This window comes from Oncorhynchus tshawytscha, linkage group LG24 (genome assembly GCF_018296145.1).
Source record: "Oncorhynchus tshawytscha isolate Ot180627B linkage group LG24, Otsh_v2.0, whole genome shotgun sequence".
In the NCBI taxonomy this organism is placed as follows: domain Eukaryota; kingdom Metazoa; phylum Chordata; class Actinopteri; order Salmoniformes; family Salmonidae; genus Oncorhynchus; species Oncorhynchus tshawytscha.
This window is the reverse complement of record NC_056452.1, coordinates 2,931,957-3,070,227: the sequence shown is the minus strand read 5'-3', so window position 1 is coordinate 3,070,227 and position 138,271 is coordinate 2,931,957. Positions and strand designations below refer to the sequence as shown.

The window sequence follows — 138,271 nt, the reverse complement described above, 5'->3', positions numbered from 1 at the left end:
TATAGGTCGTTCATTAAGGTCAACACCACCCATGTGCTCATTGTATCAGTTAATGCATTTTGGTTGTGGGACTTTGTCACAAGGCACGTCGCTCCTTGTTCCATCTCTTGACAGAGGTCTCACTGTATTTCTCCTCCATGTTTGTTGCCACTGTGTGACGATCCTCCCACTCTGTCTGCCGTATTCTTTCTTTTTGCTCTTGTATTCCTTATTAGGATGCCGGTGGGCGGAGCTGGGAGGGTCATCAGCGACATGGGACACACCTGGGCCTGGGTGTGTCCCAGGATAAATACACCACTTCCCCATTCATGGAGGAGACTCTCTCCATGCAGACACCTTTATAGATTTTGTTGTGGTGTTTATGTGGCCTTGTTTGTTTGCTAAGGCACCTTTCAACACCCCGCATTATCACATTTATGCAAAACACTTACTTACACTACTGATTACACACAACATTGTTAATTGTATTTAGTTTGCTTTATTTAATAAATATATTTTGTTATTCCTTGTCTCCACGTTGTCTCCCTTTTGTTACAAACTTTGAGCCGTTTTGTGACAACTGTGACAATGTTATTGTCTTTCCAACGGACCAGCAACTTGTCTCCTCGGGTTAGAACCTCAGGTTCCCCGGGGTAACTTCATGAAGTCCTTCTGTGGTTTGAATGGGACATCAAACAGACAATTTTGCCTCATCGATCCAGAGCTCCCATATCCTCTTTTTGTCATTTCATCGAGGAGTACAAGCGAAGTGAAGAAGTTGTCATGAAGGAACTTGCAACCTTGAGGTGCCTGAGTTTGCTCTGCAAGACCGAGAACAACACTGGATCCCTGACCCAGCCCAGTCTCAGGGAGGAGTGTGTGGGATCCACCATATGGCTACATGTGATACATGTAACCACTGGGTGAGGCAAGGCTCCATAGCTTGTAACCAAAACGGAATGGTTTAGTTCAAATGAATTGCTTACATCCATGTCAGCCATAGTATAGGATCATGCTCATCCACTGACAGCCGTTCCTGAAATGGCATGACTTTGTATGACTGATTGAGCTCGGAGAAGATGGCTAACCTTAAAAAATTGGTCGTCAGTGATCTTTGTGTTGTCAACCACACAAACTGAGGCCTTTATTTAATCAAAGTGATTTATCTGCATTGCATCTGAAATGCTTTCATTATGTACATCACTGTCAAGTGACCAGTACATGTGTCATCTTGGAACTAAGCTGTACCCAGATGTGACAAGGATCCCATAGAATGTAAGGAGCTCATCCATACTCAGTTGCTTGTCCTTGGTCTGGGTGGAGTAGAGATTGGACATTTCAATGGTGATCTCTCTTAGGGTGGATGGATACATTAGTAGGAAAACATCCATTGGGTTGAGGGCAGCTTTGTTTTACACATTCTGCAGCATTTGGGCTGTATACTATGTGTTTTGGAATCACAGCGGTGGCAGGCCTCTTCGATCGTTTGAACACTCAATCTTTATTGTTGGCCACTTGCAGCTTTGCCCTTAGCTCTTCTGACTGGACCCTCTGGCGAGTAGAGGCCGTTGGCTCTTCATTATCAACGGGGATGGGGGTGGTGAGGGGTAGGTCATCATCACTGATAACGTTGTTCCTGTCATGATCTGTTTGCATACGTTCAGCATATGCATTTAACAGCCTAGCTGGCAAATGGCCTGTCTCCCCCTCATAGTCCATATCTGACCCATCGCTATCGCAATCACGGAGGACAGCATTTTTCTCATTTTGAGGGATAACTGTAATGTTGCACGCCTTGTCTGGGCGGTCACCTAGATCCAAAATATCCAGAACTTGACTCAAAGTAAAACTAAAAGAAAGAACAGAGTAGAAGAACAAGAGCTATGTATGAGTATGTGTTTACCTAGATGCACTGTTATCTCGCCGGTCACTATTGTTGCCATCAACATGTTTACTCATTCTATGACCACACCGGACAAAGTCGAGTAATTTCAAATGCATATATCAATACTAGACACCTTAAAGATTATGTGTACCAAACATTACGCTCTACACTGAATTTCAATCTTAAAAATTAATTTGATGAATAAATATTATTTATAATTTTTAAATGGTTCTCTTTGGCCTTGGGTGGTATAGGGAAAGACAAATATTTTTTTCTTATTTTCTTGGTTACAGATACATAATCATTTTTTAACTGTTCTGGGAAGATTTCTTTCGAAATAACTTGTCTGACATGTTTATTGTTACACTTCTTATACCGCAAACAACAGCCATTGATGTATAAAGATGGTAGGAAAGGAGACACATCTGAATATAATAGGGCTGGCCCCAACTAAATAAAATCTTGGTAAACCGAAAGTTGTATGTTCTTTCGACCACTCGATTACTCTACATTTTTAAATGTGTATTTTTCCATATATAGACACAATCTATGCGTTTTAGTCAAATCAACTATATGCTTTGAGCTTGTCTGATGCTTTAAGCTTACAGTTTGATGCCAGAGATCTAGATAACCAGAAGAAAAAAACCTTAACCTGACCCAACTGTTCTCTCCCTGCTCCTGCTACATTTTTTATCCAAATCTACATGAAAATGATACAACCCTAAAAAGTAACTTCTATTGCCAACTATGTAAAGATAGCCTACATAAAGCCAACAAATTTAAACATTGCAGCCTGCAGGTAGAAAATATCCTGATAAAAATAAATATCCTATAAATCACATTGGCTACACATGGCCTGTCTGCAACGAACTTGAAACATCTTATAAACTATTAACTTGGGTCTAGCTTGCTCTAGCGAACTTGCAACATTGCATAAAATATTCTGTGCTCTCAGAGTTTCCATGCCAGTGAGCTCGGACAGACACAGCTGTAGGCTATTTGCACAAGGGATAAAAAGCAATGCTTGACTTGGGCAGGAGCTTACCAGAGCTGAGTACCGGTACCTCAAATTTTCCACTGGTTGAGCTCCTGTTCCTCTTATTGAATATTAGCTCAAAAGTATTATGGAGCTCCTGCACCTAAATATAAACAGTACCAGCACCCAAAATGAGTAGCGGAACCTATTTCAGTCCAAGTCTAGCACTGATAAGCCTATTTTATGAAGTTTCCACTGGATCAGAGCATGGCATTTTTCCCTTTCACGCTGAGTGGTTATCAAAAGGGAAACATTACTTTGAGAAGTGCCACATGTGCATTAAGCAAATCAGAAATGTTATCAGATCCCCAACTGGGCACATTTACAATGGCTTTGGAAATGATTCAGACCCCATAACTTTTTCCAGATTTTGTTATGTTACAGCCTTATTCTAAAATGTAATCAATAGTTTTTTCCCCCTCATCAATCTACACACGATAATGACAAAGCAAAAACAGGTTTTAGATTTTTTTTTTGCTGATTTTATAATAAAATAATAATAATAAAATATTACATTTACATAAATATTCAGACTCTTCACTCAAAGAGGGACTTTGCAATTAATTGCAATTCATCTGATCACTCTTCATAACATTCTGGAATATATTATGCAAATTGCCATCATACATACTGAGGCAGCAGACTTTGTGAAAATTAATATTTGTGTCATTCTCAAAACCTTTGGCCACGACTGTACTACTGGTGATATATGTAATGGGAAATTGATATACACTAACGAACACAAATCATTTACTCAATAAAGTTATGAAACAATGAATGTGCACAAATTGGGGGGAGAGAGCACATTCTGGAGAGAGATGTGCATTGTGCATCTGGGCGCATGGTCAATCAGAAGTCTGCATTGGCCATGCAGCATTTATGGTGGTATGGCCTCAATAGAAGTCAGGAGAAGAATGGCCTCAGGGCATTCATACTTCTTGTGCTTCACGGAGCAGTGCAGAGCTGTATACAGGATGTACCGCCCCCACCTACCGTCAACCAATCATGTCAATGCGGAGCTATACAGAGCTCTACGCATTGTTGCAAGATTTGGGAGGCGCATTGGCGATGTGGTATAGAGCTGGATTTGGCCTCTGCATGCCTCTGGAGGCTCCGCAATTGTGTCACACCCTCCATATGGAGCCTCCCACCACATTTTAGAATCAAGCATTAATTGGCTTTTTTAGTCTAGGCCTCCGCAATGGATTAGTTCACTGAGATGGGCGTAAATAGTGCAAATGTATATACAGTTGAAGTCGGAAGTTTACATACACTTAGGTTGGAGTCATTAAAACTCGTTTTTCAACCACTCTACAAATTTCTTGTTAACAAATGATAGTTTTGGCAAGTCGATTAGGACATCTACTTTGCGCATGACACAAGTAATTTGTCCAACAATTGTTTACAGACAGATTATTTCACTTATAATTCACTGTATCACAATTCCAGTGGGTCAGAAGTTTACATACACAAAGTTGACTGTGCCTTTAAGCAGCTTGGAAAATTCCAGAAAATGATGTCATGGCTTTCGAAGCTTCTGATAGGCTAAATGACATAATTTGAGTCAATTGGAGGTGTACCTGTGGATGTATTTCAAGGCCTACCTTCAAACTCAGTGCCTCTCAGAGACGCGTTCTGTCTCCTAAGAGATGAACTTACTTTGGTGCGAAAAGTGCAAATCAATCCCAGAACAACAGCAAAGGACCTTGTGAAGATGCTCTAGGAAACAGGTACAAAAGTATCTATATCCACAGTAAAACGAGTCCTAGAACCTGAAAGGCCGCTCAGCAAATAAGATGCCACTGCTCCAAAACCGCCATAAAAAATCCAGACTACGGTTTGCAACTGCACACAGGGACAAAGATCGTACTTTTTTGAGAAATGTCCTCTGGTCTGATGAAACAAAAATAGAACTGTTTGTCCATAATGACCATCATTATGTTTGGAGGAAAAAGGGGGAGGCTTGTAAGCTAAAGAACACCATCCCAACTGTGAAGCACGGGAGTGGCAGCATCATGTTGTGAGGGTGCTTTGCTGCAGGAGGGACTGGTGCACTTCACAAAATAGATGGCATCATGAGGTAGGAAAATTATGTGGTTATACTGAGGCAACATCTCACGACATCAGTCAGGAAGTTCAAGCTTGGTCGCAAATGGGTCTTCCAAATGGACAATGACCCCAAGCATACTTCCAAAGTTGTGGCAAAATGGCTCAAGGACAACTAAGTCAAGGTATTGGAGTGGCCATCACAAAGCCCTGAACTCAATCCCATAGAACATTTGTGGGCAGAACTGGAAAAGCGTGTGCAAGCAAGGAGGCCTACAAACCTGACTCAGTTACACCAGCTCTGTCAGGAGGAATGGGCCAGAATTCACCCAACTTATTGTGGGAAGCTTGTGGAAGGCTACCCAAAACGTTTGACCCAAGTTAAACAATTTAAAGGCAATGCTACCAAATACTAATTGAGTATATGTAAACTTCTGACCCACTGGGAATGTGATGAAAGAAATAAAAGCTGAAATAAATCGTTCTCTCTACTATTATTCTGACATTTGACATTAAAATAAAGTAGTGATCCTAACTGACCTAAGACAGGGAATTGTTACAAGGATTAAATGTCAGTGTCACGACTTCCGCCGAAGTCGTCTCCCCTCCTTGTTCGGGCGGCGTTCGGAGGTCGACGTCAGCGGCCTTCTAGCCATCGCCGCTCCACTTTTCATTGTTCCATTTGTTTTGTCTTGTTCCCCGCACACCTGGTTAACATTCCCTAATCACACTGCATATATATATTCCTCTGTTCCACCCCATGTCAATTGTTTTGTTTTGTGTTTGTTGTATCGCGCCAGTCTGGTTTTCACCCTGGGCATTGCCTGTACCCTATTTGGGGAATTATTGGTGAACCTTATTCTTATATTATTGACAGTATTTTGCGATTGTCACTTTTGCCAGTTGGCTTGAGTTGTAGCTGTTTGCGCCTATCTGTTTGTTGCTCTTGGCTAATAAAGTTGCCTGATCACCTATTCTCTGCTCTCCTGCACTTGACTCGAATGACCAGCAGTGAAAACCCTGACAGTCAGGAATTGTGAGAAACTGAGTTTAGATTTATTTGGCTAAGGTGTATGTAATCTTCTGACTTCAATTGTGTATATATTTATTTATTTATTATTATATAAAAAAATATAAAAAATATGAGAGCACACCTCAAGGCTACCTACCAAGAGGTAAATGACAAAATAGCAGACGCTGTCAAACATGCACCAGCTCGGCTCAAGAGTAAGAGAAAGGTATGATTAAAAAGAGCACTTTAATATTTATTTTTTACTTCACTTTAATCCAGTCGGTCAGTATAGCTAAATTGTCGTGCTTGTACATAAGGAATGTAGTAGGGAGTCGACGTTAAATCGGCATTTAGATCCTTTGTTTTCTGAAAATAATGACCAATTTGTTTTGTTGTGACTTCCATGAGCGGGTTGAGGAAGCGACAGTGGATGAGGATGGAGCAGCAGCACCTGAATAAACATAACATAGTTATTCACTTTTAGCTTAAAGCAGATTTACAGTTCTTGATTGGAGTGCAGTGTTCATGTTTTTACTGACTTGTTATTTTGTGAGCTTATTGCTGTGATTTTGTTTCTGAATCTATTGTGATACAGTTTAAGTTTTAAAAAAATATATGAGAACTTCTTATTTTCTGGATTTTTGCATATTTCGTCAGTGGACACCTACCGACAGGATACTGTGTATATGTTCAGGGTAGATTAAATGACGTGTCTTATAATGTCATTAGATATTCAGGGGCCCCTTCATTTCAACGTCCTGAAGTGACTTGGGACGTAACTTGTGTCAACTGACACCACAGGTACATCTAGGAGACGTTATATCAAAACATTATTTTTAGGTCAACCTCATAATGTTGCTAAATGTCAGAAAGTACATTGAAAGCCACCACAAAATACAGTTTCTGGTAACTACTGGAACGTAACTTTCGTCAGTGGGTACCTACAGTACCAACAAGGCACGTAAGTGTGCACATTCAAGGAAAATTCAGGGACGTCTCTTATAAATGTTACTGAATAACGTTATTTAGCTGTTTAAAATCCCCCTCATTTCTACGTCCTGAAAAGACTTAAGTCAGACGTAAGTTTTGTCAGTGGACAACACAGCTACAGTGCCTTGCGAAAGTATTCGGCCCCCTTGAACTTTGCGACCTTTTGCCACATTTCAGGCTTCAAACATAAAGATATAAACTGTATTTTTTTGTGAAGAATCAACAACAAGTGGGACACAATCATGAAGTGGAACGACATTTATTGGATATTTCAACCTTTTTTAACAAATCAAAAACTGAAAAATTGGTCGTGCAAAATTATTCAGCCCCTTTACTTTCAGTGCAGCAAACTCTCTCCAGAAGTTCAGTGAGGATCTCTGAATGATCCAATGTTGACCTAAATGACTAATGATGATAAATACAATCCACCTGTGTGTAATCAAGTCTCCGTATAAATGCACCTGCACTGTGATAGTCTCAGAGGTCCGTTAAAAGCGCAGAGAGCATCATGAAGAACAAGGAACACACCAGGCAGGTCCGAGATCCTGTTGTGAAGAAGTTTAAAGCCGGATTTGGATACAAAAAGATTTCCCAAGCTTTAAACATCCCAAGGAGCACTGTGCAAGCGATAATATTGAAATGGAAGGAGTATCAGACCACTGCAAATCTACCAAGACCTGGCCGTCCCTCTAAACTTTCAGCTCATACAAGGAGAAGACTGATCAGAGATGCAGCCAAGAGGCCCATGATCACTCTGGATGAACTGCAGAGATCTACAGCTGAGGTGGGAGACTCTGTCCATAGGACAACAATCAGTCGTATATTGCACAAATCTGGCCTTTATGGAAGAGTGGCAAGAAGAAAGCCATTTCTTAAAGATATCCATAAAAAGTGTTGTTTAAAGTTTGCCACAAGGAGAGACACATCAAACATGGGAGACACATCAAACATGTGGAAGAAGGTGCTCTGGTCAGATGAAACCAAAATTGAACTTTTTGGCAACACTGCAAAACGTTATGTTTGGCGTAAAAGCAACACAGCTCATCACCCTGAACACACCATCCCCACTGTCAAACATGGTGGTGGCAGCATCATGGTTTGGGCCTGCTTTTCTTCAGCAGGGACAGGGAATATGGTTAAAATTGATGGGAAGATGGATGGAGCCAAATACAGGACCATTCTGGAAGAAAACCTGATGGAGTCTGCAAAAGACCTGAGACTGGGACGGAGATTTGTCTTCCAACAAGACAATGATCCAAAACATAAAGCAAAATCTACAATGGAATGGTTCAAAAATAAACATATCCAAGTGTTAGAATGGCCAAGTCAAAGTCCAGACCTGAATCCAATCGAGAATCTGTGGAAAGAACTGAAAACTGCTGTTCACAAATGCTCTCCATCCAACCTCACTGAGCTCGAGCTGTTTTGCAAGGAGGAATGGGAAAGAATTTCAGTCTCTCGATGTGCAAAACTGATAGAGACATACCCCAAGCGACTTACAGCTGTAATCGCAGCAAAAGGTGGCGCTACAATGTATTAACTTAAGGGGGCTGAATAATTTTGCACGCCCAATTTTTCCGTTTTTGATTTGTTAAAAAAGGTTGAAATATCCAATAAATGTCGTTCCACTTCATGATTGTGTCCCACTTGTTGTTGATTCTTCACAAAAAAATACAGTTTTATATCTTTATGTTTCAAGCCTGAAAGGTGGCAAAAGGTCGCAAAGTTCAAGGGGGCCGAATACTTTCGCAAGGCACTGTACGTAGAAGGCACATTTCACAATAACATTATTATGACTTATGTGGGGAATAAAATAACTTTGTGGTCACGTCCTGGAACGTAATTTTGTTAGCTGGGCTATTAGGCTATTTCTTCACATATAAGTGGAGCAATGTGCACACAGCAGTAGAATATAAGCGCAAATGTTCCATTAGCAGCAAAACACCATTCTCAAAAGTGACCACAAATGTGATTATGTATGTAATGCTTTTATTATAAAGGTGCATTTTTAAGGTGAAAATGATCTTCCCCAAACTTGAAACTCACACGCTGTGTATGTATCAAATCAAATTTGATTTGTCACATCCGCCAAATATAACCTTAGAGTGAAATGCTTACTTACAAGCCCTTAACCAACAATGCAGTTTTAAGAAAATCCCTAAAAAAAGTATGAGATAAGAATAACGAATAATTAAAGAGAAGCAGTAAATAACAATAGCAGTGCTATATACAGGGGGGTACAGGTACAGGTACAGAGTCAATGTGTCAATGTGCGGGGGCATTGGTGTTGAGGTAATTATGTTCATGTAGGTAGAGTTATTAAAGTGGTAATGCATAGATAATAACAGAGAGTAGCAGCAGCGGAGGGTGGGGGGGGGCAATGCATATTGTCTGGGTAGCCATTTGATTAGCTGTTCAGGAGTCTTATGGCTTGGGGGCAGAAGCTGTTTAGAAGCCTCTTGGACCTAGTCTTGGCGCTCCGGTACTGCTTGCCGTGCGGTTGCAGAGAGAACAGTCTATGTCTAGGGTGGCTGAAGTCTTTGACAATTTTTAGGGCCTTCCTCTGACAATGCCTAGTATAGAGGTCCTGGATGGCAGGAAGCTTGGCCCCGGTGATGTACTGAGCCATGTGAGGTTCTGTGTTATACACTATAGCCCTTACCATATCATATGTGATGGAATATTATTTGCTGTTGGCTTGTGTGGGTATATGTGTTATGCAACATAGCTGACTTGAGACATTGTTAACAGTTTCAGGGCCATGGGCCTTTCTCGTGATGGAAAAATACAGAATAACATGAAGACAGGAACTGTGCAATGAGTGGGGGGGGCACATTCAGAACGTAGTGTTGCGAGAACAAACAGTCTTTTGTTAGCTAACAGGAGCCAGGTGCCTAATAACTGTATATTCTACACAACTACAACGACTGACCGCTGGAGCGCCCAGGGGCTGGGACCAGCTCTGCGCCAACAATCAACGATAGGCTGGGTGAGTCTAAACCATGCCCAGTCTCTACTCTGACAGGCCGGCTCGGAAGCAGGAACTACTTCTGTCAAGAGTATATTATAATATCTTTGTCAGGAACAAGTCAGTTCTCTGTTTGCCCTGCGAGGTGGGACAGAGAGCCCGTATATTCGAAAATTGCATTTACCACTTATTGCTTAGCTAATAAAAAATACATAGCATACAATCGGTGACTCAGTGTCATACTTATCCTGATACCAGATTTGAATTGACGCAACCCTAACAGCCATACGCACTACCCTCTCTAGTGCCTTGCGGTAGAAGGCCGGGCAGTAGCCATACCAGGCAGTGATGCAACCCGTCGGCTGCTCTTGATGGTGCAGCTGTAAAACCTTTTGAGGATCTGAGGACCCATGCCAAATCTTTTTAGTCTCCTGAGGGGGAATAGGTTTTGTCGTGCCCTCTTCACGACTGTCTTGATGTGCTTGGACCATGTTAGTTTGTTGATGACGCCAAGGAACTTGAAGCTCTCAACCTGCTCCACTACAGCCCCGTCAATGAGAATGGGGGGTGCTCGGTCCTCCTTTTTCTGTAGTCCACAATGATCTCATTTGTCTTGATCACAATGAGGGAGAGGTTGTTGTCCTTGCACCACATGGTCAGGTCTCTGATCTCCTTGTTTCGGTGATCACTGTTGTGTCATCAGTGAACTTAATGATGGTGTTGGAGTCATGTCTGGCTGTGCAGTAATGAGTGAACAGGGAGTACAGGAGGGGATTGCGCACGCACCCCTGAGGGGCCCTTGTGTTGAGGATCAGCGTGGCGGATGTGTTGTTACCTACCCTTACCACCTGGGGGTGGCCCGTCAGGAAGTCCAGGATCCAGTTGCAGAGGGAGGTGTTTAGTCCCAGGGTCCTTAGCTTAGTGATGAGCTTAGAGGGCACTATGGTGTTGAACGCTGAGCTTTAGTCAATGAATAGCATTTTTACATAAGTGTTCCTTTTGTCCAGGTGGGAAAGGGCAGTCTGGAGAGCAATAGTGATTGCATCATCTGTGGATCTGTTGGTGCGGTACGCAAATTGGAATGGGTCTAGGGTTTCTGGCATAATGGTGTTGATGTCAGCCATGACCAGCCTTTCAAAGCATTTCATGGCTACAGATGTAGGTGCTACTGGTCGGTAGTCATTTAGGCAGGTTACCTTAGTGTTCTTGGGCACAGGGACTATGGTGGTCTGCTTGAAACATGTTGCTATTACAGACTCCGACAGGGAGATGTTGAAAATGTCAGTGAAGACACATGCCAGTAGGTTAGCGCATGCTCGGAGTACAAGTCCTGGTAATCTGTCTGGCCCAGCGGCCTTGTGAATGTTGGCCTGTTTAAAGGTCTTACACACATATGCTGCGGAGAGCGTGATCACGCAGTCGTCCAGAACAGCTGATGCTCTCATGCATGTTTCAGTGTTACTTGCCTCGAAGCGAGCTTAGAAGTTATTTAGCTCGTCTGGGTAGCTCTCGGCTGTGCTTCCCTTTTTTAGTCTGTAATAGTTTGCAAGCCCTGACACATCCAACGAGCTTTGGAGCCGGTGTAGTACGATTCCATATTTATGCTTTGTCTGTTTGATGGTTCATCGGAGGGCATAGCGGGATTTCTTATAAGCTTCCGGGTTAGAGTCCCACTCCTTGTAAGCGGCAGCTCTACCCTCTAGCTCAGTGCAAATGTTGCCTGTAATCCATGGCTTCTGGTTGGGGTTTGTATGTACAGTCACTGTGGGGACGACATCCTCGATGCACTTATTGATAAAGCCAGTGACTGATGTGGTGTACTCCTCAATGCCACCGGAAGAATCACGGAATATGTTCTAGTCTGTGCTAGCAAAACAGTCCTGTAGTTTAGCATCTGCTTCTACTGACCACTTTTTTATAGACCGAGTCACTGGTGCTTCCTGCTTTAATTTTTGCTTGTAAGCAGGAATCAGGAGGATAGAGTTATGGTCATATTTGCTAAATGGAGAGCGAGGGAGAGCTTTGTAAGCATCTCAGTGTGTGGAAGGAAAGGTAGTCTAGAACAATTTTCTCCCTCTGGTTGCACATTTAACATGCTGATAGACATTAGGTAAAACTGATTTCAGTTTCCCTGCTTTAAACTCCCCAGCCACTAGGAGCGCCACCTCTGGATGAGCATTTTCCTGTTTGCTTATGGCGGAATACAGCTCATTGAGTGCGATTTTAGTGCCAGCCTCGGTCTGTGGTGGTATGTAGACAGCTACAAAAAATACATATGAAAACTCTCTAGGTAGATAGTGTGGTCTACAGCTTCTCATGAGATAGTCTAACTCAGGCGAGCAAAACCTTGAGACTTCCTTAGATATCGTGCACCAGCTATTGTTTACAAATATGCATAGGCCCCCACCCCGTGTCTTACCAGAGGCAGCTGTCTTACTGATAGTGTATAACCCGCCAGCTGTATGTTCTTCATGTTATCGTTCAGCCACGACTCGGTGAAACATAAGATATTACAGTTTTTAATGTCCTGTTGGTAGGATATACATGTTTTCAGTTTGTCACGAAAAAACAAACAAAATTGCATGGTTGGTTAAGAGACGATAAATTAGGCTCTACACCGGATTATATTGCTTCATTACAATAATTTCTTTGGCCACTTTAGTTGTGATATAAACCTTATCAAAACATGTTGGCCTATGCGCTAGGCTACATGAGGTGTGTGTCTATGATTTGAAAAAGTCACAAAAAAAGCATGGGCTATTCATTTCCTTAAACTGGGCATTATTCAGAAGTGATAATATATAATTGTCACGGTCATCCTCCTCTTCATCTGAAGAGGAGAGGCGAGATGGATCGGAGGACCAATATGCAGCGTGGTAAGTGTCCATGGTTCTTTTAATATGTAAATGTGCACATGAACAACTGACTACAAAAACAAGAAACGTGTGAAAACCAAAACAGTCCTATCTGGTGCAAACACAGAGACAAGAACAATCACCCACAAACACACAGTGACACCCAGGCTACCTAAGTATGATTCTCAATCAGAAACAACTAATGACACCTGCCTCTGATTGAGAACCATACTAGGCCAAAACATAGAAATACCCAAATCATAGAAAAACAAACATAGACTGCCCACCCCAACTCACGCCCTGACCATACTAAATAATGACAAAACAAAGGAAATAAAGGTCAGAATGTGACAATAATTCACAAGTGATAGGCTAATATTGTCACACATCACACTATTCTTGATTTAATCTTGTCTTTACATATAATAAATAATATGTGTGAAATTTGTTTCGATTTAGAATGGACCATTATCATGTACCTGTCTCTAAACAGGGGCAGCGGGAAAAAAATATGTCATCTATGCACTTAAATAGCGAATGGACGGTGCTTTTCCCGTGGTTCATTTTCATGTCTGTCAGGTAGGCTCCTGTTGTAAAGATCAGCAATGTGCTTAATATTAGGAAAGTTGAGAAATAAATATAGTAGGCCTAGCCTATAGAAAGCTGATGGGATCCTCCTCTATTTAATAGAGGCCATCGTCTCTGTTTTCTCACGCAATTGCATAGCCTATAGAAATGTTGCACAACATGAGCTCATGGGCTCTAATGAAGTGTTTGACTAGATTTTTGATTACATTTGCATTGATGTCAGAGTGATTAGAGGGACAATGGAGTGATGAGTACCAGTGAGTTAGCAAGTTTGGTTGGCTGCTAATGACCAGCAGCAGCATCAGAGCTTGGAGATGCCTAATTACCATGACTAAACGTTCATGTGGAATTTGACTGCCATCATGAGTCGTGACCGCTGGTGTGACAGTAATATGGCCACGGTAACAGCTCTACCTAAGACCCTCACAAAGTTCTACAGATACACCATTGAGAGCATCCTGTCAGGCTGCATCACCACCTGGTATGGCAACTGCACCATCTGCAACTCAATATTAGGAATATGTTCTTCATATTTTGTACACTCAGTGTGTGTATATATGTATATAGCTAGCTACCATTGCCGCCTCCTCCCCTTCTGTGAGGTTTATCGGCGGCTGGCATCCAACGTTATTGTGCATTAACGCCACCTACTGTACTGGGGCGATCCCGTCTCCCGCCTGTACTAGCTTAAAAATGTACCAACAGTAGTATAAAAAGGGCTTTCTGCAGATGCAGGAATGCCCACATGCAGGAACTCCCCGAATTGCAGGCCGCAATTGCACCCTTCTCACCTAAACAGGAAACTGCATCATCACGTAGCCGAAATCAACAAAGCTAGCTTTTATGCTTGCTAGCTACGTCATTGTACTCAATGTAGCAGCATGATTAACTAGTGCTAGCAATTCAGTGAACAACTATCCCAAAATGTGAATATTTAACACGAATAATAAACAAGTAAATAAGTAACAGAATTGATCAGAATTGATTTTCTCAGTACCTGTTAGTGAATTAAGCTGACACCGACAGAATAATTTTATGTGGGGTCCTCTCGCAAATTGCTTGTCTGCTGCTTCATCATTGTGGACGCATGACAGGTAAGCTTTCATGCATTGTACAGAGGCTGAAGCAAAAACAAATAATGAAAATACGAAATAATTTTGCTTACTGCTGAAGAATGATAAATAGCCAAAATAGTGGTGTTTCAATGTGAAGCTAATATTGCATTGCAAAAGGACTGCTAGTGTTTCATTTCCAATGAGCAGGCTTGCATTGTGATAAATTCAGACAACTATAACACCCATGCATATTATTAAATTACACTGATGTTCAAGATAGCTTGGTTTTCTATTCACCTTATGCATTGATACCTAATATTGATAGACAAAATTATGCAATACAAGTAGATTAGAAGAATACTTCATCCTAATGTAAGCTAAATGCATTGGATACAAAACAGACACTGGCATATTATAAAGGCGAACATGTCCTATTTAATTATTGTATATTCATGCATATCAAACAGGAATATACACTGAACAAAAACATAAATGCAACATGTAAAGTGTTGGTCCCATGTTTCATGAGCTGAAATAAAATGCAATGCTCTACTTTCCGGCTACCCGGATAAAGTACTAAATAAACTTAAGTTAGTGCTAAATACGGCTGCTAGAACCCCCAAATTTGATCATATTACTCCAGTGCTAGCCTCCCTACACTGGCATCCTGTCAAGGCAAGGGCTGATTTCAAGGTTCTACTGCTAACCTACAAAGCATTACATGGGCTTGCTCCTACCTATCTCTCTGATTTTGTCCTGCCGTACATACCTACACGTATGCTACGGTCACAAGACGCAGGCCTCCTAATTGTCCCTAGAATTTCTAAGCAAACAGCTGGAGGCAGGGCTTTCTCCTATAGAGCTCCATTTTTATGGAACGGTCTGCCTACCCATGTAAGAGACGCAAACTCTGTCTCAACCTTTAAGTCTTTACTTCTGCCTGGCCGGTTCCCCTCTTTCCACTGGGATTCTCTGCCTCTAACCCTATTACAGGGGCTGAGTCACTGGCTTACTGGGGCTCTTTCATACCGTCCCTGGGAGGGTGCGTCACCTGAGTGGGTTGAGTACTGATGTGATCTTCCTGTCTGGGTTGGCGCCCCCCTTTGGTTGTGCCGTGGCGGAGATCTTTGTGGGCTATACTTGGCCTTGTCTCAGGATGGTAAGTTGGTGGTTGAAGATATCCCTCTAGTGGTGTGGGGGCTGTGCTTTGGCAAAGTGGGTGGGGTTATATCCTTCCTGTTTGGCCCTGTCCGGGGGGTGTCCTCGGATGGGGTCACAGTGTCTCCTGACCCCTCCTGTCTCAGCCTCCAGTATTTATGCTGCGGTAGTTTATGTGTCGGGGGCTAGGGTCAGTTTGTTATATCTGGAGTACTTCTCCTGTCCTATTCGGTGTCCTGTGTGAATTTAAGTGTGCTCTCTCTAATTCTCTCTTTCTCTCTTTCTTTCTCTCTCTCGGAGGACCATGCCTCAGGACTAACTGACATGATGACTCCTTGCTGTCCCCAGTCCATCTGGCCGTGCTGCTGCTCCAGTTTCAACTGTTCTGCCTTATTATTATTGGACCATGCTGGTCATTTATGAACATTTGAACATCTTGGCCATGTTCTGTTATAATCTCCACCCGGCACAGCCAGAAGAGGACTGGCCACCCCACATAGCCTGGTTCCTCTCTAGGTTTCTTCCTAGGTTTTGGCCTTTCTAGGGAGTTTTTCCTAGCCACCGTGCTTCTACACCTGCATTGCTTGCTGTTTGGGGTTTTAGGCTGGGTTTCTGTACAGTACTTTGAGATATCAGCTGATGTACGAAATGCTATATAAATAAATTTGATGATGATGATAAGTGGGAGAACTTGCACAATTGGTGGCTGACTAAATACTTTTTGCCCCACTGTAGTTGTTCCCCTTGCTCTTCAAGGGCTGCGGCTTTTGTGAAGTGATGGGTAACGATGCTTCGTGGGTATCAGTTGTCGATGTGTGCAGAGGGTCCCTGGTTCAAGCCCTGGTTGGGGCGAGGGGACAGACTAAAGTTAAACTGTTAAATTGGTGCCGTGACCAGGATCACTGGTTTCTGTGGAAAAGGAGGACGTCAAAAGGGGGTGAGTGTAACCGATGTGAAATGGCTAGCTAGTTAGCGGTGGTGCGCGCTAATAGTTTTTCAATCGGTGATGTCACTCGCTCTAAGACCTGAAGCAGTTGTTCCCCTTGCTCTGCCTGGGCTGCCACGGCTTTTGTGGAGCGATGGGTAATGCTTTGTGGGTGTCAGTTGTCTATGTGTGCAGAGGGTCCCTGGTTTCAGGGACAAAATACATTTTTGCACGATGGCGCCGCAGCCGGTTTGGGTTCCGTGTAAGAATAGTGAGTTTTTACTCAACCTAGTCTTGTATCACACGGTCAGGAACTGACCAATGAAAACGCGTTAAGAAACTAAAAACAACACGCACAATCAAAACCGTCAAACCAATTACATAGTGCTGGTGTAACGCCTATCGCTGTTGATCCTCCCACTTCTGTTGACTTTCAGACACACTCCACATATGCAGTTACCCCTATTTTTTGCAGTCTATGAGTTATACATATTTGTACTTTTTTGTTCCCTTCGCCGGAGAGGCTATTCCATAACACCTTGCAATGCAGTGAACATTCTGGCGAACTGAAGTCCCTACATGGAAGAAAATGTTCCAGAGTGTCTTGTTTTGCACACTTTGTACAACATAATAAAATGCAGTACTACAGGATATTTCTTAAAGTAGCTCTTTATTAGCTAGCTATAACTGGCATGTTCACCCAGACAGGAAGATCACATCAGTGACTCAACCCACTCAAGTGACGCACCCCTCCTAGGGACAGTATGAAAGAGCCCCATTAAGCCAGTGACTCAGCCACTGTAATAGGGTTAGAGGCAGAGAATCCCAGTGGAAAGAGGGGAACCGGCCAGGCAGAGACAGCAAGGGCAGTTCATTGCTCCAGAGCCTATCCGTTCACCTTCCCACTCCTGGGCCAGACTACACTCAATCATATGACCCACTGAAGAGATGAGTCTTCAGTAGAGACTTAAAAGGTTGAGACCGAGTTTGCGTCTCTTACATGGGTAGGCAGACCATTCCATAAAAATGGAGCTCTATAGGAGAAAGCCCTGCCTCCAGCTGTTTGCTTAGAAATTATAGGGACAATTAGGAGGCCTGCGTCTTGTGACCGTAGCGTACGTGTAGGTATGTACGGCAGGACCAAATCAGAGAGATAGTTAGGAGTAAGCCCATGTAATGCTTTGTAGGTTAGCAGTAAAACCTTGAAATCAGCCCTTGCCTTGACAGGAAGCCAGTTTAGGCAGGCTAGCACTGGAGTAATTTGATCAAATTTTTGGTTCTAGTCAGGATTCTAGCAGCCGTATTTAGCACAAACAGAAGTTTATTTAGTGCTTTATCCAGGTAGCCGGAAAGTAGAGCATTGCAGTAGTCTAACCTAGAAGTGACAAAAGCATGGATTAATTTTTGAAATGTACAGCTGTGTGTCATCCGCATAGCAGTGAAAGTTAACATTATGTTTTCAAATGACATCCCCAAGAGGTAAAATATATAGTGAAAACAATAGTGGTCCTAAAACGGAACCTTGAGGAACACCGAAATTTACAGTTGATTTGTCAGAGGACAAACCATTCACAGAGACAAACTGATATCTTTCCTACAGATAAGATCTAAACCAGGCCAGAACTTGTCCGTGTAGACCAATTTAGGTTTCCAATCTCTCCAAAAGAATGTGGTGATCGATGGTATCAAAAGCAGCACTAAGGTCTAAGAGCACGAGGACAGATGCAGAGCCTCGGTCTGATGCCATTAAAAGGTCATTTACCACCTTCACAAGTGCAGTCTCAGTGCTATGATGGGGTCTAAAACCAGACTGAAGCATTTCGTATACATTGTTTGTCTTCAGGAAGGCAGTGAGTTGCTGCAAAACAGCCTTTTCTAAAATTTTTGAGAGGAATGGAAGATTCGATATAGGCCGATAGTTTTTTAAATTTTCTGGGTCAAGGTTTGGCTTTTTCAAGAGAGGCTTTATTACTGCCACTTTTAGCGAGTTTGGTACACATCCGGTGGATAGAGAGCCGTTTATTATGTTCAACATAGGAGGGCCAAGCACAGGAAGCAGCTCTTTCAGTAGTTTAGTTGGAATAGGGTCCAGTATGCAGCTTGAAGGTTTAGAGGCCATGATTATTTTCATCATTGTGTCAAGAGATATAGTACTAAAACACTTGAGCGTCTCTCTTGATCCTAGGTCCTGGCAGAGTTGTGCAGACTCCGGACAACTGAGCTTTGAAGGAATACGCAGATTTAAAGAGGAGTCCGTAATTTGCTTTCTAATAATCATGATCTTTTCCTCAAAGAAGTTCATGAATTTATCACTGCTGAAGTGAAAGCCATCCTCTCTTGGGGAATGCTGCTTTTTAGTTAGCTTTGCGACAGTATCAAAAAGGAATTTCGGATTGTTCTTATTTTCCTCAATTAATTAAGCAGCATTAAGGGCTCTTCGGTACTGCACGGTACTGTCTTTCCAAGCTAGTCGGAAGACTTCCAGTTTGGTGTGGCGCCATTTCCGTTCCAATTGTCTAGAAGCTTGCTTCAGAGCTCGGGTATTTTCTGTGTACCAGTGAGCTAGTTTCTTATGAGAAATGTTTTTAGGGGTGTAACTGCATCTAGGGTATTGCGCAAGGTTAAATTGAGTTCCTCAGTTAGGTGGTTAACTGATTTTTTGTCCTCTGGCGTCCTTGCGTAGACAGAGGGAATCTGGAAGGACATCAAGGAATCTTTGTGTTGTCTGTGAATTTATAGCACGACTTTTGATGTTCCTTGGTTGGGGTCTGAGCAGATTATTTGTTGCAATTGCAAACGTAATAAAATGGTGGTCTGATAGTCCAGGATTATGAGGAAAAACATTAAGATCCACAACATTTATTCCATGGGACAAAACTAGGTCCAGAGTATGAATGTGACAGTGAGTGGGTCCAGAGACATGTTGGAGAAAACCCACTGAGTCGATGATGGCTCCGAAAGCCTTTTGGAGTGGGTCTGTGGACTTTTCCATGTGAATATTAAAGTCACCAAAGATTAGAATATTATCTGCTATGACTACAAGGTCCGATAGGAATTCAGGGAACTCAATGAGGAACGCTGTATATGGCCCAGGAGGCCTGTAAACAGTAGCTATAAAAAGTGATTGAGTAGGCTGCATAGATTTCATGACTAGAGGCTCGAAAGACGAATACGTCTTTTTTTTTTGTAAATTGAAATTTGCTATTGGAAATGTTAGCAACACTTCCACCTTTGCGGGATGCACGGGGGATATGGTCACCTGTGTAGCCAGGAGGTGAGGCCTCATTTAACACAGTAAATTCATCAGGCTTAAGCCATGTTTCAGTCAGGCCAATCACATCAAGATTATGATCAGTTCATTGACTATAATTGCCTTTGAAGTAAGGGATCTAACATTAAGTACCCCTATTTTGAGATGTGAGGTATCATGATCTCTTTCAATAATGACAGGAATGGAGGAGGTCTTTATCCTAGTGAGATTGCTAAGGCGAACACCGCCATGTTTAGTTTTGCCCAACCTAAGTCGAGGCACAGACACGGTCTCAATGGGGATAGATGAGCTGACTACACTGACCGTGCTAGTGGCAGACTCCACTAAACAGCCTGCTGCCTGGCCTGCACCCTATTTCATTGTGGAGCTAGAGGAGTTAGAGCCCTGTCTATGTTGGTAGATAAGATGAGAGCACCCCTCCAGCTAGGATGGAGTCCGTCACTCCTCATCAGGTCAGGCTTGGTCCTGTTTGTGGGTGAGTCCCAGAAAGAGGGCCAATTATCTACAAATTCTATCTTTTGGGAGGGGCAGAAAACAGTTTTCAACCAGCGATTGAGTTGTGAGACTCTGCTGTAGAGCTCATCACTCCCCCTAACTGGGAGGGGGCCAGAGACAATTACTCGATGCCGACACATCTTTCTAGCTGATTTACACGCCGAAGCTATGTTGCGCTTGGTGATCTCTGACTGTTTCATCCTAACATTGTTGGTGCCGACTTGGATAACAATATCTCTATACTCTCTACACTCGCCAGTTTTAGCTTTAGCCAGCACCATCTTCAGATTAGCCTTAATGTCGGTAGCCCTGCCCCCTGGTAAACAGTGTATGATCGCTGGATGATTCGTTTTAAGTCTAATACTGTGGGTAATGGAGTCGCCAATGACTAGAGTTTTCAATTTGTCAGAGCTAATGGTGGGAAGCTTCGGCGTCTCAGACCCCGTAACGGGAGGAGTAGAGACAAGAGAAGGCTCGGCCTCTGACTCCGACTCGACTGGCTGCTTAATGGGGAAAACCGGTTGAAAAAACCGGTTGAAAGTTTTTGTCGGCTGAATGAGCGACACCGGTTGAGCATTCCTACAGCATTGCCTTCCAGAAACGGTGAGAAATTTGTCCGGCTGCAGGGACCGTGTGAGGGGATTTATACTAACGTTACTATCTGTACTTACTGGTGCCACAGATGCTGTTTCATCCTTTCCTACACTGAAATTACCCTTGCCTAACGATTGCGTCTGAAGCTGGGCTTGTAGCACAGCTATCCTCACCGTAAGGCAATCATTCTCCTGTATATTATGAGTACAGCGACTGCAATTAGAAGGCATCATGTTAATGTTACTACTTAGCTTCGGCTGTTGGAGGTCCTGACGAACCATGTCCAGATAAAGCGTCCGGAGTGAAAAAGGTGAGGGAAAAAACAAAAATATAAACGGTAATTAAAAAGTAAAAACCGTAAAGTTGTCAGGTAACAAAGTAGGTTGGCAACCAAACGCACAGCAACACGTAAACAAGTCTGCAAGTTAAAAAGATGAGAGAGGCCTGTAATTTTCAGCATAGGTACACTTCAATTATGACAGACAAAATGAGAAAAAAAATCCAGAAAATCACATTGTAGGATTTTTTATGAATTTATTTGCAAATTATGGTGGAAAATAAGTATTTGGTCACCTACAAACAAGCAAGATTTCTGGCTCTCGCAGACCTGTAACTTCTTCTTTAAGAGGCTCCTCTGTCCTCCACTCGTTACCTGTATTAATGGCACCTGTTTGAACTTGTTATCAGTATAAAAGACACCTGTCCACAACCTCAAACAGTCACATTCCAAACTCCACTATGGCCAAGACCAAAGAGCTGTCAAAGGACACCAGAAACAAAATTGTAGACCTGCACCAGGCTGGGAAGACTGCATCTGCAATAGGTAAGCAGCTTGGTTTGAAGAAATCAACTGTGGGAGCAATTATTAGGAAATGCAAGACATACAAGACCACTGATTTTATTGTATTTATTTATTTCACCTTTATTTAACCAGGTAGGCAAGTTGAGAACAAGTTCTCATTTACAATTGCGACCTGGCAATGATAATCTCCCTCGATCTGGGGCTCCACGCAAGATCTCACCCCGTGGGGTCAAAATGATCACAAGAACGGTGAGCAAAAATCCCAGAACCACACGAGAGGACCTAGTGAATTACCTGCAGAGAGCTGGGACCAAAGTAACAAAGCCTACCATCAGTAACACACTATGCCGCCAGGGACTCAAATCCTGCAGTGCCAGACGTGTCCCCCTGCTTAAGCCAGTACATGTCCAGGCCCGTCTGAAGTTTGCTAGAGAGCATTTGGATGATCCAGAAGAAGATTGGGAGAATGTCATATGGTCAGATGAAACCAAAATATAACTTTTTGGTAAAAACTGAACTCGTCGTGTTTGGAGGACAAAGAATGCTGAGTTGCATCCAAAGAACACCATACCTACTGTGAAGCATGGGGTGGAAACATCATGCTTTGGGGTTGTTTTTCTGCAAAGGGACCAGGACGACTGATCTGTGTAAAGGAAAGAATGAATGGGGCCATGTATCGTGAGATTTTGAGTGAAAACCTCCTTCCATCAGCAAGGGCATTGAAGATGAAACGTGGCTGGGTCTTTCAGCATGACAATGATCCCAAACACACCACCCGGGCAACGAAGGAGTGGCTTCGTAAGAAGCATTTCAAGGTCCTGGAGTGGCCTAGCCAGTCCCCAGATCTCAACCCCATAGAAAATCTTTGGAGGGAGTTGAAAGTCCATGTTGCCCAACAACAGCCCCAAAACATCACTGCTCTAGAGGAGATCTGCATGGAGGAATGGGCCAAAATACCAGCAACAGTGTGTGAAAACCTTGTGAAGACTTATAGAAAATGTTTGACCTCTGTCATTGCCAACAAAGGGTATATAACAAAGTATTGAGATAAACTTTTGTTATTGACCAAATACTTATTTTCCACCAGAATTTGCAAATAAATTCATTTTAAAAATCCTACAATGTGATTTTCTGGATTTTTAAAAGTTGAAGTGTACCTATGTTTAAAATTACAGGCCTCTCTCATCTTTTTAAGTGGGAGAACTTGCTCAATTGGTGGCTGACTAAATACTTTTTTGACCCACTGTACTTCAGGTCTCAGAGCAAGTGACGTCACCGATTGAAACACTATTAGCGCGCACCACCGCTAACTAGCTAGCCATTTCACATTGGTTACACCTGCTTCTTTAAACCAATGAGGAGATGGAAGAGGCAGGACTTGCAACACGATCTGCGTCAGAAATAGAAAGGAGTTCTATTTTAACCCGTGGCAACGCAGACGCTCATTGAAACGCGCAAGCAGTATGGGTGCAATAATTGAATAACATAGATTTCTAAATTGAGGTGTGGTCAGCCTGTTAGATAGAGCATCATACTGTGCCATTTGAATGTTAACAAATCATTTTGTTTTTTTGTTTTGTTTTCAGGCACAGATGGCAACTGAATTGTTCATTTCACTCCATGGCATTGGGTTGGCAAGACAAAACTGTCGTGCCCGACTGGTTTGGAGGCAAGACATTTTAATAACATCAAAGTCATTTAAAACGTAGGAAATGCCGATAGCTGTGTTCTGGTCAATATAGGCTTGCTAAATTACTTACAATAGCCTACAAAAAAGTAAAAGTAATTTTGACGTCAGTTATTAGTCTACCAGTTTTTCAACTCATTATGGCGTCTGTTCGGCTATCATCTGATGATGACAATAAAATTGTGTTTTATGAATAAGGATCATTATAATTACTCTTAAGTTCATAATTGAGTAGCAAACAGCCTACCGGTCATTAATTTAACAATACATCTATGTTTGATTATTATAACGGAAATTGTGTTTGGCTCTATATAATTACTTTTGTATAATTGGGAAGCAAACCAGCTTAGAGAGAAGAGTATTCAAGGAAAAGGGTTAACAATAAAATCCATCATTAAGATGACTCCCACCAGAAAACCACAACAGATGAAAAGACAATGGCAAATGAACTTAATGACTTCTACATACAGTTTGACTGACATTACTTCTCTCCCAAGTTTATTAACATAGTCAACCCCATTGGTTATTGATGGCTGTGACCCCAAGTTAGAATTTAACCCTAGAGGGGCCACGAGTCTTTAAGCAAACTGGCAACAGGCCTCGATGGCATCTCTGCTTTGTGCATCAGAACTTACACCAGCCTTGGTCCCTGTCTTTCAGAGGTCTGTACATTCCCACACGGTTCCACCTTGGTGGAAGAAGGCAATCATCACCCCTCTTCCCACGAAAACCTTCGCCCAAAGAAAACAAAGACTGTAGATCTGTTGACCTGAAGTGCCTATCAAATCAAATCAAAGTTTATTTGTCACGTGTGCCGAATACAGTGAAATGCTTACTTACAGGCTCTAACCAATAGTGCAAAAAAGGTATTAGGTGAACAATAGGTAAGTAAAGAAATAAAACAACAATGGGTCATGAAACAAAAGTAAAAAGACAGGCCATTTACAGTACCGAGGCTATAAAAGTAGCGAGGCTACATACAGACACCGGTTAGTCAGGCTGATTGAGGTAGTATGTACATGTAGATATGGTTAAAGTGACTATGCATATATGATGAACAGAGAGTAGCAGTAGCGTAAAAGAGGGGTTGGCCGGTGGTAGGTGGTGGGACACAATGCATGTAGCCCGGTAAACCAATGTGCTGGAGCACTGGTTGGTCGGCAGAATTGAGGTATTATGTACATGAATGTAGCAAGAAATGAGCTATAAGTGATTTTAGCTAGCTATGACAAGTTTAGTGTGCATTTTTGTCAAGTTGAATGGGAAGAACACGACAGAAAGACAACAGAAGATGGAATATCCAAGCCTCAAGAAAGACGGCAGGCATGCTAGCTACCTACGACGAGAGCCAGAGCAGCATGGATACACAAGATGCCACGAGCTCAAGCAAGATAAAGAACAAGATGGACCAGGATTATAATCACAGCCGTATATATTCCCCCCCAAGCAGACACAACGATGGCTCTGAACGAACTTTATTTGACTCTTTGCAAACTGGAATCCATATATCCGGAGGCAGCATTCATTGTAACTGGGGATTTTAACAAGGCTAATCTGAAAACAAGACTCCCTAAATGTTATCAGCATATCGATTGCGCAACCAGGGCTGGAAAAACCTTGGATCATTGCTATTCCAACTTCCGCGACGCATATAAGGCCCTGCCCCGCCCTCCTTTCGGAAAAGCTGACCACGACTCCATTTTGTTGATCCCTGCCTACAGACAGAAACTAAAACAAGAAGCTCCCGTGCTGAGGTCTGTTCAACGCTGGTCCGACCAATCTGATTCCACACTCCAAGACTGCTTCCATCACGTGGACTGGGATATGTTCCGTATTGCGTCAGACGACAACATTGACGAATACGCTGATTCGGTGTGCGAGTTCATTAGAACGTGCGTTGAAGATGTCGTTCCCATAGCAATGATTAAAACATTCCCAAACCAGAAACCGTGGATTGATGGCAGCATTCGCGTGAAACTGAAAGCGCGAACCACTGCTTTTAATCAGGGCAAGGTGACTGGAAACATGACCGAATACAAACAGTGTAACTATTCCCTCCGCAAGGCAATCAAACAAGCTAAGCGTCAGTATAGAGACAAAGTAGAATCTCAATTCAACGGCTCAGACACAAGAGGTATGTGGCAGGGTCTACAGTCAATCACGGATTACAAAAAGAAAACCAGCCCTGTCACGGACCAGGATGTCTCAACCACACTGCACACTGCCCTAACCCATCTGGACAAGAGGAATACCTATGTGAGAATGCTGTTCATCGACTACAGCTCGGCATTTAACACCATAGTGCCCTCCAAGCTCGTCATCAAGCTCGAGACCCTGGGTCTCGACCCCGCACTGTGCAACTGGGTACTGGACTTCCTGACGGGCCGCCCCAGGTGGTGAGGGTAGGCAACAACATCTCCACCCCGCTGATCCTCAACACTGGGGCCCCACAAGGGTGCGTTCTGAGCCCTCTCCTGTACTCCCTGTTCATCCATGACTGCGTGGCCACGCACGCCTCCAACTCAATCATCAAGTTTGCGGACGACACAACAGTGGTAGGCTTGATTACCAACAACGACGAGACGGCCTACAGGGAGGAGGTGAGGGCCCTCGGAGTGTGGTGTCAGGAAAATAACCTCACACTCAACGTCAACAAAACTAAGGAGATGATTGTGGACTTCAGGAAACAGCAGAGGGAACACCCCCTATCCACATCGATGGAACAGTAGTGGAGAGGGTAGTAAGTTTTAAGTTCCTCGGCGTACACATCACAGACAAACTGAATTGGTCCACCCACACAGACAGCATTGTGAAGAAGGCGCAGCAGCGCCTCTTCAACCTCAGGAGGCTGAAGAAATTTGGCTTGTCACCAAAAGCACTCACAAACTTCTACTTCTAATCGAGAGCATCCTGTCGGGCTGTATCACCGCCTGGTACGGCAACTGCTCCGCCCACAACCGTAAGGATCTCCAGAGGGTAGTGAGGTCTGCACAACGCATCACCGGGGGCAAACTACCTGCCCTCCAGGACACCTACACCACCCGATGTCACAGGAAGGCCATAAAGATCATCAAGGACAACAACCACCCGAGCCACTGCCTGTTCACCCCGCTATCATCCAGAAGGCGAGGTCAGTACAGGTGCATCAAAGTTGGGACCGAGAGACTGAAAAACAGCTTCGATCTCAAGGCCATCAGACTGTTAAACAGCCACCACTAACATTGAGTGGCTGCTGCCAACACACTGACTCAACTCCAGCCACTTTAATAATGGGAATTGATGGGAAATTATGTAAAATATATCACTAGCCACTTTAAACAATGCTACCTAATATAATGTTTACATACCCTACATTATTCATCTCATATGTATATGTATATACTGTACTCTATATCATCTACTGCATCCTTATGTAATACATGTATCACTAGCCACTTTAACTATGCCACTTTGTTTACATACTCATCTCATATGTATATACTGCACTCAATACCATCTACTGTATCTTGCCTATGCCGCTCTGTACCATCACTCATTCATATATCTTTATGTACATATTCTTTATCCCCTTACACTTGTCTATAAGGTAGTAGTTTTGGAATTGTTAGCTAGATTACTTGTTGGTTATTACTGCATTGTCGGAACTAGAAGCACAAGCATTTCATTACACTCGCACTAACATCTGCTAACCATGTGTATGTGACAAATAAAATTTGATTTGATTTGATTTAGGATGAGATCCGTGCAACCTCTTTACCTCAGACCCGATAAAAAATCCACCGGGAAAAAAGTGAAAAGATGTAAAAAATGTAGCTGAACTGCAACAGTACTGTTGTAGGTGGAATCTGAAAATCTAAGATGTAAGAGAGGTAGAGGGAGAGGACATTAGGGAAGCCGTCATCAATATCCTGGGAAAGTTGGCTCTGTGCATCAAAGACAAGCTGAGAGACGTGATCGAAGTGGTACATCGACTTGGGAAACGAAGATCTGATGGACCCCTCGCAAATTCGTCCTGCACTTAACTATGCACCACTACAGGGACATCATCTTTAAAATGGCCAAAGGGAACAAGTTTCTGAACCAGAAGAAGCTCTGCATAATAGAGGCTCTGATTCCACAGGATCAGACTGCCAGGGAGAAACTGTAGTCGCTTATACAGAAGGCTTCGACAAGAGGGAAAGATGGCTATGTTCAAGGGCCCACACGTTCATCGAAGGAAGAAAGATTACTGGTTAACTCTGGTGACATGACATGAACCACACTTGAACTGTGAGTACTGCCAAGAGTAAATTTACCGTTTGAACTATAACTTGCTAACCACAACAACAACAAAAAGGGTTTGTTGTACTGTTGAGTGTAGTTTTCCGTCGGAGTAACCCTCTCTTCAGAACTCATTTGTGTGAAAGTGACTTGAAATTTTGGAAATCGCAATGGGAGACATGGCCTACCTCAGTCATGGATCAAACCATTCTCCTGGTGTTTTGATGTTTATCCATAAGTTTAAAGGCGACATTCTAGAATCCACATCTTCACAGGATGGGAGATGGGTCACAGTAACTGTTAAACTTGACAATGCTATTTTCATCATCTGTAATGCGTATGGACATAACTCACTTGCTCCCAAAAAAAACTTTTTGCCCAACTTACCAGAAAATTACAGGATTTACACAAACAAATACTCAGACGCTTTTCTAATTCTCTCAGGGGATTTTAACGAAACACCTGTATGGGATCAATACCATGCCAAATGTATTCGCAAATGTAAATCACTAATCTACAAATGTAAATCACTTTCCACAAATGTAAATAATTGTTGGATTGGTGATTTACATTTGCGAATACATTTGGCATGATATTGATCCCATACACCTGGTGACTGCTGATCGTTTTCCTCCTCGAATGAGTCAAAGCTCTCAAAATAGCAATATTCTCTCTGCAAGGGTCTCTCTATTGATGAAGGCTGGCGTTATTTCAGTCCAGATGCAAAGAGTTATACCTGGACCAACAAAACTATTTCACGAAAACCTAGAATAGATTTATTCCTAATTTCCCCCTTTTTGTTACAATTGGTTGTAGATCATCAGTTGGCTCCCTTTTCTGATCATAATTTGATTTCCCTGAATTGACAAGCTGCTAAATAAAATCTTAGGGTATTCGAGGATATTGGAAATTAAACAACACACTTCTTAAAGATCCTATTTTCATTGCAAACATCCAATTGTTAGCCAAATATATGTTTGCAAGAAAATACTTGGGTCATGGGGATTCTTCCAATATAAAGTCTGTAGCTGTAGCCATTAAACGTGCCAAAGAGCTGAAGCACATGAAGAACCTTAGAGAAAAAGATTTGATGAGCAACCTTGACAGAAGATCTTTTTTAAAGAAAACTCTCTCTTAAATCTTTACAACTAGATTTAGAACCGTTTTACACGGATCTGGCACAGGGTGCCTTTGTCAGATAAAGAGCAAAATGGGTTGAAGAGGGGAAAGCAACACCAGTTATTTCTTTGCACTTGAAAAGAGAAACTACAAAAGAAAATCTAGAAAGGTACTCAAAGTTAATGATGTATTATGCAAAGATCCAATTACAATATCGGCATTTGTTAATTCATTTTCTGAAAACCTTTACAACTCACAATTTCAGGAGGATGTTTGTGAGAGCTACATTTGCCACATTCAGAATTATGTCCCTGTAATTGCAGATAATTTCCACTGAGTTTGCAAATAACCTGTGTCAATCGAAGAAATTAGAGAGGCTCTGAATTCAATTAAAAAGGGAAGTCATCTGTCCCTGATGGCCTGTAAGTTGAATTCTATGGAGAGTTTAAGGAGTTGCTAGAAGACCCTTTTTTATGTTTCAAGTTTAAATAGATAATTGTGAAATGGTCTCCGCTATGAAACAGGGCATTAATTCACTGATTCCGAAGCCTGATAAAGACCCTTCTCTCATTGACAATTGGAGACCAATTACTTTGTTAAATATTGATTACAAATCGATTGCTCTGGTTTATGCCAAAAGATTAAAGAAAGGAATGGATACCATTATCAATGAGACTCAAACAGGATATATGAAGGGCCGTCACTTAAGTTCCAACATTTGTTTAGTCTTGGACCTTTTAGATTATTCAGATGCAATTGACTCAGATGCTGTTATTGTATTTTTACTTCTGTAAAGCCTTTGAGACAATTGAACATTCATTTCTTTTTTTCGGTCTCAAACATTTTGGTTTCGGTGAAAATTGTATCAAAGTCATTTGCATGTTTTACAAAGATATAAATAGTCATGTGATACTAAACCTTAATACATCCAAAATATTCAATATCAACAGAAGTGTACTGTAATGAGTACAATGGGAAACAGAGTGCTGGTTTCAAGTGCAGGGTACAGCAGGTGTTTATTAGTAAAGGACCACAGGAGGAGGCAGGTAGCAAGGTCCAGGGGCATGCAGAAGGTCATACACAGGGACTCCAAAAAGGTAACAGTACAGGCAGGGAAATGGCTAATAACATAGTCCGGGAGATCAGGCAAGAGGTTGATGACAGGAGATCTGATAGGCAAAAGTGTTGGCAGGGAATAGGCAAAAAGGCGTCGTTAGTGAGGATGGCCAAAAACTACGATACACGGAAGGACTAATACGGAAATAAACAGGGCTCCAAATAGAATGTGTATCAAAACAAACAATACCTCGCAAAGAGCTGAACTAAATAATGTGTGTAAATGACATACAGGTGTGTGAACAGGTGATTGGGATCTGGAGAGACAGCTGGGTTCAGGGGATCAATGTGTTTGATAGTATGAGTTGGAAGCAGATGTTACATGTATGACAGGGATGCCCTTTTTTATTCATTCTGGTAGTGGAACCTCTATCTCTAGGTTTTCTGAATAATGCAATTCTGCATGGCTTATCCATTTTTAACAGAGAAATAAAAATGTCCCAACTGGCTGACGATACTACTGAGCGTTTCTAAATCTGAAATCTTATGTTTATTATGACTCTGATGATGAAGAAATAGAAAATATTCCTGTAAAGGACTGTGTTAAATATTTAGGAATATATCTATCAAAAAAAACACTTAGTCAGACAACGTATGAATTTCTCTCCTAAAATGAAGAAAACCAAGAATATATTTAATCATTGGCTACAAAGGGGTCATTATATACTTGGGAGAGTGCTTCTGTTCAAGGCAGAGGGACTGTCTCACTTTTTGTACCCCTCATTATCTTTATTTGTAAATCCCTCTACCTGTAAAGAGATCAACAAGACCCTTCTTATCTGGAAAAATACATCTCACAAACTAAAACTGTCAGTCCTCTCAAATAAAAGATCTGATGGAGGTCTGGAAGTGTTGGATTTTGTTGACATAAATAACACTTTCAAGATCAATTGGTTTAAAAGATGTTTGATCAATCAGAATCAATTTAGTATTTAATTCCTTACGATGTGTAATAAGTTGGGATGTCTTCAATTTTCACTGAAATATAATTATATTCCTGAAATATTACCTGCTAAATTGGCTAGGTTTCACATAGAAGCTTTAAATGTCCTGGAAAATGTGTTTCCTGCACAACTTTTCCTCACATAAAGCTATTTTATGGAATATTTCAGACATAACTGAAAGGAATAAGTCATTGTTCTACCCTACCTGGCATGAGACTTTGACTTTGTTATTGATGTTTTCGACAACGGGTAATATTCTTTCATATGAACAATTTCTAACAATGAATGAGTTTCCAATACCTTTCAGAGAGTTTATTTCTGTGATCAAAGCCATTCCCAGGGGTCTAAACTCATCTTAGCTTTGGTGATGATCACATATCTTATCTAGAACTCAGCTTGGAAAGCGTGGGCTTACTTGAGAATTCTTGTAACAAATACATAAGACACATTTTCCATTCACAGAACCAACTAACGCCTAGAGGAAAATGTTTCTGGAACATGCTTATTCCTGACAATGTCTGGAAAATCTTGGTTGTGTCTGGAAAAAAGCTTGGTTGATGCCTTACAAATATTGTATACCAAACAAATGTAAGGTAGTCCACTTTAAGATTCTAAATAAGATATATCCATGTAATTCTATGTTGTCCAAATTTGTTGATATTGATGATATCTGTGTTTTTGGCGAAAAAAATGAACATCTTGCGTACTTGTTCTATGTATTTAAATCTGTGATAGATTTTGGGGAAAACCTTGCATAATAATTATTTATCTTTTGAACACTATGCATGTTTTTGACATTAAGGATATATGCTACTATTGCAAAGATAACAAGACCATTGAAATGATTGTACTTTTTTTACATTCTTGTTGCCAAATACTTTATACACAAACAAAAATTCCAGAATTCTCTCCAAAATTAAACATTTTTTAGATTGAATTTAATCATCTTGTTAAGACATTATCTATAGTGAATAACAAAAAGAATAACATCTTTCTGAATCATTATTATGAGATTTTTTTTCTGAGTGAATACAATTGCACTTGAATTTTTTCATTTTTTTTTGTATGTATTTAGTATTTTCTTGTTCATACCTGTGTTTTGTTTTGTTAGACATGTTTGATGCAGGGATGTAAGTTGTTGTTTGCTGATAATTTTTATAATGAAAAGAAACTAAAAAACAACAAACGAGGCCAAATTGAGCTCCAAATGTAGTAACAATGTGGAGGGATCCGTATAGCTCCGCGTATTACCGCATTGATGTGATTGGTTGATGGAAGGTGGGGGCGGGAGGTACTGTATAAACACAAACTCACTTCCTTGACAACTTCTCTCTAAAAGGAATGTGTAGCATTGGGGAAAGTAGTGGTATGTGTTAATTGTAGGGGTGCCCATGGAGCTGGGGATAAGAAATATCCCATGCGAGAGAGGCAGGTTGAGGTTTCCAGGGTTAAGTAGTGCAGAATTTGTCATATGCTGAGGCAGTGAAGAAAGTTAGAAGATGGATCAATGGGAGGGATCCTGAGAGGAGGGATGTGAGTAGTAGATAGGCCCACAAGTGATACATGTTTCAGTAAGATTACATTTTTAGCATTTTATAGCAATGGTAATCAACTTTACTGCAGGGATGGAACGTCAGTCCAAGAAAATTGAGGTTGTGGTGGCAGCTGTGGAGAGGTACTTGGGTGTGCGAGACTTGAGATCAGAAGAGTTCCAGGTGTGTTATGTGGTGGTGTCCCATCCTTTCAGGTTGTTGGTCTAAATAGATAGTTTAAATAGTGGAGTAGGGTGGTGTTATTATATATATATTTTAATTGTGAGGGTAGTGTTAGATGGTAGGGTGTTTGTTTATTTTTATTATTTTTTCAAGCAAAGTATAAGGGAGTTGTACTCCCAGTCTAAAGTTTAACTATACATTCATGTACATACTACCATCAATTCGACCAACCAGTGCTCCCGCACAATGGCTAACCGGACTTTCTGACATTGTGTTGGCACCCACCAGCCAACCCCTCTTTTACGCTACTGCTACTCTCTGTTCATCATATAAGCTGTTTTTCAGCATAGTCACTTTAACCATATCTACATGTACATACTACCTCAATCAGCCTGACTAACCGGTGTCTGTATGTAGCCTCGCTACTTTTATAGCCTTCCTGTATATAGCCTGTCTTTTTACTGCTGTTTTATTTCTTTACTTACCTATTGTTCACCTAATACGTTTTTGTACTATTGGTTAGAGCCTGTAAGTAAGCATTTCACTGTGAGGTCTACACCTGTTGTATTCAGGCGCATGTGACAAAAAAACTTTGATTTGATTTAAGTGGCGGTAATGCAACAATTTTGGTGCCAACTGCCGTTAAACATCATCCTAGAAGAAGACAACTTCTCTCACAACAGCTTTCCTCAGCGCAAGTAGGATGAATGCCCTGACTTCTGCAGTGGACCAATTCAGTTTGTCTGTAAATACTGCACGGCCAATTCAGACATCAGATTGACCATGCAATGCCTTTAACGCCATTCTGCACCTATACCTATCGCCGATCCCGAGGGGTTTGTGCTGATTGTATGGAGATTGTGACAGCCGGTTAAATGGCGTCTCTTGAGAAAGCAAGAACAAGATGTATGTCAGGAGAAGTGCAGTATTATCATAAGGAGACATATACTGGAATACGGAGGAGGAATGGAGGAGGTAAAAAAGGCCTAGGAGGTCTAAGAGAGAGAGGGAGGAAGACTGTGAGATTGAGTAGGTTAAAAATGGTGTAAAAAAGAGATGGTTTGTTAAAGAAGAATGGTAGAAAGTGTAAGCAGAGTGAGCTGGAGACAGGAGGAGAAATGGAAGTGAATGAGGGTCAAAGTATTGGAGGTGGTAGGTGTGGTGAACCCTCGGACCTAAGGCTTGCACTGACGTTCAGGATAAAGATGAGTCTGTGACAGTAGGAGTGAAGTTTTTGGAGAAAGTGGACCCTTGCCTTTTGGCTGATCCATTTGCGGTTTCAGGGTGGGTGAAAACAGAGTTGGGTACTGTGTAATCAGTGAGGGTAAGCAGAAGTGGTCTTGTGATAATTGTTTGTTTCTGCTGGTCAAAGGGAGATTGCGTTCGCTGTTAAACAAAATGGGGCAAGAAATGTTAATTGTTTTGCTCTCAAGGGCGCCATTGAAAGGAGGTGATTACTGGGGTAGCAGTAAATGTAAAAGTTCACCAACTGAAGGTGAAGATTCCCAGTGTTTGTGATGCTCGTTGTGCGACGCTACAGGGTAGCATGAGTGGTGAAACAGAAGAGTCATTGTCTGTTCTTTTGAGTTTTGATGTTGAGTCTTTGCCGACAAAGTGATGTTAGTGTAACAGTATAGTTTCCGTAAACCCCTCCTGGCCCCAACCTGGGCTTGAACCAGGGACCCTCTGCACACATCAACAACTGCGAGGGAAGCATCGTTTACTCATCGCTCCACAAAAGCTGCAGGCAAGGGGAACCACTACTTCAAGGTCTCAGAGCAAGTGACGTCACTGATTGAAACGCTATTAGCGCGCACCACCGCTAACGAGCTAGCCATTTCACATCGGTTACACTCACCCCCTTTAGATTTCCTCCTTTCCCACAGCAACCAGTGATCCGGGTCAACAGCATCAATGTAACAGTATAGCTTCCGTCCCTCTCCTGCCCCAAACTGGGTTTGAACCAGGGACCCTCTGCACACATCAACAACTGACACCCACTGTTTGTATTCAGTTACCCATCGCTCCACAAAACCTTGCCCTGATGCAGAGCAAGGGGAACCACTACGTCAGGTCTCAGAGCAAGTGATGTCACCATCAAAACGTTTCTGGTTAGCGCGCACCACCGCTAACTAGCTAGCCATTTCACATCGGTTACGTTAGGATATATAAGTAATCCTCTACAAGCTTTTGTGCCGAACACATTACGTTGTTACAGGTGTCAAGCTTCTGGACATGGAAGCAGTCTGTAGGAGGGAGGTTCTAGGTGTGAGAAGTGTGCAGAAGGGCATGAGACTAAGGAATGTGTAGCATTGGAAAAAGTAGGGGATTGTGTTAAATGTAGGGTGCCAAAATGAGGCTGGGGATCAGAAATGTCCCGTGGAGAGATGCAGGTTGGGGTTTCCAAGGTTAGAGTAATGCAGAAGTTGTCATATGCTGAGGCAATGAAGAAAGTAGAGGAAGATGGGTCAAGGGGGAGGAATCCTGAGAGGGGTGTGAGTAGTAGATCTGTACCAGTACAGAGGGATAGGCCGGCAAGTGACATGTTTCAGTCAAATTTGATTTTTAGCATTTTATAGCAATGGTTGTCAACGTTACTGCAGGGATGGAATGTGAGTCGCAGAAAATTGAGGTTGTGGTGTCAGCTGCATATTCTACAGAGTATGGGTGCAGAATTGCTTTAAAGGCGTTGCATGGTCAATCTGATGTCTGAATTGGCCGTGCATTATTTACAGTGCGAGAGTTGACATCAGAAGAGTTACAGGGTGTGTTACGTGATGGTGTCACATGCTTTCAAGTTGTTGGCATGAGGTAGGACTAAATAGTGGAGTAGGGTGTGTTTTAATTTTTATTTATTTATTTATTTTTTAAAACGTGTGAGTGTAGTGTTCGATGGTAGGGTATATATATATAAAAAAAAATCATGCAAAGCATTAGGGAGTTGTACTCCAGTCTAGTAGGTGGCGATAATGCAACATATATTGGATGCCAACCGCCGTTTAACCTCATCGAAGAAGAAGTCCTCTGGTCGCCATATTGGGCTGCAGCTAACCGTACTTGGTTGAGGCGGGGAAAGTCGTTCTCCTCTGGTTCAGAAACATCTATTTTCCATGAAATACAATGTGCTTGACTTGGATAGGAGCTAGTCAGCTCTATTTGCTAACTATCGAACGTTAACCAGTCTATTTTAATCTAACGATGAATTTCGTGTTTCTCTGGTCATAAGAATGCTACTAATTAGCTACGTTGATGACTGTCACTTGGAATTAAGCTGTTCATTTTGATAGAATTCGTCCAGTCTGGTAAGTAAACTCCTTTTGGAGAGCTGGCTAGCTATTGTTTACATTGAATAATGCAATTTCCATGTAATGTTAACGGTAAGATTACCCAAATAGATGGCAAGGCTACAGTTATTAGCTGACAACGTTCATTTATTTACCAGAAACAAAATCAATGACATTTGTGCCAGCTTAGTTGGTCAATGGGTATTTGACTGACACGTCACCCATGTGGTTCAGGCTATTATTGTTAGCTACCTAAAGTGGCTTTGATTAGGTTGTCTTTTACAGATTTGTTATCCGTTTTGCACCCAATGTCAACATCACCTTGTCTTGACTATGTTGAAAGCACACTAATGTTGACCTTTCTATTTTCTCAGCTCTGAATCTCAGAACTTGTGCTCAGAAACTCAGGATCCTACAGTCACCATACCTTCCCTGTCACTTCCCAGGCCATTGCTCCTTTATTGATCCCTCAACTTCTCCATGCCATGTCTGTGTACTTGGAAACCAAAGTGGCCACCACACCTCTCCCCCTCCCCACCCACTTCTCCAAGGCTGAGCAGTCCTTCTCCCTTAAGAAACGCCGCCTCCCCTTCTCTTCATCCTCCACCTCATCTCTCTCGACTCCCGCCCATATCTCGCACTCATTACCTCCGCGCCCCCCGTCCAAGGGCTGCCCCCCTCTGAGCCGGGTCTTCCCCCAGCGCCCCCCGTCCCCCTGGTCTCCCCTCTCCCACTCCCTCATCAAATCTCCCCCTCCGCTGTCGGTGTACGACCCCGGCAGACAGCAGTCCTACTTCAACCAGTGCTTCACCAACCTGGGCCTGCTGGGGAGAGGGTCCTTCGGTGAGGTGTACAAGGTGAGTGGGAACTGTCCAAAACGGATGCACAGGAAATTAAAATATCATAGATAAAATGTATCATGTCAATCAACATTGTTAATGTGGAGAGCCTAAATAACACAAGAACAAGATCTCAGAGCTCCACTTGACCACTTCCCAGGTGCTGAGCCTCCAGGACGGGCACCACTACGCTGTCAAGCGTTCAGTCCAGCGCTTCAGGGGCAACAGTGAGCGCAACAGGAGCATGCGGGAGGCCCAGAACCACGAGCGCCTGTGCCCCCACCCACACATCCTGGGCTTTGTGGCAGCCTGGGAGGAGGGGTGCCGCTTGTACATCCAGATGGAGCTGTGCTGCACCAGCCTGCTGCTGCACGCCGAGGCCCAACCTTCCAGCCCAGGTCAGTCAGTAAAAATTGGAAAGGTGCACTGTGTGACACACCATATGTTGCATACTACTGTTCTATGGATGTGATTTGTGAATGGCAGTGAAATTAAATGTAGTTAATGTGAGTTTCTTTGTATTTGTTTATAGTTCTTGTCAGCTATTTCTATGACATATTTGGGGTGTGATGATTTCTGTTGATACACTTTGTCTGACCGCCACCGATACACAATACGGCTGTGCTAACAATACCTGAGGAATGTAACCCTGTGTGTCCATAATGACACATTTTTCTCCCATTACTCTACAGATGAGCCTGCAGCGTGGGCATACCTGTGCGACCTCCTCTCGGCGCTGCACCACCTTCACGCCCGTGGCTTCGCCCACCTGGACCTCAAGCCGGCCAACGTGTTCCTGACGCACTCTGGCCGCCTCAAACTAGGAGACTTTGGGCTGGCACTGGAGCTCCGAGGGGAGGGAGTTGCCGCTGGCCTGCCGGAGGGGAAGGGGAGGGAGAAGGAGGATGTCCAGGAGGGTGATCCCCGATACATGGCCCCAGAGCTGCTGAGGGGCGAGTATGGCCCTGCTGCTGATGTTTTCAGGTGATGATGCCGGTGCTCCCTATACTCCTTAATAATGGAGGAAGTGTTTCCCCTTTATGATGTGAAGTGCTTTGAGCACCTGGTGGGGAAAAAACATGATTTATATCTAATCAATTAGTAATAATGAGACTTTCCTGTTTCTCTCAGTCTTGGCGTGTCCATCTTGGAGCTAGCTTGCAATATGGAGGTGCCAAAAGGGGAGAGGGATGGCAGCAGCTCAGACAAGGCCGTCTACCTGCAGAGTTTACCAATGGTAATGGCGGGTTGTTGTTTTTTTTTGTACAATATATTTATTGGCATTTTTTTTTTTTTTTACAATTTAACAATCTTCTAAATATGACACAGATAATGGGTAATGGCAGCTTTTACACATCTGGGACCGTATCCACAAAGCATCTCAGAGAAGGTACTTGGAATCCTGTTAACCTGTTTTTAAGACAAAAAAACTAAACTCGGAGTAGGTTTCAGGATGATGTTCAGACACTGCTCAAACTCTGAGCCAGGAGTAAAACTCATCATAAAAGTTTCTCAGGTGCTAATCACAACAGTTTGAGGTACCGCAAAGGAAAGATGGTGATGACTCTCATTGATATTCTAACATATGATGGGAAATATCCAATTGCGGTAAGGCATCGCCAGCTGTGAACACGTTTCGGACAACCACGTTGAATGTAACTGTACATCAAATGTTGCAATGATAAAACGCTTAATATAATTTTTGCCTGACACAAATGTTGCAATGGTAAAATGCTTCTATGCTTCTAGTTTTTGCCTGACACCATCTCGTTGCCTAGTGAAATGGGCCTCGTGAAATCATTGTCAAAAGCCCAAGAGATTCATGTAGTTTTAGATTATTTATGGACTGATCATATCCTAGAAATATCCAATTCTTTCAACAAATCCAAAGCAATTGCATGTGACACAGGAACCACTGACTCACTGCCTTTTTTTATTTTCAAGACACCTGCTGTTAACTTAACTGGTTAGGACAGCTCATGTACAACTTTTTTTAATTAATTATTTTTTTAAACCAAATAGGGTAGAGTAAAATGTCTCTTAGCACTTACAACCAATTTTCTACTCTGAAATGCTTTGTGGCTACGACCCCAGGTCTTAAGAAAATGTATATGATACGCATGTTGGATTGACTTTCAATGTTATACAAGACTTGCCTGTTTGATTTGTACTCCTCCTTTTCAGCAGTGAAATGAACCTGCACACTGTCATGTCCTTCCATGTGTTTGTCTAATATTGAAAAGCAATTGGGAGCATCAGTGTAAGGGAATCATTTTGTTCATATGGTTTGCACCTGGCAAATTTGTCTTGAGTCTGGACATTCACATTTTATGCCTATTAGGGTCATCCTTTTTATCTTAATTTTCTGTTTCCCGTTATTGTCTGTGTACTTCCAGGCCTGTCAGTGGAGCTGCAGACTGTGCTGCGGATGATGCTGGCCCCGGAGTTGTCTGTGAGGGCCACCGTGCCCGAGCTCCTCACCCTGCCAGTGGTCAGGCGACACAGGTGGAGGCGTCATGTCTCCCTCTTCCTCCGCGAAACCCTGCTCACACTAGTCACCTTCTGCCAGGTTGGTAAACCCAGCCGCCATAACTTTCCGCCTCCCTCTAAACTGCGATTTAACTATTTTAATAATACATTTTTGTTCAAACTCAACTGCTAACCAGCATAAGAAAATCTATTCTAAAGTAGCTATGATACACATGTTGGATACAGGGATGCAAACTAGTCACCTTTTGGCAAAATTTGCTGTTTTGAATCCAAAATAGGTGACCTACATGATTCGTGTAGATCCGATGAGAAAAGTTTGGGCGAGAGGGGTTGGGGCTTTGGATCATTACTGGCTGTAAGCGAACGAGTGATGTGCTTTTGGAGCAATACTGGCTGTATCCAAGGCTCAGCTAATTGTTCACACAACAACATAATGCAGCACGTGACTGAAGAGAGAAGGGACAACCAATTTGCTAGTTACAGCATCAGCGCTCGCTCTGGAAAGACAGCAGAAACGCAGTTTGCCGGTTACAGCAGCACGTTCCCTGAACGATAACGAAGAGGTAGGTGAGATGCCTGACCACGGGGACAGGTGTGAGAAGATGATGGAGCGTACTTGAAAAACAACTGGCATTTGGAAAGTTTGAGGTGAGGGAGAAAGTGTGGTGGAACAAGTATTGTTAGCATTGTTAAGTATCTTGCTAGCTGGATCGAATTCTCCGTTAGCTAGCCAGAGAAATGTTGAGCAACATTAGCCAACTTAACTGATCAAATAATTGAGTTTATGGTGTAAAAATTAGTTGGTTAATGAAGTCAGACAGCTAACGTTATCTAGCTAATGTTACAACATCAGATGAGCTAACGTTAGTAACCTAACCAATTCGCTATAGTATTGACTGGTATTTGACTCCTTTCCGTTCCTCAATTTATAACGCTTTAGTTGCTTACTAGGACCCTGGCAATCTGTGTGAAATTTTAACTAACTACTATCTGTGAAATAATGTTTTCCATCTACAGTATGTGGTTAATTTTCAGAATGAGACAATTAGTTAAATGAGGCATTGCTTGTTAAACAAGTGGATTCAGGGATCAAGTGTAGCTGAAGCTGGGCCTGGCTTAAGCTGGATGCCACTATGGAGGTGAAAGGAACACCACACACTTTCCCTCTCTCACTTTTTCAATACAGTGGATTAAAAGGGGTATGCTAGGTGTACTCTCTGCCTGAAAGATATCAATTATGCCAACAAAGGGTATCATGCTCTGCTGGCACATTGTAGAACACATGTCCACAGGCAGAAAGTGTATAATGTAGTAATGTGCAGTGTAGTCCAAAAATATTGCTTTTGTTGTTGAACTTGACAGTATCACTTGTGTGTGAGTGAGGGGGATTGTTATGTTTATTTTACTCAGTGAACATTATTTTTGCACATGTTGCCTTGTGCACTTGATCGATATCTTCTAGTGTCCACTATAATAGAGCAGAAAGAGTGCCATGAAACTATTTCTACTTTTAAGATGTTTTTCCCCAAGTGCAATATTTTAGATGTGTGGTCACAATTGTTCTATTATAAAGGCTGTCATGGCTAACTGCAATATTGGTGTATTGTTTTTTTTTCTTCTCAAGGCTTCAGTGTCGTTTGCTGTAAAGTCTAGGCAACAAATATTATTGGATTGCTTTAAGTTTTTTTTTTTTTTAGATGAGTCACATTAACCCCTTTTTATTTTACACACAGACTGATCATGTAAATCATATTTGTTGTTTAATTAGTTAACCTGCATTTCACGCTAAGCAGGGAATTAATTTTTTCACAAAATAAGTCTCCTTTTTGGGCCCTCACCAGTTTGCATCCCTGTGGATAGACTCTCAATGTTGTTCAAGATGGACCTGTTTGATTTGTACTTCTATTCAAATAAACTTGTGTATTTTTTACCTTTCTCTCTTAGTCTATTTTATACTCTGGTTGGGGGCTCTTCTCCTCTCTCAACCTCCCGTTCCTTCCACGCTGGACACCCCCTTCACCGTGCACCCCTCCAAAGGAGAGTTCGGAGCTGGAGTTCATGCTGCCCCCCAGTGCCATGATGCACACTGACTCAGGCAGCCTCGAGGACGTGGTGTTTCTGCCCAACGCCCTGGGCCCGGAGCACTCCCCCACCTTCTCTCACAGGTAAATTACAAACTCTGAACTAACACGAGACCAGATAACATCCAAATGAGTGAGCATTTGAGATATTGATTGGGAGGGAGTTCTCCATTTAATGCAACCTCATTGTCCCTTTTTCTGCATATTCATATACACTGAGTGTACAAAACATTAGGACACCTGCTTTTTCCATGAGATTGACCAAGTGAAAGCTATGATCCCTTATTGTTAAATACTCTTCAATCGGTGTAGATGAAGGGGTTAAAGTATTTTTGAGACATTGATGTATGTTTGCCATTCAGAGTGTGAATGGGCAAGACAATTTTTTTTACTGTCTTTGAACAGGGTATGGTAGTAGATGCAATGCGCACCGGTTTGAGTCTGTCAACAACCGCAACACTGCTGGACCTTAGAGTTCCACTTCTTTCAGCAAAAAAACAAACTGCGATGGGTGGGCTAAGGAAAACAGTAGCCCCTGGAGAATTGGAAAAACATTGCCTGGTCGGAATCTGGGTTCCTGCTGATGGGTGGACTAGGGTATGGAGAAAAGCATTTACTCAAGTGGTTATCAACATTGCAGGCTGGTGATGTGGGATGTTTTCATGGCACACATTGGGCCCCTTGATGAAAGTGGAGCAATGTTTGAATGCCACAGGATATCTGAACATCATTGCCAATCAGGTGCATCCCTTCATGGCGGTATTGTATCCATCTGCAACTCAGTTTTTTTCAGCAGGATTATGCCACAAGGCTAGGATTGTCCAGGAATGGTTCCATGAACATGTCTGTGAATTCAGCTTACTGCAGTGGCCTGCCCAGTCACAAGATCTCAATCCAGTTGAGCATCTGTGGGATGAGATGGAACAAGCTATTTAGAGTAGAGATCCACTACCAGCCAACTTGACACAACTGTGGGATGCATTGCAGTCAACATTGGGAACGCTTTCGACATCGTTTAGAATCCATGCCCAATGAAGTGAGGCTGTTCTGCGGCAAAAGTGGGTGCAAGTCAATATTAGGAAGGTGTTCCTAATGTTTTGTACACTCAGACTACTTTACTGTCGCTGGATAATGTACAGTACCAGTCAAAAGTTTGGACACCTATTCATTCAATGGTTTTTCTTTATTTTTATTATTTTCTATGTTGTAGAATAATAGTGAAGACCAAATAACACACATGGAATCATAGTGACCAAAAAAGTGTTAAACAAATCAATATTTATTTTATTTTGATATTATTCAAAGTAGCCAACCTTTGCCTTGACAGCTTTGCACACTTTGCTTGCTCTCAACCAGCTTTAAAAATATATCTATCTTATTAGGCAAGTCGGTTAACCTCTCTGGGATATGTGGAACGGTAGCGTCCCACCTCGCCAACAGCCAGTGAAATTGCAGGGCGCCAAATTCAAAACAACAGAAATCCCATAATTAAAATTCCTCAAACATACATGTATTCTACACCATTTTAAAGATACATTTCTTGTAAATCCAGCCACAGTGTCCAATTTCAAATAGGCTTTACGGCGAAAGCACACCAAACGATTATGTTAGGTCAGCACCTAGCCACAGAAAAACACAGCCATTTTCCAAAGGAGAGTTGTCAGAAATAGCATTATAAATATTCACTTACCTTTTGATCTTCATCAGAATGCACTCCCAGGAATTCCAGTTCGACAATAAATGTTTGATAAAGACCATAATTTATGTCCAAACACCTTTTTGTTTGCACGTTTAGTTCACAAATCCAAACTCACGAGGCACGGGCAAGTCCAGGCGAAAGTCCAAAAAGTTATGTAACAGGTTGTAGAAACATGTCAAACGATGTATAGAATCAATCTTTAGGATGTTTTTATCATACATCTTCAATGTTTCAACCGGACATTTCCTTTTGTCTTTAGAAATGCAATGGAACGCAGCTAACCCTCACGGGCACGCGTGAGACTGAGCTCATGGCACTCTGCCAGACCCCTGACTCAATCAGCTCTTATTCTCTCCTTCTTCACAAGGTTCTAAAGACTGTTGACATCTAGTGGGAGCCTTAGGAAGTGCAATATGACCCCATAGACACTGTATATTCGATAGGCAATGACTTGTAAAAACTACAAACCTCAGATTTCCCACTTCCTGGTTGGATTTTTTTTTCTCAGGTTTTTGCCTGCCATATGAGTTCTGTTATACTCACAGACATCATTCAAACAGTTTTAGAAACTTCAGTGTTTCCTATCCAAATCTACTAATTATATGCATATTCTAGCTTTTGGGCCTGAGTAGCAGGCAGTTTACTCTGGGCACCTTATTATCCAAGCTACTCAATACTGCCCCCCCAGTCCCAAAACTTAGGAAAAAATTCTTATTTACAAGGACGGCCTACCAAAAGGACTAAGGGGGCTGAAAAAAAAGTATACATCACGACAAGAGACAACACTACATAAAGAGAGACCTAAGACACAACAGCATGGCAGCAACACATGGCAGCAGCACAAAACATGGTACAAACATTATTGGGCACAGACAACAGCACAAAGGGCAAGACGGTAGACAACAATGCATCACGCGAAGCAGCCACAACTGTCAGTGTCCATGATTGAGTCTTTGAAGAGATTGAGAACGGGTATTGTATGTGGAGGATGAGGGCTGCAGTTGATATCTCAGATAGGGCGGAGTGAGGCCTAAGAGGGTTTTTATAAATAAGCATCAACCAGTGGGTCTTGCAACGGGTATACAGAGATGACCAGTTTACAGAGGAGTATAGAGTGCAGTGATCTGTCCTGTAAGGAGCATTGGTGGCAAATCTGATGGCCGAATGGTAAAGAACATCTAGCCGCTCGAGAGCACCCTTACCTGCCCATCTATAAATTTTGTCTCTGTAGTCTAGCATGGGTATGATGGTAATCTGAATCAGGGTTAGTTTGTCAGCTGGTGGAAGGGGCCAGAAGAGAGTTTAGGGCATTTAGAGTACAGGCCGGTGTTGGTGGTGGCTGATAACACCCAGACACAGTCAACAAAGAGTTATTTAAACGTTTTTAGTGTGTAAAACCAGCAAATCAAATTGTTTAGGGACAGACTTGGTGAAGACAACCGAGCACTGAAGGTGCGTTTCAATTAACAGGTGTGCCTTGAGTTAAAACCTCTTGTAACTACCCATCCTGGATCCGGGAGCGTTGTCATCAACTGACACTAATTAGCATAACGCAACGGACATAAATATTACTAGAAAATATTCATATTCATGAAATCACAAGTGAAATATATTGAAAAACAGCTTAGCCTTTTGTTAGATTTTGAAAATATGCTTTACAGCCAAAGCAAGACAAGCATTTGTGTAAGTTCATCGATAGCCTAGCATAGCATTATGCCTAGCTAGCAGCAGGCAACCTGGTCACGAAAATCAGAAAAGCAATCAAATTAAATCGTTTACCTTTGAGCTTCGGATGTTTTCACTGACAAGACTCCCAGTTAGATAGCAAATGTTCCTTTTTTCAAAAAATATTATTTTTGTAGCCGAAATGACTCCGTTAGTTCTTCACGTTTGGCTGAGAATTCGACCGGAAATTGCGGTCACAACAACGCCGAAAAATATTCAAAATTAGCTCCATAATATCGACAGAAACATGGCAAACGTTGTTTATAATCAATCCTCAAGGTGTTTTTCAAATATCTATTCGATAATATATCAACCAGGACTTGTGGCTTCTTAGTAGGAAAGAGAGAAACAATGGCCACCTTTGTCTATTACGCACAAATCACTCAGAGCCCTCAGCTGGCCACTTACGCAATGTTGTCCACGCTCATTTTTCAAAATAAAAGCCTGAAACTATGTCTAGTGGCTGTAGAAACATTAGGGAAGCCATATCAACCAGATTCCTTTTTTCTATCCCTTTCAATGGGCAATAGGGATGCATAGGAACACAGGGGTTTCAAAATAAGAGTCACTTCCTGATTGGATTTTTCTCAGGCTTTCGCCTGCAATATCAGTTCTGTTATACTCACAGACAATATTTTTACAGTTTTGGAAACTTTAGTGTTTTCTATCCTAAGCTGTCAATTATATGCATATTCTAGCATCTGGTCCTGAGAAATAGCCCGTTTACTTTGGGAACGTTATTTTTCCAAAAATGAAAATAGTGCCCCCTAGTTTCAAGAGGTTAAGAAAAGTGCAAGGGTGGTAATATATTTGTCCGCAACTGTACCTGTTAAGCTAAAAGCGTCAACAATAAAAATATATTGAAGGAAAAAGGAAACTGTACACTGCTCTTGATAGTATCACTGATCTTTAATAAGCTTACGTATCGGCCACATGGCCTTCGTCAGAGCTTTGGGGATTTTTTGAAAGTTGCACCATTATGTGGACCTGGCCCCACCCACATCTGTTCTACACATCAAAAGGGGGTTGGAGGCAAAGGAAAAATAAATAAGTGCTACCAAATACAACAATATGCATTTCATAAATATTACAAAAGTGTATAAATAAGGCGTATTAAACACGTCTGTAAAATCTCAGAGGACATAGACATTTTTCATTAGTCATTGGGTACATCATACGAAAAATGTCAGAATAATCTACAAGAGACACATATTTCATGTTCAAATTCACAACATAACATACATAGGCATAATAAAAAGATATTAAAATAAAATGCAATGTTAGCACTGCTGCTGAAAAAGATAGTGAGATCAATCTTTTGTCCATCCTTTCAGCCACAGTTACTCAATAGAAAAAGGCTTAACTTATATTTCACTTACTTTTTGCCCTTTGACATTCACACAATTTTCTCATTCAACAGAATCAAATCCCGGCTATCCATGGGAAGCACCTCCACCCCTCTTCCGAACTCCCCTCCAGTATTCCATCAACTCAGTCCTGCCCACACCCCTATACACTCTGGTCACATCCACACACCTTCACGTAGCCTCAACCTCGCACATACACCCTCCAGCATCCACTCAGACAGATCCCGCCACACAATGACAGCACTCACAGGGTCCCCCAAAGGCACAAGCTCTCACAGACTCAGCCAGATAGACCGGTCCATGGACACACACAATCAGCACAACACATCTACACACACTTCCCAATGGCCCGTCCGGAACTGGGTCCGCTCAGAGCCCCTCCCTCGACCCAGCTTTGAACCAAAGAACCTGCTCAGTCTGTTCGATGAGACGACTTCTACGTTGGAAGGACAACCACTGGACTGAATTGCCATGTGTATTATATAGTTCTCAGTTTCTGTTTTTAAAATGCCTGTTTCAAACAATTTTGTTCCCTTTTATTAGTTAACAAGTTCTTCCTTCAATTTGTAATTGATTGCATTAAAAGAATGGGTCAAGTGATTATATACAGTATTCCGTTATGAACTTTTCATGTCTTTGTATATTCACAATCAACTATTTTGGTGATGGCAAGAAAATGTTTAATAGCTCATATTTACTGCTATAATCCATGACTCAAAGCCATTTAAAGAGATGTTGGAATCTTATCCTGTCTATTCATACTCAATTGATTACATGCGATCAATAGATGGGGGGGGGTTTATCATCCCAAAGATTGACTGAATATAATATAATTGCAGTTCACACACGGCCATATCTCCATGTTACAGGACTTGTTTACGGAAGACAAAGGCGGCCACCTGTGCTAATTAGCATGCTCTGAACACCTGCGTGTAAGCTTAACCCTTGTGTGGTGTTAATGTTTTTGTTAGTCACCCAATGAACCCACGGCATTATTGGGTTTTTAAAACCGTACAGCCGTAACAATTTACGTAAAAATACTTAATGTTGACTTATATCAATTACAAGAAATACAGACAGCGTACATGGTTAATATTTGCCATTTACCTCACTTACCGCACTTTTATTTTTTAGAGAATGCGATTTTTGTAAACAAATCAATTTCAATTAAGACATGGGTGGAATTATTGTTTATCTTGAACAAATATAAATGAAACAAGGTTTTCATCACTATTGATGTTTTGCTTTGAACTGAACAAATTGGAAGGACAAATTTTACATACAGTATTTAATGGAAATGATAAATGAGCCCCGTTGAACACAAATTAAGGCCGATCTACACACCACATGAGCAACTGTATTTCTTGCACTTGATGCATGTGTACTGTGTCTTCCTGTCCTTGGGTCCACACACATCGCAGTGCTTCTTGTTGCTTCCGGCTGCAATCTTGAATGATGAAAACACTTAGTTCAGGAATTTGTCTAACATCTCACTCACTCACGTAAAATAGTTACAGCAGACCCAGGTAGGAGAGTCCGATACACACACATGCGAAAACATCACTCACACTTACTTGTTGGTTCTGTGGGTTGGACGGTTTAATCGATTTGTAACAGGGAACAACAGTCGAGCTTATTATATGGCCGACTGACCTTCAGTTAGACCTGCGCAATATAGGCCTATGCAATAATAAATGCATCTTCATATGGGATTTTATTATAGGCATAATAGGCTAGGAGTAGCTATAGATTGAAGTTATAGGGCTATGTATACCATGCTATTATGCTTATTACCTTACCTGCATTCTTTCTGTAGGTTACCTCTGTATCATTGACATCCAAAATGTTTTGCGCATGGAGACAGTAGGTGTGTTTTTCTGCATGGGTTCTGTTGGCTACTATATATTTTTGGCTGCATATATTTTCAGAAGGTGAACGCCAAATCATGGCACACAGCTGCTCTATTTGGATAGGGCGGTGAGAAATTCAGTGCATCGTCTTGTTTATCAGAAACATGCTGTGCCGGACACCATGGCATTCCAGGTGTGGTTATGGTATTGGTATTGGTATAGGGGTTGAATTGCCACATCAAATGTTTAGAATGTTTAAATAGTATATGATATTATCAATGCTCCAATATTGATATAACAGTTTTATAAACATTTACGTACATACACTTGTTTTCACATCATGAAGCTAAATACACCCCTAGAAAACATAGTGTAACAAGCCAAGTCTGGTCATGGAATCCCCCCCCCCCATTTTTAGTTTTAGTTTTTTGTCTTTGGGATGAATCAGACATATTTGTTCAATACCCTACCCCTGGTGGCCATGGAGTGCTCAGTAGCGTCCCCCACAGGTGCAATTTCTCCAAACTTTGATGATTTGTAAATCAACAATAGATGAACATATCCAAACATTATTTGACATGAAGTTCCTTAAGGGATCCTTTTAAAATAATGTCGGACCCACATTCCAAGCTTGAATATCAAGGACTGAATAACACATTTTAAAAAGTGCACAACTTCAAACATTGAATTGGCATATGGTGATGCAGTACAACTTTATTTAGTTATTTAATGAATGTACATATCATTTTACATGTCAATTAGAATGAAATTGGTGAAGATATAATTGACATTCCTAACCCTAGGATTAGGTGGAAAACTACAAAATACGCCATATTTGTAGTTCACAACTTCTGGTATAGGGAACAAATTGTAAGTCTTTTTTTGTTTTTAAATAGGCTACATTATTTTTTATTTTTTTAAACTAATATTGCATAAGCAAACGTATCAAAAAGTATAATACAAATTTGACAGGAAACATATGATACCTACAGGAAGTATCAATGTCAGGTCACGACATAACCGTTCCGGAAGCACCAACTAGTGACCACCACAGTGGTCACTAGTTACCACAGCCACAAAGTCATAAACCCAGCCGATTTCTACAATGTATCTTTTTAAAATGTGATTTTTAACCTTACCCTTAACCACACTTCTAACCTCATGCTTAACTATAATCTTAAATTAGGATCACATTTTTGTTTTCATACATTTTTACAATGTATATATATACTGAACAAAAATATAAACATAATATGTAAAGTGTTGGTCCTGGTCCCATGCTTCATGAGCTGAAATAAAAGATGTTGCATACGCACAAAAAGCTAATTTCACTCAAATTTTGGGGGAAAATGTGTTTATCTTCCTGTTAGTGAGCATTTCTCATTTTTTCCAAGATAATCCATCTAAATGACAGGTGTGGCATATCAAGAAGCTGATTAAACAGCATGATCAATACACAGGTGCACCTTGTGCTGTGGACAATAAGTCCACTCTAAAATGTGCAGTTTTGTCACACAACACAATGCCACAGATTCATCAAGTTTTGAGGGAGAGTGTAATTGGCATGCTGACTGCAGGCGTGTCCAGAACTGTTGCCAGTGAATTGAATGTTAATTTCTCTACCATAAGTGTTGTTTTAGAGAATTGGGCAGTACGTTCAACGTGTAACCACGCCAGCCCAGGCACTCCACATTCGGCTTTTTCACCATAGTCTGAGACCAGCCACCTGGACAGCTGATGAAACTGTGGGTCTGCAAAAACTGTCAGAAACCATCTCAGGGAAGCACACATCTCAATGAAGCTCATCTGTGTGCTTGTTGTCCTCATCAGGGTCTTGACCTGACTGCAGTTTGGCGTCGTAACCATCTTCAATGGACAAATGCTCACCTTCGATGGCCACTGGCAAGACAGAGAAGTGTGCTCTTCACGGATGAATCCCAGTTTCAACTGTACCGGACACATGGGACTATAATTTGAAAAGCAGATGTTGGCTGCGTTTCCTTTACTCTGCGGTCCAACTCATCCCAAACCATCTCAATTGGTTTGAGGTCGGGTGATTGTGATGGCCAGGTCATCTGATGCAGCACTCCATTTCCTTGGTCAAATAGCCCTTACACAGTCTGGAGGTGTATTTTGGGTCCTGTTGAAAAACAAATTATAGTCTCACATTTAGCGCAAGCCAGATGGGATGGCGTATCGCTGCAGAATGCTGTGGTAGCCATGCTGGTTAAGTGTGCCTTGAATTCAAAATAAATCACAGACGGTGTCACCAGCAAAGCACCCCCACACCATCACACCTCCTCTTCCATGAATCAGGTGGGAACCACACATGCAGAGATTATCCATTTACTTACTCTGTGTCTCACAAAGACACAGCGGTTGGAACCAATAATCTCACATTTGGACTCATCAGACAAAAGGAAAGATTTCCACTGGTCTAATATCCATCGCTCGTGTTTCTTGGCCAAAGCAAGTCTCTTCTTGTTATTGGTGTCCTTTAGTAGTTGTTTTTTTGTTGCAGCAATTCGACCATGAAGGCCTGATTCACCCAGTCTCCTCTGAACAGTTGATGTTGAGATGCGTCTGTTACTCTGTGAAGCATTTATTTGGGCTGCAATTTCTGAGGCTGGTAACTCTAATAAACGTATCCTCTGCAGCAGAGATAACTCTGGGTCTTCCTTTTCCTCATGAGAGCCAGTTTCATCATAGCGCTTGATGGTTTTGCGACTGCACTTGAAGAAGCTTTCAAAGTGTCTTAAAGTAATGATGGACTGTCATTTTTCTTTGCTTATTTGAGCTGTTCTTGCCATAATATGGACTTGGTCTTTTACCAAATAGGGCTATATTCTGTATACCACCTGTTAAAAAGAAAATTGCTATTGCAACCTCTTTGATTGCAAAGATTGATTGAGACCAAAAGCTCCAGAGAAGTTTCAAGTGTTTATTACCAAGGATGCTGTGAGCTGAGTGCATACATTTAGAAAGTTCACAACACATCTTATTCTTCACTCCTTTTGGTCACCACACTCTTGTAGGTGTCACTTCCCCAGCTATACATTTTACGACCCCAATGAGTTTCCCATATCTCCCCTGTGGAATGTCCATTGTCCTCTCTTTGTTTAGCTTGATGTTTAAAAAAAAAAAAAAAAAAAAGACCTTTATTTAATTTAACCAGGTAAGCTAGTTGAGAACAAGTTCTCATTTACAACGTCAGAATCACACCCCGTCCATCTTCACTGTCCTGGGCCTGACCCTGCTCTCTGATCCTAGGCAATTTTCTCTTATCTGATTAGGTCAACCTTTCCAAATTAGCATACACACAGTTTCATGGCCTAAACTCCATTAATACTCACAGTAATCGTTCACTAATCAGGATACAAACAAACCACAGTTTAACTTGAAACATGTTACATTTTAACAGAATCCATCACACACTTACCTTGTCACAACACAACTGACTGGCTCAAACGCATTAAGAAATTCCACAAATGAACTTTTAACAGGGCACACCTGTTAATTGAAATGCATTCCAGGTGACTACCTCATGAAGCTGGTTGAGAGAATGCCAAGTGTGTGCAAAGCTGTCATCAAGGCAAAGGGTGGCTACTTTGAAGGATCTCAAACAAAATATATCTTGATTTGTTTAACATTTTTTTGGTTACTACATGATTCCATATGTGTTATTTAATAGTTTTGATGTCTTCACTATTATTCTACAATGTAGAAAATAGTACAAATAAAGAAATACCCTGGATTGAGTAGGCGTGTCCAAACTTTTGACTGGTTCTGTATATAGCCACATATGACACAGCCACAATGTCAAAATTGGCTATATTGTCAAAGACAACACAGAGATATCTGTTCGAAGTCCCTGTTTAACATTCACCCTCTTCTATCATTCTCTCTCTCCCTTTATATGTCAGAGAGTTGGATGTTGTTTTGATCATAACCTGTAAAATGTACAATTTATTTCCTCTAATTGAAATTGGAATAATAATACACGCAAATGCAAGCTGTCGTGGAAATTCAGTACTGAGAGAGATTTGGTCATTTCTTCAAACAATCATCTTTATTTAATATCGATTAATTATTGCAATAATGAGGCTGGTCGAGAACGTAGTAGCACTATGCAAATCAGAAGCCAAATGAACGGCTCTTTCACCGATGCTATTTGGCTCCCGACGTTAGAAAATATCCGTTCAAATAGAGGCGTTCGTTCGCGAACGACCCATCACTACTATGTGCGTCCCAGCCTCTGTTGAAGACCATTGTCCAGCCCAAGAACTACATGTACTTTTGTTTTTAAGTGTCTTTGAGCTTATCTGTATAATGAAAGGCGATATATAAAATAAATATAATATTAATATGCAAGGACGAACACCGAGCGCACAAACAGTTGTGTTCTGTGTGCAATTGTGCAACAAAAGTATAGGAAATTACCGAAAATGCGCTATGATTTCGATGCAAAAAGTCCTAACTTCTTCTTATTAAAAATAAGAAAATAATGTGCAACTTTTACAAGTTTTGAAAAACACAGAGTTCATATTCATAACATTATATACGTAATGTTGTTGAAATTTAGCAGTTTTGTTTCCTGGGTCACGGAACAACACATTTTTGGTGGTTGGCCCTTTGACTACTATTGCGGCCTGCTCTAAATCTCCAACTCAGTAGGTGGCAGTAAAACATTGGCTTTTTGCTACAATGTAGCAGCATAAAGACGATTGGCGTTAAGGCAGCAACATTAGTGTCCCTACAGCAACATTAAGACTTCCAGTTTTCCAATTAAAAAAAAAAGTCTGTGGTAATATGATATTTGATCAAAAACGAGGGCTGATGGGCTTACGTTGCGAAGTTATTTTGCTTGGTGATTCCCCCCAAGGTCATAAGGCGAGGGTAGATGACTGTGGTATAAATACCCAACAGCCCTTTCTACTCCACCCATTACATTGGTCACAATGCAATACACTTTAGGCCTGTAAATTGCATGGTGGCTTATAGAGAAAAAACGATTCTATGTGCCAATGTAATGTAAAAGTTGGGTTTGGAATACTCAGTAGGGTCTGTAGAATGTATACAGTACCATTCAAATGTTTTGACACACCTACTCATTCAAGGGTTTTTCTTAATTTTTTGCTATTGTCTATATTGTAGAATAATAGTAAAGACATCAAAACTATGAAATAACACTAGGGATGTACGATATATCAGTAAGTATATCGGAATCGGACGATATCTGACGTGCATACCTATATAATGTAGGTAGATGACGTAATGACGCCACGAAAAATACAGTGCTACAGAGAACAAAAGCAGAAAAATACTAAGCGCACACTTCCAACAACTAAACAAGTTCAGGTCGAGCATTCATTTGAAAGAGTAAGAACATTTCAGGCAGACAACTCAAAGGTGAAATCCCTTAATGCCAAGATAATGGAATTCATTGCCCTTGGCAGTCAACAGTTCTCTGTCATGGATGATGTTAGCTTTCTGGTCGAGCACTCTGAGCACCGGTACACACTACCAAGTAGGCGCTATTTTTCAGATGTTGCCCTACCGGAGTTACACAGTATTGTTGAAACACACATCCCTGAGATACTTGCTATGGATGTCACTGCTATTAGATTCACGACTGACATTTGGACCAGCGATGTCAGCCCCATGAGCATGCCGAGTCTGACAGCACAGTGGGTCAACGAGGATTTCGTACTGAGGAAAGACATATTGCATGCTCAAGAATGTGCTGGTTCTCATACCGCTGCTGCCATTTCAATGGCATTTGAGAACGTGTTTGAAACTTGGAAACATGAATATACTCCTAGCTCCATTCGAACAACTGACTTGAGAAAAAAGATAATCAACTGCATCTGCAGCAGATGTGATACCTTCTGTCCTAGCATTGAAACGCCTGCACAACAAAACTGCCGACACAGACCGTGGGGTTAAAGCAAAAGTACTCTACAAGGGCAGTGAACAAGTGATTCGGAGGCATTCTTTCTGAGCTTCTTTACAGTGTCACTGTGCTAGGTACAGTGCTCAATGCTAGGTATAAGGACCGCTACTTCGATGCAGACAAACTGAGTTTACGTGAAATGTTACAGACACAGCTGGACAAGATGGAAACGGACACAGTGACAGTGCACACCGAGGAAGAGGACTCACGACTGAAAAGGCCACGGACAGACAGAGCTGAAACTTCACTGCTTGACATATATGATGAAATCCTCGTTGAGACTGAACAAATTAACAACGAAACAGCAAAGCAAGTATGTGAAAGAAATAGCTTTTGATTATGTTTTACTGTTATTGGGACATACACTACCGTTCAAAAGTTTGGGGTCACTTAGAAATGTCCTTGTTTTAGAAAGAAAAGCTAAATGTTTTGTCCATTGAAATACCATCAAATTGATCAGAAATACAGTGTAGACGTTGTTAATGTTGCAAATAACTATTGTAGCTGGAAACAGCAGATTTTTTATGGAATGTCTACACAGGCATACAGAGGCCCATTATCAGCAACATCACTCCTGTGTTCCAATGGCATGTTGTGTTAGCTAATCCAAGTTTATAATTTTAAAAGGCTAATTGATCATTAGAAAACCCTTTTGCAATTATGTTAGCACAGCTGAAAACTTTAGTTCTGATTAAATAAGCAATAAAACTGGCCTTCTTTAGACTAGTTGAGTATCTGGAGCATCAGCATTTGTGGGTTCCATTACAGGCTCAAAATGGCCAGAAACAAAGACTTTCTTCTGAAATTTGTCAGTCTATTCTTGTTCTGAGAAATGAAAACTATTCAGTGCGAGATATTACCAAGAAACTGAAGATGTCGTACAACGACGTGTACTACTTAAACTGTCACTAACCAGCTTAAACTGTCACTAACCAGAATAGAAAGAGTGGGAGGCCCCGGTGCACAACTGAGCAAGAGGACAAGTACATTAGAGTGTCTAGTTTGAGAAAGACACCTCACAAGTCCTCAACTGGCAGATTCATTAAATAGTACCCACAAAACACCAGTCTCAACGTCAATAGTGAAGAGGCGACTCCGGGATGCTGGCCTTCTAGGCAGAGTTGCAAATAAAATGCCATATCTCAGACTGGCCAATAAAAAGAAAAGATTAAGATTGGCAAAAGAACACAGACACTGGACAGAGGACCTCTGCCTAGAGGACAGATTTCCACCGGTCTAATGTCCATTGCTTGTGTTTCTTGGCTCAAGAAAGTCTCTTCTTATTGGTGTCCATTAGTAGTGGTTTCTTTGCAGCAATGCGACCATGAAGGCCTGATTCACGCTGTCTACTCTGAACAGTTGATGTTGACATGTGTCTGTTACTTGAACACTGTGAAACATTTATTTGGGCTGCAATCTGAGATGCAGTTTAACTCTAATGAACGTATCCTCTGCAACAGAGGTAACTCTGGGTCTTCCTTTGCTGTGGCGGTCCTCATGAGAGCCAGTTTCATCATAGCGCTTGATGGTTTTTACGACTGCACGTGAAGAAAATGTCAAAGTTCTTGAAATTTTCTGTATTGACTGACCTTCATGTCACTGTCATTTCTCTTTGCTTATTTGAGCTGTTCTTGCCAAAACATGGACTTGGTCCCCTACCCCTACCTTGTCACAACACAATTGTTTGACTCAAACGCATAAAGAAGGAAAGACATTTCACAAATGAACTTTTAACCTTTTCACATATGAGTTCCAAATACTTCTAATGGTCGCCCCAGCGTGAGTTGTTTTATGCAGGTGATGACAGAATGCACTCACTTTTCCAAAATGTGATTATTACGCAACAGGAGATTAACACGCACTACCTGCTAATTATCTATAGGCTATGTTTCAACTTGTCAATTTCTAATTATTTTCTATCAAGTTGTATTTTCTAACAACAGTTTGAATTGAGGTGTGTTCCGCCTCCTCATTAATTCATATAGAAGTAGTCCATTTCAGCGCTGCGGACAATTTATGTTTGAAACTTTACCAAGCTGGGTAAACTTCTCTCTTCCAGGAGAAGCCACCACACTTCACTCTTGTTTGCGAAGATCAAGTATGCAAATATTTGCACAGTCTTGCACGAATTGTAAAATGTTCTTGCTGGTGCTCACTTTGCCTTCCTTTTTGTTTTACTTACACATAATAACTTTGGACATGTGTACGTTCCTATCAAAGTAAGTTCCTTATTTTCTGTGTATCATGTTGTCGTTTCTACTGTAGGCGCATACAGTATGTATGTATGTATGCATGCATGTATGTATGTATGCATGCATGCATGTATGGAGAATAATGTATTACAGTTTTATTCACATGTTTTCAATTACTGGTGACAAATAATGCATTCCGATTATTGCATATATTGTAATGGACACCTATGATGTGTGTAAAATATTTTTTGAAGGTTGCACTGATTATACAGTGCCTTGCGAAAGTACTTTCGCAAGGCACTGTACTAAGCTATTTGCCAGCTATGTGTGGTGCCATGTTTTTTGATATTATACGATGTATTCTGGGTGTTACGTAATATGCCAGACCAAAGATGTTATAATGAGGTGAAGGAATGGTTCACTCATCTTTCGGGTAAAATTCCGCAAGTGAATGAAGGGAAGTGGATGATCGTATATGACACACCCCCTTCAACATGCATACTACAACCAGACCAAACTCATCTTGTCTCCTCTTATTATCTTTGGTTGATGGACAAGCATGGCGGTGCGCACAAACTACCCATCACCTGATTACTTTCGATTTCTAGAAAGTGTTTTACTCAATTATTTCGATCAATGGTGAGCTCACCCGTGATGTCATTAATTATAAATAGCAATTGCTATTAGATAAATCATATTGTAGTTTCTGTCAGCTGAGAGTTAAAAATAAAAATAAAAATATGACCGCTTGTGTTATGTCAATCTTTCCTCAGTTAGTGCTAGGACAAATGTAGCCTACATTACTTGGGTTTTAATGACTGTGTTATGCTGTAGCTACTGCTGTGAATCTGTAAATATTGCATCCAAAAATAAACTGCTCACATTCTGGACATAACTTTGTAAGGACTGTGTTTGTGCAAAATGTTTCTGAAAAAACAGTGTGGCCAGCGCAAATGCTGATTGTGACGTCATTCGAAACTGTACGTTCTAAATACGCATTCTAATCACACTGGTTTGGTCATACTCTACAGGGAACAATGTAGAATGAACACACTCGTGTGTTGGTACCTGTGAAAAGGTTAGCAAGGCAAACCTGTTAATTGAAATGCATTCCAGGTGACTACCTCATGAAGCTGGTTGAGAGAATGCTAAGAGTGTGCAAAGCTGTCATCAAGGCAAAGGGTGGCTTCTTTGAAGAATCTCAAATATAAAATATATTTAGATTTCTTTAACACTTTTTTGGTTACTACATGATTCCATATGTGTTATGTCATAGTTTTGAAGTCTTCACTATTCTACAATGTAGAAATTAGTACAAATAAAGAAAAACCCCGGAAGGAGTAGCTGTGTCCAGTCTTTTGACTGGTACTGTATATTGTATTATTTTATGGGGCTCTGAATAATACTGAGTGTTGTTGGCCTTTTACTCCACCCATTCCATTGGTCACAATGTGAATCACTATATGGAATACATATTGGCTTATAGAGCGAAAACTATTCTGGGTGCCACAGTAAAAGCATTGTAAGGAATACTCAGTAGCAGTGGAGGGTGCTCAGGGGAGGACGGCTCATAATAATGTCTGTAACGGAGCGAATGGAATGTCATCAAACAAATGGAAACCAAGTGTTTGCTGTATTTTATACTATTCCGCTCCAGCCATTACCACAAGCCTGTCCTCCCCAATTAACGTGCCACCAACCTCCTGTGTTCAGTAGGGTCTGTAGAATGTATATATGGTGTCATTTCATGTGGCTCTGAATAATACAGAGTGTTTCTGGCCTTTTACTCCGCCCATTCCACAATGCAAATCAATCTATATGGAATACATTTTTGCTTATAGACCATTTATTTGACCATCAAACACATTTAAACCCACATTTAATGCAAATGTCACTTAAATATAAAACAATTGTAACCATTTTTTATGTTTAGACTGCCTTTACCATCAGTCCTATTAGCCAACGTACAATCATTGGATAACAAAATAGATGAACTACGATCACATATATATCTTACCAACGGGACTTTAAAAACGGTAGTATCTTAAGTTTCACCGAGTCGTGGCTGAACGATGACATGAATAACATACAGCTGGTGGGTTTTACACTGCATCGGCAAGATAGAACAGCTGCCTCCGGTAGGACAAGAGGTGGCGGTCTGTTTAAATTTGTAAACAACAGCTGGTGCACGACATCTAATAGTAAGAAGGTCTCGAGGTTTTGCTCGCCTGAGGTAGAGTATCTCATGATAAGCTGTAGACCACACTATTTACCAAGAGAGTTTTCATCTATATTCTTCATTGCTGTCTATTTACCACCACAAACTGATGCTGGCACTAAGACCGCACTCAATGAGCTGAATACGGCCATCAGCAAACAGGAAAACGCTCATCCAGATGCGGCGCTCCTAGTGGCCGGGGACTTTAATGCAGGGAAACTTAAATCCGTTTTACGTCATTTCTACCAGCATGGTCAATGTGCAACCAGAGGGAAAGACAATCTAGACCATCCTTTACTCCACACACAGAGATGTGTACTAAGCTCTCGCTTGCCCTCCATTTGGCACATCTGACCATAATTATATCCTCCTCATTCCTGCTTACAAGCAAAAACTAAAGCAGGAAGCACCAGTGACTCGGTCAATAAAGAAGTAATCAGATGACTTAGATGATAAGCTACAGGACTGTTTTTTAGCACAGACTGGAATATGTGACTGAGCTAAAGGGTAGAGCTATCGCTTTCAAGGAGTGGGACTCTAACCCGGAAGCTTATAAGAAATCCTGCTATGCCCTCCAATGAACCATCCAACAGGCAAAGCGTCAACACATGACTAAGATTGAATCGTACTACACCGGCTCCGATGCTCGTCGGATGTGGCAGGGCTTGTAAACCATTACAGACTACAAAGGGAAGCACAGCCGCAAGCTGCCCATTGACACGAGCCTACCAGACGAGCTAAATTACCTCTATGCTCGCTTCGAGGCAAGCAACACTGAAGCATGCATGAAAGCATCAGCTGTTCCGGACGATTGTGTGATCACACTCTCCGTAGCCGATGTAAGACCTTTAAACAGGTCAAAATTCACAAGGCCGCAGGGCCAAACGGATTACCAGGACGTGTACTCCGAGCATGCGCTGACCAACTGGCAAGTGTCTTCACTGACATTTTCAATCTGTCCCTGACTGAGTCTGTAATACCAACATGTTTCAAGCAGACCACCATAGTCCCTGTGCCAAAGAACACTAAGGTAACCTGCCCAAATGACTACCAACTCGTAGCACTCACGTCTGTAGCCATGAAGTGCTTTGAAAGGCTGGCCATGGCTTACATCAACACCATAATCCCAGAAACCCTAGACCCACTCCAATTTGTATACTGCCCTAACAGATCCACAGATGATGCATTCTCTATTGCACTCCACACTGCCATTTCCCACCTGGACAAAAGGAACACCTAAGTGAAAATGCTACCACTCAGCGTTCAACACCATAGTGCCCTCAAAACTCATCACAGAGCTAAGGACCCTGGGACTAAACACCTCCCTCTGCAACTGGATCATGGACTTCCTGACGGGCCGCCCCCAGGTGGTAAGGGTAGGTAACAATACATCCGCCATACTGATCCTTAACACGGGGGCCCCTCGGGTGAGTGCCCTGTCCCCTCTTGTACTCCCTGTGCACTCATGACTGCATGTCCAGGCACGACTCCAACACCATCATTAAGTTTGCAGATGACACAACAGTGGTAGGCCTGATCACTGACAACAATGAGACAGCCTATAGGGAGGAGGTCAGAGACCTGGCCGTGTGGTTCCAGGACAATAACCTCTCCCTCAACGTGATCAAGACAAAGGAGATGATTGTGGACTACAAGAAAAGGAGGACTGAGCACCATTCTCATCGACGGGGCTGTAGTGGAGCAGGTTGAGAGCATTAAGTTCCTGGGTGTCTACATCACCAACAAACTATCATGGTCCAAACACACCAAGACAGTTGTGAAGAGTGCAGGAGACTGAAAAGATTTGGCATGGGTCCTCAGATCCTCAAAAGGTTCAATAGCTGCACCATCGAGAGCATCCTAACTCGTTGCATCACTGCCTGGTTTGGCAATTGCTCGGCCTCCAACCACAAGGCACTACAGAGGGTAGTGCGCACGGCCCAGTACATCACTGGGGCCAAGCTTCCTGTCATCCAGGACCTCTATACCAGGCGGTGTCAGAGGAAGGCCCTAAAAATGGTCAAAGACCCCAGCCACCCTAGTCATAGACTGTTCTATCTGCTACCGCACGGCAAGCAGTACCGGAGCACCAGGTCTAGGTCCAAGAGGCTTCTTAACAGTTTCTACCCACAAGCCATAAGTCTCCTGAACATCTAATCAGATGGCTACCCATACTATTTGCATTTCCCCCCCCCATTTACTCTGCTGCTATTCTCTGTTTATTATCTATGCATACTGTAGTCACTTACTGTAGTCACTAACTCTACCTACATATACATGTTACCTCAATTACCTCGACTAACCTGTGCCCCCACACATTGACTCTGTACCGGTACCCCCTGTAAATAGCTTTGCTACTGTTATTTTACTGCTGCCCTTTAATTATTTGTTATTTTTTTTACTTTGTCTTAAAACTGCATTGTTGGTTAAGGGCTTGTAAAGTAAGCATTTCACTGTCAGGTGAAATTTTGATTTGAATATGTCGAAAGGGACTTTTATTTTGAACATTTTGAAATTCTAAGACCCGGAAGTATTTCATTTGTGGTTCTGACGAGACGATGATCTGACAAATGTTGTTTATGTCCAATCTTTCTATAATCTGTTGTTAAATGTCCCGGTCTAGAGATATCGAATCAAGAATCTGGCGGACACCCCAGCACAAAAGTCGGTTTGTGATTAACTTGCATTTCAGGTGGATTCCATGCTCGAAGGAGTGAGAGGAGAAGTCAAATGGGTAAGGTTCCATTAATAGTATTTATCCTTGTACGTTATCCGTCGTGAAAATGTAATGTAAATATCTGTCATTAACCACGTTTCCATCCACAGTTTTTATGCGAGGAAAGTCCCTTAGTATAAAAAAATCGCGACAGCTGTGGAAGTTTTGGTGTAATGTTATACATGCCGACAGATATTTTGTTTTTTTGACATTGTATCTTTTTGTGTCGGTAAAATTCATTATGTTGGAAATGGCGGTGGAAACGCCTTTATGCGCAAATGTTGATATAACCATCAAATCGAAGTACATTTGGAGGCACGCGATGATATGGTGTGTGGTCATCCCACTAGTACGACTCGGGAAACCATACAGTTTATTAAGATACATATGAAATACGTTACGATTAACTTCACATGGTGGTGAAAGTGCACGGTGTTGAGCTTGATGCTGCTATCCAATTAATATCGAGGGTATTAGTCTAGGGACATGATGCTTGACAAATACAAATATTATCGCTCTTATCCATAATAATCTCATCATGTAGAATAGACAACCCGCACAGCCTACCCGCAATGTATCTGCGAGCTGTTGGCTATAGAGCGCAGGTGCCAAGACCAGAGTAGGCACATTTGCTATTGTGACAAAACTATCGGTAGAGTTGAAAATGCGATTGAAACACATTGAATTTTAGATTATTATTCGGTACATGAAAATGTAAGTGTAAATGTTGTGTGTAATACGTCATCACGCACTGATTTAAAAAAAATCCGCAATAAATCTATTTGGTGGGAAAATTGTCATATTTTCTAGAATATTCGCACGATAATCTGTCGCCATTTGGATGAAAATCTAGCCACTGCCTTGGAAGTCTTGCACTCAATGCAGTTGCATTGTTTCATTCATGTGATACATTTTACACCACGTTTTAACTGTATTTCTAGTGCTGATTTTTAAGAGTTTTGCACCTCATCTATTAAGCAGATGGAAGCCTTCGAAAGATGTCTAAAATTGAGCGTCTGAACGCCCGTGTGGCGAAACTGCTGACGGTGGCGGTGCATGAGGTTCTGCAGGTGGTTAAAGAGACGGTGTCAGAGTATCAGGAGAACACGGCCAAAACTCAAAGAGAGAATGAGAGTCTGAGGAAAATTCTGCAGGAACTCCAGGATAAGATGAAGAGAGAGAACACAGGTGAGTCCGAGTAGTGAGTGTATGCTAGGCGATGTTCCCTTGCGCATTGTACTGTAAACTAGGTCTTCCACCTCAAAGCACAAGAGGATTTTGACACCCACCATCTCAGATTATGAAATTGTTTCTGTTGTTAAACAGACAATATTAGCATTCCTGCAACATTATTTTGTTTAAATATTCTTTTGAGCTCTTAGAAATTAAGCAAATTGATGGCACCCAAATTGTCCATTTAAGTGTATAGGATTCATATTAGAGGTCGACTGATTATGATTTTTCAGCGCCGATATAGATTATTGGAGGGCCAAAAATATCCGATACCAATTAATCAGCTGATTTATTTATTTATTTGTAATAATGACAATTACAACAATACTGAATGAACACGTATTTTAACTTAATATAATACATCAATAAAATCAATTTAACCTCAAATAAATAATGAAACATGTTCAATTTGGTTTAAATAGTGCAAAAACAAAGTGTTGGAGAAGAAAGTAAAAGTGCAATATGTGCCATGTAAGAAAGCTAACATTTAAGTTCCTTGCTCAGAGCATGAGAACATATGAAAGCTGGTGGTTCCTTTTAACATGAGTCTTCAATATTCCCAGGTAGGAAGTGTTAGGTTGTAGTTATTATAGAAATTATAGGACTATTTCTCTCTCTACCATTTGTATTTCATTAACCTTTGACTATTGGATGTTCTTATAGGCACTTTAGTATTGCCAGTGTAACAGTATAGCTTCTGTCCCTCTACTCGCTCCTACCTGGGCTCGAACCAGGAACACATCGACAACAGCCACCCTCGAAGCAGCGTTACCCATGCAGAGCAAGGGGAACAACCACTCCAAGTCTCAGAGCGAGTGATGTTTGAAACGCTATTAGCGTGCACCCCGCTAACTAGGTAGCCATTTCACATCGGTTACACCAGCCTAATCTCGGGAGTTGATAGGCTTGAGGTTATAAACAGTGCAATGCTTGAAGCATTGCGAAGAGCAGCTGGCAAAACACTTACGAGCCTGCTGGTGCCTACCACAGCGCAGTCAGACTGCTCTATCAAATCATAGACTTAGTTATAACATAATAACACACAGAAGTACGAGCCTTAGGTCATTAATATGGTCGAATCCGGAAACTATCATCTCGAAAACAAGATGTTTATTCTTTCAGTGAAATATGGAATAGTTCCGTATTTTATCTAACGGGTGACATCCATAAGTCTAAATATTCCTGTACATTGCACAACCTTCAATGTTATGTCATAATTACGTAAAATTCTGGCAAATTAGGCGGCCCAAACGGTTGCATATACACTGACTCTGCGTGCAATTAACGCAAGAGAAGTGACACAATTTCACCTGGTTAATAATGCCTGCTAACCTGGATTTCTTTTAGCTAAATATGCAGGTTTCAAAATATATACTTCTGTGTATTGATTTTAAGAAAGGCATTGATGTTTATAGTTAGGTACACATTGGAGCAACGATAGTCCTTTTTCACGTATACGCACCACATCGATTATATGCAACGCAGGACACGCTAGATAAACTAGTAATATCACCAACCGTGTGTAGTTAACTAGTGATTATGATTGATTGTTTTTTGTAAGATAAGTTTAATGCTAGCTAGCAACTTACCTTGGCTTACTGCATTCGCGTAACAGGCAGGCTCCTCGTTGAGTGCAATGTAATCAGGTGGTTAGAGCGTTGGACTAGTTAACTGTAAGGTTGCAAGATTGAATCCCCGAGCTGACAAGGTAAAAATCTGTCGTTCTGCCCCTGAACAAAGCAGTAAACCCACCGTTCCTAGGCCGTCATTGAAAATAATAATGTGTTCTTAGTAACTTGCCTAGTTAAATAAAGGTGTAAAAAAAAAAAAACATCGGCCAAATCGGTGTCCAAAAATACAGATTTCCGATTGTTGTGAAATCGGCCCCAATTAATCGGCCATTCCGATTAATCGGTTGACCTCTAATTCATATAATATTCAATAAATATAGTACCTTGCATCTGATTTGGACATTATTTTTTATTTTACAGTGAGTAAGAAATCCCAAAAATTGTCAAAAGTCACCCATGGACCCTCAACACCCCACCCCAAGAACTAGTATATTGTATCAGTTCTGTCTGTCTGACATAGTATGAATTTGTTAGGTTTATGTCCGGTCCTACATCCTGATATTACAAGGTTCTAACCAGATAGGTACTATTAGGTGATAGCCGTGACACCTCCCGGAATGTTAAAGGGACAGTTCCACCAAATTTCAAAATGATGTTGGTTTCCTTAACCTGTAAGCAGTCTATGGACAATGTATGACAGAAATCATGCTTTGGTTTTGTTGTCAACTGTCTCAAATGCTAACTTTTTAGCACATCTAATGCAAGTCAATGGTACCTAATATTTGCATTTTTACTCTTAACACCTTAATCATCCTAAAAAAGTGTCTACAATTTGATTGTGTAACTCAATGATGTTAGTTATAGATGATTTGGATATGAAGTATGAAAATGGGAATATACAGTTGAAGTCGAAAGTTTACATATGCTTATGTTGGAGATATTGAAACAAGTTTTTCAACCACTCCACAAATTTCTTGTTAACAAACTATAGTTTTGGCAAGTCGGTTAGGACATCTACTTTGTGCATGACACAAGTCATTTTTCCAACAATTGTTTACAGATGATTTTACTTATAATTCACTGTATCACAATTCCCGTAGGTCAGAAGTTTACATGCACTAAGTTGACTGTGCCTTTTAAACGGCTTGGAAAATTCCAGAAAATTATGTCATGGCTTTAGAAGCTTCTGATTGGCTATTTGACATCATTTGAGTCAATTAGAGGTGTACCTGTGGATGTATTTCAAGGCCTACCTTCAAACGCAGTGCCTCTTTGCTTGACATCATGGGAAAATCAAAAGAAATCAGCCAAGACTACAGCAATTTTCCAAGCAATTGTAGACCTCCACAAGTCTGGCTCATCCTTGGGAGCAATTTCCAAATGCCTGAAGGTACCACATTCATCTGTACAAACAACAGTACGCAAGTATAAACACCATGGGACCAAATCAATCCCAGAACAACAGCAAAAGACCTTGTGAAGATGCTGTAGGAAACGGGTACAAAAGTATCTATATCCACAGTAAAACAAGTCCTTTATCGACATAACCTGAAAGGCCGCTCAGCAAGGAAGAAGCCACTGCTCCAAAACCACCATTAAAAAAAGCCAGACTCCGGATTGCAACTGCGCATGGAGAAAAAGATTGTACCTTTTTTCTTATCGTACTCTCTGGTCTGATGTAACAAAAATTGAACTGTTTGGCCAAAATGACCATTGTTATGTTTGGAGGAAAAAGGGGGAGGCTTGCAAGCCGAAGAACTCCATCCCAACCGTGAAGTACGGGGGTGGCAGCATCATGTTGTGGGGGTGCTTTGCTGCAGGAGGGACTGGTGCACTTCACAGGATGGAAAATTATGTGGATACATTGAAGCAACATCTCAAGACATGCTTGGTCTCAAATGGGTCTTCCAAATGGACAATGACCCCAAGCATACCTCAAAAGATGTTGTAAAATGGCTTAAGGACAACAAAGTCAAGGTATTGGAGTGGCCATCACAAAGCCCTGATCTCAATCCTTTAGAAAATGTGTGGGCAGAACTGATAAAGCGTGTGTGAGCAAGGACAGAATTCACCCAACTTATTATGGGAAGCTTGTGGAAGGCTACCTGAAACATTTGACCCAGGTTAAACAATTTAAAGACAATGCTACCAAATACTAATTGAGTGTATGTAAACTTCTGACCCACTGGGAATGGATTGAAATAATTAAAGCTGAAATAAATAATTCTCTCTACTATTATTCTGACATTTCACATTCTTAATATAACGTGGTGGTCCTAACTGACCTAAGGCAGGGACTTTTTACTAGGATTAAATGTCAGGAATTGTGAAAAACTGAGTTTAAATGTATTTGGCTAAGGTGTATGTAAACGTCTGACTTCAACTGTAGGTACCATTTACTTGCATTGGATTTGTGCCACAAATGCTAAAAAGTTAGCATTTGAAATGGTGGCCAGGTAAACAACCAAAGCAAGGGTTGCTGTCATACTGTTGTAAAACCAATATGTAATTTGGGTGAACTATCCATTTAACAAAAATCACATAATAGCAGAAACAGCACTATCTAGTGGTTAGAACCTGGTAATATCAGGATGTAAAATGGGACATAAGCCTAACAATTTCAATTACTAATGTATCTGAATTGGGGCGGAAAAAAATCACCAAATTCACTGAGAATATATTACATAGAATGAAGAAACAATACTCCGAGCTGCAGTTCCATACTATTTGTCAGCCGTAGAGAAATTATACTGTAGACTCGTTTTGGGGGTGGGATTGGTGTGGTGTGACCGTGGGTGGCTTTTGACCATTTCTTTGCATTCCTCATGTCTTACTCATTGTTAGAAGAAAGTTGGGTCCAAATTGGACGTCGGGTACTATATATATATATTTTTTTACAGTGCCTTCAGAAAGAATTCACACACTCCTTGACTTATTACACATTGGGGAAAGGGGGATACAGCCTGAATTCAAATTGGATTAAATGTTTTTTTTTCTCTCACCCATCTACACACAATACCCTATAATGACGAAGTGAAAGCATGTTTTCAGAAAATGTTTGTACATTTATTTCCAAATTAAATACAGAAATATTTCATTTAGATAAGTGTTCACACCCCTAAGTCAATACATGTTAGAGCTGTAATCTGCCAAAGTAGAGCTGCCAAAGGTGATTCTGTCTTTGTGTAAGTCTAAGAGCTTTGCACACCTGGATTGTAAAATATTTGCACATTATTATAAAAAAAATTAACAAGGCCACTCAGGAACATTCAATGTCGTCTTGTTAAGCAACTCCAGTGTATATTTGGCCTTGTGTTTTAAGGTTATTGCCCTGCTGAAATGTGAATTTGTCTCCCAGTGTCTGTTGGAAAGCAGACAACCAGGTTTTCCTCTAGGATTTTGCCTGTGCTTAGCTTCATTCAGTTTATTTTTATCCTGAAAAAACTCCATAGTCTTTGCTGATGACAAGCATACCAATAACATGATTTAGCCACCACCATGCTTGAAAATATGAAGAGTGGTACTCTGTGATGTTTTGTGTTGGATTTGCACCTAACATAACACTTTTTGTATTCTGGATGTTTTGTTGCACACTTTTTTTTTGTAGTACTACTTTAGTGCCTTATTGCAAACAGGATGCATGTTTTGGAATATAAAAAAAAAAATCTGAACAGGCTTCCTTCTTTTCACTCTGTCATTTAGGTTAGTATTGTGGAGTGACTACAATGTTGTTGATCCATCCTCAGTTTTCTCCCATCACAGCCATTAATCTCTAACTGTTTTAAAATCACCTTTGGCCTCATGGTGAAATCCCTGAGCGGTTTCATTCCTCTCCGGCATCTGAATTATGAAGGACGCCTGTGTCTTTTTTAGTGACTGGGAGTGTTGATACGCCCATCCCAAAGTGTAATTAATAACGTCACCATGTTCAAAGGGATATTCAATGTCTACTTTTTTTTTTACCCATCTACCAATAGGTGCCTTTCTTTGTGAGGCATTGGAAAACCTCCCAGCTCTTTGTGGTTGAATCTGTGTTTGAAATACACTGCTTGACTAAGGGACCTTACAATTATCTGTATGTGTTTGGGTACAGAGATGAGGTAGTCTTTCAAAAATCATGTTAAACACTATTATTGCACACAGTGAGTCCAAGCAACTTAGGTTACTTGTTCAGCAAATGTTATATTCCTGAATGTATTTAGGCTTGCCATAACAAAGGGGTTGAATACTTATTTACTCGATTTCAGCTTTTCATTTTTTATGAATTTGTAAAAATGTCTAAAAACATAATTACACTTTGACATTATGGGGTATTTTGTGCAGGCCAGTTACACAATCTCTTGCTGAAATGACATGGAATGACCCAACCATAACAAGCTCCAGGGGCTAGCCTCTTGTTTGGTCTCCAGGAGATTGAGAACAAACTAAATACAGAAAGACACATTTACATTTCACAATGGACAAATAAAATATGATTGCTAATGACCACCATCAGCTACCCTCCCCCAGTCAATTGCCTATTTCCTTGCTATAAGCCAATATGCATCTTGTTCATGTTCACAGGTGCTGTGCAGACTGTGACTGTCCAACTTGAGCTGCAGAATTGTAAGCAGGAACTTTCCCTGGGGGAGGACACTGAACTCTTCCCGTCTGAAGAGGAGTTCACCGAGATTCTCTCTCCAGAGCCACATGATGGGCTTACCAGCGAAAAACCCTTTGGAGTCCAAACATTTGGCTTTCCTCCTATCAGTTTGAAAAAGAAGAGCAGGTCGTTCCACTCAGCGTGTGGCCCAAGGAGCTTGCTGGCCGAGGAACGACCAGAAACGACCACACAGAGCAGAGAGTTAGATCTTAAATCTGAGATAGGACATGATACACATGTAAAGGAACACAACACTCTGGTGGCTGATACTGCGCTGTCAGAAACACTATTGAGTCATATGAACTCCACTCACACTGTTTCAAACTCACTTTTCCCAAACGATTCCCCTCAGGCCTCTCAACCATTGCTGACTTTTGAGGAGATCAAACCAGAACCCGAAGTGGAAGCGTATGTCACATATTCAACACCAAAGCATTTTTATGACTGTGCAGGCTCAAGCCACATTTTACCCCAGACCCAACTCAATCGAGAGCCTCTTCAACCTAACTCAGGGTCTTATGAACTTGTGTACTTCCAGCCTAACCAAAATTGCTCAGGGGAATCATTTGCATTGGGAAACAATGCTGAATCGGCATTGGACAGATTTGAGGAACAGCACAATACCCTCCCGTTTAGGAAATCTTTTGGTGGAGCAGGAGGGTTGAGAATACTCCAGCGACATCTCGGTAGTGAGAAGCGCTACTGCTGTCCTCTGTGTGGCCGGTGCTTCAGTCACGCTGGTGATTTTAAAAAACACAAGAGGGTCCACACTGGTGAGAAGCCATACTGTTGTTCTGTGTGCGGAAAGCGTTTCAGTCAGTCAGGCTACCTAAAAATACACCAAAGGTACCACACTGGAGAGCGACCGTATGGCTGTACCCAGTGTGGGAAACGCTTCAGTCATTCTAGTAATTTCAAGAAGCACCAGCTTACTCACCTAGGATCAGTGCCATAATGTATGAGAACATAAGGGATCTTTGACTGAGAACTATGGCATTCCGTTAATTTAGAGTTGGTCAGATTAAGTGTATGGGGGAAATGTTCAGGAAAGTGAAAGGATAATATCTAACAGGAGAGAATTGCTTACTTTGTGTTTGACTTGACATAATTACTAATCTTTGGTAGAGTTTTCTGATATGGACAATATTGTGAAAAGCTGGTATTGACATTTTCAGCACCAAATCTCACTGATAGAATTAATGCGCAAGACCACAAATTACTGTATTATTCCTGACAATGGTGGTGTGGGTCTGGGAATCTTCCTATTTGATATTTACTACTAGTAAACCTCTAAATTTGATTAGAATGTGTAATTCTTGTCATTTTGAATAAACAAATATTTTTCTCCAAAACAAAATGTACGTACTATTACATGTATGTGTTAATAAAATATATTCCACTGTTGGGACTACATATAATGATAATGAAAATCACTGTCAAAGTGAAACACGAACTTGAGGGCGCGTCCGTTCTGGCAACCGCCCCTTTACGTGACTTGCGGAAGTGACGAGCCCTGTGCTACAACAAAACAGTTCAGCCGTTATCCACAAATGGATACAGGTGAGACATTTTATGTTGAACTTGCATGTTGATCGCTCAGACGACGACGAAGAAGAAAACATCGGAGCCAAAACAGGCATTGATGCAGTCGGAAGCTAACGTTAGCATGTCAGAGCCTCTGCGTGTTAAGATCTGTAACCTTAGCAGCTAGTTAGCTTACAACAGCTACCATTGTACGGTCATCGATGGCTTCAAAGTAAGCCCTGCCTTTTTACATGAAACTTGGACGTTCTCACAGTCATTCACTGCACTTTGTAGTCCTGTAACCTAATTTGTAAATCATGTCGAAAATTGAGCGTTTGAACGCCCGTGTGGCGAAGCTGCTGACGGTGGCGGTGCATGAGGTTCTGGAGGTGGTGAAAGAGACTGTGTCAGAATACCAGGAGAAAACAGCCAGAACTCAAAGAGAGAACTTGAGTCTGAGGAGGAGACTACAGGAACTTCAGGAAAAGATGAAGAGAGAGAACACCGGTGAGATTCAATGCTTGTTGTTGAAGTAATAGACCTAGTTGGCTGTAAAAATGAGGAGGGCCTGACTCTGTTTCTGCTCTGAGTCTATTATGTTGGGTTGCTCAGATGAGACTGCTATCAAGTTGTTGGGGGTAGTTTTCCTCAAAAGCACATGTAGCAGAAACTAGGTAAATTCTGATGTTTAGATAGTCCTTTAGTTATTCATCTGTGGGGACAGATGGGAAACACTTGTGATATGCCTGATCAAATTAATACAATCAACAATTGTTACCCTCTGTGGTGTTTGGTGTGGTTTTCTGATACCATCTTTGTCATTGGCAGCTCAACAGTCTGCCCCTGCTCCCACAGCCATTTCAGGTAAAACCGAGCAGGAGGAGGGAAGCGAGGGCAGCCCCTGGCCGCAGGACCCAGAGTCTACACAGTATGAGGACAAACCATTGCTCACCCAGAAACCGTGGAGGAGACTGGAGATAGAGTACAACAACTCACTGGAGCTAGACCACTTGGAGGACTCAGAGACTGAGTGTAATGTCACACTAACGTTAGCCGAGCGTAGCGGAGCGCCTCCCGAGAGGTCGTCACAGGTGACAGAGGCAGCCCTGACTGTATACATGCCTCATTCTCTGTGTGACGCCGACCTAGACTCCATGCACACTGGACATATGTCCTCCAACATGTTACCCCTAAGCCATCCCAGCTCTCCTCACCCAGGTCTGTTCTCGGGTGAAATCAAAACCGAACCTGAGCACTTGGAATATTCCTCTGCCCCCCAAGAGACCCCAGACCAGAACCCATTTTTTGAGTGCGAAGACTCGAATAGTAGCGCAACACATAATCACAGTGCCCCGGAACCCATGCAGAACAAACCGGAAATGCACGGTGTAGTGCACTACATCAACGCAGAAGGTCTAAACACCTTTGTGGACACGTTTCCCTTCACATGTCACCCAGAGTTGGTCCAGGACGCCAGGCGACAAAATAGGCCTCTGCTTAGGCGTGAGGAGAGCCACAGCTGCATCCTGTGCGGGAAGACGTTCAGCCGGATCGGGAATCTTCGAATCCACCAGCGCTGTCACACAGGGGAGAAACCCTATTGCTGCCTGCACTGTGGGAGACGCTTCAGTCACGCTGGGAACCTGCAGAAACACAAGAGGGTTCACACTGGGGAAAGACCGTATGGCTGCCAACAGTGCGGCAAGACTTTCAGTCAGTCCAGTCACCTTAAGAAGCATCAGAGAATTCACGTTGTCAGGCATCTTAGTGTTGAATAAAGTTTCAGACTTTCAGATTTAATTGTCCTTGAATCAAAAGTGAAGTGCATTCGTTGAACTTTGGCCTGTTTGTATGGATGTTGGGGTGATTTTTGTGCTGCACCCCCAAAGCATAGTGTGCCACTTACTACATGGTCACAAGGTATAACGTAGACCACACTTTTTGAGAGTGAAATTGGAGCTAGTTTGTGTAACAGCGTTGTCTGTCCCTCTCCATGCTCGAACCAGGCATCCTCTGAACACAACAACTGTCTCCAAAGTATCATTAACTATTGCTCCACAAAAGCTGCAGACTAGTGCACGCCGCTAACTAGCTAGCCAAATTTGACATTGGCTGCACTCAACCTACTTTGACCTCCTCTGGACAAAGCCCAACTGTGTGATCCCGGTCAACAGCATTCATGTAACAGTGTTGCTTCCGTCCCTCTCCTTACTTGAACCAGGGACACTATGAACACACCAACAAACTGTCACCCACAAAGCATTGTTACCGGTCACTCCATAAAAGCTCTGGCTTTTGCAGAGCAAGGGAAACCTCTACTTCAAAGTCTCAGAGCGGGTGACGTCTACTAGCGCGCACCGCTAACTAGCTAGCCATTTCACATCGGTTAAACTGGGATCAAACCAGCAACTGGCCTGTAGAGCCAACAACGTGACTGTGACTGCACTAACTGCATTCCCAATAGTCAACTCATGGAAGTGTTTGTAAGATCATTACAATGTGAGTTATCTTAATTGACATAATCAAGCATGGATCAATACACGCTATATGGACTGACAGTGTGTATGCAGCATGTGTTTCATAGATAAGCTGTTCAAATAAATGTGTAATTGGTTGATGTGTGACAGCATTTGATACTTACAGGCTCATTGGATAGTTCACCCAAATGACAAAATCACATATTGGTTTCCTTACCCTGTAAGCATAATGTCCTGTGGTTTGTTTTATTGATTCTCCCCTTAAAATGACCCTAATTCATCGGAGTGGATCAGCTTGAGCAAAGTGAGGTGTAGAATCACTGATCTACATAGTAGATAATAGTATTCCTACCAAATAATAGGCTTTGTACAATTAAGTTTTGTAGAGCTTTGCCTCCACTGGTTTAGGTGATCCCACAGCCAAACACACTCACACAGCCAGACATTGATTGATTGGACACAGCGTATGTCAACTATAAAATGACGTTTTAGTAGAAACTTTGTGCACTTGCTCAGCTGGCTGAAAGTATTATTATTAATAGTGGAAAAAGTTTACATAGTGAGATATCTTCCAAGAAAAGATGGGGGTGGCAGGTAGCCTAGTGGTTTGAGTGTTGGACTAGTAACCAAAAGGTTGCAAGAACGAATCCCCGAGCTGACAAGGTAAAAACCTGTTGTTCTGCCTCTGAGCAAGGCAGTTAACCCACTCGGCTGTCATTGAAAATAAGAATTTGTTCTTAACTTACTTGCCTAGTTAAATAAAGGTTAATAATAATTTTAAAAAACAATACCTTCTAATGCTTAGTTTAAAAATAGTTATCATTGAAGCAGCTAAAGTAAGAATGCATTGAAACCCATCTTAATTCATGCAAACCCTTCACATATGGGAAATGGTCTTCATGGATAGGGCTAAATGTACATGTTTGTTACAGAAGAAATACGAAAAGCAGATGCATAACCATGATTTTGGAGTTAATGGGGATATTATTAGACCAAAGGTGAGTACACAACAGTTCACCAGGCACAAGTCTTAATCCAAACATTACATTGATTTTAAATGTGTATTTTATATTTTCTGTACTTTTCGCCGCATTTGTCGATAATGAAATCAGAAACTACTCTGGATACAAGTCTTCAACTAGGTACATTTCTTTTACCTATATGATCTGACAGTGTTAGGCTTTCACAAGGCAATTCAGAGAAACAGATTGTAATTTTGGTTCATATAGAAAGGAGTTACGAGTACATTCAGGTGCGTGTGCCACAGCAAATTTTCTTCCCCATAAACGAACAGGTTCATTGTGTTCAGAACAACCCAGTGTATGATGACATAACAGACAACAAAATTGCAGAAGTTGCCCAATTATCGGGAGGGATGGGGGCAACTTCTTGTTGCGTGCGGTGCTCAAGTTCAGAATGTCTTGTCAGTCAAAACACACAATACTGTGAATTGCCATGTTGCATGTTGCTGTACACTACGTTCCAATTTAGGTGCTTATTAGTGTCCACATATGCCATTTTCAACCCATATATATGGGTATGAGTGTGAAGGGCTACATGCTCACGGATTAGAAAGTATCAAAAAGTTGAATGTAAATATTGTTAGCATAGCTTTCACCTGGTTAGTCTGTCATGGAAAGAGCAGGTGTTCTTAATGTTTTGTATGCTCAGTGTATGAATGCTATCTGCCTAAATGTAAATGTTTATTTATAACAATGACAAAAATAGTACAATAAATGTAAGTACCTGACGATAGACAAAAGGAAGCACAATAGATGTACAGGACAACAGTATGTTGATGGCTGTAGGTTCGTGATTCGTCTGTTTTAACATGGGAATAACTGGGAGCTAATGTGACCATTACAATTAGAGCATGCTAGCTAACTCGCTCTTACAGCAATAACATACAAAACACATCCCAGGATGCATCAAATATCTAACAGGTACTGTTCAAAAGTTTGTGGTCACTTAGAAATGTCCTTGTTTTTGAAGGAAAAACACGTTATTTGTCCATTTAAAATGACATCAAATTGATCAGAAATGCAGTGTAGACATTGTTAATGTTGTAAATGACTATTATCCTGGAACCTGCAGATTAAAAAAACAAAAACATTTTTTATATTTTTTAAATGGAATATCTACATAGGCGTACAGAGGCCCATTATCAGCAACCATCACTCCTGTGTTCCAATGGCACGTTGTGTTAGCGAATCCAAGTTTGTAATTTTAAAAGGCTAATTGATCATTAGAAAACCCTTTTGCGATTATGTTAGCACAGCTGAAAACTGTTGTGTTGATTAAAGAAGCAATAAAACTGTCCTTTAGACTAGTTGAGTATCTGGAGCATCAGCATTTGTGGGTTCAATTACAGGCTTAAAATGGCCAGAAACAAAGAACTTTCTTCTGAAACTCGTCAGTCTATTCTTGTTCTGAGAAATGAAGGCTATTCCATGTGAGAAATTGCCAAGCAACGGAAGATCTCTTACAACACTGTGTACTACTCCCTTCACAGAACAGCGCAAACGGGCTCAAACCAGAATAGAAGAGGAGTGGAAAGCCCCGTTGTACAACTGAGCAAGAGGACAAGTAAATTAGTGTCTAGTTTGAGAAACGGGCGCCTCAAAAGTCCTCAACTGGCAGCTTTATTAAACAGTAGCTGCAAAACACCAGTCTCAACGTCAATAGTGGAGGCGACTCCGGGATGCTGGCATTCTAAGAAGAGTTGCAAAGAAAAAGCCATGTCTCAGATTTGCCAATAAAAGGAAAAGATTAAGATGGGCAAAAGAACACAGACACTGGACAGAGGAAGATTGGATGAAGTGTTATGGACAGACAAATATAAGTTTGTGGTGTTCGGATCATAAAGAACATTTGTGAAACGCAGAAAAAAATTCAAGATGCTGGAGGAATGCTTGACACCATCTGTCAAGCATGGTGGAGGCAATGTGATGGTCTGCTGGTGCTTTGGTGGTGGTAAAGTGGTAGATTTGTACAGGGTAAGAGGGATCTTGAGGAAGGAAGGCTATCACTCCATTTTGCAACGTCATGCCATACCCTGTGGACGGCGCTTAATTGGAGCCAATTTCCTCCTATAACAGGACAATGGCCCAAAGCAGAGCTCCAAACTGTGCAATAACTATTTAGGGAAGAAGCAGTCAGCTGGTATTATGTCTAATGGAGTGGCCGGCACAGACACCGGATCTCAACCCTATTGAGCTGTTGTGGGAGCAGCTTGACCGTATGGTTCGTCAGTGCCCATCAAGCCAATTCAATTTGTGGGAGGTGCTTCAGGAAGCATGGGGTGAAATCTCTTCAGATTACCTTAACAAATTGACAACTAGAATGCCAAAGGTCTGCAAGGCTGTAATTGCTGCAAATGGAGTATTCTTTGACAAAAGCAAAGTTTGAAGGACGCAATTATTATTTCAATTAAAAATCATTATTGTTTTCATGGAAAGAAAAGGACATTTCTAAGTGACCCCAAACTTTTCAACAGTAGTGTATATCAGGACATGTACATAGTGGACTTGCACACATTGGAAATATGAAAAATAGAATACAGTATTTCAGAACATGACCTACCGCTTGAATGTCAATATCAGACTGGGAAGAATTTAAGTTTGCAATCTCCCCCCTATCTGCAAGCATGACCAATGTCATAATATTAATATGTAAATTCAACCAACCAATGGGAATACATAAACATCTAATACATATTTCTGCAGTGTCAAGTGGAAACATAACCAACCCTGTTACTCTAATTTCCTGTACTTGGACAGAATGTTTTACTACATTACACAACCTCACGTTTTGACCACATTGAATGAGGGTATTTGCACATCCTTTTTACCTCATTAGTGATGTTAGTATACACATTTATAGTCAACACAATGACACAAAATCGATTGCTTAAAACAGAGCAATATCATTGGTTTTGCACTGTTGATTTTATGGTATGCACTGGTGATCTTCTACTTTAAATGTTTTAACTCAAATGGCGTGGACAATTTGAAAGCTCCCTGTATAAAAGACGCTGGCCTCATACCAATTCATGGATTTGAGAGTTAAACTATCACTCAAATAACAACCAATCCTTGTCACTGTTGATATCCTATGGCGGGCCGTGATTTGTTGAAATTAAATAACAAAGCAACTGATTTGTTTCCTTCCCTGTTTTGGCAGCCTTCCAAAACTTCCATCCGACATTCTAGAACACGTGTCAAGCTCATTCCACCTAAGGCCGAGAGGCTGTGCATTAGTAAAGAACGAATTAGTAAGGAAATCCTCTCACCTGGTTGTCTTGGTCTTAATTGAAAGGAAAAAACAAAAACCGCAGACACTCGGCCCTCCTTGGAATTAGTTTAAAACCCCTGTTCTAGAATTTAGATTACTGTCTTTTAGCAAATTCTCTTCTAACCATGTCAATTATTCTCAGATTCATTGTGGCCTTTGAATAGTGTTTGTTTAAACAGTGCATACACCCCAAACGTTTGCCCCCGCTCTACTGATTTCAAATTGATATCAATATGAGTGATTAACAAAATAGTGTTTGTTGCGTTTACCTTTCCACGTTGGCGACCAACTTGAAACAAAATGCAACAATCCAAACTGTAGCTGGCTGTCATCCTCTAACCAGTGATATACAAATTATTCCCAGATTCTGTGTTTTATTTTAGCAAGGTTAGTTTTAACCAGATGTAAGGTGGTGGCAGCATGATGTTGTGGGGGTGCTTTGCTGCAGGAGGGACTGGTGCACTTCACAAAATAGATGGCATCATGAAGGCGGAAAATTATGTGGATATATTGAAGCAACATCTCAAGACATTAGTCAGGAAGTTAAAGCTTGGTCGCAAATGGGTCTTCCAAATGGACAATGACCCCAAGCATACTTCTAAAGTTGTGGCAAAATGGCTTAAGGACAACAAAGTCAAGGTATTGGAGTGGCCATCACAAAGCCCTGACCTCAATCCTACAAAAAATTTGTGGGCAGAACTGAAAAAGTGTGTGCTAGCAAGGAGGCCTACAAACCTGACTCAGTTACACTAGCTCTGTCAGGAAGAATGGGACAAAATTCTCCCAACTTATTGTGGGAAGCTTGTGGAAGGCTAGCTGAAATGTTTGACCCAAATTAAACCATTTAAAGGCAATGCTACCAATTACTAATTGAGTGTATGTAAACTTCTGATCCACTTGGAAAGTGATTAAATAAATAAAAGCTGAAATAAATCCTTCTCTCTACTATTAATCTTACATTTCACATTCTTAAAATAAAGTGGTGATCCTAACTGACCTAAACAGGGAATTTTTACTAGGATTAAATGTCAGGAATTGTGAAAAACTGAGTTTAAATGTATTTGGCTAAGGTGTATATAAACTTCTGACTTCAACGGTATGTACAGTTTATCCACAACCATTGCAACTCTGTCACTCCGGCCCCCTGTGTTCTCGCATGACAGGATAGAGTACATTGCGTCTCTGGTTTATGTCATGGGGAAAGTGGTCATTCATCCCATAGTTGGTTCCTTTTAATTCTCTGCCCCTGGTTTTGACCATTCCCTTCTGTTTGAAATGTTTAAAGAGCGCAATAATTGCGTGAGGTATGGCTCTGAAGGGTTTCCCCATCCTATGCACCCTGGAGAAGGTCATTTTCTCCACGACATTGGAGGGCAGTTTCAGCTTTTCAGTCATAAATTCCTTCACATTATCATCTGGTTAGATATTGTCTATCTCAGGAATCCACAAAACATTCCTTGAGATTGTACATCAAGCAGTGACTCCTTCAGTGTTCTATTCTCCCGATGAATTGTCTCAACTGCATTCTAAATGTTATGTACAGCACCTTTCAAAGATTTGTTCTCCTTCTTCAGTTTGTCTTTTTTCCTTTTGGCTGAACTCCAAACTAGGTGTCAGTTCTGAGATGCTTTGTTGGATTGTCTCTAGCATCTCCAGTTTCGTCAGCTTTTTGTTGATAGACTCCAGCAGTCCCTGACACGTCCATCGCCTCCGTGCTGAAAGACTCTCCTTCGCCAGTGGTTTTGGATGAAGAAGGCCTCGGTTGTTACTTTTTGCGCGGAGGGCATATGACGGAGCAAGCGCAGTTGCTGCCTTTGACATGTTTCATGTCCAACGGGGCATGGTAGTGGCGGTCTAAAAAGCATTCTAGCTCCTGCATTAACTCTGGCGCATTGTTTTTGCTTAAAATGTTCATTACTACACAGTGTATCCTTGTGAATGGAAATATACTGTATGCTCATACATACATCTATATTACTTAGATTGAGAAAACAAGTGTGTTCCAGGATTCATCCAATGGCATTGTGGAGTATACCACCTCAGTCACCAGCTTCCTCAAGTCCCCAAAGTGACCGTACGTACAGATCCAAACCAGAAGTCATGGATTACAGGCAACATCCACACCGAGCTAAAGGCTAGAGCTGTCGCTTTCAAGGAGCGGGACACTAACCCGGACACTTATAATAAATTCTGCTATGCCCTCAGAAGAATCATCAAACAGGCAAGCGAGAATACAGGACTAAGGTTGAATCCTACTACACCGGCTCTGACGCTCGTCGGATGTGGCAGGGCTTGCAAACTATTACGGACTACAAAGGGAAACCCAGCCGTGAGCTGCCCAGTGATGCAAGCCTACCAGATGGGCTAAATGCCTTTAATGCTTGCTTCGAGGCAAGCAACACTGAAGCATACATGAGAGCACCAGCGGTTCCAGATTACTGTGTGATCACGTTCTCCGTAGCCAATGTGAGCAAGACCTTTAAACAGGTCAAAATTCACAAGGCCGCTGGGCCAGGCGGATTACCATGTACTCGAAGCATGCGCGGACCAACTGGCAAGTGTCTTCACTGACATTTTCAACCTCTCCCTGACTGAGTCTGTAATTACCTACATGTTTCAAGCAGACCACCATAGTCCTTGTGCTCAAGAATGTGAAGGTAACTTGCCTAAATGACTACCGCCCCGTAGCACTCACGTCAGTAGCCATGGCTGGTCATGGCTCACATAAACAACATCCCGGAAAACCTAGACCCACTCCAATTCGCATACCGCCTGAACAGATCCACAGATGACAGAATCTCAATTGCACTCCACACTGTCCTTTCCCACCTGGACAAAAGGAACACCTATATGGTTGGGCTCCCGAGTGGCGTAGCAGTCTAAGGCACTGCATCTCAGTGCTAGAGGTGTCACTACAGACACCCTGGTTCGAATCCAGGCTGGAACACAACCGGCTGTGATTGGGACTCCCATAGGGCAGCGCACAATTGGCCCAGTGTTGTCCGGGTTTGCCCGCTGTAGGCTGTCATTGTAAATAAGAATTTGTTCTTATCTGACTTGCCTAGTGAAATAAAGGTTTTTTAAAAAGTTACTTGACTGTAGTCAGCGTTCAACACCATAGTGCACACAAAGCTCATCACTAAGCTAAGGATCCTGGGACGAAACCCAACCCTCTGCAACTGGATCCTGGACTTTCTGATTGGCTGTCCCCCAGATGGTAAGGGTAGACAACAACACTTCTGCCATGCTGATCCTCAAAACGGGGGGCCCTCAGGGGTGAGTGCTTATTCCCCTCCTGTACTCCCTTTTCACCCACGACTCTAACACCATCATTAAGTTTGCTGACGACACAACAGTGTCACCGACAACGATGAGACAGCCTATAAGGAGGAGGTCAGAGACCTGGCAGTGTGGTGCCAGGACAATAACGTCTCCCTCAACGTGAGCAAGACAAAGGAGCTGATCTTGGACTATAGGAAAATGAGGGACAAACACACCCCCATTCAAATCGACGGGGCTGCAGTGGAGTGGGTTGAGAGCTTCAAGTTCATTAGTGTCCACATCACCAACAAACTATCATGGTCCAAACACAGCAAGGCCGTTGCGAAGAAGGCACGACAAAGCCTATTCCCCCTCAGGAGACTGAAAAGATTTGTCACGGGTCCCTAGATCCTCAAAAAGTTATACAGTTACACAGTCAGAGTATCCTGACCGTTTGCATCACCATCTGGTATGGTAACTGTTTGGCATCTTCATCTTTCAATCACCCATGTGGGTATATGCTCCTAAAAACCAATGAGGAGATGGCACATGGGTATTTGCTCCTAAAAACCAATGAGGAGATGGGAGAGGCAGGACTTGCAGCGTGCTGAGCGTCATAAATAGAACCAAGTTCTATTTTAGTGCCTGACCACGCTGATGCTTGCTAATGCGTGCGAGCAGCGTGGGTGCAATGATTGAATAACATGTATGTGTACACTTATTTTGCTATGCTCGCGCACGTGACATTTCCGGTCTGGTCGGCATGTAAGAGGTTCTCTGTTCTCTGCTGAGGCCAATAGGGAATGATCAGAATAACATGTGCTTCAGTATGGTTGGCTTCTTAGCGTTCATAACCATGGTTATCAACTGTAACACAGAAATGGAATGTAAATAACAGAAAATAGATGTTGTTGTGGCAGCAGCAGAGAAGTACTTGGGTGTATGATATTTTACTGCAGAGGAGTTACAAAGTGTGTTGAACGATAATGTCTCGTCCTCCCAGAATGCCGGCCTGGTGTAGGATCAGATAGGGTCAGATAGTGGAATAGTGGTGAGGTTTTATTGGTTGTAAGGTTAGATGGTAGGGGAATTTTTCTTCCCTTCCCTTTTTGTGTCACAAAGTGTAATGAATTCACTTTCCAGAACAATAGACGAAACAGATGAATTGGGAGTCTGTGATCATCCTCACTCTCCCGTACAGTAGGTGGTGGTGTATGCACCTTTCAGTTAGTTGCGATCCACCAATACAAATTTAAAGAAGAAGAAAATCTGTGACCTGGATTTGTGACGCTCGTTATTTGGTGCGACGCAGACAGGGTGGTGTGAGTGGTGAAACAGGAGAGTCATTGTCTGTCCTTTTGAGTTTTGATGTTGAGTCTTTGCCCGACAAAGTGATGCTAGATATATAAGTTATCCCGTACAAGCTTTTGTGCCTAATACATTATGTTGTTACAGGTGTTAAGCTCATGGGCATTGTGGCAGCAGTCTGTAGGAGGGAGTTTCCTAGGTGTGAGAAGTGTGCAGAAGGGCATGAGACAAAAGAATGTGTAGCATTGGGGAAAGTAATGGTATATGTTAATTGTAGGGGTGCTCATGTGGCTGTGGATCAGAAATGTCCGGTGCGAGAGAGACAGGTTGAGGTTTCCAGGGTTAGAGTAGTGCAGAAGTTGTCATATGCTGAGCCAGTGAAGAAAGAAGAGGAAGATGGGTCAAGGGGAGGGATCCTGAGAGGAGTGGTGTGAGTAGTAGAGCTGAACCAGTACAGAGGGATAGGCCAAAAAAAGTTATGTTTCAGTAAGATTGGATTTTTTTTCATTTATAGCAATGGTTATCAACTGTACTGCAGGGATGGAACGTCAGTTACGGAAAAATGGTGGTGACAGCTGCAGAGAGGTATTTGGGTGTGCGAAACGTGATGTCAGAAGAGTTACAGGGTGTATTGAGTGGTAGTGTCCCATCCTTTCAGGCTGTTTATTTTTTTAATTTATTTCACCTTTATTTAACCAGGTAGGCAAGTTGAGAACAAGTTCTCATTTACAATTGCGACTCTGACCTGTTGGCCTGAGGTAGGACTAAATAGATTTAAATAGTGGAGTGGGTTTTTAGTAAGTGTAGAGAATTTGTTTATTTTATTATTTAAAAAATAAAAAAATAAACAAAGTTTAAGGGAGTTGTACTCCAGTCTAGTAGGTGGTGGTAATGCAACCTTTTTTGGATGACAACCGCTTTTCAACCTCATCGAAGAATATCCGTGACCTGGAAGTACTTCTTTATTCCTGCCTGCTTCACAGCGGGCGTCACACTTAGAGGCTGCTGCGTGTTTTTTTTCTACCAAAACATGAACCTTAGTTCAATTAGTTAACCTGTATTCATACGAGGATTATTTCGTGTACAATGTACATTTTATCAACATTACTTTAAAAAGTTGTAAGCCAAAGGTTGGACACGTTTTTTTTTTCTGGCGACTGTGGTGTACTGTGCTAACTAACGCGTTAGCTGGCTAGCCCATTCCCCATACACACTTGTCTGTTGTTTTGGACACCTAGTCGGCGGATAAGGGTCAACAAAGAGAGGTATCTATGTTTGACTTTTTTTGTGTAAACTTGAGTGTCATACACAAAGTGTATCCCACTCACTGGCTGGGTTTCCACCACTAGAGTGTGTTGTCACGATACCAGAATTTATTTCGATACCAGGTTTAGTAACTCGATACCATGGCACTTGATCCAGACGGATAACTCCGCAAACGTTACTGCTCTGTTTTATCGTTGGATATCTTTTGAGTTCAATATCATTACATTTTAAATTTGATGTCAACATTTTTCATAGACAGCCATGTATGCATCAATTAATAAATTGTACAATCATAATTAATTTGACTGTTTTTACCAATGTAACTACATAACGGTAATCATTTATTTGAATGGTAAATCTCTATTGGTAAACATGGTAAATCAAGATGGCCTAGGCGGCCTATTCACAATACAGGTGTAAGCATATTCAATGAGTAAGTGCATACATTGAGTTATTGTGCTTGTTTTCACTATTCAAATCCAATTGTATTTGTCACATGTGCCGAATACAAGTGTAGACCTTACAGTCAAATGCTTACTTACAAGCCCATAACCAACAATGCAGTTTTAAGAAAATACTTTAAAATGATTTAATGTGGCTACAGATGACAATCTGTTTTCCTCCCAATTGGGACTTATTTTATTGTACTGATTAACATTTACAATCTCTTATTTTATAAAATCCATTAATGAAGTAATTTATGACAAGGCATATAGGCCATCTGTAAATAGCCCATCCATCTACCTCATCCCCATATTGTTATTTATTAATATTTTTGCTCCTTTGCACCCCAGTATCTCTACTTGCACATTCATCTACTGCACATCTATCACTCCAGTGTTTAATTGCTAAATTGTAATTACTTTGGCACTATGGCCTATTTATTGCTTACCTCCCTAATCTTACCTCATTTGCACACACTGTATATAGATTTTTTTTCTCCTATTGTGTTATTGACTGTACGTTTGTTTATTCCATGTGCAACTCTGTTGTTTGTGTCGCACTGCTTTGCTTTATCTTGGCCAGGTCACAATTGTAAATGAGAACTTGTTCGCACCTGGCCTACCTGGTTGAATAAAGGCGGAGAGAAAAAAAAGAAGAAAAAATGTCCATATAGTCTGTTGAGGGAGACGTTACAGAAGGTGGGAAAGTATCTTTGGATGTGATGCAGAGACGATTAAGTGAATTAATAACGTTTTTGGTGACACAGCTTTGAAATCAGCATATTTTGCATAATGATTTGCATTATATCACAAACAAAGTGCTAGGGTTGTGAATTGTTTGATGTTAGCTTCAGCTGTAAGCTAGCAACGAAAGTTAACCTACAATTACAACTGGAAGCTACCGGTATCATCTTGCATTGTATTAGGATTCTAGCCTGTATGGACATTGTTTTGTGAACAGTTTCAACATTTCTACATGCCGTGTTGCATTATTCAAGTGTGGTAACTTCTGTGCAGCATAAGTGGGGAACTAGCAATGAGTAAATGGAGCAGGTAAGAGGCATGAACTGTGCGCTCACTGCAGAAGGGGACATTGGCTGCGCTGATAGACTTCATCCTCTCAATCATTATACGACGTGAGACACATTTGACAGAAGTACAGAAAGTAACAAATTCTAGTACCGAACCGTTTTTCCATGTTCTAGTATCGAAGTTTCAGTATACTGTGCAACACTACAGAGGTACAACCAAAGAGGGTGACCAACCAATGAGCATTCTCATTGGTTGAGCATTCTGTTCGAATTGGGTAAGCTGCTCAATATGTCATTCAATAACAGTCAATCCCTCCTATCAATATCTAGTGGCAGGTGAATTGACACTGCACTGTTTGCTTATCATGAAAGTAATGCAATAGTTTTTGGTCCAGACCAGCAGACTCCTCTGTTTATGTTCCTTTCAGGATGTCCAAAATTGAGCGTCTGAATGCCCGTGTGGCGAAGCTGCTGACGGTGGCAGTGCATGAGGTTCTGGAGGTGGTGAAAGAGACTGTGTCAGAATACCAGGAGAAAACAGCCAGAACTCAAAGAGAGAATGAGAGTCTGAGGAGAAGACTGCAGGAAATGCAGGACAAGATGAAGAGAGAGAACACAGGTGAGTCAGGATAGTGTCTCAGTGGTGGTGGTGGGTGGCTGGCCAACATAATCAAATCAATAAGATGGCATTTTCTGCCGCTTGCTCAAGTTTACCCTTTCACTGTTTTGTTTTGCAGCTGCTCAACTTGCAACATTTCCTGCGACTGGTGGCCGTGGAAGAGCGGCCATCGAGAAACCGTCAGAGCAGGGTTGGAGCCCTAGTCTGAGGCAGGACAGCCCAGAGCCCACAAAGGTAGATGAGAAACCAGCGCTCACTTTCGAACAGACTGTGAGACTAAGGCAGGAGGAGGAGGAGTACAATGCACTGGAGCTGGATCAAACAGCACACTATGAGACAGAATGTAACTTTACCTTAACCTTACCCGGGCATCACGAGGTGGCACGGCAATCAGATGAAGCCGTCTCGGTCCACGTGCCTCAGGGTGTGAAAAATGACTTGCACTCAGACTTGAATAGCACTTCACAGGGAAACACCCAGCTTGGCATCAATCTGACTGTTATCAAGACGGAACCCGAGCCCACCGAGTGCTCAGCACCCGAACCTTTGACTATCCCGGAGACCTTTGATTGTGTCGATTTAAGCTGCAATTCCACACGCTACGACCCAACAACGAATGCTCACAAGTCTCATGTGAGCACTGGACCATATAACGAACTCGTATTCGTCCACTCGAGTCACAACAGCGTCGGGAGGAGGTTTGGGTTTGGGAAAAACAGCAGGGACGGGAGGAAACACCATAGGCAACACTTCAGAAGGGATGAGCCGCACAGCTGCTTTGTGTGCGGCAAGACGTTCAGCCGGGTGGGGAACCTGCGTATCCACCAGCGCTGTCACACGGGCGAGAAACCCTACTGCTGCCTTCAGTGCGGCCGGTGTTTCAGTCAGGCCGGGGACCTCAAAAAGCACAAAAGGGTACACACAGGGGAGAAGCCATACTATTGTGGCCAGTGCGGCAAGAGCTTCAGCCGTGGGGAGAACCTAAAGAGGCATCAGAAGATTCACATCGGAGAGACCTTACACCTGCAGCAGGCATGGAGAGATCAACAGTCAAACTAGGCGTTCAAAGCAATCTTTTGAGAAAAAAACTATATAAATGCACATGCAGTGCGTGGTACTGAAATTAACATGAGATCTGCAGTGCTGAAAAAGTAAAGTGACTGGGTCATACTCATGGGTGGATTGGCTGTATTATTCAGGTTATCGATTTAGTCAATGGGTAACATGTATTTTGACCATTAGTGGATGGCATACCTTTGATCCACTGGAGTGTTCATTATTCAATAGGCAAACCTCTTATCACTGGCTTTTGAATAAGAGAGTGCGGTGTAAGCAACAAAATAATAATTTTGTACACTGAAACATTTATCTCCTCTGTACACATACAGGAAAGACTTGGATGTTGTGTGACAAATTGAGCATTACAACATTGTGTTCATGATGATTAAAGAGAGAAGTGCGCAAACTGAGGACTTGGGTCAGGACTCTCTTTCTACCTGTCAGAACAAAGAAATATAATTAATTGAACAGGCTTGCAACCTCTAATGCAGAGGAGTAGGCAACCCCGGTCCTGTAGTGCCTAAGGCATGTAATATTTTTGTTTTAACCTACCTGGAAGCCCGGAGTGGTATACCAAAATTTATGGATTTACTGACATGTCTTTCCACCCTAACAATGGAATTCTTTCACAAAGCAGCACGGTGGGCTGTCTAGCTCCTGCCTATCCTTTTGAATTGGTGGATACAGCTCATTATTGTAATCAATTTTTTAATATTCGATTTGGTTTGTTGACATCAACGGCCAGTATTCAATGGAGAGAGATGCTATGCTACTAGCCTCATGACATGAATATGCTTGATTAAAAACATGTCAGTATTATGAAACTTCTTGCTTGGTGGGCGAAAAAAACAACTCCCGCTAGAGAGAGAGAGATTTTCCTCCGATTTGGGCGTCTCTTCCTCTTCGGATATAACTACAAATGAAGCTGGATCGACTCATGGTTTTCTTAAACTAGTCAGGGGTGTAATCATTACGCTATTTCTGTTTTTCAAACGGAAAACTCAAGACTTCCTAGTCAACCAATTCCGGTAGGTCCCGCCCCGTTTTGTTTGCTTCCGTTTGGTTCTTACGCTAGATGGTTTCCGTAATGACGGTGGATATTGATCCCCTGCCTACTGTTAACTCTAGACGGTTTATAACTGCGTGTGCATGTCGAACTCTTCATTGAGAATGCCGAAACAGATACATTTTCATTTGTGCCGAAATTCAATTAAGGTTAGCTTGCAAATTCAGCAGGCTATGGCGTGAAAAGTCTTAGAAGTGCGGTCTTTATTTTATTATCGTTAATGCCGGTTTTGGTGTGCGTATTAATGCATGAGCACCTTTCCCCCCTCTCCTATCGATACAATAATTGTATTAATTCATACAAAAGGTTCTACCGTGTGACATTTTAAATGCATTCTGTCATTACTACATTTGATAGGTATTAACATAACCATTTAACACAAACATTGGATTAGAATATTTAATCCGTCATTTTCCTCAAATGAAGGGGATGATGACGCAACCTTTCAGAATAAATTGCGTTCGCCTGACCCGGAGCAGGCTAGTATAGGGCTCAGGTGTGTTGAGTTGAGTCAATCATTGAACTGATCAATTAGCTCAGTTGGTCTGGTGGTTAGTTGGGACAAAACAGGAACAGGGTTATTTTAGTGTTCATCTCAGAATGTCATGCTCTAACGTTATAGTCGTCATAAAGATAGGCCTACCTCATGTTACAAAATAGCACTAGTCTTAGAGTGGGGAATTGTGCAACTCTTAGGCTGTGTTTACACAGGCAGCCCAATTCTGTTCTTTTGCTCAAATAGTGGAAAAAAATCAACATTGGTCTGCCTGTGTAAACACAGCCTTATGGTGTTTGGTGGTCAGTCACTACTCAGACAATGAAATGGACACATGATAAGCATGTGCCTTTACTTTATTACAAACTCTTGAGGATAGTACATGGCATTTAACACTGCATGGAATTAATTCCCATGACTGTTTCTGCAATCAACATTAACATAAGCAGTTTCATCTAAGTAACTTCCATTGTGTGCATTTGAGGCAATTGCAACACATTCAGAAACTATCACAAATCATTAACTTAATTGTACAGTTCAAAGGATAAACACCTAGTATGATTTCATAGGCTACAACAAGATTGCATGGGGGTTGATGAGATTTGCATAAACCAACAGAGAAGACAATGGGGTATACATCCCCATGACAAAGGAGTCCCTTATCAACATGACCTCAGATCTAGTGTGACCTGACATTGAATACAGTTCATTCAATCCAATGCTGGCTTCAGTGGAGAAAAAATTACCCAATGGTCATACTTGAGTGAAAGTAAAGATGCCTTAATAAAATAAAATTACTCAAGTAAAGTGAGTCACCCAGTAAAATACTACTTGAGTAAAAGTATCTGGTTTTAAAATGTACTTATGTGTGGTGGTGGAAAAAGTACTCAATTGTCACACTTGAGTAAAAATAACACATCAAATTTAAGCAAACCATATTGCAACATTTTATTTTTTACAGACAGATAAGGACACACTTCCAACACACACTTTACAAGCCCAATATTTGTGTTTAGTGATTGCGCCAGATCTGAAGCAGTAGGGATGACCGCATTATATTGATAGGTGTGTGAATTGGTCCATATTGCTGTCCTGCCAGAGCATTCCAAATGTAAGAGGTACTTTTGGGTAGAAGGGAAATTGTATGGGAGTAAAAAGTATATATTTTCGTTAGCAATGTAGTGGAGTAAAAGTTGTAAAAAATACATATAGTAAAGTATAGATACCCCAAAAAACGACTTAAGAAGTACTTTAAAGTATTTTTACTTATTAAGAACTTTACACCACTGGCTTTTTCAGCATACAGTTGAGGGGCGTGGGCCCATGTTACCTATGAGGCGCTGACGTGGACGATGTGCTCATTTGAGCGCTCACCTTAGTTACCAGGAAGTGTTTGACAACACCCAGGGAGCTGGTGGGACGGTTTTGTCTAGAAGGGATACAGTTTATGTCACAATGGACTTTTCGTAGCAGGTTAGGATAATTAATGTAACAGATTATGAGGGTTAGGTTAAGGTTAAGAAAAGAGTTAGGGTTAGATAAAATGCAACATTTTATTTTTACATCAATTTGACAACACGTGTATCCTCTCTAGCCAATACCAGGTGAGCCTTCACACGTTATTCTACAGAGAGGTGAGTAAAAACACCCCCATTTACCCTATGCTCTTTTCTAGGCACACACATGTGTACCTCTCGATGAAGAGAAGTAGCCTACGACTTTTTAGCCCAATTATATTACCAAACTTCCATTTGCCTTTATTTTACAAATGCGGAAGCAGATACGTTAAGGGGATTTCTCATGATGAACGCTACAGTAGCCTATGCGTTTTTGTTTTACGGATCCCCATAGCTGCAACAAAGCATTACAATTGTATATAATAATTACGGATTGTGAACGGTAGCTAAACAATTAATTTGCGCATATTGAATAAGCTTAATATTTGTAAAGATGCGTAATTTCACCATCAAAGCAATGAAGTATGCAAACGTATTACTATTTCAAAGTTCAAACGCATATGGCGTTAAATCATTAGACAACAAAATCATTTGATAATTAAAAAACATTTGAATATTTTTTTCCAAGGTAAACTCCGCAGTGAGAGAATGTGCTTCAGTGATGTGGTGGGTGCCCTACTAACTTCCTTGTTCTTATGTAGCCCAACTCCAGCTACTCCTATGGTAAAAGCATGGTTTTGAGATGAAGATTACCGGGAAGATCCTCACTCATTTTCAGTCGTGCAGCTCACCCGTCGACAAAGAAGGATACCTGTATAAAAAGGTAACCCGATAACACGCCTTTCCTCATGTCTTGCAGACTAACTTGTATATTCTATAATTTCAGCTTTCACAATCATTTGCTTGTCATCCTTGCCTTTTAATTGCAGATTGACTAAATGAGGTGTATCAAATGCCCATTTAAAGCCAATGGTGAAGTCAGGGCAAAACGAAGTGACTTAATTTATTTAAATGTTATTTAACCTTTATTTAACTAGGCAAGTCAGTTAAGAACAAATTCTTATTTACAATGACTGCCTACCAAAAGGCTAAAGGTGGCGACGGGGCCTGGGATTAGAAAAAATAAATAAATACAATATAAATATAGGACAAAACACATATCACGACAAGAGAGACAACACTACATAGAGACCTAAGACAACAACATAGTAAGGCAGCAACACATTACAACAACATGGTTGCAACTTAACATGGTAGCGGCACAAAACATGGTACAAACATTATTGGGCACAGGCAACAGCACAAAGACCAAGAAGGTAGAGACAACAATACATCACACAAAGCAGCCACAACTGTCAGTAAGAGTGTCCATGATTGAGTCTTTGAATGAAGAGATTGAGATAAAACGGTCCAGTTTGAGTGTTTGTTGCAGCTCGTTCCAGTCGCAGCTGCAGCAAACTGAAAAGAGGAGTGACCCAGCGATGTGTGCTTTGGGGACCTTTAACATAATGTGACTGGCAGAACGGGTGTATGTAGAGGATGAGGACTGCAGTAGGTATCTCAAATAGGGGGGAGTGATGCATAAGACGGTTTTATAAATAAGCATCAACCAGTGGGTCTTGCGACGGGTATACAGAGATGACCAGTTTACAGAGGAGTATAGAGTGCAGTGATGTGTCCTATAAGGAGCATTGGTGGCAAATCTGATGGCCGAATGGTAAAGAACATCTAGCCGCTCGAGAGCACCCTTACCTGCCCATCTATAAATTATTTCTCTGTAATCTAGCATGGGTAGGATGATCATGTGAATCAGGGTTAGTTTGGCAGCTGGGGTGATAGAGGAAACCAAGTCTAGATTTAACTTTAGGTAGCTGCCAAAAATAAAGGAAACGCCATGACTTAATATGGCGTTGGGCCAGCACGAGCCAGAAAATCTTCAATGCACCGTGGCATAGATTCCACAAGTGTCTCAAACTCTTACTCTTACATCATTTGGTGTTTTGTTGATGGTGGTGGAAACCGCGTCTCGGGCGCCACTCCAGAATCTCCCATAAGTGTTCAATTGAGTTGAGATCTGGTGACAGAGACGACCATGGCATATGGTTTACATCGCTTTCATGCTCATCAAACCATTCAGTGACCACTCAAGCCCTGTGGATAGGGGCATTTGGGAGCATAGCCATGGTAGCCAAAATAATGGCCTGCTCTGCATTTCTATACATGACCCTAAGCATGATAATGTTAGGGCAGGTGTGCTCAGAGATGGGAAACAATGGAATATGATAGCACATCAGGAGAAGATGAGGGCACACTCTGATTAAGGAAGGATGGCAGAGGGGGATGTGGAATATGAATCGGATAGCAGTGGAAATAAGGAAGAATGGACCTCTGTCCAAAATAATGGGAAAAGAAGCAAAGTTAGGATTGGAAAGAAGACTCCTAATGTTGAGAATACCTCTTATCTGTTGTGAGTCTGGTTTCTGGGAAAATTGGGGACTGAATTGTCAAATCCGTTAGAAGCATTTAAGATGGTAGAGAGAGGTGTGGAGTCGGTGGGGGTCACGAGGAGTGGGCTGGTCTTGATTTGTTTGTGTGTTTCTGCTGAACAGAGGAAGCATGTGTTGGGTATCAGGCAAATTGATTGCCATGCAGAGCTAAGGAGAAGAGAAACTGTCAAGGGAGTAATTGCTGGAGTCTCGGAGGGAGTGGGCATCGAGGAGCTGGTGAGTGTTCCTGTAGTGGTTGGTGCATGGAGGATGAATTGTTGGTTCAATGGCAAGAAAGAAGAGCTTGTCTATTCTTGTTTTTTTGATGTGGAGTCCCTCCTGACCTGAGTGAAGCTGGGGTATGTGCACTTTTCTGTAAGAGCTTTTATTTCCAGGCAGTTGCAGTGTAAACTGTGTAGAATGTTTGGACATGTAGAGTGTCTGCAGGTGGAGGAATCCAAGATGTAGAAGTTGTGGAAAAGAAGCTCATGGTGAATTTTTTTTTTGAAGAAGCTGTGAAGTGTTGCAACTGTGGTGGAAAGCATGTAGTATATTTTTGAAGTGCCTGACGAGGTCGAAAAATAATGAAGTTGTCAGGGTCATCCAGAGCATTTCATATGCAGAGGCTGTCAAACGGGTGGAGGGAACTCAAGGTACTCCAAAGGACTCCATGGTGTTGGGTAGGCCTTCAATGCAGACTGCAGCGTTCGTTGGCTTCTACCGGAAGGATCCAAGGATGTTACATGTAAAGAAGGTGGACTTTGTGATTTTAAAAAAAAATGTAACGGTGATCATTGGCACGGCTAAAGTGGAGGGAAAGTCCAAGAAGATGGACATTATTGGGGATGCAGCAGAGTGGTTCCTGGAACTAAAAGATTTATCAGGGAAGGAGTTAAATGAGACGCTTTCACAAGCAGTGATGCCAGAGAGGAAGAGGCGAAGCGAGAGGGATAACTGTGTCCACAATCTGTCTTCTCCAGCAGGTGGCTTTTTTTCACTCACGAAGCAAGGACTTTTTGTATGGAGGTCAGTGCCGTATTATATATATATGTGTGGCTTATTTGATCAAATAGAAGTTTCGTAATGATTAGGTTGTTAAGAGTGTATTGATCTAAGTTGGACATGTGACATCCTGGTAACTTTGAGAAAAACTACTTTATATCAGAGTTGTGCCTGGTCGTCACTAGTTGCCACAGTCATAAAGTCCACCTATTTCTACAATTTAACTTCTTAAAATGTGTTATGCCTAACCTTACCCTTTTAATTGAAAACAAAAAGCAAATATTTTTTTATATATATATATATATATTTTTTTACAATATAGCCAATTTGGATTTTCTGGCTGTGGTAGCTAGTGGAAACCGTTGTGCCTGTTGTTCACACGTGTCTGCCCTCTCATTGGCTAGAATGGTCCCACCTGATCTTGCCTCCTCCCAACAACCTTCCATTTTTAAAGACATTTCTTTTCATTGTTAGTGGCCATTATTCACCTTTATTTAACCAAGTAGGCCAGTTGAGAACAAGTTATCATTTACAACTGTGACCTGGCTAGGATAAAGCAAAGCAGTGCGACGACAACAACAACACAGAGTTACACATAAACAAATGCACAGTCAATAACACAATAGAAAAATCTATGTACAGTGTGTGCAGATGTAGGGAGGTAAGGCAATAAATAGGCCATAGAGGCAAAATAATTACAACTTAGCATTAACACTGGTGATCAATGTGCAGATGATGATGATCAAGTAGAGATACTGGGGTGCAAAAGAGCAAGAGTATAGATAACAATATGGGGATGAGGCAGTTGGCTGTGCTGTGTACAGGTGCAGTGATCGGTAAGCTGCTCTGGCAGCTAGAGTTAAGTTAGAGAGGGCGATATAAGACTCCAGCTTCAGTGATTTTTGCAATTGGTTCCAGTCATTGGCAGCAGAGAACTGGAAGGAAAGGCGGCCAAAGGAAGTTTGGCTTTGGGGATGACCAGTGAAATATACCTGCTGGAGCGTATGCTACGTGTGGGTGTTGCTATTTGTACCAGTGATCTGAGGTAAGATGGGGTTTTACTTAGCATAGACTTATAGATGACCTGGAGCCAGTGGGTTTGGCAATGAGTGAGTATGTAGTGAGGGCCAGCCAACGAGAGCATACAGGTCGCTGTGGTGGGTAGTGTATGGGGCTTTGGTGAAAAAAACGGATGGCACTGTGATAGACTACATCCAGTTTGCTGAGTAGAGTGTTGGGAGCTATTTTGTAAATTACATTGCCAAAGTCTAGGATCGGTAGGATAGTCAGTTTTATGAGGGTGTGTTTGGCAGCATGAGTGAAGGAGGCTTTGTTGCAAAATAGGAAGCCAATTCTAGATTTAATTTTGGATTGTCGATGCTTAATGTGAGTCTGAAAGGAGAGATAACAGTCTAAGCAGACACCTAGGTATTTGTAGTTGTCCCCATATTCTAAGTCAGAACCGTCCAAAGTAGTGATACTAGTCGGGTGGGAGGGTGCGGGCAGCAATCGGTTGAAGAGCATGCACTTAGTTTTACTTGCATTTAAAAGCAGTTGGAGGCCTCGGAAGGAGTGTTGTATGGCATTGAAGCTTGTTTGGAGGTTTGTTAGCACAGTGTCCAAAGAAGGGCCAGATGTATACAGAATGGTGTTGTCTGCGTAGAGGTGGATCAGAGAATCACTAGCAGCAAGAGCGACATCATTGGTATATACAGAGAAAAGAGTCTTCCTGAGAATTGAACCCTGTGGCACCCCCATAGACTGCCAGAGGTCCGGACAACAGGGCCCTCCGATTTGACACACTGAACTCTATCTGAGAAGTAGTTAGTGAACCAGGCGAGGCAGTCATTAGAGAAACCAAGGCTACTGAGTCTGCCGATAAGAATACAGTGATTGACAGAGTCGAAAGCCAGGTCGATGAAGACGGCTGCACAGTACTGTCTTTTATCGATGGCGGTTATGATATTGTTTAGGACCTTGAGTGTGGCTGAGGTGCACCCATGACCAGCTCGGAAACCAGATTGCATAGTGGAGAAGATTGCATAGTGTACGGTGGGATTCGAAATGGTTGGTGATTTGTTTGTTGACTTTCAAAGATTTTAGAAAGGCAGCACAGGATGGAAATAGGTCTAACAGTTTGGGTCTAGAGGGGGATGACCCGGCAGCTTTCTAATCTTTGGGCATCACAGACGATGCGAAAGAGAGGATGAATAGGCTAGTAATAGGGGTTGCAACAATTTCAGCAGATAATTTTAGAGAGAGTCCAGATTGTCTAGCCCAGCTGATTTGTAGGGATCCAGAATTTGCAGCTCTTTCTGAACATCAGCTGTCTGGATTTGGATGATGGAGAAGCGGGGGTGCTTGGGCAAGTTACTGCAGGGGGTGTTGAAATGATGGCGGGGTAGCCAGGTGGAAAGCATGGCCAGCTGTAGAAAAATGCTTATTGAAATGATTGATTATCGTAGATTTATAGGTGCTGACAATGTTTCCTATCCTCAGTGCAGTGGGAAGCTGGGAGGAGGTGCTCTTATTCTCTGTGGACTTTAGTGTCCCATAACTTCTTGGAATTGGTGCTACAGGATGCAAATTTCTGTTTGAAAAAGCTAGCTTTAGCTGTCCTAACTGACAGAGTATTTTGGTTCCTGACTAACCTGAAAAGTTTCATATCGCCGGGGCTATTCAATGCTAATACAGAACGCCACAGGATGATTTTGTGCTTGTCAAGGGAAGGGAAGTCAAGTCTGGGGTGAATCAAGGGCTATATCTGTTCTTCAACATTTTTTTGAATGGAGCATGGTTATTTAAGATGGTGAGGAAAGCACTTTTTTAAAGAGCAACCAGGCATCCTCTACTGATGGGATGAGGTCAATATCCTTCCAGGATACCCAGGCCAGGTCGATTAGAAAGGCCTGCTCGCTGGAGTGTTTGACAGTGATGAGGGGTGGTTGTTTGACTGCGGACCCATTATGCACGCAGGCAATGATCGCTGAGATCCTGGTTGAAGACAGCAGAGGTGTATTTAGAGGGCAAGTTGGTCAGGATGAGATCTAAGAGGGTGCCTGCACATGGTTATGGATTTAGGGTTGTACCTGGTAGGTTCCTTGATAATTTGCGTGAGATTGAGGGCTTCTAGCTTAGATTGTAGGACGGCCGGGGTATTAAGCATGTCCCAACTCTGAATAGATTGGAGGCAATCAATTCCCATATGGTGTCCAGGGCACAGCTGGGGGCTGAAGGGGGTCTATAACAAGCAGCAACGGTGAGAGAATTGCTTCTGGAAATGTGGATTTTTAAAAGTAGAAGCTTGAATTCTTTGGGCACAGACCTGGATAGTATGACAGAACTCTGCAGGCTCTCTCTGCAGTAGAGGAATGGAAAAGATGTGTGTTTTTGAACGATGCACCATTCTACCTTGCTGACAATGGGGCCATACTTGCAGACATAAGCAACCATTTACATTTAAACAGTTTCTCTTGCTCAAAATGCATATCAGACAGGCGCATTAAACTTGCGGGGGGTGGATTTGACTCCACCAATAATATATATATATATATATATGAATTTGATGGATTGGAAATTATTTCATAACAAACCCTTAATTCTGTGTAACTATTAAATGTGTAAATTAACTTGTAACAAAGTACAGTCACATTTTAACATGGTAAATTCATAAGCACAAATTTTAATTATATAGAACATGAGATTTACGACTGTCTTCACGACTCTCTTGGTGTGTTTGGACCATAATAGTTTGTTGGTGACGAGGACACCAAGGAACTTGGTTGAAACATGTAGGTATTACAGACTCGGTCAGGGAGAGGTTGAAAATGTCAGTGAAGACGTATGCCAGTTGATCCGCACATGCTCTGAGTACGTGTCCTGCTAAGCCGTCTGGCCCCCCGGCCTTGTGAATGTTGACCGGACAGCTGGTGCTCTCATGCATGCTTCAGTGTTGCTTGCCTCGAAGTGAGCATTAAAGGCATTTAGCTCGTCTGGTAAGCTTGCGTCGCTGGGCAGCTCGTGGCCAGGTTTCCCTTTGTAGTCCGTGATAGTTTGCACGCCCTGTCATATCTGACGAGTGTCAGAGCCGGTGTAGTAGGTTCAATCTTAGTCCTGTATTGATGCATTGCCAGTTTGATGGTTCGTCTGAGGGCATAGCAGGATTTCTTATAAGCATCTGGATTAGTGTCCCACTTCTTGAAAGCGGCAGCTCTTTGACTTTTGCTCGGTGCAGATTTTTCCTGTAATCCATGGCTTCTGGTTTGGATCTGTACCTACGGTCACTGTGGGGACGACGTCGTCGATGCACTTATTGTTGAAGCCGGTGACTGATATGGTGTACTCCTCAATGCCATTGGATGAATCCCGGAACATATTCCAGTCTGGGCTAGCAAAACAGTCCTGTAAGCGTAGCAACCGTGTCATCTGACCACTTCTGTATTGACCAAGTCACTGGTACTTCCTGCTCTAGTTTTTGCTTGTAAGCAAAAAGGAAGATAGAATTATGGTCAGATTTGCCAAATGGAAGGTTAGGGAGAGCTTTGTATGCATCTCTGTGTGTGGAGTAAAGGTGATCTAGAGTTGTTTCTTTTGTTGTTTTTTCTCCCTTCTGGCTGCACATGTGACGTATTGATAGAAATGAGGTAAAACGGATTTAAGTTTGACTGCATTAAAGCCCCGGGCTGCTAGGAGCGTAGCTCCTGGATGAGCATTTTCTTGTTTGCTTATGGCCTTATACAACTCGTAGAGTGCGGTCTTAGCATCATTTTTTGATGGTAAATAGACTGCTACAAAAAAATATTGTTAACTCAAAATCAAATCAAAATCAAATCAAATCAAATTTTATTTGTCACATACACATGGTTAGCAGATGTTAATGCGAGTGTAGCGAAATGCTTGTGCTTCTAGTTCCGACAATGCAGTAATAACGAGCAAGTAATCTAACTAACAATTCCAAAAAAAAAACTACTGTCATACACAGTGTAAGGGGATAAAGAATATGTACATAAGGATATATGAATGAGTGATGGTACAGAGCAGCATAGGCAAGATACAGTAGATGATATCGAGTACAGTATATACATATGAGATAAGTATGTAAACCAAGTGGCATAGTTAAAGTGGCTAGTGATACATGTATTACATAAGGATGCAGTCGATGATATAGAGTACAGTATCAACGTATGCATATGAGATAACAATGTAGGGTAAGTAACATTATATAAGGTAGCATTGTTTAAAGTGGCTAGTGATATATTTACATCATTTCCCATCAATTCCCATGATTAAAGTGGCTGGAGTAGAGTCAGTGTCATTGACAGTGTGTTGGCAGTAGCCACTCAATGTTAGTGGTGGCTGTTTAACAGTCTGATGGCCTTGAGATAGAAGCTGTTTTTCAGTCTCTCGGTCCCAGCTTTGATGCACCTGTACTGACCTCGCCTTCTGGATGGCAGCGGGGTGAACAGGCAGTGGCTCGGGTGGTTGATGTCCTTGATGATCTTTATGGCCTTCCTGTAGCATCGGGTGGTGTAGGTGTCCTGGAGGGCAGGTAGTTTGCCCCCGGTGATGCGTTGTGCAGACCTCACTACCCTCTGGAGAGCCTTACGGTTGAGGGCGGTGCAGTTGCCATACCAGGCGGTGATACAGCCCGCCAGGATGCTCTCGATTGTGCATCTGTAGAAGTTTGTGAGTGCTTTTGGTGACAAGCCGAATTTCTTCAGCCTCCTGAGGTTGAAGAGGCGCTGCTGCGCCTTCCTCACGATGCTGTCTGTGTGAGTGGACCAATTCAGTTTGTCTGTGATGTGTATGCCGAGGAACTTAAAACTTGCTACCCTCTCCACTACTGTTCCATCGATGTGGATGGGGGTGTTCCCTCTGCTGTTTCCTGAAGTCCACAATCATCTCCTTAGTTTTGTTGACGTTGAGTGTGAGGTTATTTTCCTGACACCACACTCCGAGGGCCCTCACCTCCTCCCTGTAGGTCGTCTCGTCGTTGTTGGTAATCAAGCCTACCACTGTTGTGTCGTCCGCAAACTTGATGATTGAGTTGGAGGCGTGCGTGGCCACGCAGTCGTGGGTGAACAGGGAGTACAGGAGAGGGCTCAGAACGCACCCTTGTGGGGCCCCAGTGTTGAGGATCAGCGGGGAGGAGATGTTGTTGCCTACCCTCACCACCTGGGGGCGGCCCGTCAGGAAGTCCAGTACCCAGTTGCACAGGGCGGGGTCGAGACCCAGGGTCTCGAGCTTGATGACGAGCTTGGAGGGTACTATGGTGTTGAATGCCGAGCTGTAGTCGATGAACAGCATTCTCACATAGGTATTCCTCTTGTCCAGATGGGTTAGGGCAGTGTGCAGTGTGGTTGAGATTGCATCGTCTGTGGACCTATTTATAACTCCTGGTGGATATTGTGGTCTACAGTTCATCATGAGGTATTATACCTCAAGCGAGGAATACCTTAATATTAGACATCCCGCACCAGCTGTTATTGTCAAATAGAAACACACAGCCACCCGTTTCTAAATATTGAGGGGGGGGGGGCAATTTACGTGCGTGGCTGGCACGCATTTTGAGACGGAGAAACCGTTAAGTTAAATGGTTGCTTATGTTCTCAAGTATGGCCCCAACATGACCTGGCGGCACAGATTTATGTATTTATATAGAAAATATGACCGGGGCGGCAGGTAGCCAGCCTAGCGGTTAGAGAGATGAGCCGGCAACAGGACGGTTGCCAGTTCGAATCCTGGGTGTGCTTCTACACCTGCATTGCTTGCTGTTTGGGGTTTTAGGCTGGGTTTCTGTACAGCACTTTGAGATATCAGCTGATGTACGAAGGGCTATATAAATAAATTTGATTTGATTTGTGTGTCCGGAAAAAATCTGTCTGGAAGTGAGCTGGCAACCAGAAGGCATTGGTTTTTGTGGTTGAATCTGTTTAAAATTCACTGCTTGACTGAGGTGCCTTACAATTATCTGTATGTGTGGGGTACAGAACTGAGGTAGTCATAGAAAAAATCATGTTAAACACTATTATTACACACAGTGAGACCATGCAACTTATGTGTTTTGTTAAGCACATTTTTACTCCTGACCTTATGAGTAGGCCAGTGGCACACAATCTCAATTTAATCCATTTAAAATTCAGGCTGTAACCCAACAAAATGTGGAAGAAGTGAGGTACTTTTGTGAAGGCACTGTTTTAGGAGCGGTGGGATAAAGCAGAAGTGCAATTTTTGACGGGCCATGACCCAGTGCACCCCGGTTCAGCCTAGTCGAAACCCCCTCAGTGACAATTGACCAATAAACTGCACAGGCGCACGTATTTGACTGTAGGCTGTAGGCTGAGCTTGCAACGGGAAGAGTGCCTATTCAGGCCTGCACATAAAGCAAACTATTTTTTATATGATAAAGATATTTTTTGATACAGTACTAATGCCAGATATGTAAAATGTTCTCTCCAGAGCACATCCATTTGTGCTAGATTTAAGGAAAATAATATTATGTACATATTTTGAATTCAGAATGATTCAACTACAATAACTATCTGATACTGACATCAGACCTGTTGAACTGTGAACAACAGTTGTTTTGACAAAACATCCCATTGTACCATTATATACAGGGTGAGAGAAACACTTCCTATCAGAAGCGCTGGTTCATGCTGAAGGCAAACCTGCTCTTCTACAAGGACCGGCCCAACCACCGCGACCTGCTTGGCGTCATTGTTTTGGAGGGCTGCTCAGTGCAGCTGTGCGAGTCTGAGGAGCAGTTTGCCTTTTCGCTGGTGTGGAGCGGTGAACCGGGCCTGCGCACCTACAAGCTAGCCGCAGAGGACCAGCCCAGCCAGGAGAGCTGGATCAGGGCCCTGCTGTCGGCCAACCACGGCTACCTGGCCACGCTGGTCATGGATCTGGAGAAACAGTACAAAGGTGAATGGGTGCAGGATTTTGTTCCATGCCAGCACTAGGCAAGCTAGATAATTGGGAGTAGATACATCAACAAGATGTTTGCCTGGTCATGAGAATAGCTGGAAAACAATTGGTCAAGCTTGGTCGTTGAGAGCTAGTAGGTAAATAACCTGATTCAATTCGATTTAGTTGAAACAAGTGTTTTAGTGCTTGGCTGGAATAAAACTCTGCACGTCCTAAATATCTACAGGATCAGGATTGGTACCCGCGTTGAAATGTACTTATGAGTTAGTGGTTCCCGCTACTTATACACGTGATGGTTTTACATATGCAAAGCACCTTCATCAATGTTCAGCTGTGTTTAATGAAAAAGTGTCCATGAATGGTGTTTGATTAAAAAGTGTCCATGAATGTCCAAGCACCTTTTTTCTTAGTCACTCCTTCCTCCATCCACAGAGGCCATGAAAGCATTTCCTGGTGACCCATCCCAGCAGTCTACACTGGCTGGCCCAAACACAGAGAGGCCAACTCAGTCGCTGATTTGGCTGAACTCTGGGACCGCGACCCTTTCACAGTACCTAGGGCCAAGTGTGGGAGCCGGGCATAGCTTTAGCACAAATGAAATGCTACAAGTTCCTCCCATTTCCTCTAAACCAACCAATAAGAGGTCTCCAAAACTCTGGCCCAAGAGAAATGCAAATGTTGTACCTATTAATGTCCCATCCCCGCCCCAAGGGGAGTGGTCAGTGACTGGGTCAGGACCCAAGGTGGAATTTAGCGAACTACATGAGGACTTTGGCAAGGAGGTGAAGGAGCTGATTGCTGATTGGTTGAGACAGGGACAGAAAGATGTAATTCAGGAAGAAGACTTAATTGATTTTGGTTGATTCAGCATGGTATGTCACTTTAAGCATGTAAACAGTCCATACCAAAGGAGTCTGTACCAATTGCAATAATGGATGCCAACATGAATGAATATTTGTGAATGTAAGAAAATATATAATGATTATTTTAAAATAAATGTTTTTTAGACAGTTCTCCTCCACCCCAATCATTTGAATTAATATCTATGATTTAAAAGGCAATCATTTATCAAGTTGTTCTCCCCATTAGAGCCAATAAGCTACAATATTATTACATGTAATGCTGTAATAATACAGCTATTGCATTCAATAGATAATACATGCAATTGATTTGTGAGTTTATGAGTTGTCTTCTTCACATTGGTTGAAATTCACTTAAGTCAGCATGATTCCAAAAATAGTCTAGTTTAGTCAACACAGCAACTCAACCCACACAAATTATGCAGAGTATATGAAACGCTGTTAGATGCAACCTAAAAATGAATACTGTATGGGAATTTCATTAATCTGGTGCCACTGATAACTGAGCACTCCAACACCCCGCTTGGATGTCCACAAATGTTCCTCTTTGGTGACATGAAATCACTTTTCGCTGGCACTGAGCCCCACGGGACTTGTCTGATGTCAGTACTGCTAATGTGCCAAGCGAACTAAACGGTTTGGGGTAATAATTAATATGACCCCACCATCGAAAGCGCTCACGAACACGTAGGCTACATGTTGGTTGTTTTGCTCCACAACACAAGACTCGTCTGAAGGTAACCTGGTACCGGTTTAAAAATGTATTTAAGTATTTTATTGCTCCCCCCAAAAAGGGGTTAAATATGGGTAAAAACAAAACAACAGAATATCCAGGGCCTGTATCCACAAAGCATCTCAGAAAAGGTCATAGGAATCTTGTTAAAACCTGTTTGAAGACTAGCCATAAGACTGCTGAACAACTTATCAAATGGCCACCCGGACTATTGACCCCCCTTTTGTTTTCACACTGCTGCTACTCGCTGTTTATTATCTATCTATTCATAGTCCTCTTTACCGCTATCTACATGTACAAATTACCTTGACTAAACTGTACCCCTGCACATTGACTCGGTACCGGTACCTCCTGTATATAGCCTCGTTATTTTGTTTTATTTTTTACTTTACGTACAAGCCCATAACACTCTTCCTTGAACTGCATTGTTGGTTAAGAAAATATTTACTAAATTAAGTATTTCACGATAAGGTCTACACCTGTTGTATTTCCGAGTGGCGCAGCAGTCTAATAATGCATCACTAAAGACCATGGCTCATTCCCAGGCTGTGTCACAACCGGCTGTGATCTGGAGTCCCATAGGGCGGCGCACAATTGGCCCATCTTTGCCCGGGTTAAGGGAGGGTTTGGCCGGGGTGGTAGGCCATCATTGTCAATAAGAATTTGTTCTTAACTAACTTGCCTAGTTAAAAAAACATTGAGTTAAATCAAATTTATTTTAGCTGGTAGTCACGACAGTTTGAGGTACCGCAAAGGAAAGATTGTTATGACGCTCATTGACATAGTTGCAAATAATGGGGAATAACTCATCATGGTGAATGTGACTGTACAACATCTGTTGCAATGGTAAAACATTTGATATAATTTTCGCCTGATATGATAATTTTGCCTACTCATAATTATTGCCTAATATGTTGGCTTACATAACCTTTTAAAAAAAAATCTAATTCTGTTAGTTTTTAAACTCACTCATCACTCACATTTAACAATTCTAAATCGCTTTGACACAGTAGGCATCAAGTCACTTTCCAGTAATGTTGCATCTAATGTTTGAATGGTCTATCATTTTCATTGAACACAATCGAAGTTAACATAAGCCCAATTTAGGTATCTTTTTTAACAATGTGATGTTTCGCTCCAAAGGGATAACTTGAAATAACATGATGTAGGTTATCAAATAATTGAAAGAAAATGTTTATTTATTAGCCTAGTGGTTATATGTATTTAGGCATATGTTAAATAGACCTCCTGTGAAAGCATTGTCAAAAGCTCAAGAGACTGTTGCATGTAAGTCTCTTGATTTATGGATTGATCATATCGAAATATCAAAACATCATTTGAACAACTCCAAAACAATTGCATGTGGTGTAGGAAGCACTGACTCGCTGCTTTTTTATAATTATCAACACACCTGCTTGTAATTCTTAACTGGTTAGGACAGCTCATGTGGTCTCTGTCGACTAGGTGGGTCTCTTGAGTTAAGAGGCTTTGTGTATAGCTTACCCATAGCAGTAAGAGTAAAATGTCTGTTCTTACGACCAATTTTCTACTCTGAGAGGCTTTGTGGATGCAGGCTCTGAGCTTTCTTGTATATCTCAGATAAACTACATGATTAAAAGGATGTGGAGACCTGCTCGACGAACATCTCGTTCCAAAATCATGGGCATGAATATGGAGTTGGTCCCCCTTTTGCTGCTATTGCAGCCTCCACTCTACTGGGAAGGCTTTCCACTAGATATCGGAATATTGCTGTAAGGACTTCTTGCTTCCATTCAGCCACAAGAGCAGGTGAGAACTGGCATGAATGACAGGTTTGAGACCCACATTTTTAGCATAAAATATATATACATGCCTGTTCTGCATGTTATTTTGGTATTCGTACAAGTCACATTTAAGTTTGCAAATAATGTTTAAAAAAATATGTACAAATTATTGAGTTAATAAAGCCGCATACAAACATGGTCTCTGTTTTGTTTTCTTGAGTAAGGCAGCTCCAAAATGCAGGTGTTTCAGCCTAGCTCAATGCTTTCTGTGGTGGAGGCGAGCCAGCAGAAAATAGGAGCGTTGTGCCATGATTGGCTCAGTGTTCTGTCACACATGGGGAAACTACGTCACCAGTCCTTAGTAATGGGAGACATCGAAAATTCCAATCCTCTGCGTCCTGCCATATAGTTACATTAGTAGTGCCCTTCCAAGAAGGCTCAAGGTCATTGGCCACAGATTAAATCACATTATACAGTTGAAGTCGGAAGTTTACATACACCTTAGCCAAATACAATTAAACTTTGCTTAAATTCCCTGTCTTAGGTCAGTTAGGATCACAACTTTATTTTAAGACTGTGAAATGTTAGAATAATAGTGTAGAGTGATTTATTTCAGCTTTTATTTCTTTCATCACATTCCCAGTGGGTCAGAAGTTTACATACACTCAATTAGTATTTGGTAGCATTGCCTTTCTAAATGGTTTAACTTGGGTCAAACGGTTCAGGTAGCCTTCCACAAGCTTCCCACAATAAGTTGGGTGAATTTTGGCCCATTCCTCCTGGCAGAGCTGGTGTAACTGAGTCAGGTTTTTAGGCCTCCTTGCTCTCGCACGATTTTTCAGTTCTGCTCACAAATATTCTATCGGATTGAGGCCAGGGCTTTGTGATGGCCACTCCAATACCTTGACTTTGTTGTCCTTAAGCCATTTTTCCACAACTTTGGAAGTATGCTTGGTGTCATTGTCCACTTGGAAGACCCACTTCTGACAAAGCTTTAACTTCCTGACTGATGTCTTGAGATGTTGCTTCAATATATCCATAATTTTCTTGCATTATGATGCCATCTATTTTGAAGTGCACCAGTCCCTCATGCAGCAAAGCATGCCCACAACATGATGCTGCCACCCCCGTGCTTCACGATTGGGATGGTGTTCTTCAGCTTGCAAGCCTCCCCCTTTTTCCTCCAAACATAACAATGGTAATTTTGTCCAGTTCTATTTTTGTTTCATCAGACCAGAGGACATTTCTCCAAAAAGTACAATCTTTGTCCCCATGTGCAGTTGTAAACTGTAGTCTGGCTTTTTTTATGGCCGTTTTTAAGCAGTGGCTTCTTCCTTGCTGAGCAGCCTTTCAGGTTACGTCGACATAGGACTCGTTTTACTGTGGATATAGATACTTTTGTACCTGTTTCCTCCAGCATCTTCACAAGGTCCTTTGCTGCTGTTCTGGGATTGATTTGCACATTTTGCACCAAAATACGTTAGTCTCTAGGAGACAGAACGCGTCTCCTTCCTGAGAGGTATGACGTGGTCCCATGGTGTTTATACTTGCGTACTATTGTTTGTACAGATGGACGTGGTACCTTAAGGCATTTGGAAATTGCTTCCAAGGATGAACCAGACTTGTGGAGGTCTACAATTGTTTTTCCTCAGGTCTTGGCTGATTTTTTTTTAGATTCTTTTTATTTTTAAGGTAGGCCTTGAAATACATCCACAGGTACACCTCCAATTGACTCAGGCTAATTGACATCATTTATCAGAAGCCATGACATCATTTTCTGGAATTTTCCAAGCTGTTTAAAAGCACAGTCAATTTAGTGTATGTTCACTTCTGACCCACTGGAATTGTGATACAGTGAAATAATCTGTCTGTTAACAATTGTTGGAAAACTTATTTGTGTCATGAACAAAGTAGATGTCCTAACCAACTTGCCAAAACTATAGGTTGTTAACAAGAAATTTGTGGAGTGTTTGAAAAATAAATTTTAATGACCCAACCTAAGTGTATGTAAACTTCCGACTTCAACTGTATGAACAGTAGCTTTGATTGGACTGATCATTTTAACATCTTACTTTCAAAATCTTAGCTAGAAGTCATCATGAATCAAGTTGACAATCTACTGACAAATCCTTTTTAATCGTTGTCATATGAAGAGAAATAATGAAGATTCATTGTAGATAAAATGTATCGGTGCTCATCGGTCATTGGACATAAACGGTACACAAGTTGGAAATTGCAAATTCAACAATGAGTGGTTTGGAAGGAATCGGTGACATTGGCTAACCGCAAGCATTACCACAAACTAGCTCAGACTGGGAATACGTTTTGAACGGTCATCCAATTTGGAATTGTAAATCTTCCTCTTTCTTTGACAAAATTTGCCCCCGAAGGACCACCGCACCATCTTCCTGTTCAAGTGAGCACATCACAACAAGTCGAGTCCAAAAATGTCTTACATGATGCTGTATAAATGATGTAATATGCAGGGGAGATATGTATACTGTAGCTAAGAAAGTAATGCTAAGTGTATGCTGTGTTAGTAGCCCATGTGTCTCACCCTAATAATTTGGCCTTAATTTCGCCTAACGTTACTGTTCTGACTCGGTGGTGCACATGTAGCCTATAACCTGTTTTTGAGAAATGTCATCTAATATACACACAATACCCCATAATGACAATGCGAAAACAGGTTTTTAGTATTCAGACCCTTTGCTAGGAGACTTGAAATTGAGCTCCAGTGCATTCTGTTTCCATTGATCATCTTGGAGATGTTTTTACAACTTGATATGATTTACCTGTTGTAAATTCAATTGTTTGGACATGATTTGAAAAGGCACACACCTGTCTATATGAGGTACCACAGTTGACAGTGTCAGAGAAAAAAGAACAAGTCAAGAGGTCGAAGGAATTGTCCGTAGAGCTCAGAGACAGGATTGAGTCATGGCACAGATCTGGGGAAGGGTAAGAAAAAATATCTGCAGCATTGAAGGTCCTCAAGAACACAATGGCCTCCATCATTCTTAAATGGAAGAAGTTTGGAACCACCAAGACTCTTCCTAGAACTGGCTGCCCAGCAAAAGATTGGCTGCCCAGATTTCCTCTGTAGAGATGGTAGAACCTTCCAGAAGAACAACCATCTCTGCAGCACTCCACCAGTCAGGCCTTTATGATTGAGTGGCCAGACGGAAGCCACTCTTCAGTAAAAGGCACATGACAGCCAGCTTGGAATTTGCCAAAAGGCACCTAAAGGACTCTCAGACCATGAGAAACAAGATGATCTGGTCTGATGAAACCAAGACTGAGCTATTTGACCTGAATGCCAAGCGTCACGTCTCGAGGAAACCTGGCACCATCCCTACAGTAAAGCATGGTGATAGCAGCATCATGCTGTGTGGATGTTTTTCAGCGGCAGGGACTGGGAGACTAGTCAGGATCGATGTAAAGATGAATGGAGAAAAATACAGAGAGATCCTTGATGAAAACCTGCTCAGGACCTCAGACTGGGGTGAAGGTTTACCTTATAACAGGACAACGACCCTAAGCACACAACCAAGACAACGCAGGAGTGTTTTCAGGACAAGTCTCTGAATGTCCTTGAGTGGCCCAGCCAGAGCCCGGACTTGAACCCGATCGAACATCTCTGGAGAGACCTGAAAATAGCTGTCCAGGGATGCTCCCCATCCAACCTGACAGAGCTTGAGAAGATCTGCAGAGAATAATTGGGGAAACGCCCCAAATACAGGTGTGCCAAGCTTGTAGCATCCTACCCAGGAAGACTCAAGGCAGTAATCGCTGCCAAAGGTGCTTCAACAAAATACTGAGTAAAGGGTCTGAATACTTATGTGATATTTGTTTTTTTATTTGTTATAAATTTGCAAACATTATTAATAAAAACCTGTTTTTGCTTTCTCATTATGTGGTATTGTGTGTAGATTGATGGGGGAAAAAACGATTTAATACATTTTAGAATAAGGCTGTAACGTAACAAAATGGGGAACACGACGAGGTCTGAATACTTTTCGAATGCACCTTAGGACAGACACTTCAAAACATACTTCCTTTTGATCTGCTTTGCCATTTATGAATATGTTATTCAATGCATTTCTATGGGCTAATAGCATTAAGGCCAAATTCAATGTTTCATAAAAATCTAAGTAAATATTTGTTAATACCTACAGGGATCCTAAAATCACAAATCAAATAGCTAAATGATCATCTTAAAACAATTCCACATGTTGGCTTAGTAGAAACCCAGCCCCGGGCCCTTAGACTCTAGTTAAAGGGAGAGCCAAAATGTCTCTGAATGAGAACAGGGGGAGGCAGAGGCATTGCTATTTTTGGTCTATCCACAGCTGTTGTGTATGTGTTTTTTATTTTATTTTTTATTTTATTTTAATTTACACTCTTTCAAAGTGCTCCTATTTTTCCTCACTTGGCAACGAAGCCTATTACGTTACTTCCAACTGAAACTTCTCCACTGGTTCTTCTCGCAAGTAATGCAATGTGTATGAGGGAGAAAAGCAGAGACAGAAGAAAATATATCAACTGAGGGTGGACAGACTTTTGGAGAGAAGGCCCTTGAATATCGAAGAAACATTGTGCGGTAGTTTGAGGGGAGAGCGGTATCAGTTCTCACGGCCCCCTGAAACTCTATCTCAATACGTCGCTCCACTGTACACTTCCATGGTAGACAGCCGACCATGGAGCCCCGAAATGGAGTTGAGTGGGTGGTCTGGTGGCCTGCTCGGTCAAGCACTGTCCTGGGCATCTCCAGGGATCAGGAGCAACCCAAATTAGAGCCTCCATGTTGGAAAACCACTTCTGTTTAGTTGTCAAATCAAAATCAAATCAAACAACAAAATGTGTGCTGTTGGGGGTAATCCACGACTGGAGTTGCAGGAATGTATAGTATGTTTTGGTAATTATTTAGCAATTGCTGCTATATTCTGTTCTGTCTCTTGAATATGTGTGACCTTGTCATTACTGGAATGTTACCAATCCCCCTCAGCCAACAGTTTCCACATGTCATTACTGTCATCCATTCAGTTGGCTTCTTCCACACTAGTAGGGGGTATGTACTGTATACACAGATCTCAACCGGTCAGTTAAACAAGTGGTGACTTTTAAAATATGTTTTAAAGCCTGCGCTTGAAACACATACTTATCTGTTGTTTTATGGGCGGTGTAAAGTGTTGTAACAGGAAGGACCTGCAACTGGTAACAGGCATGACATGGATACAATGGATATGCCACAATAGCCCATTGTGTTGTTTGCCGTCTTGGGGTGGATGGAATAAAAGAAAATGAAAAATAGCCACAACAAAGACCCTGAGCATGCTATGAATGAAGTGTTAAAGAGAGAAAGGAAGAGGAAGGGCGGTTCAATAGTCCCAAAGGCTGCAATAGAGGTTTGTCCATATTGTGTGTGTTGTCAGTGTGACACTGACACCAAAGTAAGGTCAATGTTGTGCTCGAATTCACCTAGTTCCAAGACTCCCTGTACCTATTTTGGAGTGCCGGAAAGGAGATACCCTGAGCACCCCCTTGCTCCTCCCTCTCTCTCTTACGTTCCTCAGCTCCCTCTTTTCTTGCCAAACTTGATGGTGCAGCTAAAGTTAGCCCCATTGAGCTAGTATATAAGGCAAGGGGCCAACACAAACATGTCAGTAAGATCGACTTGGCATAGGCTTCTCTTCTTGACCAACCAAAACCCCCACAAACTCTAAAGAGATGGTGAGTGTGTTTGCGTTCCTCTCAATGGAGAACAGTTTCTAGGGTCTAGGATTGTCTTTGATAAGCTGACAACTTAAAGCATAATTGATACCAATGCAAACTGGATAATGGCAATAAAATGAACTCTGAATTACATTTTAAAGGCTTCTAGAACAGTTTTGCAAACTGGTTCGGGACCTATTGGTGGAAGCTGGTTCCTCCCTGGGCAAAAGAGCCAAGACCAAGTCTTGTGGCTTTTATTCTCGGGTTTTGTTGAAGTGGCGCATCAAAAGGAAATACTTAAAGGATGTTTGGGGACCACTGCTCAAGAGGCCTCTAAGATATTACAGAATCTTAGCCAATTTTGACGCTACAATTGAACAGGCCGAGTGCCTTTTATGCAACTCACCTTTTTTTGAAAGCCTTATGCTGATAAAGTGCGACTTGAATTGGTACAACTTATTCAGACAAAGCTAAGAGCACCCAGGCATCGAAATCTGAAGCAAAGCTAAGCATCACTCCCATGTTTTTTTATTTATTTTTTAATTTGACCTTTTATTTAACTAGGCAAGTCAGTTACGAACAAATTCTTATTTTCAATGACGGCCTAGGAACTTGTGACTCATTGAAAGGCGGTTAACAGCTAAAATAGCAGAAGGACACAGATCATCCCTAGAGGTCAATGACAATACCTAGTAAATTCCTAGAGGGGCTACTTCTGGCACAACTGATGTCACTGACAATGACAAGGAATCATTCTCAAAAAATATCTTAGGGATTTCCTCTTGCTACTGTGAAGGTCCTTTTGGCCCAAAATGAGCCAGAGTGGCATGGATGGCCCAAACAGGCCGTTACAGTAAAATGTTGGTTGTGTTGACTGTGAGTTAAGTTACATGTCTTGGTCATCGTTTTCTCCCAGGCACCCAAGAAAGCCAAGAAGAGACAGCAGCAGGGAGAGGGTGGATCCTCCAATGTGTTCTCCATGTTTGAGCAGAGCCAGATTCAGGAGTACAAGGAGGTGAGTTTTTTTTTTTTTTTTTGGGGGGGGATTTTCTGCCACACTTAAACTATTTTCCCTGGATATCAATGCTTTGTCAAGTAGTTGTAATAAGTCAGCCGACAGTTCTTGGGATACATGCCATTGTAACATCTCCACACATCACATTGTGATCCCATTGAAAGAGGGTTGCAAAAGCCCAAAATAGACAAACAACCCAACGACTTTGTAATCGGTAAGACAAGGACATCCTAAGGCAGGTGGCGTCCTCATTGGTGGCGTTCACATTTGACTGTATCTATCACTGTGGGCGTGATGGAAGTGATAGCTGTCATAGAGCTGGACAGACAGACTTGATTCGATGAAGTTTTTTGCTCCATTTGACAATTTTTCAAAAATTTATTAGAGCCGCCAGCAGGAGACAGACGACAGCGGTCACCTGGGACAGGTCACTACATTTCCCAGAACATTAGCTAAGAGACCCATTAAGTTCTAGTTAGGGTTTTATCTAACATTAGGATGACAACATCCTGTTTTTCAGAAGAAAAAAAAAATATATCCTTGGAATGTTCTCCTAACATTCACTAAAATGTTGTGCACAACCTCTGTAACAACCACCACAGAACATTCCCTAAATGTTCTCTATTAGGTTTCCAGGTAATATACAGACATTGTATAATCATCAACACAACTGGACAGTTTTTGTATTTGGAGAACATTTGCTGAAACCTAAGGAATGTTCTGGGAACTTTCACAGAACCAATTTTGGTTTGCTGGGTAGTCCTCCCCAGCACCCCCTCTACGAACCTGTCCCTGTGACCCCCCCCCGCTGGGCCTCTATTTACAGAAAATGCAATCAACCAACCTGTTCCTCTGCTCAGCCAGAAAAGCTTTTGTGACACCTAGTCTTTGCTCTTTGACCTGGTGCGAAATAGCCTATGAGTTGTTAGAATCATGTGGGAATGTTCACATTGGAAGTGCTCTCAGTATTTAGGAGAGCACAACCTAATCAGCGAGGGAGACAAATTACAATCATTTGGGAAACTGATAACAATTTGTATGATTTTTAAGGGGAAAAATGGAAGTGTGTCAGAGTATATCCCTGTCTTTGTGTGATTGACTTGGACAGGTGTGGATAACAAAAAAGAACAGGGGTTGGGGGCAGAGGGATTAATCTGGGAAGGGGCGAGGGGGGTAAGGGGAGGTGTGTTAGTGGTGTAATCAATACTGATTCCTTAAATGTCTCTAGGCTTGTCTGATGTCCCGACACCATTTTAACACCTTAAAAAGACAAGTGGTTGGACGGCTGCCAAGTCCACTGTGTGCTCTATAGCCTTCTTGGGTTTCACTGAGTGGCACATGCAGCTATGTGAGGAGAGAGACCTTTTCACATTTATCTTGATGGACTATCTTGGGGAAAATCTTGTGAATTGTGATGTAAATATTCCCGCAACTCAAATTTCACAATGCAGTGCACCCTAATTTTGTTCCTTACACAATGTCTATTATCATCGACTAGTCTAATGAATTTTGAAATGAGGAGACTGAGGTCATGGCAATGCATTTCAATAGGGTACTGGGTAGTGTGATAACATTAACTTATTTTCATATGCTTATAAGCAATAGAAACAATACATTTACTTAAGACCGTCATGTTAACGTGATCGATGTCATTTGGATTGCTTCACCGTGAATTATATGGTATCAACTCTCTCGTCTGCTTCGCTTCCTGCTAGGCTTTCACAATCATTGATCAGAACAGAGACGGAATCATCAGCAAGGATGATCTTAGGGACGTGCTAGCCACTATGGGTCAACTGAACGTGAAGAATGAGGAGCTGGAAGCCATGATCAAGGAGGCCAGCGGCCCCATCAACTTCACCGTCTTCCTCACCATGTTCGGCGAGAAGCTGAAGGGTAGGTCAACCTCTAGGAGCGACTTATAGCTTTTTCACATTACTCAGCTGAACCAAGCCGAGCTGTACTAGCCTGGTAATGCATCCATCATACACGGAGTATACCAGACATTAAGAACACCTTCCTAATATTGAGTTGCACATGGACTCTACGAGGTGTTGAAAGCGCTCCACAGGGATGCTGGCCCATGTTGACTCCAAGGCTTCCCACAGTTGTGCCAAGTTGGCTGGTTGTCCTTTAGGTGGTGGACCATTCTTGATACACACAGGAAACTGTTGAGCGTGAAAAACCCAGCAGCGTTGCAGTTCTTGACACAAACAAGTGTCAAGAATCTGGCACCTACTACCGTACCCTGTTAACAAGTAACATAAATAAAGGGATCATACTGTAGCTTTCACCTGGATTCCCCTGGTCAGTCTGTCATGGAAAGGTGTTCTAAATGTTTTGTATAAGCTACATGACTTACATGACTTTTTCTTAATGAGAGTGAGCAGTCAGATATTTTAGTCCCTCTTTCTGTACTTTCTATACTTTCTGTATAGGGAATATAAACTAGTTGGATAGTTATATGTCTATATACTGAACAAAAAATAAACTCAGCATGCAACAATTTCAAAGATTTTACTGAGTTGAAAGAAATTCATTGGGCCCTAATCTATGTATTTCATATGACTGAGAATATAGATATGCATCTTTTGGTTACAGATACCTTAAGAAAAAGGTATGGAAGTTGATCAGAAAACCAGTCAGTATCTGGTGTGACCACCATTTGCTTCATGCAGTGCAACACATTTCCTGTGCATAGAGTTGATCAGGCTGTTGATTGTGTCCTGTGGAATGTTGTCCCACTCCTCTTCAATGGCTGTGCGAAGTTGCTGGATATTGGCAGGAACTGAAACACGCTGTCGTACATGTCAATCCAGAGCATCCCAAACATGTTCAATGGGTGACATGTCTGGTGAGTATGCAGGCCATGGAGGAACTGGGACATTTTCAGCTTCCAGGAATTGTGCACAGATCCTTGTGACATGGGACCGTGCATTATCATACTGATGGCAGCGGATGAATGGCACAGCAATGTGCCTCAGGATCTTGTCACGTTGTCACATTCAAATTGCCATTAATAAAATGCAATTGTGTTTCTTGCTTTTGCCTGCCCATACCATAACCCCACCGTCACCATGGGGCACAATGTTGACATCAGCAAACAACTCGCCCACACAACGCCATACACGCTATCTGCCATCTGTCCGGTACAGTTGAAACTGGGATTCATCTGTGAAGAGCACACTTCTACAGCTTGCCAGTGGCCATCGATGGTGAGCATTTCCCACTGAAGTCAGTTACTACGCTGATATGCAGTCAGGTCAAGACCCTGGTGAGGATGACGAGCACGCAGATGAGCTTCCCTGAGACGGTTTCTGACCGTATGAGACTACTGGTCTCATACGATCCCCGCAGGTGAAGAAGCTGGATGTGGAGGTCCTGGGCTGGCGTGGTTACACGTGATTAGCAGTTGTGAGGCCAGTTGGACGTACTGCCAAATTCTCTAAAACAATGTTGGAGGCGGCTTACAGTAGATAAATTAATATTACATTCTCTGGCAACAGCTCTGGTGGACATTCCTGCAGTCAGCGTGCCAATTGCACTTTTCCTCAAAACTTTAGACCTCTGTGGCATTGTGTTGTGTGACACAACTGCACATTTTTGAGTGGCCTTTTATTGTCCCCAGCACAAGGTGCACCTGTGTAATGATATTGCTGTTTAATCAGCTTCTTAATATGCCACACCTGCCAGGTAGATGGATATCTTGGCAAAGGATAAATGTTCACTAATAGGGATGTAAACAAATTTGTTCCCCAAATTTGAGAGAAATAATATTTTTGTGCAAATGGAACATTTCTGGGATCTTTTATTTCAGCTCTTGAAACATGCGACCAACACTTCATGTTGCGTTTATATTTCTGTTCAGTATAAGTTTCTATATAATGTACATATATTTTACATAAAGTTTTGTTTGTTAATAATTAATACTTCCACTTCTTTTCTTAGTCCATCACTCTTATCCCATCACTTTTCTTAGTCCATCACTTCTTAGTCCATAACTGTGAGTTTGAGGTAACAGAGTTTAACTGAGGATCCTCTTCTTCCCTTCCTCTTAGGTGCTGATCCCGAGGATGTTATCGTGAGCGCTTTCAAGGTCCTGGACCCCGAGGCTACCGGCTTCATCAAGAAGGAATTGTATGTTTTCACCCTGTACCCTTTCCTACCATTACTATCCTATAAATTCACTCACAACCTCTTTAGGTAGTCTTAATGTGTGCCCTGGTTAATAATTCTCTCTCTCTTTTCCTACCTCTTTCCTTTCCTCCAGCATTGAGGAGCTCCTGACCACCCAGTGCGACAGGTTCACCGCTGAGGAGGTGAGGGATCTGTCATTCCATCAGTCATTCAGTCATTTAGAGCGACATTTTCTTAGTGCACAATCACTGTTCAAATAGCAAGAAATACCATAAACCTCATTAGAATCTGTGATTTTAATTTGAAACGTTTCTTCAGCAATATGCGTAAAAAGGGGCAATTTAATACGTTTCGTAAACTGAGCAATACATAAACAATCGCCTTTATAATGAACATTGTTGAGGAAACTTTTCAAAATTAAACCACACTGATTACAATGAGATTTACAGTATTTCTTGCTCTTTGCACAGTTATTTTGCTCGAGGAATATTTCACCCTTAGAGCAACATGGTGTTTGAGCTTTCATGCCATGGTTATTTACAGTAATAATGAATGACTTATTTCTGTGTGCTGTCTGACACTGGACTTTGTCCATTTCCCCGCAATGTTTCTGAGTTGTAAGCCTCTCCTTCTTTCTTCCTCTCCCTCAGATGTCCAACCTGTGGGCTGCCTTTCCCCCAGATGTGGCTGGCAACGTAGATTATAAACAGATCTGCTATGTCATCACACATGGAGAGGAGAAGGAGGATGAGTAAATCCACTTTTTCAATCCCTCTGCCTCTCTCCGTCATCTCCCTCACTACCCCCCTTCTCCAACTCTGTGGCCCGCTTACACGCTCCCCTCGCTCTTCTTTCCATCTCCACCCCGCTCACTATGAAAGACTCTCCTTTATCGAGAGACTTTGAGTTGAGAGGGTTGAAGGCTATGGAGGTGTGCTGTGTGAGAGTATCAACAGTGGGATTATTTGAAAATAAAATCTTGTACCATCAAAATTATTCCTCTCTATCTCCCTCCCTGCCTCCGATTCCTTCTCTTCTTCCCCATTCCTCACTTGTATCTCTCCCTGTCGAATCGAACAGTGCATGCATCATACCTACATCATGTATGCCTATAGAGTTCAGTATCTACAGACAAACACTTTTACTCTTGGGTGCTGTGGTGTATGCTCTATTGTTTATCTGAAACAAGTAGCATATTGACCTGCAAGGTCTGTTTTGTCTCGACTTGATGTGAAGTAATAATGTACTGGAAAAAAGGAAAGCTTTAAAAGGGACGAGTATTGCACTAAAATAGCTTGCCTACTCCTCTCAATTTCTCTTTCTCATCAATAGAGACAAAAGGAAGGGCGTTTGAATAAGAGTAAAGCATGATTTAGCAGTAGGTGCATTGTAAGAGAGAGAAAGGGAGACCAAATAAATTCTGAACATTTTCTGTCAGAAATCTCTGTAACAAATAAAACAATGATTTATAAATAAAAACCAATGTCTTTCGTACCACCGTGTCTGTTGGTTTAAGTGAGCTTCGGTTAAAAGCCATAGCCCTCACTGGTCTCCTTTCTATTGCTTACTGCACAGCCCTTGGCAATGCTTCCAAGTATGGGTAGCTGCATCCCAATATGGCGACCGGAGTATGGGCGAGTGGGTGTATGGAAAGCGAATTGGCTAATTGGGCAGGTTTGTTGCCACTCGACCCTTCTGCGTGGCTGATTGGGCTGCACCACGAGTCGATAAACTGCCCAGTGGGCGCTTCCCACTGGAGCAGGTGGCAGCGCCTCTTCAACCTCAGGAGGCTGAAGAAATTCACCTTGTCACCAAAAGCACTCACAAACTTTTACAGATGCACAATCGAGAGCATCCTGCCGGGCTGTATCACCGCCTGGTACGGCAACTGCTCTGCCCACAACCGTAAGGCTCTCCAGAGGGTAGTGAGGTCTGCACAACGCATCACCGGGGGCAAACTACCTGCCCTCCAGGACACCTACACCACCCGATGTCACAGGAAGGCCATAAAGATCATCAAGGACAACAACCACCCGAGCCACTGCCTGTTCACCCCGCTATCATCCAGAAGGTGAGGTCAGTACAGGTGCATCAAAGCAAGGACTGAGAAACTGAAAAACAGCTTCTATCTCAAGGCCATCAGACTGTTAAACAGCCACCACTAACATTGAGTGGCTGCTGCCAACATACTGACTCAACTCCAGCCACTTTAATAATAGAAATTGATGGGAGTTGATGTAATAAAATGTATCACTAGCCACTTTAAACAATGCCACTTAATATGTTTACATACCCTACATTACTCATCTCATATGTATATACTGTACTCTATATCATCTACTGCATCCTTATGTAATACATGTATCACTAGCCACTTTAACTATGCCACTTTGTTTACATACCCTACATACTCATCTCATATGTATATACTGTACTCGATACCATCTACTGCATCTTGCTTATGCTGTTCTGTACCATCACTCATTCATATATCTTTATGTACATATTCTTTATCCCTTTACACTTGTGTGTATAAGGTAGTAGTTGTGGAATTGTTAGGTTAGATTACTCGTTGGTTAATACTGCATTGTCGGAACTAGAAGCACAAGCATTTCGCTACACTCGCATTAACATCTGCTAACCATGTGTATGTGACAAATAAAATTTGATTCGAAAACTGAATGTTAGTTCCTTTACCATAAGTTGCCTCCAATGTCATTATAGAGAATTTGGTTGGGTGGGGTTCCTGTCTGTAATAAATCCCATTTCTGGGGAAAAACAAATTATGATTGGCTGCCCAGTGGGTGGGCCTATGCCCTCCCAGGCCCACCCATGGCTGCGCCACTGCCCAGTCATGTGAAATACAGATAAGGTCCTAATAAATGTATTTAAATGGACTGTTGACCTTATATGAACTGTAACTCAGTAACATCTTTGAAATTGTTGCGTTTATATTTTTACTCAGTATAGTTGCATTGACTGTGTGCCAGGCTGCCTACACCTTTGCCTTGTGATGATTGAAACTCGGAATGGAATCGGGAAAATCGGGAAAATAAGACCTGTGCAACGCTGTACACCTTTTTTTCCTTCATAAAGAGCCAACCCTGAGGGATGTAGTTGAAATCATTCGCGACCTATTGAAGTTTGAAGGTCCGAATGTATGGCGAATATCGAAACTCAAACCAATTCTACCACGGTGAAAAACGATTGGAACCATTTCCCTATTTGACCGCTAAATTTTACGAGTATTATTACTCATTCTGTGGTATTTTAGCACAGATAGAACAATGAGACAGATGTATAAATGTGAAGCATCCGCTTGCATTTCCACTCACTACACAATATGTTAGTGAGAGGAAGCCGAAGTGGCAGAAGATGGATCGAAATGGATTTGGGCCGACATTCTGCGCATGTTCTAATCGATGAAACATTTGATCTCAAGGCAGTTTAATATTCCCAAAACCAAAATCTGTTATGAACAAACTGGACTAAATTCTGTAGATTTTGAAAATATCGCGTTGTTTTGAAGGTGCGCAAAGACGAATAGAGCACTTTAAAGTAGGCGTTCCCTAATGGAAAATGCAGATGTCACGCCAATAGGAACTCGTGCTTGGCTCTGCCCACTATGACTCATTTGCTCCTATTGGAAACGACCTGCTATGGTCTCTTGGTTTAGTTAGAAAAAATAATCTTTGACTCGAGTCTTTTTTTCGTTATCAACCACCGGCATGCGCAGTGCGCATGTTTATTCACACTTCCTGGTCCGGAATTTGGAAAACTGCACGACAGGAGCGGGGTGAAAAGTACAGCAGTGCACAGTGGACCCATAGGGCAGTGATCCGCAAAGACACCTCGGGACCTACTCAACTACCGCAGGTGGAAAGATGTTCTGGTGATCTGGGTATGGAAAGCTGGGCCTTTTGTTGTCGGCTCTGGGTGACATGAAATGCCGCTGCGGTCGCTACCCCGTGCCAACTCTACGACCATGGCCTCGCCACTGCCCCCCTGCACAGCTGTCATATACTCTGCCCTGGCAATTGTCGCTCTTCTCCTGCTCTCGGCCACTGCTGTGAATGCCTCCCAAGGCGACAAGGAGCCAGTTTACCAAGACTGTGTCACGCAATGTGTCCGGACCAACTGCACCGGAGCTCGGCTCAGAGGTTTTCAGTCTACACAGGCGCCTTACATGGCGCTGACAGGTGAGGATTTTCTGTCGCTGCCACGTTCTGGAAGTTTATAAAACCAGCTAGCTCGCGCTGGGGAACCAGTCGCCAGCCATCTAACGTTACTACTAGAGCAGCATCCACTGATATCGTAGCTAGCTAACCAATTTCGTTATAAGTGTGGAAATGAGAAATGCTTAAAATGCATATTGCTGTCATTTAAATGCATGTTTGGCTGTTCTGCATTGGTTAGCTGTTCGTATACTCAGACAGACAGTGTTCCATTTTGGTGATCACTGCACGAGGTACTGCGTGAAGTTTTGAAGCCAGTTGAGCATTTCAATTGGTGCTGCTTATGAATTATTTGTGATGCAACAAGCCTTAGCCCATTTGGCTTCTGTCAAATCAATTAACTACAGACTCTCAATGAACATTATGGTGTTGTGTTCCATCAGAGAAGTTGGCTTACTGCTGTAGATTGTCAGGAACGACTACAAGGGACAGAAAGTTGGAGTTCTTTGCTAAGCAAGTTCAGAGTAAAAAAGAAGAGTGAACCCATAGGCTGTTGTATTTGAACACTGCCCATTTTATTTCGTTGTGTGTGTGCTCTCTTTACTACATGTATTTGTCTAACTACAACTTTCTGTCCCTTTTCCAGGCTGGACGTGTCGTGATGACTGCCGGTACCAGTGCATGTGGCAAACAGTGGGACTGTACCAGGCTGAAGGCTACAGCATCCCACAGTTCCATGGAAAGGTATGGTTCTATGCATTCTATGGTCAACCTTACCGTGAGATCCTTAGTGCAGAGTTATCCAGTGTCAATAAATGGCTTTCGGATAACAACCTTTTTCTGCATCTTAGAAAAAACGAATCCCTCGGTTTTAGTGTCAAAGTGGGCACAAAATCTCAAGTCAGTTACCATGAGTGTGAACTGAATAGGTACCTAACCGGTGAGACTGGTCCTGAAGGTTTTAACAATGTTAAACCAAAAAATGTAAATTCCTAGCTTGGGACATCCAAATATTTGGATAGTGACACCCTAAGGATTCTGGCAGGTGTGCTAGTTCAGTGTCACTTTTGATTGTGTGCACATCATGGTTAACCAGCAGACCCAAACATCTAAAGAATAAGCTACAGACCAATCAAAACAAGCTGGTGAGAATTGTACTGAAGCAATTTAAGCAGCTAGGTTGGCTATCTGTAGAGAAAAGGGTAATATTAATTCAACTGTTCCACAGATTTATTACTGACTCAGCCCCAGGTACCTATCAAATTATTTTACTTATATTAGAGATTTCTGTTGTATAGCACACTGTATTACTTATACAACTAATATAAGGACAGGACATGAGATGGGAATATAAATTAACGTGAGCATTGTTTAATGCGTTTCACAGGAAGAACACTCCAAGCATTTCAACGTAGGTAAGCAAGGGGGGGTTACAGGTGCCCTAAAGGGACAAACCTAGAATATCAATACACAACATATTCCTCCCCCTTTGCCTTTGATCACTCTTAAGGAAAAAGTAAATATTCACTGTTTAGCCTATTGTTTTCTTCTTAATATAAGTTATCTTAATGTAAATTTATCTTTTCAGAAGAACCTTTTCTAAACTAGGGATAGAGGGTAGACTGCCTCAGTCCCCAGACTTAACCCAGGGGTGTATTCTGCCCCAATGTCGGAGGTTAGTCTGAACTAAATAGTCAACTTGTCAGGGGGTCATCTTTCTCTTGCAGGGTAATGACGACATACAGGTGAGTCTACAGTAACATTACCTCTGAGTGAGTGGTGATGGTGTATGCCCAGACTGGGGTGCAACAGGACCCTGAGTAGGCACTCTGGCTGGTTCAAGTGAGTCTGGAGCACTTTCCACATTTGTAGGTTGCTGCAGTGGATGTTCAGGTGATAGCTCGTAGTCATGGTAGATCTCCAGTAGCTGATCTTGGTTTGTCACTTGACATGAGTCATCTCTGAGGTTGGTTCCTGGCAACAGTTGATCCAAGTGTCTCCTCCAGATTATGTTTTCCGGTGTGTGAACTGTGTAGGACACAGGCCCTTTTTGTGCAACCACTGTTGCTGGTATCCACTTTGGAGCTTTGCAGTAGTGTAGTTCTGAGAAAGAACTCTCTCTCTCCAAATCAAATCAAATTTTTGTCACATACACATGGTTAGCAGATGTTAATGCGAGTGTAGCGAAATGCTTGTGCTTCTAGTTCCGACAATGCAGTAATAACCAACGAGTAATCTAACAATTCCAAAACTACTACCTTATACACACAAGTGTAAAGGGATAAAGAATATGTACATAAAGATATATGAATGAGTGATGGTACAGAAGGGCATAGGCAAGATGCATTAGATGGTATCGAGTACAGTATATACATATGAGATGAGTATGTAGGGTATGTAAAGCTTCTGTCTTTTGCTTTGCTCTGTCTCTCCACCTGTGCTCTCTGTTTCTGTACAACCCGTCTCGTCTTTGGAGGTCTCAGGAGGTTGAGTCGCGTGCGAAGCTGTCTTTTCATCATGGCTGACGCGGGTGCCACTTTGGTTGTAGCGTGGGGAGTGTTTCTGTAGGTTAACAGGAAGGTGTTTAGACGCCTATTGAAGGAGCCATTCCCTTGTGATGATTTTAAAGCTTGCTTCATCGTTTGGACAAACCTTTCAGCGAGGCCGTTCGTTGCAGGGTGATACGGCGCTGACTTGTTGTGCTGAATTCCATTTGCTTCATGAATGACCGGAACTCTTCAGACACCAGTTGGGGGGCCATTATCACTAACGAGTTGCGTTGGCAAGCCAAAGCGACTGAAGATTGACCGTAGGTCTTCGATGGTTCTCTCCGCTGAGGTGCTCTTCATCACTGTGACAGGCCATTTGCTGTGTGCGTCAACTACGACTAAGAACATACGATCCTCCAGTGGGCCTGCATAGTCTGTGGACTCGCTGCCAAGGCTCCTCTGGGACGTCCCATGGGTGTAGTGGCGCTAGCTGAGGTATGTTCCTCATCTTTTGACATGCAGAACATGACTTGACCTTGTCTTCGATAGCTGCATCCAGACCTGGCCATCAAAAGTAGCTGCGTGCAATCTCCTTCATTCGCACCATGCCACAGTGCCCTGAATAGAGTTCTTCAAGCACCTGCCTTCTCAGTGGCGGCGTTATGATGACTCAAAAACCCCATAGCAAGCATCCAAACTGAACTGTGAGCTCGTTTCTCCTCACTAGGTAAGGTTGTAGGCTGTCCGACATCTCTCCTTTTCCACGAGTGACAATGTCCATGACCTCAGACATCACTGGATCAGTGTGGGTGAACCTTTTCACTTGGACAGATGTAACTGGAGCGTTCGTCACTTCCTTGAAGTAGGAGTGCTCAGTGTGTGCGACAGGTAAGGGAAGCCTTGAGAGGCCGTTTGCATTGCAGTGCTGCTCAGACCTTCTGTACTTGATATCGTACTGGTGAGCAGATAACAATAACGGCCATCGCTGCATGCGGCTGGCTGCAAGCGACGGAATGCCGGTGTGGGGACCAAAGATGTAGGTGAGGGGTCTATGGTCCGTCTGCAGTGTGAATCGTCGGCCAAACAGAACTTAACTCTTAACTCCAAACACAATGGCGAGTGCTTCACTCTATCTGTGCATAATTGCTCTCGGCTTTACTTAAGGTCCGTGATGCAAAAGCAATTGGCCTTTCTTCACCTGATGGCATGATGTGTGAGACAACGGCACCAACGCCATAAGGCGATGCATCACATGCCAACTGTAATGGCAAGTTGGGGTTGAAGTGGGTTAGGGCCTCTGACTGAGCTAAGGCTTTTTTTCACTTTCTTGAAGGCCTCCTCACGTCTGTCTGTCCAATTCCACTGTTTGGTTTTGTTAAAATGTTAATGTAGTGGCTTTAACATGTTATCCTGGTTTGGCACAAACTTTGTGTAGTATGTCAGTAGTCCTAAGAATGATCTCAGCTGACTCACGTTCTGTGGGGATGGAGCTTCCGCAACGGCCTTCACCTTCGATGGCGCCTTCTGGAGCCCCGAACGAATGACGTGGCCCAGATACTCAATAGAGGTACTCGCATTTGTCCTTCCGGACCCTCAGACCGTACTCCAATCTCTGTAGTGTAGCGTTCAGGTTTCTCAGGTGCTCCTGCTCGTCTTTGCCGGTGATGAGTTGATCATCGAGGTAACATTGGACCCCAGTGAGCCCGCTCAGTATCTGGTCCATAGCTCTTTGTCTGAAAGGGTCAAAACATGCAAAAATTCTTCCCCTTCAGACAGGGTATCACTTTGTTCATCCTCTGTGTGCACCATTTTATGTACTTCCTGAAGTCGCTTTTCCTTTGTTCAGTACTTTTGTTTGATTGTCTTTTTGTTTTTACATGCTTGTTCGATGTGACTTTTTTTCCCACAACTTCTGCAGTCTGTCTTTGCACCAACACTCCTCTGCTTGGTGACCTGGTTTCCCACAGCGATAGCATGGCTTGCCACCCCCTGCCTTGTTTTTTTTAACCACGTAGACACCTTATGCTGTTGTGCATCTTTATTTGCCATTTCCATTGACATACTCACTTCTATTGCCTTCTGCAATGTTAAGTTACTCTCAGTCAAAAGGTGTTTCTGAATTGCCTCGCTGCGCATGCCACACACATGTATAGTGTCACTCATTGATCGCCCAAATTCAGTGTTCAGATAACTGTTTCAATACAGCCACAAACTGTGAGATTGATTCCCCCTCCTCTTGATTTCTCTTATGAAACTGGAATCTCTCTGCGATTATCAGTGGTTTGGGAGAATGTCCTTTTAAGGTAGCCACAATTTCATCATATGATTTATCACCAAGTTTTTCAAGCGTTACTAGGCTGGGTAGTAGATTGAATGTTTTTCCTCCCATAACAGTCAAAAATTGTCACGACGACTTCTGCTTTAATTCCATTTGACAACACAAAGTGCTCAAAACGTTTTGTGTAAGAACTCCATTGTTCCACAGATTCATCAAATGTCCCTATATTTCCAATCAATGCAGACATTTTCGGTTTATTTTTCATTCTCACACTTTTTAGACAGTCCCTTACTCCCAGACCCTTTTTTTCCTTTTAACTCACGCTAACTTCACTTTCTCCTGCAGCGAAACTCTTCCTATCCCTCGAGGCACTCGTGGCCATGACATCAAAGGCTAGCTAGCCTGTTGACTCTAGGGGGCACTATTTTCATTTTTGGAAAAATAACGTTCCCAAAGTAAACGGGCTATTTTGTCAGGACCAGATGCTAGAATATGCATATAATTGACAGCTTAGGACAGAAAACACTAAAGTTTCCAAAACTGTAAATATATTGTCTGTGAGTATAACAGAACTGATATTGCAGGCGAAAGCCTGAGAAAAATCCAATCAGGAAGGGACTCTGATTTAGAAAGCGCTGCGTTCCTATGCGTCCCTATTGAGCAGTGAATGAGATATCAACCAGATTCCTTTTCTATGGCTTCCCTAATGTGTCTAGTGTCACAATACATAGTTTCAGGCTTTTATTTTGAAAAATGAGCCTGAACGTCAACATTGTGTCAGTGGTCAGCTGGAGTCTCTCAGTGTTTTGTGCGTAAGACACAAATGCGGCCATTGTTTCTCTCTTTCCTACTAAGAAGCCATCTGTCCCGGTTGGTATATTATCAAATAGATATTTGAAAAACACCTTGAGGATTGATTATAAACAACGTTTGCCATGTTTCTGTCGATATTATGGAGCTAATTTGGAATATTTTTTGGCGTTGTCGTGACCGCAATTTCCGGTTGAATTCACAGCCAAACGTGAAGAACTAACAGAGTTATTTCGGCTACAAAAATACATCTTTTGGAAAAAAGGAACATTTGCTATCTAACTGGGAGTCTTGTGAGTGAAAACATCCGAAGCTCATCAAAGGTAAACGATTTAATTCGATTGCTTTTCTGATTTTCGTAACCAGGTTGCCTGCTGCTAGCTAGGTATAATGCTATGCTAGGCTATCGATAAACTTACAATTGCTTGTCTTGCTTTGGCTGTAAAGCATATTTTCAAAATCTGAGATGACAGGTTGATTAACAAAAGGCAAAGCTGTGTTTCAATATATTTCACTTGTGATTTCATGAATATGAATATTTTCTAGTAATATTTATGTCCGTTGCGTTATGCTAATTAGTGTCAGTTGATAACAATGCTCCCGGATCCGGGATGGGTAGTTACAAGAGGCTAGCATCACTCGACTGGCAAGCTCCACGTTTTGTTTGCGTCTTTCTACAGCGAAAAAAAAATCAAGAACGAATTTAACTCATTTCTGCCGAATTAATAAAAAATGAAAAGCTGATATTTCTTAAGTCAATAAGTATTCAAACCCTTTTTTTTATGGCAAGACTAAATAACTTCAGGAGTAAAAATGTGCTTAACATGTCAGTTAATAAGTTGCATGGACTCACTATGTGTGCAATAATGGTGTTTAACATAATTTTTGAATGACTACCCCATCTCTGTAGCCCCCACACATGCAATTATCTGTAAGGTCACTCAGTTGAGCAGTGAATTTCAAGCACAGATTCAACGACAAAGACCAGGGAGGTTTTCCAATGCCTCACATGGGTAATAAAAAATTAAAAAGCAGACATTGAATATCCCTTTGAGCATGGTGAAGTTATTAATTACACTTTGGATAGTGTATCAATCATAGGAGGCTGCTGAGGGAGAATGGCTCATAATAATGACCAGAATGGAGCAAATGGAATGGCATCAAACACCTGGAAACCATGGTGCTGGACTTCTAGGCAGAGTTTCTCTCTCCAGTGTCTGTTCTTTTGCCCATCTTAATCTTTTATTTTTATTGGCCAGTCTGAGATATGGCTTTTTCTTTGCAACTCTGCCTAGAAGGCTAGCATCCCGGAGTCGCCTCTTCACTGTTGACGTTGAGACTGGTGTTTTGCGGGAACTATTTAATGAAGCTGCCAGTTGAGGACTTGTGAGGCGTTTGTTTCTCAAACTAGACACTCTAATGTACTTGTCCTCTTGCTCAGTTGTGCACCGGGGCCTTGCGCTGTTCTGTGAAGGGAGTAGTACACAGTGTTGTAAGAGATCTTCAGTTTCTTGGCAATTTCTCACATGGAATAGCCTTCATTTCTCGGATTTCAAGAATTGACGTACGAGTTTCAGAAGAAAGGTCTTTGTTTCAGGCCACCTTGAGCCTTTAATCGAACCCACAAATGCTGAACCTCCAGGTACTCAACTAGTCTAAAGAAGGCCGGTTTTATTGCTTCTTTAATCAGAACAAGTGTTTTCAGCTGTGCTAACATAATTGCAAAAGGGTTTTCTAATGATTAATTAGCCTTTTTTAAATGATAAACTTGGATTAGCTAACACAACGTGCCATTGGAACACAGGGGTGATGGTTGCTGATAATGGGCCTCTGTACGCCTATGTAGATATTCCATAAATCTGCTGTTTCCAGCTACAATAGTCATTTACAACATTGACAATGTCTACACTGTATTTCTGATCAATTTGATGTTATTTTAATGGACAAAAAATGTGATTTTCTTTCAAAAACAAGGACATTTCTAAGTGACCCCAAACTTTTGAACGGTAGTGTATGTTGTGTGCGTTTTATTTAACTAGCAGCCCTTGTTCAGTATTAGCCCTGCTAATTCAAGTGGTTCAAGTCCTTGATTAGTTGGATAAGGTGCGCTAGTACTGCAAATTAGTGGAACGATTTGGGGGTACTCAAGGAGAGGTTTGGAAATGAACCACTAGGTTATTTATATATATATATATATATATATATATATGGGAATAATGAAAGACTAGGAGTCACTCCCTCTATTTTGTCTCACTCTATCCTTCTTTGTCCTGCTCTCTTCTACAGTGGCCATTTGCGCGGTTCCTGTGCTTCGAGGAGCCAGCATCTGCTCTGGCCTCTCTGCTCAACGGCCTGGCCTGCCTTCTGATGCTGCTGCGTTACCGCAGCTCTGTGCCACACCAGAGCCCTATGTACTACACCATCACCGCCTTCTCTCTGGTGTGTTTGACTGTTTGTTTCGTGAGTGTGTTGTGTGTAAGACAGAGGTCCACCAAGACTTACACCATTGTAGCATTTTCCTATACATTGTAATGTGTGCATTTGAGTGTACGTAAGTTTTCAGAAACTTAACTTAACCTTTTTTGCTTATTCATATTAATATATACTTATGTAAACTTGTTTTTTAAATAAATTCTCTTTCTTCAGGTTTCTCTCAATGCTTGGTTCTGGTCCACAGTGTTCCACACCCGGGACACCTATCTCACTGAGGTAATGGTCAAAACCTATCATAACCTACCTAACCTTCATACAGCAAGTGGTTAATACAGCATGTGTTACAATTAGGGTATAGCCATCGGTGACACATAGCATACGTTGAGAAACCAGGGTAGAAATCAATTCCTCTTCAATTCCTGTTGAATTGGACACATTTCTCAATGGAAATGCAGTTTGTTTTCTCAATTGAGTGAAATTTGGATGGAATAAAAGCCCCAACCCTGACAATCAGTTTGGAATTGCGGGTAGCTAGAACATACTTTAAGCTACAGTGTGATTCATTCAATGCCAAACCATCTGCCAGGACAAGAGAGAGCTTCCACTCAATCTTTTATAACAAACAGGCAATTAGCTAATCAGATGAACCAAACTCTAGGGTCTAATGACATTGTTGTCTTGTACTACCATTAAAATGTATGATCCTCAGATTACATCAGTCCGATTCAGATAGACCTCTCTCTACCAGTCACCAATTTTGTGGCGTTCAATTCATGAGTTGAAAACAACCTATTTATTTTCTATGAACATTTTTCAATTCATAAATTAGGATGCAGCGTAATAATTCAGATGGAACTGTTAACAGGCATTTGCCATGGATTGTTGTCAATAACTAACACCTCATCACCAATCCCTTGATGTCGAGGGTGATCTCTTCACTGTTTTTTGTTGTTGGTCAGAACTAACCGTTTTATAAGCAACATATATATTTGCCAATTTGTTTGTATTTACCTTCAAGAAAATGGACTACTTCTGTGCATCTGCTGTCATCCTCTACTCCATCTACTTATGCTGTGTGAGGTAAGTTTAAAAACAGGCTTTTTTCCCTCATACTTTTTCCTCAAGAATATTGTTGATTAACCCTTATGACATACGGTAAAAACACTGAAGGATCATTGACAAAGACAAACTGCATCAGTATAGAATCGACCTCAATAAGCCGTGAGTGATAATATTTATGTTTATCTTATGTTAATATACATACATAGCTGTTGCGGTTGGCAACAAATATTTCCTTCCATAAAGTGCTTTATTCCTGGGTTTGTTAATAGATGGCTCGTAAACACAAGGAAAATATGAAAGGTGATTATTAACCTCTGTATGGTTATATTTTAGGACAGTGTATGATATAACATTGGCCCTTATATCTCCCCAGGACGTTGGGGCTGAAGAGGCCGGGGGTGTCCAGCATGGTAGGGGTTCTGCTCATCCTGGCCTTCACCTCCCACGTGTCTTACCTGACCTTCGTCAGCTTCGACTATGGTTACAACATGGCTGCCAACGCCACCATAGGTACGCTTAACCGTACCTTAATCCATAACAAGCAAAAAATACAAATATTTAATTCTAGTCAATTGTTCCCATGGTAACATTCACTTTAGCATTTCCCTGCTTGCGGTCAGTCTCAATCTCTCTCGTTTTCCCTACCACACTATCCCCTACCCCCTCCTCCCTCTCTCTCCTCATTCCCGCCTCTCTCCACCACCTCCTGTTCCCTGTCCCTCTCACAGGCATAGTGAACCTGCTGTGGTGGCTGTGTTGGTGCTGGCAGAACCGGCGGACACTGCCCTACTGGTGGAAGTGTGGCGTGGTGGTGGTGCTGCTCCACGGCCTGGCCCTGCTGGAGTTGCTCGACTTCCCGCCGCTGTTCTGGGTCCTGGATGCCCATGCAGTCTGGCACCTCAGCACTGTGCCTGTGCATTTCCTCTTTTACAGGCACGTATACCTCTTGTCTATCGATCTATTCCAGTGGAAGCTGAGAAATGGGGAGGACAGGCTCATTGTAATGGCTACTTGCTCCCACTTACTCTACAGAGCACATTTTCATGTTTTTGAAAATTCCCCTCAACCTTTACACAACCATCATCCAACATCTAGGCTTGCATTTGTTTTGCACCTCTATTCCAAAACCAACTTTGTCTCTTTTTTTTTTTCTTCCCCTCGACAGTTTCTTGATAGACGACAGTCTCCATCTACTCAACACAGAGAAGACTGGTGTGAAACTGGAGTAGCAGGAGCTCGTCACCACTTAACCCCACCTCTTTCCTCACTCACCAATCAAGGCAGCCGGACACCAGAATGGGGTGGAGCTCAGTCCCCATGGCTACCTGCACAGCACCTGCGCATCTATGAATTCCATCAAAGTATAGACTTTTTTGTTGTTGACCGTTTCATGTTTTTTTGGGGGTTGTTGAAATTATTTGAAGTATTTATTTTTCACATTAGATTTTTCTTGACTTGATTGATGTTTGCATTCAGTAAGCTTTGCCTTGTATAGAGTGAGAAATAAGGCCCCTTTGTCATCAAACTTGATCTAAATACTATATTGATTCATAGAATCCTGGACATTTACACAGTAGACTCGATGCACATTGGGTATCCACCGGCAATCGTACGCATGCATATCGATTTGATTGAAGGCCTCTATAGAATAGGCATCGTAGGCTTGAAGTTAGTCCCATAACAGGCACGGAACATATTAGCTGTGTCAAAATCGGGCAGACATTTTGAAAGTGATCAAAAACGGGCCTTCATTCCTGGGTCATGTTCAATAGGCACGAAACGGAAGAAAGTGGTCTAAAACAGAGAGGTTCCATCTTAACTTGTCCAATGAGAAACGGTGTGCCCTAATAAACACAACCCTCTTGTCCATGAGGTCACGGTTTAAGTTTAAATTATAGAAGCTGCAGCCACCAGATGGCTCCACTACCACCCATAAGTGGAATCCACTCTCGGCACAACACTGCATGTGCCCAAGTCTCTGTGCCAAAAGTGGCCTTACATACACAGGGAGAGAGGTGCCCGCTGTCAGGGTGGGGTTGCCAGCATATTGTTCTGGAGTGGGGGGGAAGGGGACCAGGGAGTATGTTTGGAGGCCATTCCAGCTGACTTTTTTTTTCTCTCTCGCCATCTCACCTTTATTTTTTGCGCCTATGCTATTTCCATTGCTGCTTCTTTAAGTTGATATTCTTTTAAAATGGATTTTCAAGTGAGATTTTGTATTTGTTGCCATTTAGGATTTATTTTACATTGTGTTGATTGGTTTTCTCGGTTATGATCACTTGTTTTTTGTGGGGGTGGTGGTGGTATCATTTAATGGAAGTCTTATTTTTATTCACCTTGATTGCCTTTCTGTGTGAGGGGGAAAAGGAGAGATGGGAGCAGGACAATAGGATAGAAGTATAGAGTTGTGGACAGGGGGAGTGGACTGTGCAGTGAACCTATTGTACTTAACAAGTGAGGGTCAGACACAGGGGGTGACTGATGACACCTGGTTTACTGTGTGTGCCCCCCCCCCAATTTTGGATGTGTTTGGATGCATTGCACCCATGGTCTCAATCACACACTACTCGATGTTGAGATGCTACCACACCACTCTGGAGAATGTTTTCTCTCCACTTTTGCCTTACATGTATGTAACACCCTGCCTTGTCATTTTGTTGTTTGTGTATGTCCATTACACAATCTGTAGGCTTGGTAACTTATTACCATTTCCTTTGCCACATTTAACCATCTGCCTTTCCTATGTTGCTCTCTAGAACTAAACATTTGGCAACTAAATTGTAATAGCTTGAATTCATACAAAGTATGACTCTCTTTCCATGTGTTTGCTGTGCCATAGTTATGTGCACTTTGTGTATGCATGTAACCGTGTGTGTGCATTCTAAAATCTGTCCACGCCTTTGTATGTGAGCATGTGAACAATGAAGAGTATGTGTTGCTCATGCCTCTCCTCAAGGTTCTGTTATTGCTGAGATATATATATATATCTATCTATCCCTGAAGTAGACCCCCTGTGTGTGGCTTCACTGAAAGCCAGAGGAAGTGATATGTGGGGGAAGAGGGTTTCAGGAATAGTAACAGAGGACTTAGATTAAAAAGTTTTGTTCTGAATCATATTATTTGCTTTATTATTTTGTTCCCCATGTGCTTTTTATAAACCATTGACATTCACCTTATGATATTGTCTGAATCCAAAACAAGGCAAGTCAACCCTTTGCTTTAGTCACTGTGGGAGTTATTTTAGTTCACTGGAAGGTAATGCCAAAACAGGACTCTGTTTCTATACAATATGATCTCAAAATGGAGACATCTCTTATCAACAACATTGTTCCATATTCAATTTGTCTACATATTTCATAGCCCACCTGGCCTCAAGATGGCAGTATAAACAATCAACAACAAAAAAGAATAATACCACCTTGTGGCCAGTTGGGCTACTTATTTCATATTACCTACTGTGATTGTAAGAGTGTGAACTACTGGTAGTTTATTTATAAATGACAACCGTGTACTAATACTTCTGCTCAGTCCAGGAAGCAAGTTGACAACCTCTTTGAACAAAGTTAGATATCTCTTCCTGGTGTTGAATTGATCAACCTTAGAATTTAAGGATGTTACAAAAAAGAACCCTGGCCAATATTCAGAGGTGAAATGTTTAGAGCAAAGAAATCTGTTCAGATAAAAAGGTTAGTAATACAGCTGACACAATCCCTAGTCTACCTGACAGATAATCATCATATCTTCTCCACAATTTCTATCTCAATGTTCTATTATGTGGCACCAACCTGAACAGGCCTCTGATGTTGTACAACTGTAACTCCAGGAACTGTTCTAATGATCCCTGATGACAACTCACTAAAGCACTTGTGTCCAAAATTGCACCCTATTCCCTACACAGTGCACTATGTCTGTCCCAAATGGCACCCTATTCCCTGCATAGTGCACGACTTTTGACCAGGGTATGTTTTTATCTGAGATTTACCCCAGTGGTTTAACCAAAAGGTTCATACCTTTCTGTAATAAGACATGGCACTTTCTGGTTGATGATCGTCAAGTCGATCACCAGTCCTCAAGAGTGCCCCACTGACAAGGGTATGTATGGTGAGGTATTGTCTAGTGCCGGGCTCTCCAACCCTGTTCCAGGAAAGATACTGTCCTCTAGGTTTCACTACAACCCTAATCTAGTGCACCTGATTCTAATAATTAGCTGGTTAATAATGAATGGGTAGTTACAACTGGGGTTAGAGAGAGAACCCACAGGGTCATAGCTCTCCAGGAACAGGGTTGAAGAGCCCTGGGGCCTTATTTATAAACTGTGCGTATATACAAAATATAACCCAAAATGTGCATGTGCCAGTTCACACAAAAGTTGGTATTTATAAAAATGGAACTTGACTTGAGAATGCTCTCACCTCCCCACAAAATTTAGACCAGGAGTATTCAACTTTTACCCTACGAGGGCTGGAGACTGCTGGTTTTCTGTTCAACCCGATAATTAATTGCACACACCTGTTGTCCCAGGTCTAAGTCAGTCCCTGATTTATAGGGGAACAATGAAAAAATGCTGTGGAACTGGCTTCGAGGTCCAGAGTTAGGTTTGAAGGGTTTAGACCATGTGTATGCACATCTGCTAATGGTTGAAATATTGTATTGCAAGCTGGCATGTAAATATTTTGTGCAAATAGGGGATATGATGATAAGCTTATTCATGATAAACTAAAAACAGGAAAACAGTAACGAGAATGCAATCATTTGCCATTAGTGAGGAGCGAAAATGTATGTGTTTTACTTTTAGCCCCGTATTCAATCCCAGGCTGTGTCACAACTTTGCCGTGATCGGGTATCCCATAGGGCGGCACACAATTGGCCCAGCGTCGTCCGGGTTAGGGGAGGGTTTGGCTGGAGGGCTTTACTTGGCTCATTGTGCTCTAGCGACTCCTTGTGGAGGGCCGGGCGCCTGCAGGCTGACTTCGGTTGTCAGTTGAACGGTGTTTCCTCTGACACATTGGTGCGGCTGGCTTCCGGGTTAAGCGGACGAGTGTAAAGAAGCGTGATTTGGCGGGTTATGTTTTGGAGGACGCATGGCTCGGCCTTTGCCTCCTGAGCCCATTGGGAATTTACAGCAATGAGACAAGATCGAAAAAGGGGGTAAAAAAGAGGAATCTTTTACTATTTTATTTGCATAACCATTGCAGAATATATTCCTCACCTTTCTGGCTGTGATGGGTTCATATTCCCAAAATGAGCCATAGCCTACAACAAATGACCATGCACATCTCATTTAATTGGACCTAGTAGCTTAGTCATTAGATAGGCTAGTTCAAGTTTTGCCATATTATATGCAGCACATTGTATAATATTTATAATACTGGTATACAGTCGAATTTAACAGCTGATCTTTTACATTGAAGTAGGCCTATGTTTCAATTTTTTGTCATGTGCACAAGTACAGTGAAATGCCTTTCTTGCTTGCTCTTTCCCAACAGTCCACTAGTGAATATCAGTAGTACTATAACATTGTTTTAAAAAGACAGGTCAAGTAGAACAAAAATACATGAGAAATATTACTGTAAGTACTGTAATTGCATTTTTTTGAGTAGCCTTGCCCTGCAGTACTATGATTCAGAATTCGCAGGCAGTCCATAATATTTAGGTTGGCGGGAAAAGTCTATATTAAACATTGTTGAATTCAAACATTCTGCTGACAGGTCCACAACAATTTGCCATTGTTTTGATGTTTAGAAATCATAGCAGCGGGAAGTAGGGGCGCTGAGGGTGCTGCAGCCCCAACAATACCTATTTAATCTCAGATCCTATACCAAGGTAGAACATAGAAACCCAATAAATATATTGAACAACTGATATACGATTATACATTAGGCCCCTGGTCTGGTGACACAAAGACAGAAACTCTGTGGTCTAGTAGTGTAATACCTCGCCATTAGCTTGTCAGCGGGCGCTCTTGAGTTCAGCACTAGAAAATAGTGCACTGGTTTTATTCGGATAGAGACAGGGCAGTACTTTAGAGGTACGTTTTATTTGAATGAATGTCAAGACATTTAAGTGGCAGTGTTGGCATGAATTATCTGTAGAAAACGTTACGCTTAGCTATGCAGCTAACGTAAATGTGAAAGAAAGTGTGCATGAACATCACTTAGGCCTACCTGAACCAGAGACGTTGAATAGGGCGATTCTCCTTTAAGCCTAGGAAGCAGACATTCAACTTGCCATTCACCAGGTTTTCAAGCTTAATAATGTTAAAGTATGTTCGGTACTTACCAAAGAATGGAGTTTCGCTGATCAATTATTGTCAATACTGCCGTCACAGCTGGTATGTACTTCCAAAAAAGGTCTAAATAAAAAGTTACATGCTACTGAAAAAATGTATTTTCTGGAAATAATCCAAGTTTATTGTGCCAAATCCACCTTTTCTGCACCTCCAATAAAATCAGTCGTTATTGCCATTGTAGATTTCAATACGCATACAGGTGCACACCAAGGGGCCAGGGTTCTGGTCTAGAAGCACGGATTCAACTGCTCCTACAGTGTTGTTTCATACTGCAGTTTTTAACTGACGACTGGTCCAGAAAGACAATTTCCATGGATGGCCACAAAGAGAAATCAGATGAGAAATCCTTCTCCATAGATGCAGTATACCACGTTTTTTAAAGACTGGTCCTGTGGTTCTGGAGAAAGGACATTATAACCTCTTTAAAAAATCCAAATAAATCCATCTTTGGGGAAGTTAGGTACTGGTAAATGTATTCCTTTTATGCAAATGTATGCATTTTTAATTAATTTTATAGTTCCTAAACTACAATAGTTATGTAATTGTAAGACCTTTGTACAGTTGGTCTAGTGTCTGTAGCTTAAACTGTTAGAGAGCTGTAACATTTTCAAAACCAAACACTAGGTTGCCATTGACAACCATTGTGTTTTATGCCATTTCATAAAGTTATAATGCGCAGTAATAATGTTTGCAGGATGGTGGTAGGAATGGTGGCAGGAATTGTGCTATTATCAGACCTTCTGGAAAAAACCCTGTGAAATAATTTTAAAAAACAAAGTTTTAAGTGAAATATTTGCTATTGTCTGAATCCCGAAAAAGACAGGAAATTCAAAAGCAAATTTGACCTATGCACTAACAAGGCTTTTCAGCATAAGCAGCTTTATTGATCTAATGTACTTCAATAACAGATGTACTCACATCGGATGGGTTTTATTACAATTCAAACCTTCCCTCAAACAACCTATACTCTTAGGGTATACTCTTAGAGTTTACCCCATTAATGTACTTGGTAATGTAAATGTGTTTTTTTTAATGACAATTAGACTAAGCTCATGAGGCTTTTATTAGATAAGTTATATTATTCAAAAATCAATGGGTATGTGTAAATAATTAAAAATGTTCTTCCCTGAGCAGGAGGTCAGCGTACCCTCGGCCCAGATGTTTGTCCGCTGCTGTCGACGTACCTGGAGAAGAGCCAGAGTGGTTATTCTCAAGACCAACTCCAGGTATCGTTGACAAGCGGACCGTCGCCAGACCCTAGCACCCCGCTGCTCACGCCCTGATCTGCCCTAATCTGTTTCACCTGTCCTTGTGATTGTCTCCACCCCCTCCAGGTGTCGCTTATTCTCCCCAGTGTATTTATCCTTGTGTTTCCTGTCTCTCTGTGTCAGTTCATCTTGTATGTTTCCCGTTCTCTTTTTGATAGTCTTCCCGGTTTTGACTCCTGCCTAACTCTGGACTACTTTCCCGCCTGCCTGATCATCCTGCCTACCCTAACCTTGATTCTGCCTGCCCTTCGGTACCTTTTGAACTCTGAACTGGCTTTGACCCTTTTGCCTGTCCACAACCATTCTCTTGACTTCCCCTATTGGATTCATACATATTGTAAGACTCTGCCTCCTGTATCGGCATCTGGGTCTCGCCTTGTGTCATGATAGTAAAAGCACATCGACGAAACGGTAAGCAAAAAAGTTTGAATTTGGTCATATGAGGAAATGTGCCTTTACTGCCTTTTGAATTATGTTTTAATGTCAGTAGTCAATGAAGCATAATGCAAAATATATGCCAAGACCATTGTGAAATAAGGTGAGCTGTCACCTGCTTTTATAGGAAGCCTTGAGGTGGTACCACCCAGCATCTAGAAGGGACTGTGTTTCATACCGAATCCCTCCCTTGAGATGACGTAGAGGCACGTTCTCAAGGTGCTTCTACGTCACAACTTCAATGGTAGAGTTGAACCGCTAGAGGCAAAAAGAGAAATTTACTACTAAAAGACTAACATCACTTTTGCAACGAACGGTCAAAATGAAGACCAGAATTGACGTATTTCACTAACTAAGCCTAAAATATTTGATTTTCAAAGTTACTCTTTAAGCTGTTTGTTCTACAGACCTACCGCTTCTAACTTTATGGTCTTTAGCTATAGGCCTACCACTGTAAGGTACAGAACGGCAGGCTCAGGGCAGGCAGAAAGGTCAAAACCAGAAGAACTGGAAAACCGGGACTAAGGAGAACAGTACAGAAAAACACGCTTGTAGGCTTGACAAGACAAGACCAACTGGCAGCAGACCAGTGGTGATTTTAGCATGTAAATCTTGGTCAGGCAAACTCAACAAAAAAAAGTTGGATGCATGCCAGCAAAGAAACTACACAACACTAAACAATACATTTATTGCACTATGGCATAAGGAAACGATGAGGATAAGAGGCATTCCGTAATTTCGATTAAAACATGAATAAGGGAGCGACGACGGACGTAGTCAATATAACTCTCCCTTTGTTTGGGATCAGCCCAGTGTTTTAGTATACAGTGTTTGATTTAGGTGTATTAAAAACCCTTATTGTGTATTCCTACACCTGTCTCCAAATACTTTATACCAGCGTGACAATGCCAAAATAGCATGCAAAACAGGCAATGTATAATTGTTTTGCTAAAAATGTGGGGCTCAAAACAGGTTGGGCTCTATCTTCACTATTCTTCTACAATGTAGAAAATAGTACAAAAAAAGAAAACGAGTAGGTCTCGTTCCAGGGTGTCCAAACTTTTGACTGGTACTGTATATTGGGGTAGCCTATTAAACTCTTACACTACGAGGTCCGGAGCCTGCTGGTTTTCTGTTCTGCCCTATAATTAATAGCACACACACCTGGTGTCCCAGGTCTAATTCAGTCCCTCACTGGAGTGGAACAATGAGAGGGGAAAAAAGCAGTGGAACTGACAGGTACAGAGTTGAGTTTGAGGAATATATATGATAAAGGCATTTAAACTTGTTTTTGTTAGAATGGGATTTTTTGGAGTTGTTAATTTCACACTATTCTACAAAACCCACAATGGCAAAAACTGTTTTATCATGAAAGTGCATATGCCTATAGTTTACTGCATTTAAAGACCAATTTAACCTTTTGCTGACCCGTTGCTGACAGGTGTATAAAATCGTGCACACATCCATGCAATCTCCATAGACAAACATTGGTAGTAAAATGGCCTGTACAGAAGAGCTCAGTGACTTTTCATGTGGCACCGACATAGGAGTGCTGAAGCGCGTAGCATGTAAAAATCACATGTCCTTGGTTGCAATGCATAGTGCCAACTGCAAAGTTTGGTGGGGGAGGAATAATGGTCTGGGGCTGTTTTCATGGTCCGGTCTAGGCCCTTTCGTTCCAGTGAAGGGAAATCTTAACACTACAACATTCGTGAACGATTCTATGGTTCCAACTTTGTGGCAACATTTTGGGGAAGGCCCTTTCCTGTTTCAGCATGACAACGCCCCCGTGCACAAAGTGGGGTCCATAGAGAAATGGTTTGTCGAGATCGCTGTGGAAGAGCTTGACTGGCCTGCACAGAGCCCTGATCTCAACCCTATAGAACACCTTTGGGATGAATTGGAACGCCGACTGCGAGCCAGGCCTAATTGCCCAACATCAGTGCCCAACCTCACTAATGCTCTTGTGGCTGAATGGAAGCAATGTTCCAACATCTAGTAGTAAGCCTTCGAAGAAAAGCGGAGGCTGTTATAGCAGCAAAGGGGGGACTAACTCTATATTAATGCACATGGTTTTGGAATGGGATGTTCGATGAGCAGATGTCCACATACTTTTGACCATGTAGTGTATTTCACCTTTATTCAACCAGATCGGTCTAATTAAGATGAAAATGGAATAATAACTTAATTAATATTTTTTTCTCATAATCTTAAATGTAATCTACATAATCCCCAAAAGTAATTATCATGAGAGGACCATAAACAATAACTAGTAATGCTGCATACGTAAGGACCGACGCCGGAGATGAGAAGCAGGTACGGGGAGTCAACATTTTAAAAGGAATAAACATGAAACAAGACAGGCACAGCGTTAGCACACGGGCAAAACAACGACAATCGACAATCAATGCAGCAGCGGGGAACAGAGATGGGGAACTGACAAATATAGGGGAGCTAATAAACAGATGATTGAGTCCAATAATACACTGATGCACATGATGGGAAAAGGCAGGTGTACGTACTGATGGTGGCAGGAGTGCGTAATGCTGGGGAGTCTGGCTCCTTTGAGCGCCAGGGAGCGGGAGCAGGAGTGACAGCATACTCCAAGAAAAGATGACATCTCACCTTTCTGGTCAAGGTGATGTAGTCACTTTTGAAGTACACAGTACAAATATGATAAAAATATTAAATATTTTATCTGATGTATTTCCTAATCAACACAACTGTATGAA

The 138,271-nt window shown here is 41.9% G+C and overlaps 5 protein-coding genes across 15 annotated transcripts; all 5 read left to right on the top strand.

Moving 5' to 3' along the window:
- The first annotated feature begins 35,543 nt into the window (after positions 1 to 35,543).
- Positions 35,544 to 46,590, top strand: LOC112223869 (membrane-associated tyrosine- and threonine-specific cdc2-inhibitory kinase). Its single transcript, XM_024387162.2, is given in 9 exon segments — positions 35,544 to 35,802; positions 36,159 to 36,641; positions 36,784 to 37,021; positions 37,316 to 37,607; positions 37,755 to 37,801; positions 37,804 to 37,860; positions 39,020 to 39,192; positions 41,058 to 41,278; positions 46,039 to 46,590. Coding segments are annotated over 8 exon segments (1,812 nt in total). The 5' UTR covers positions 35,544 to 35,802; positions 36,159 to 36,269; the 3' UTR covers positions 46,451 to 46,590.
- Positions 46,591 to 60,727: 14,137 nt separating this feature from the next.
- LOC112223870 (zinc finger and SCAN domain-containing protein 2) lies at positions 60,728 to 72,498 on the top strand. Of its 4 annotated transcripts, none has more exons than XM_024387164.1 (4): positions 60,728 to 60,932; positions 61,893 to 62,102; positions 68,282 to 70,391; positions 70,740 to 72,498. In XM_024387164.1, exons 3-4 carry the CDS (start codon positions 70,202 to 70,204, stop codon positions 71,660 to 71,662), a joined length of 1,113 nt encoding a protein of 370 aa, XP_024242932.1. In that variant the 5' UTR covers positions 60,728 to 60,932; positions 61,893 to 62,102; positions 68,282 to 70,201; the 3' UTR covers positions 71,663 to 72,498. The 4 variants fall into 4 exon arrangements, with proteins under 4 accessions (XP_024242932.1, XP_024242931.1, XP_042161103.1 ...); XM_024387163.1 differs by having other exon boundaries at positions 70,713 to 72,498; XM_042305169.1 differs by lacking the exon at positions 70,740 to 72,498 and having other exon boundaries at positions 60,729 to 60,932; positions 61,896 to 62,102; positions 68,282 to 69,762.
- A 9,682-nt stretch (positions 72,499 to 82,180) lies between these two features.
- LOC112223871 (zinc finger and SCAN domain-containing protein 21) lies at positions 82,181 to 86,051 on the top strand. Of its 2 annotated transcripts, XM_024387166.2 has the most exons (3): positions 82,181 to 82,488; positions 84,392 to 84,582; positions 84,701 to 86,051. In XM_024387166.2, the coding sequence occupies exons 2-3, from the start codon at positions 84,393 to 84,395 to the stop codon at positions 85,639 to 85,641; spliced, it is 1,131 nt and encodes a 376-aa protein (XP_024242934.1). In that variant the 5' UTR covers positions 82,181 to 82,488; position 84,392; the 3' UTR covers positions 85,642 to 86,051. The 2 variants fall into 2 exon arrangements, with proteins under 2 accessions (XP_024242934.1, XP_024242935.1); XM_024387167.2 differs by lacking the exon at positions 82,181 to 82,488 and having other exon boundaries at positions 83,503 to 84,582.
- Positions 86,052 to 88,572: 2,521 nt separating this feature from the next.
- On the top strand, positions 88,573 to 115,296 carry mylpfb (myosin light chain, phosphorylatable, fast skeletal muscle b). 7 transcript variants are annotated; one of them, XM_024387174.2, is made up of 7 exons: positions 88,698 to 88,837; positions 89,362 to 89,483; positions 110,065 to 110,163; positions 111,879 to 112,059; positions 114,222 to 114,300; positions 114,434 to 114,482; positions 114,951 to 115,296. In XM_024387174.2, the coding sequence occupies exons 2-7, from the start codon at positions 89,403 to 89,405 to the stop codon at positions 115,053 to 115,055; spliced, it is 594 nt and encodes a 197-aa protein (XP_024242942.1). In that variant the 5' UTR covers positions 88,698 to 88,837; positions 89,362 to 89,402; the 3' UTR covers positions 115,056 to 115,296. The 7 variants fall into 7 exon arrangements, with proteins under 7 accessions (XP_042161096.1, XP_042161097.1, XP_024242942.1 ...); XM_024387175.2 differs by lacking the exons at positions 88,698 to 88,837; positions 89,362 to 89,483 and adding an exon at positions 109,060 to 109,166; XM_042305162.1 differs by lacking the exons at positions 110,065 to 110,163; positions 111,879 to 112,059; positions 114,222 to 114,300; positions 114,434 to 114,482; positions 114,951 to 115,296 and adding exons at positions 88,573 to 88,676; positions 99,768 to 100,074; positions 100,510 to 101,090 and having other exon boundaries at positions 88,798 to 88,837.
- Positions 115,297 to 117,954: 2,658 nt separating this feature from the next.
- On the top strand, positions 117,955 to 130,663 carry pgap3 (post-GPI attachment to proteins phospholipase 3). Its single transcript, XM_042305161.1, has 8 exons — positions 117,955 to 118,499; positions 119,122 to 119,219; positions 126,339 to 126,491; positions 126,699 to 126,761; positions 127,504 to 127,565; positions 127,921 to 128,057; positions 128,276 to 128,480; positions 128,713 to 130,663. The coding sequence occupies exons 1-8, from the start codon at positions 118,247 to 118,249 to the stop codon at positions 128,774 to 128,776; spliced, it is 1,035 nt and encodes a 344-aa protein (XP_042161095.1). The 5' UTR covers positions 117,955 to 118,246; the 3' UTR covers positions 128,777 to 130,663.
- Positions 130,664 to 138,271: the final 7,608 nt, after the last annotated feature.

What these genes read in the sequence shown, in the direction of transcription:
- LOC112223870 (XM_042305168.1), top strand. An exon ending in GATGAAGAGAGAGAACACAG is followed by an intron (nt 62,103 to 68,281) that starts GTGAGTCCGAGT and finishes TCATGTTCACAG; the next exon opens with GTGCTGTGCAGACTGTGACT.
- LOC112223871 (XM_024387166.2), top strand. Translation starts at nt 84,393, where the DNA reads ATGTCCAAAATTGAGCGTCTGAATGCCCGTGTGGCGAAGCTGCTGACG. An exon ending in GATGAAGAGAGAGAACACAG is followed by an intron (nt 84,583 to 84,700) that starts GTGAGTCAGGAT and finishes TTTGTTTTGCAG; the next exon opens with CTGCTCAACTTGCAACATTT.
- mylpfb (XM_042305162.1), top strand. Translation starts at nt 89,403, where the DNA reads ATGAAGATTACCGGGAAGATCCTCACTCATTTTCAGTCGTGCAGCTCA. An exon ending in AAGGATACCTGTATAAAAAG is followed by an intron (nt 89,484 to 99,767) that starts GTAACCCGATAA and finishes CATTATATACAG; the next exon opens with GGTGAGAGAAACACTTCCTA. An exon ending in TCTGGAGAAACAGTACAAAG is followed by an intron (nt 100,075 to 100,509) that starts GTGAATGGGTGC and finishes CTCCATCCACAG; the next exon opens with AGGCCATGAAAGCATTTCCT.
- pgap3 (XM_042305161.1), top strand. Translation starts at nt 118,247, where the DNA reads ATGCCGCTGCGGTCGCTACCCCGTGCCAACTCTACGACCATGGCCTCG. An exon ending in CCATCACCGCCTTCTCTCTG is followed by an intron (nt 126,492 to 126,698) that starts GTGTGTTTGACT and finishes CTCTTTCTTCAG; the next exon opens with GTTTCTCTCAATGCTTGGTT. An exon ending in GTGCATTTCCTCTTTTACAG is followed by an intron (nt 128,481 to 128,712) that starts GCACGTATACCT and finishes TCCCCTCGACAG; the next exon opens with TTTCTTGATAGACGACAGTC.